Raw genomic sequence first — 140,838 nt, 5'->3', positions numbered from 1 at the left:
TCTGAGTTTAAGTCCTCTGCTTCATCTGCTCCTTTCACTGTGTTGGACCCATCATATCATGGATAAGTCTTGTTTCCTCTCATCATCATTACAGCTGAGACCCTCCTTTCATGGCTGTGGCACTGTGTATAGGATAAGGAAAGGGAGCCTATTTTGTCCACTGCACTTATTGGGGTGCTGGGGGATGACTGGGACGCTTTCTGGGCTCTTTCTGAACTTCTCAGTGTGGGGGCTCTAGGTATCATCAGGCAGCAAGAAAAGATTTCTGTCCTTTCCACTCAACTACTAAAACTCATGGCTCCTGCTGAGAATAAGTCCCGCTGACTTCTATCTGGTCAAGTGCACTCCAAAAACCAGAAGTCTCTCTGATTAGTGACAATGAGCATTATTGTCATGTCTATTGGCCATCTGTATGTCTTTTTTGGAGAAGTGTCTACTCAAGTCCTGGTCCATTTTTTAAAATTGAATTGTTTGTCTTCTTGGTGTTGAGTTGTGAAAGTTCTTTATATTTTTTGGAAATTAACCTCCTATCAGATGTATCATTGGCAAAAATGTTCTCTCATACAGTGGGTTTCCATTTCATTTTGTTGATGGTTTCTTTTGCTGTGAAGAAGCTTTTTAGTTTGATGTGGTCCCATTTGTTTATTTTCCTTGTCCTAGCAGACATATCAGCAAAAATACTGCTATGAGAGAGATGTTTGAGATTTTACTGCCTATGTTTTCTTCTAGGGATTTTATGGTTACATGACATATTTAAGCCTTTTATCCATTTTGAGTTTATTCTTGTGTATTGTGTAATTGGTAATCTAGTTTCATTTTTCTGCATGTATCTGTTCAATTTTACCAATATCATTTACTGACACAAACTAAAACCACAATGAGATATCACCTCACACCTTCCAGAACGGCTACCATCAATAAATTAACAAACAACAGGTGCTGACGAGGATGTGGAGAAAAGGCAATCGTACTGCACTGTTGATGGGACTGTAGACTGGTGCAGTCACTGTCAAAAACAGTATGGAGTTTCCTCAAAAAATTAAAAATGAAACTCCCTTTTGACCCAGTGATCCCACTTCTGAGGATTTATCCTAAGAATCCCGAAACACCAGCCAGAAAGAACATATGCACCCCTATTTCCATAGCGGCATTACTTATAATTGGCAAAATCTGGAAACAGCCCAATGCCCATCATTAGATGAGTGGATAAAAAAGCAGTGGTACATTTACACAAGCAAATACTGTGGTGTGAAAAAGGAGGAAATCTTATTTTTTACAAAAGCACGGATGGACCAGAATATTATGATGCTGAGTGAAATAAGCCAGTTAGAGATAGACAAATACCATATGATCTCACTTATACATGGAATCTAACGAACAAAATAAACTGAGGGACAAAATAGAAACAAAGGCATGGACACATGGAACAGACTGACAGCTGTCAGAGGGGAGGGACTGGATGAAAGAAGGTGAAGGGATTAACTGAAGAACATACATGCATGACACACAGACACAGTCAACAGTGTGATGATGGCCAGAGGGAAGCAGGAATGGGGGCTGGGTGAAGGGGGACATGCGGTGGGAAAAATGGGGACATCTGTAATTGTGTCAGTAATAAAAATAAAGAAATAAAAAATGAATAGAAGTCTGCATTTACAGAAAGGGTCGGTTTTGTATATCAGACAATTGCTCACTCTACAAACACCTCTTGCTCAGTCTCTGCCTGGGCCTCACATTGAATAGGTTTACTGATGCTCCCACTCCCTAATGTGTGACTTGTCCACGACTACTTTAGATTGTTTTTTCTCTTCAATCAGATCCCACTTTTAATGTATTTATTCTGAAATCATTATAGATCCACAGGAAGATGAAAAATAGTATAGATTTCTTCACTCAGGTTCTCCCAGTGGTTCCATTATTCATCCAGTACAGTATTAAAATATGTTGACATGTAAATGCAATGGGTGTGCACAGTCCTCTGTCATTTTATTACATTTTCATATTTGTGTGGTCACTGACAGACTGCATGCTGATCTAGTCCATCACCATGAAGATGTTCCTCAGGCTGTCCTTTTACAGTCACACCCACCGAGTTCCTAGCACCATTCTTCAACCCTGGCAAATTCTGGTTTCTTCTCTACCTCAAAAATATGGTCATTTCCAGAATGTTTCATTATGAATGTGGTTGCAACATCAAACCTGTGTGTCACGTGAAGGGAAGGAAGGGATGGGCTGGAGCAAAGATGCTGCCACCCACATCAAACTTCCCTTCTTGCTGCTGTTGTAAAACTGAAGACAGGTCCTTGGATCAAGCGGCAGGATCAGTATGGTCCCTGAATTCCTTTCCCTCCTGTTATTTGGTAAGTTTCTTATGATTGATATATTGGGATACAAGACAAGGGTGGGTTTATTGAGAGATCTGAAGAACACAGGCTTTTATTCGGTTGCTTCACACATGTCAGAACCCACGCTGCAGGATTTCTATCCACTCATGAATCAAGTGCTGTTCAACGTGTGAGTATGTACATTCCACAGTCATGGTGGTACACTATGCCTACACCACTTTCACATAGGTTATAATTTATTGACCCTGAGTCAATGTTTTCTTTAAATAAATGTATTTATTTGAAACAATACAACAAGACTTTAAATAATAACGCAGTGTCACATACCAAAAAAAAAGGGGGGGAGTTACTATGAAAAATAATACAATGGAAAGGCAGAAAACGTTAGGAATTCTAGCCTTTTGCTGTTCATCATTAAGTTACTGAGCCCATGGATGAACACTTTTCTTTTAAAAAATGTAATACCTTAAATTGAGCTTTTCTCTTTGATTTGATCCAAAGGGCTTAGTGTGATATGAAAGTGCATAACTGTCTCATGCCATGACCATTGTAGAGAACACTGTCACTGCCTCAGCAACTTCATCCCACCGAGCACCAGCGATCCGCACTCCACACTTTGGGAACCACCACTCAGGTCCTTTCAAACAATCCTGTCTGATGGGAACTGGCCCACAGTGATAAGCGAGGACCTGGAGGTTGAGAGCTGAGGGTCATGCTCCTCAGGGTCATGCAAAGAGTGAGCACATAACTGAAAATGCAAGCCCAGGCCTGTCTGCCTCTTAAGTCGTTCCTGGTTGTAACAGGAAATTAAGAGGGATACAGGTATGGTGCCTTCAGAATTACAATGTCCTTTGAGTGAACAGATGCTGGACTGGAGAAATCCTAAGGACATGACAGGGCATTAGGTCACCCTGCTAAGTGGAAAGACAATCATAAAAGACCACATAGTGTATGATTTCACTCCTATGAAAATCCACAGTAGGGAAATCTATAGAGAAAGAAAGTACATTAGTGGTTGTTTGGGGATGGGGTAGAGGAGGCAGAATAGGGGAGTGATAGCTCATGGGTATGGGATGTCACTGTGAGGCTTTGAACGTGTTTTAAAGTTAACTGTGATGGTCACACATATCTGTGAATACAGGAAATCCACTGAACTGTACACTTTAAATGGGTGCATTCTATGGAATGTGAGCAATATCTCGATAAAGTACTTTATTAATGTCCCTTGGTGTGGAGCTGGGGTGCATCTCAGGATGTCTATTTGCAGATGCCAAGAAACCCAGGTTTCCTCATAGAGGGACAGTGTATGATTCCTGGCTTGATTTTGGTAACCATGACTGGGATCTTGGTTCTTAACCACACTTCTCTGATTGCTAAACTCTAGGAGAGTTCATAAGGTTTTCTTTACCTAAGAATCTCATCTGGGGAAGTGAACGAGATTCCATTCTGAGGCCTTCTAATTGTTTCCAGAATGTGACTGAATCCAACACTTCTTTTGGAGCCTCCTGTCCAGCACATACTGGTTGACCTGCATTTAAAATACATGAAATGGTGCTAGGGCTGATTTCCTTATCTGTACAGAGCTTAATACAATCTGCAGGGCAGGCTTTATGATCAGAGACCATGCATGTATAGTCCATCTTGTTATTTCCATGGGCATGAATCCTGTCATCATCCCCTCTCCTCTCCTTGGCTCAGGTGCTCTTTCTTTTGGAAATTTCCCATAGGGAGCTCTCCATCTATCAGTGAAGACTGTTCCTGTCCCTGAAGTACCCACAACAGACTACTGAGACAACTCTTGTGTCTGTGTAGGTGACATACAAAGTTGAGATGAGCAGAGATGTTCTGTGGTTGGGTTAGTTTAGGAATAGGTGACTCAAAGTCTATCCCAACCAACATGTCCTTCCACTCATGCTGGGCAAAGCCTCAAGCCTCAGAGGGACACCCACACTCAGGAGGCAGTTACAGGATTCCTATTTCCCCATCAGTCGTGTCTTCAGCAGCAAGAAAGGGGCTTGTGTTGAATAGGCAGTATCTGAGCAACGTCTGAATATTTTAGAATCTTGCTTGATCCTCATTCATAGGATGTCATGTCAAGAGGATTGAGTTCTGTAGGAATTCACTTAAAATTGCTCCATGAGGCATTATGATGGCTCTCTCTTCTTCTGTAAGCTTAATGTATTGGTTAAGCTGGACTCTCACACCTCAGTCACTCCCTCTCCACCGGTCTTCCAACAGATATGGAGAACTTAAGGAGGCTTCACATTCTTCGACTTTCTAAGATATCAACTCACTCCTGTAGAGTTCTCACTGTCACCACTGAAGTTGCTCAGTTTGCTCTGCATTTACATAGGCTGGTGTTTCCCATTGATCTTCCATCACCTACCCATCTATGGTAATGTGAGGTGGTGCTATCCTGCTCATGCAGCATGGTCCATTGCCTGGACAAGAGTTCGTTATGTGGACTCCACCCAGTGTGCAGAGCTGGGCAGGGGACAAAGGTCCAGGCTCCCACAGCTTTGATGCCCAGGCATCAGGCGGGGTCATGCTGCGTCCCAGGTGCAGCTTCTGAAGGAGCTCAGGCATCCACAAGCATTTGCTCTTTCTATGCTTTTCCTTCATCCATTCTCTGTGGCCCCACTGACTGTGCAACATTTCCTTCCAGTACTTTGGCACAATGCACTACCTTCCCCTTTTCAGACCAAAGATTTAATTTTCTTGATGTATCCATGCATTAGCAGCAAAAAGCCTGTAAATTCTCCTTTTCCCCCTCAAAATACCAAACTGTGCCTCCATACAACAGAAACAGGAAATTTCTGTTCTTAGCAAAAAATGTATAAACTCCTTGTTAAATTAGTATCTTTATTACAATATTTCTGTACAGCCACTATATTAATTTTCAGGTGAATTCAGCAATCAGGCAGAAGTGACTCCCCCGACATAGCATTTAAGGAAGGATGGCTGTGAATGGTCAGAAATGTACACAATCACTTTCACTTGGAAGTCACTATTGATCAGTTGATTTTGAGTACCTTATACAAGTCTTGAGTAACATTTCACCTGGTTCAGGTAGAGCAGTGGCTCCCTATCTTGGCTACAAACTTGTATCATTTGAGGGATGGTAAAAGGTATTGATGCCTCAGCCCCATTCAAAGGCTGTAATGTTTTCTCCACTGGACTTCCAACTAGCTGCCAGGGGAGCCCAACAAGTAGGCAAAGGTAGGAACTTCCCTGACTGGTGTGGCTTAACGGATCGAGTCCCAGCCAGGGAATGCGGGTGGGGGGGGGTCGCCGGTTTGGTTCCTGGTGTGGGCACACACCTGGTTTGGAGGCCAGATCACTGTTGGAGCCAACGCAACTGATTTATACTTTTCTCACACATTGATGCGTCTTTCCCTCTTTCTCCCTCCCCTCCCCTCTCTCTAAAAGCAGTAAGTTTTAAAATCTTTAAAAAAAAAACAAACCATTGATTGGAACATCCTACAAATGCAGCTGTGCGGGAGACAGGGAAGAATGTTTTCTTCTTTCTAGAATATCCATTTGGACTTTTCAAGACTTGTTTTAGGATACCAAGCAGTGAACTTCATCCCATTTGGATATCATGGGATGAAAACACAATGGCAAAGACTGGATCAGAAACCTTTAAGGATGAAAGCCACGGCTGTCACAACTACCACTATCTCACAATAGGGCCTCCTCTTCCTCTCAGCCAATTCCAAATAAATGTGGGTCATTGTGGTGTGAGGTTGGGATGGGGTGAAGCTGGTGGAAGACAAGAAGGTATTGTAACGTTGCACCTTTTTACATCTGGGTAAGATCTTTCAATCCTGCTTAAACTGGGCCATCTCATTAATCAGTCAGTGCGCTTTCATGGAAGTCCTACTATGTGTGAGGACCTGTGCAAACACTGGGGATAATGAGGTGAACAGCACAGAGCTCCTGCCTCCCACCTCCTCCCAAGTAGTGACATCTTGTCCCCCATTGTATGAGACACACAGTCTTCTAAGAACTCTCTTAAAAATGGCAAGCTAATAGTTCTGACAATTTATGTGACCCAAGGCCCCTGGAAGCCTTTACTATGGGGGTTCTTCTAGCACAGATGAGACAGTCACAAGACTCAGGCCCACTCAGGGCATCAGGGAACATCAGGAGTGAAGAATGATTAACCCAGTCACCAAGCTTCCTCAATCTCCCTCATGATTACTGCCTCCTACACAAGGTAGAGAGATCTAGAAAACACAGCAGACCCTAATAGAAACTGTAAGATGAAGAGTGGTCCAGGACACAAGATGAGACCAGGAGGATTTGTGGAATTTGTGGAACAAAGAAATGCCCTGCAGCCTTGGGAGGGGAGGGCAGCACAAAGAACCTCTATGAGATAGGATGGAGGAGCTGGGAGCAGAGCTGAAGCCAGAGTCCAGCGTGAGAAAAATGAGAACCCCAGGGGTCTGTCCTCATCATGGGCCCCTCCGATGGCCTCTCGAGGATCAGGGCAGGGTGATGACAAGAGCTCCAGGCAGGCCCTTATGTTTAATGGACAATTCCTTTGCAGGGCTATGTGTTGGCCACGGAGACATAAGAAGAAATGGTGAGTGTTTCTAAACTTAAACCTTCCTGACCACTCATCCACAAAGGCCCTTCTACCCTTTCCCCCTTCTTGAAATGGGCTTCCTGCGTGCAGGTGAGTGAATCAGATCCAGCCCTGGGCTCTGCTTCCTTCCAGGGTCACTTCCCAGGCCCTCCCTCAGTGCCTGGCCCAGCTGGGTGGTTCCTGCTCATGGTAACGTGACACTGCGATGCTCAGCTCCTACCAGGGATGTCAAGTTTCTTCTCAGAAGAAGAGGAATTATTGTGGCGTCCTTGCCATCTAATGATTCCCCAGAGGCTGTGGCAGAATTTCACCTCACTGACCTACAATACAGTGATGTTGGAGAGTACACCTGTGGATATTACAGAATAGTGAGCCCCAACATCACATCACCGCACAGTGAGGTCCTTCTACTAGTAGTGACAGGTGAGGATGGGGTCCTCAGAATAATATATGCTCTTCCTACGACAGGGATGAGGGGGCACCCAGACAATAAAAGTGGGTAGGGAGTCTCCTTTCCAGTGTACATGGGGAGAGACATGGGGAAAGACAGGAACAGAGTTGAGGACCATGATTTCATCCAGGGCTGGTAGGAGGAAAACCTCCTTCCTGGAGTCAAAGCAGAAAAGAGGGTGAGATCAGGTGTCTGTCACCCCCACACACACACTCCCTGAGAACCCTGCAAGGACAACATGGCTGAGGAGATACCCAAGGCTTCTCCCATGATTTCTGAGGCTTCCTTCTCTTATAGGACATTCACCTAAACCTTCCCTCCAAGCCCACCATACGGGTAAGGTGACCGCAGGAGAAAATGTGATTCTGCAGTGCCAGATGCCCAGTCATGTGACAGAGTCTAACATGCTTGCTCTACTGAAGAAAGGAGCTTCAGCACCCATACAGCTCCAGAGTCCAGAAGGGAATGAGACAGACTTCTCCCTTCGAAGTGTGACAGTCGATGACACTGGAAACTATAGCTGTGTGTACTACCAAACATGGCCTCCTTTCTGGGCCTCAGAGCCCAGTGATCAAATTACAATCTGGGTGACAGGTAAGATTCCTGCAAGATTTTCACGACCTTTTAAAAATTTAAGATTGGTAGTTTAAAAAGTCATAGAAATGTAAAGTACAGCATAGAGAGTGTAGTCAATAATGTTGTATTAACTATGTATGGTGTCAGATGGGTATTGGATATACCAGGGGAAACACTTTGTAAATATATGATTGTCTAAGCGTTACGCTGTACACCTGAAACTAATACAAAGTAATATTAATTTAAACTATAATTAAAAAAGAAAATTTAAAAGATACATAAATAGCTCATTTGCCCTGACTGGTGCGGCTCATTTGGTTCAGCATTGTTCTGAAAACAAAAGGTCACTGGTTGATTCAGTCAGGGCACATACCTGGGTTGCAGGTTTGGTCCCCAGTTGGGGCACATACAAGAAGAAACCGATTGATGTTTCTCTCTCACATCAATGTTTCTCTCCCTCTTTCTCCATCCCCTTCCCTCTCTAAGTAAATGAAAGATCTTTTTTAAAAAACAGTTCATTTGATCTGTCATCTTCTGATTCTCACTTCCTAATCTCTACCCCTTTGCCTTTCTTTGTTCTGTATTCTTGGATAATTTCACTTGCTGTTCTTCAAAATTACCTATCCTGCCATCAGCACTGTGCCTTCCACCATTCTTTGAATCTCTTTCAAGTTTTGGCAACAGTATTCCTAAGAACTCTATTTTGTTCTCAGAATGTGGCGTTCCACAGCCTCTGCTTGATGGTGTTTTAGCTCATGGCACCTACTGGTAGAACTACCTTGTTTCCTGCCATGACACACTCTACATTTCAGCTCTCTGTGTTCTCTTTCTGGCTCCTGAGCCTTCCAATGTGGTCAGTGAGTGTTTTATAATTAAAGCAAGGTGTATATGGCCAGCCCTGGGAGGTGGAGAGAACTTCCTGATTTCTAGGAGGAAGGGTCATTACTCATTTGTCCCTGTGGATTCGGCCTTCAGGGATCATTGTTACTGATGGGTTTAGAGAGGAACTTTGCACGAGTTGGAATGAGTGAGATAGGGTGGTGCGAATGCAGGCTTTTCTTCAGGAACCAGGACCAATGACATGTTGAGTCGTTCATAACTGAAGCTGAATACATAGTGGTCAATTAGCTCAGCCACTAAGCCCAAATTTTCCTAAGCCCACTACTGGAGTAAACGTCTGTGCTATGAGGACACACGCTGCTGCAGCTGCTGCAGTTCAGTGCTCTGTGCAGCACTGCTGAGTCTTCGTGTCCTTTGGACACAAACTCTAACATATAAAAGGACAAGGGAAAAGTAAATGCAACAGCTGGAATGGAGAGCGCAAATAAATGAAGGAAGAGAGGTAAGACAGAATACAAAGACAACGAAGAAAGAACCGCTACAATTCATTAAATGCCACATTTTAGTTCTGGTGATTAAAAATTTAATGAGGGCACCGCTGCCACTGCCCTGGAAACATGTGTGGGCACATAAAGGTCACCTCTGGTACATTCTTTGAGAAGCAGGGATGTCACTGGTGATCATCTTTATCTCAAATTCCCTAGGCAAAACATCAAGAGATTTCACCGTGGGTAACCTCATCCGACTGGGTCTGTCTGCTGTAATTATGGTTCTTATGGGGGCTTTCCTAGTGGAAGCCTGCTGGAGCTGGAAGGGGTCTCCACATGGATCCAGGTAAACCACTAAGCACTTCTCTTTATCATGGGCTTTTGTAGTTTATACAGTGTTCTTTAAACACCAACCTGCACCATTAGGGTATTTGTTTTGCATTATGGACACACATGAAATTTTAGCAGGATTTTATTTCAGCAGGTGTGACTTTCACTTCATGGTAAGAACATTTAGTATCTCTTCTCCTTTCCTATGAAACAGCAGTTGAAGCCCTAATCATCATGGAAGAAGAAAAGCAGCAGGTACTATCCATAATACCTCCTGAAACATCATTTTTGGAGGAGGATGAAAAGAAGGGGCTGTGTTTGGAGGCTGTGAGAAGGAATATCTTCGTGCCCTGGCCAGTGTGGCTCAGTTGCTTGGAACGTCATCCTCCAACTGAAAGGTTATGGATTTGTTTCCTAGTCAGGGCACATACCTAGGTTGTGGGTTTAATCCCCAGTCCAGGTGCGTACGAGAGACAACCAATTGATGCTTCTCTCTCATATCAATGTTTCTTTCTCTCCCTTCCTCTCCCTCTAAATGTAATGAAAAAATGTCCTTGGTAAGAATTTTTTAAAACCTGCATTTCTTCAGGTCTGTCCTTCTCTACCCGCAGGTCCTGCAGCTGCCTGGGTTGGGAGCCATGATGAATGCTTGATCCAGCCAGACCTGCTGAATCCTAACAGCTCTGTGGAACCTGCAGGCTCAGCCAGTCCAGGACGAGACAATGATTTCCCTCTTCACCTGGGGATGAATGTGTGTGCTCTTCACACACATTTTGGGTGACTCGAAAAAATACTTAAGTCTTCAGTCTGGCTGCATAGCATGTACAGTCTCATGTGCAGAAACTGTTCTTTCTTTGAAAGTGGGGGAAAGATGACTTCTCTATTACTTCCCTCTGTTCTATTCTGGGCTCTCTAGCAGCAGTTGGTCAAATGTTGAAGTTTCTGTATTTATCGTGTCTTTTAAATTTTATTTCATATATTCCCACCATTTTACTTAATTTGAAAGAATTCCAGACTATATCCAAGTATCAATTTGCTCCTGAGTTGTCTCCAGTATTCCTGGTGCACGTGTAAAATGTCATCCATTATATTTTCATTTTCTTTGTCTGTTCTTTCTTGTTGATATGTTAATTCTTTTGCATAAACACTCATTCTTATTTTAGAACTATTATCTCCTCTCTTATAATTCCAGATATGCCTATGGTAATTACATTCTGATCATAATAAAAACAATTCTCTGAGATTTAGGTCCTCTGTTTCATCTGTTTCTTTCACTGTGTTGGACCCATCACATCATAAATGAGCCTTGTTTCCTCTCATCATCGTTACAGCTGAGACCCTCCTTTCATGGCTGTGGCATTGTGTATAGGATGAGGAAAGGAAGCCTGTTTTGTCCACTGCACTTACCGGGGTGCTGGGGGATGACTGAGGCTCTTTCTGGGCTGTTATCTGTTGAACTTCTCAGTGTGGGGGCTCTAGGTATCCTCAGGCAGCAAGAAAAGATTTCTGTCCCTTCCACTGAATTACTAAAACTCATGGCTCCTGCAGAGAATAAGCACCACTGGCTTCTATCTGGTCAAGTGCACTCCAAAAACCAGAAGTCTCTCTGATGATCAGTGACACTGAGCATTATTTTCATGTCTATTGGCCATCTGTATGTCTTCCTTGGAGAAGTGTCTACTCAAGTCCTTACCCACTTTTTAAATTGAATAGTTTGTCTTCTTGGTATTGAGTTGTGAAAGTTCTTTATATTTTTTGGAAATTAACCTCTTATTAGATGTATCATTGGCAAATATGTTCTCCCATACAGCGGGTTTCCATTTCATTTTGTTGATAGTTTCTTTTGCTGTGCAGAAGCTTTTTAGTTTGATGTGGTCCCATTTGTTTATTTTCCTTGTCCTAGCAGACATATCAGCAAAAATACTGCTATGAGAGAGATGTTTGAGATTTTACTGCCTATGTTTTCTTCTAGGGATTTTATGGTTACATGACATATTTAAGCCTTTTATCCATTTTGAGTTTATTCTTGTGTATTGTGTAATTGGTAATCTAGTTTCATTTTTCTGCATGTATCTGTTCAATTTTCACAATATCATTTATTGACACGAACTAAAACCACAATGAGATATCACCTCACACCTTCCAGAACGGCTACCATCAATAAATCAACAAACAGGTGCTGACGAGGATGTGGAGAAAAGGCAATCGTACTGCACTGTTGATGGGACTGTAGACTGGTGCAGTCACTGTCGAAAACAGTATGGAGTTTCCTCAAAAAATTAAAAATGAAACTCCCTTTTGACCCAGTGATCCCACTTCTGAGAATTTATCCTAAGAATCCCGAAACACCAGCCAGAAAGAACATATGCACCCCTATTTCCATAGCGGCATTACTTATAATTGGCAAAATCTGGAAACAGCCCAATGCCCATCATTAGATGAGTGGATAAAAAAGCAGTGGTACATTTACACAAGCAAATACTGTGGTATGAAAAAGGAGGAAATCTTATTTTTTACAAAAGCACGGATGGACCAGAATATTATGATGCTGAGTGAAATAAGCCAGTTAGAGATAGACAAATACCATATGATCTCACTTATACATGGAATCTAACGAACAAAATAAACTGAGGGACAAAATAGAAACAAAGGCATGGACACATGGAACAGACTGACAGCTGTCAGAGGGGAGGGACTGGATGAAAGAAGGTGAAGGGATTAACTGAAGAACATACATGCATGACACACAGACACAGTCAACAGTGTGATGATGGCCAGAGGGAAGCAGGAATGGGGGCTGGGTGAAGGGGGACATGCAGTGGGAAAAATGGGGACATCTGTAATTGTGTCAATAATAAAAATAAAGAAATAAAAAATGAATAGAAGTCTGCATTTACAGAAAGGGTCGGTTTTGTATATCAGACAATTGCTCACTCTACAAACACCTCTTGCTCAGTCTCTGCCTGGGTCTCATATGGAATAGGTTTACTGATGCTCCCACTCCCTAATGTGTGACTTGTCCACGACTATTTTAGATTGTTTTTTGTCTTTAATCAGATCCCACTTTTAATGTATTTATTCTGAAATCATTATAGATCCACAGGAAGATGAAAAATAGTATAGATTTCTTCACTCAGGATCTCCCAATGGTTCCATTATTCATCCAGTACAGTATTAAAATATGTTGACATGTAAATGCAATGGGTGTGCACAGTCCTCTGTCATTTTATTACATTTTCATATTTGTGTGGTCACTGACAGTCTATATGCTGATCTAGTCCATCACCATGAAGATGTTTCTCAGGCTGTCCCTTTACAGTCACACCTACCAGTTCTCCCAGCACCATTCTTCAACCCTGGAAAATTCTGGTTTCTTCTCTACCTCTAAAGTACGGTCATTTCCAGAATGTTTGATGTGATAATACCTGTTTTTAATTTATGAATGTGGTTGCGACATTGAACCTGTGTGTCATGTGAAGGGAAGGAAGGGATGGGCTGCAGCACAGATGCTGCCACCCACATCAAACTTCCCTTCCTGCTGTGGTTCTAAATCTGAAGACAGGTTCCTTAGATCAAGCGGCAGGGTCAGTATGATCCCTGAATTCCTTTCCCTCCTGTTATTTGGTAAGTTTCTTATGACTAATATATTGGGATTTGAGACAGGGATGGATTGACTGAGAAATATGAAGAACACAGGCTTTTATTTGGTTGCTTCATGCATGTAGGACTCATGCTGTAGGCTTTCTACTCACTCATAAATCAAGTACTGTCCAGGCTCCCAGGGCTTTGATGCCCAGGCATCAGGCTGGGGTCATGCTGCGTCCCAGGTGCAGCTTCTGAAGGAGCTCAGGCATCCACAAGCATTTGCTCTTTCTATGCTTTTCCTTCATCCATTCTCTGTGGCCCCACTGACTGTGCAACATTTCCTTCCAGTACTTTGGCACAATGCACTACCTTCCCCTTTTCAGACCATAGATTTAATTTTCTTGATGTATCCATGCATTAGCAGCAAAAAGCCTGTAAGTTCTCCTTTTCCCCCTTGAAACACCAAACTGTGCATTCATACAACAGAAACAGGAAATTTCTGTTCTTAACAAAAAATGTATAAACTCCTTGTTAAATTAGTATCTTTATTACAATATTTCTGTATGGCCATGATATTAATTTTCAGGTGAATTCAGCAATCAGGCAAAAGTGAACCCCCACCATGGCATCTAAGGAAGGATGACTATGAATGGTCAGAAATGTACACAATCACTTTCACTTGGAAGTTTCTATCAACCAGTTGATTTTGAGTACCTTTTACAAGTCTTGAGTAACATTTCACCTGGTTCAGGAAGAGCAGTGGCTCCCTATCTTGGCTACAAACTTGTATCATTTGAAGAATGGTAAAAGGCTTTGATGCCTCAGCCTCATTCAAAGACTGTGATGTCTTCTTCTGTGGTTCAGTCTGACCACTGGACTTCTGACCAGTTGTCAGGAGAGCGTAACGTGTAGGCAAAGTTAAGAACTTCCTTGGCTGGTGTGGCTCAGCGGATTGAGCCCCAGCCTGGGAACGAAGGGGTCACCGGTTCGGGTCCCAGTAGGGGCACACGCCTGGTTTGGAGTCCAGGTCAACATTGGAGCTGACATGACTGACTGATGTTTTTCTCACACATTGATTTTTTTTCTCTCTTTCTCCCTCCTTTCCCATCTCTCTAAAAGTAAATAAATCTTAAAATCTAAAAAAAAAAAAAAAAAAAAAATCATTGATTGGAACATCCTACAAATGCAGCTGTGCGGGAGACAGGGAAGAATGTTTTCTTCTTTCTAGAATATCCGTTTGGATTTTTCAAGACTTGTTTTAGGATACCAAGCAGTGAACTTCATCCCATTTGGATATCATGGGATGAAAATAAAATGGCAAAGACTGGATCAGAAACCTTTAAGGATGAAAGCCATGGCTGTCACAACTACCACTATCTCACAATAGGGCCTCCTCTTCCTCTCAGCCAACTCCAAATAAATGTGGGTCATTGTGGTGTGAGGTTGGGATGGGGTGAAGCTGGTGGAAGACAAGAAGGTATTGTAACGTTGCACCTTTTTACATCTGGGTAAGATCTTTCAATCCTGCTTAAACTGGGCCATCTCATTAGTCAGTGCGCTTTCATGGAAGTCCTACTATGTGCGAGGACCTGTGCAAACACTGGGGATAATGAGGTGAACAGCACGGAGCTCCTGCCTCCCACCTCCTCCCAAGTAGTGACATCTTGTCCCCCATTGTATGAGACACAGAGTCTTCTAAGAACTCTCTTAAAAATGGCAAGCTAATGGTTCTGACAATTTATGTGACCCAAGGCCCCTGGAAGCCTTTACTATGGGGGTTCTTCTAGCACAGATGAGACAGAAGACTCAGGCCCACTCAGGGCATCAGGGAACATCAGGAGTGAAGAATGAATTAACCCAGTCACCAAGCTTCCTCAATCTCCCTCATGATTACTGCCTCCTACACAAGGTAGAGAGATCTAGAAAACATAGCAGACCCTAATAGAAACTGTAAGGTGAAGAGTGGTCCAGGACACAAGATGAGACCAGGAGGATTTGTGGAATTTGTGGAACAAAGAAATGCCCTGCAGCCTTGGGAGGGGAGGGCAGCACAAAGAACCTCTATGAGATAGGATGCAGGAGCTGGGAGCAGAGCTGAAGCCAGAGTCCAGCGTGAGAAAAACGAGAACCCCAGGGGTCTGTCCTCATCATGGGCCCCTCCAATGGCCTCTCGAGGATCAGGGCAGGGTGAGGACAAGGGCCCCAGGCAGGCCCTTGTGTCTCATAAATGCTTCCTTTGCAGGGCTATGTGTTGGCCAAGGAGACATAAGAAGAGATGGTGAGTGTTTCTAAACTTAAACCTTCCTGATCCCTCATCCACAAAGGCCCCTCTACCCTTTCCCTTCTTGAAATGGGCTTCCTGCGTGCAGGTGAGTGAATCAGATCCAGCCCTGGGCTCTGCTTCCTTCCAGGGTCACTTCCCAGGCCCTCCCTCAGTGCCTGGCCCAGCTGGGTGGTTCCTGCTCACGGTAACGTGACACTGCGATGCTCAGCTCCTACCAGGGACGTCAACTTTGTTCTCAGAAGGGGAGGAAATACTGTGGCGTCCTCACCATCTCCTGATTCCCCAGAGGCCGTGGCAGAATTTCACCTCACTGATCTAAAACACAAAAATGCTGGAAAGTACACCTGTGAATATTACAGAAGGGTGAGCCCCAACATAGAGTCACCACCCAGTGAGGACCTTCTACTAGTGGTGACAGGTGAGGACAGGGTGCTCAGAATGATACATGTTCTTCCTATGACAGGAATGAGGGGACACCCAGAGACTAAGGGTGGGCAGGGAGTCTCCTCTCCAGTGTACATGGGGAGAGACATGGGAAAAGACAGGAACAGAGTTGAGGACCATGGCTTCATCCAGGGCTGGTAGGGGGGAAATCTCCTTCCTGGAGTCAGAGCAGAAAGAGGGTTTGATCAGGTGTCTGTCACCCCCCACACACACACTCTCTGAGAACCCTGCAAGGACAACATGGCTGAGGGGGGACCCAAGGCTTCTCCCATGATTTCTGAGGCTTCCTTCTCTTACAGGATATTCACCTAAACCTTCCCTCCAAGCCCACCATAGCGGTAAGGTGACCGCAGGAGAAAATGTGATTCTGCAGTGCCAGATGCCCAGTCATGTGACAGAATCTAACATGCTTGCTCTACTGAAGAAAGGAGCTTCAGCACCCATACAGCTCCAGAGTCCAGTAGGGAAGGAGACAGACTTCTCCCTTAGAAGAGTGACAGTTGATGACACTGGGGACTATAGCTGTGTGTACTACCAAACAAGGCCTCCTTTCTGGGCCTCGGAGCCCAGTGATCAAATTACAATCTGGGTGACAGGTAAGATTCCTGCAAGATTTTGACGACCTTTTAAAAATTTAAGATTGGTAGTTAAAAAAGTCATAGAAATGTAAAGTACAGCATAGAGAATGTAGTCAATAATGTTGTATTAACTATGTATGGTGTCAGATGGGTATTGGATATACCAGAGGAAACACTTTGTAAATATATGATTGTCTAAGCGTTATGCTGTACACTTGAAACTAATACAAAGTCGTCGGCAGCCGTCCGTCTGGAGAGACGATGGTGTAGCTTCTTAAGAGTCCATCTGCACTGCCGAGAATGGCTGTGCAGTCCGACTCGGGAGTGACATGGTATCTGTCTCCTCCCGTGTTGAATCGACATCTTGCGATGACGCTGAAGCTACAGAGCCTGGGCAGGGTAATATGGAGGGTCTGCTGTTGCCCATGCAGCAGACCCCCTCTCTCTTCGCAGCTGAAGGGTCCAAGGGAAAGACGGAGTCGATACAGCTTGGGTTCAGGTGCACCGCAGGAGTTGCCGGTGTTGACCACAACATCAAACCGCCTTAGGGACTCCGGCTCCGGATTTTCTGTCGGGGTTTACTCCCTTAGCCTTTCCCCTGAAGAGGTATGCCGCAAGGCAGCGGAGGTTTTTTGGAGTCAGAGTTTTCCTTCTCTGATGTACCCTGACTGGAAGATCGAACCAGCGACACTTAGCTCGCAGGCCGACGCTCAGTCCACTGAATACATGAATAGCTCATTTGCCCTGACTGGTGTGGCTCATTTGGTTGAGCATTGTTCTGAAAATGAAAGCTCACTGGTTGATTCAGTCAGGGCACATACCTGGGTTGCAGGTTTGGTCCCCAGTTGGGGCACATACAAGAAGAAACCGATTGATGTTTCTCTCTCACATCAATGTTTCTCTCCCTCTTTCTCCATCCCATTCCCTCTCTCTAAAAATAAATAAAACATCTTTTTTTAAAAACAGCTCATTTGATCTGTCATCTTCTGATTCTCACTTCCTAATCTCTACCCCTTTGCCTTTCTTTGTTCTGTATTCTTGTATAATTTCACTTGCTGTTCTTCAAAATTACCTATCCTGCCGTCAGCACTGTGCCTTCCACCATTCTTTGAATCTCTTTCAAGTTTTGGCAACAGTATTCCTAAGAACTCTATTTTGTTCTCAGAATGTGGCGTTCCACAGCCTCTGCTTGATGGTGTTTTAGCTCATGGCACCTACTGGTAGAACTACCTTGTTTCCTGCCATGACACACTCTACATTTCAGCTCTCTGTGTTCTCTTTTTGGCTGCTGAGCCTTCCAATGTGGTCAGTGAGTGTTTTATGATTAAAGCAAGGTGTATATGGCCAGCCCTGGGAGGTGGAGAGAACTTCCTGATTTCTAGGAGGAAGGGTCATTACCCATTTGTCCCTGTGGATTCGGCCTTCAGGGATCATTGTTACTGATGGGTTTAGAGAGGAACTTTGCACGAGTTGGAATGAGTGAGATAGGGTGGTGCGAATGCAGGCTTTTCTTCAGGAACCAGGACCAATGACAAGTTGAATCATTCATGTCTGAAGCTGAATACATAGTGGGCAAGATTATTAGCCACAAAGCCCAAATTTTCTTAAGCTCACTGCTATGAGGGCAGATGCTGATGCAGCTGCTGAATTTCAGTGCTCTGTAGAGCACTGCTTGCTTTTTGTGTTGTTCGGACACAAACACTAACATGTGATGGGACAAGGGAAAAGGAAATGCCAAGAAGCTGAAACTGAGAGGAGTAATAAATGAAGAAAGAGAGATAAGACAGAATATAAAGAAGACAATGAAAGAACCACAACTCTGTAAAACTCCATATTTTTTTCCCAGTGATTAAAACTTTAATGAGGGTACAGCTGCTACTTGCCAGGAAACACAAATGGGCACGTGAAGGTCACCTTTGGTACATTCTTTGAGAAGCAGGGATATCAGTGATGATCCTCTTCTCTTTCTCGTATTCCCCAGGTGCCACATTAATAGATGCTCCAGGCACCACATCGAGAGATTTCACCATGGGTAACCTCATCCGACTGGGTCTGTCTGCTGTAATTATAGTTCTAATGGGGGCTTTCCTGGTGGAAGCCTGGTGGAGCCGGAAGGGGTCTCCACGTGAATCCAGGTAAAACACTGAGCACTTCTTTTCTTCATGGGCAGCTGTAATTATACAGGGTTCTTTAAACACCAGCCTCTGCCATGGGGACTTATATTTTTCAATACGGCCAGGAATGGAATTTTAGGTGGGATTTTTCTTCACCAGGTGTGACTGCTCCGTAAACACATTGTAGGGACATTGAGTATCTCTTTTTCTTTCCTACTAAATAGCAGTGAAGTCCCAGTCATCATGGAAGAAGAAAAGAAGCAGGTACTATCCATAATACCTTTTCAAACATCCCTACATGGGATTGGTGGGGAGAAGGGGTAATTCTTTCTGGTTGAATATTTGGAGGTTGTAAGAAAGAATATTCTTCCTTTGCCACATCCCACTTTGATCTCAGGTCTGTCCTCTACCCACAGGTCCCATAGCTGCTGCAGAAAACAAGAGGTGCTTGATCCAGCCAAATGTGCTGAATCCTAACAGCTCTGTGAATCCTGCATTCTGTGCCAGTCCAGGACAAGATGATGACTTTCTTCTTCCTGTGCTCTTCACCTGGGGCAGATGACAGGGCTGAGCAGAAAGACTCACATAACACACACTGAATGACTTGAAAAAATACTTAAAACTTCAGTGTTAGGCTGGGTAGTATGTACAGTCTCATGTACAGGGGCTGTTCAACCTTTGAAAAATGGGGGAAAGATGGGCTTCTGCATAATATTATTTCCCCTTTACTTTGTTTTCACACTCTCAACGAGGAATTGATGAAATGCTAAAATTTCTGTATTTATCACATCTTTTAAATTTTATTTCATACATTCCCACCATTTTACCTAATTTGGAAGAATTCCAATCTATGTCATAGTATCGATTTTTTCTTGAGTTGTCCCCAGTATTTCTGGTGCAGGTGTAAAATGTCACTCATCATATTTTGTTTTCAAGATCTATTGTTTCTTGTTCAATAAATACTAATCCTTAATTTCTCTTGTTCAATAAATACTTGTTCTTAATTTAGAACTATTATCTCTTCTAATTCCAAAGATATACTTATAGAGAAAAAAAATTCTGATTGTAATAGATATGATTCTCTGGGATGTAAGTCCTCTGTTTCATCTGCTCCTTTCACACTGTTGAACCCATCAGATCACGGATGAGTCTTGTTTCCTCTCATTATTATTACAGCTGAGACCCTCTTTTCATGGCTGTGGCACTGTGTATAGGATGAGGAAACTGAGCCTTTCTCCACTGCACTTCTTATTGACACTGGTCTCATCAATGAATTTTTTTTTATGATGCCGAAAGCATAAACAAAAGCAAAAATCAACAAATGGGACTACATCCAACTCAAAGACTTCTTCAGGACAAAAGAAACAATTAACAAAATGAAAAAACAACCTACAGAATGGAAGATTTTTTGCAAGCCAAATATAAGATAAGGGATTAATATTCAAAATATGTACAGAACTCGTACAATTTAATAACAAAAATACTGCCACAAACAATCCAATTAAAAAGTAGGCAGAACTAAATAAACATTTGTTTCAAAGAGTACATCAAAATGGCCAATAGGCACATAGATAGTCAATATCACTAATCAAAAGAAATGCAAATCGAAATCACAATGAGATAGCTATTACCTCACACCCACTGAAATGGCTATTAAAACAGGAGATAGCAAGTCAACAACAGGAAATCCTTGTACTCTGATGGTGGGAATGTAAATTGGTGTGGCCACTTTGGAAAACTACATGAGGGTCCTCAAAAAATTAAAAATAGATTACCATATGATCCAGCAATCCAACTTCTGGGTGAAAGGAAATGGAAACAGGATTTCAATGCGATACGCATATACACTCTGTGTTTAACACAGCATTATTCACAATAGCGAAGATGCCCATAAATGGATGGATGGGGTCTCTCCCTCTCTCTCTCATGGATATTATTTACCCACAAGAAAGGAGGATATCCTGCCATTTGTGACAACTCGGATGGACCTTGAGGACATTATGCTACGCAAGATACAACAGAGAAAGACAAGTACTGTCTGATCTCGCATATATGGAATCTAAAAAAGTCAAACCTGTAAAAAGAGTAAAATGGTGGTTACCAGAGGATGGAGGTGAGAGATAACACTGATGTCTTTGAAGGGCACACACTCGTAAGGAATCATAAATAAACCATAGAGACCTAATGCACAGTATAATACAGACAATAATATTGTACAGCAGATCCTCACTTAACATCACAGATAGCTTCTGCGACTTTAAGCGACACCACATAAGGGAATCAAGTTCACCAAAGACTAATTGACAGAAACAAGAGTTAAGTTCTTGGGCACCTTACCAAGGATTATAGCCAAACTACACTGAAAAAAATGACATCATTCGAGAACCTGCTATGTATAATTATGTAATGTGATAAATATTCCTACAACCTAGCAAGCATGCTGCAATATATGAATTATGAAAATAACACCCTGTACACCTTAAACTTAGTGTTACATGTCAAATGTATTCAATTATAGAAAAAGATGAGAGGACATGAGTGAGCATGTTCCAGATGCCCTGTTTAAAGCCGTTAAAAAATATTAAATTGGTTACACTAACAGCCAGCTCCGGAAAGAAAAAGAACCCGTGGTGTATTTAGGGGGCCACAGCTGACGGAGAGCAACGGACCTGTAAGCACACCTCATGGGTCGGGTCTATGGGAGGAGCTAGGGCTCGTGGACGTTCTCGCACTGCGCGCTGTCACAATCGCGAGAACTCTGCAGGAAGAACTCTGTTAATGCTAAGTTTCTACGTTCCATGGTCCCCTTCCCTTCCCTTCCTTTCCTCCTACAAATACACCCTGGCCTTGGCACGCCGGCAGACTGTGCACTGGGGCGCAACCCTTTCTTCTTCCGTTATGAATCTTTTCAGTGACGAGACACCTGGTTGATTTTATTATTCGGTTGACGCCCCCAAAGCCCTTGAAATCAAAGAACCCCCAGACCTCCCGGCCAGGCAGAGGCGGCAAAAGAGCAGGTCCCGGGGGTGCTCCTGCGCTGCCCGCCCCACCAGCGTCCCTGGCTGCGCCCCACCCTGAGCCCACACCGCCCTGCGGGCCCGCGGGAGGCTACGGGCGCAGCAACGGCTCCGGCTCCAACAACCGTACTTCACGCGGCCAGGCGCTTCCTCACCCAAGGACACCCGCTCAGCGGGCGACGGCGGAGGTACTCACCGATTGGGGATGCTGGGTTTCCTCACCAGGACACGAGCGAGCCATGCGGGGTAAGGCTATGGCGTCCCCTGATCCATGGACCCCCAACCGTCCGCTCAGGCCTTCGGAAAACAGACACTGTGGCAGCGCACGCAGAGACGAGCGCATAGAAGACTCCAGAAGGCGCACGAGGCGCGCACGCTCCGGACCGACGTATTGCACATGCGCAAGGCGAACGGGTGCGTCCGAGGAGCCGAGCGTGCGGAACGTGCGTGGGAGCGGCGTGTGTTGGGATTGGCTTGCGAGAGGAGCACGCAGCGTGCGGGGGTCGGGGCGCGCCTGGCGGGGCGGGTGGTTTGGTGAGCTCTGCTGGTTCGCAGGATGTGGTGCGACGTCCGTTCGCTGCCCAGGCAGGACCGAAGCGCTCTGTCCAACCAGGTCAGTGTCTTCCTGCCCATTAAATTTCCCCGTGACCCTGACCCTCTCTGTCACACACTCCAGTGTCTTCTTGCTCAGCTCTGTGCAGAAAGAAAGAAAGTCCCATTCACTGCCAGCCACAGCCCGCCGCTGGGCCTTGGAGAACGCGTCTACAAGGTTACTTGGTTACTCCGTAGGGTTGAGAAACACTCCGCTTCGCAGCCTTTGAGAGCAATGCTTGCACGGCATCAAATCCGAGCCCCTATTACTACGTGCCTGTGGTGTGCAGAACGCCTTGCTAGGCTCGGCGGAGGGCAGATGAGCTCACCCCACCCTTGTCCTCACTTCAGCTTCAGCAGAAAGATGCCTTTGTGAGGTAGCGTGTAATGAACAGAAATTAGAACTATGAGTGCTCTTGGAGGTCACGAGAGGGCCAGGGTCTGAAAAACCCTGGAAGAAGCAGGGTTTGAATCAGAATTTGAAACGTGGAATGCTCTGTACTAAGGGGACATTTGCAAAAGTCAAAGGATGGAGGTGGCAGGGACTAAAAAGCAGAGTTTGATCTGGTGATAGGCGCAGGATGATGTTGGAGCGTGGTGAGCAGGGCTTCGGTGGGAAGTGGACATGAGGGTCTTTTGGCCTCACTTTCAGGAAGTAGGCGAGCCAAGTTGTCATCAGGTTGTGCCACCGCATTATTAATCTTTAACCTTTATTGACTTTTTTGTATTCTCTCCAACACATCCCCTGATGAAAGCAAGCTGAAATCACCGGGGAAAGACAGAAATTCCAAGGAGGCTAGCCTTCAGGAACCAGGTAAGAAACCCAGAGACTTCAACTGAGGAACGGGTTTGCACTGGAAAAATCCAAGATGGTACCTGACACCCCTTCCCAAGCGACCTTTACAGGAACTTTTCCTCAGCATACTAAAATTCACACCCAAGGGTGGAGATTTAACATTAAAATGAGACATGTGTGGCTAAGCATGTTCCAAGCATGTTTGGGAGCTGCACATGCTTTCTTGAAAATCCAGAACTCTTCACCGTTCCTTAAAAATCTCTGCCTTTGAACCTGCCTAACCAACCCCCCCCCAACTGTTTAAGACTTCCCTAATTTCTCAGAGTCAGAAGGGATCTTTAGAGCAGAAGCTTGTACTTTTCTATTTTTTGATCAAAGAATAAAATTTCTGATCTGTTTTACCCAATAATTTATTGATGTGAGTAGTATTGAGCAGAATGACCACAACTTACGATCCCTGACCTGCAGGAGTCAGTGACAAAGTTACTCATTTGAATGCAGATAGAGTTGGAGAGAAATAAGCTGATCTAAGTGATATGGAGAAAGTGTGTACATGTGCTTTGTAACACACTTCTATTACTAGTTAGGCCTAATCTATTGTGGTTTCAAATCTTAGTAAAACTCAAAACTCACTTTCCACTGGTGATTTGTTGGAAATATAACTCCTGAAAAAATACACTTAAATAAAAGTCAACTGCAGGACAGGGTTGAAGTTGAATCAGAGGGCAATGAGCCCCTCTGTGCCTCAAACAAGGTGTCCTTTATAGGCAAGGAGTGATCCAGAGTTGGAGCTTTTCTCCACTTAATCTGTCTTCTCTACAAATCCATCCATCCAATCATTTTAGTCCAATCTTGGGGGTCTTGATCCATTTTACCTCTCAGAAAACGTATTATATTGTACTCCTGGTTTCTTGCTCAGCTGCTAGTTGCCCCTGCTGGGGTATTGTGTATCTAAAGAGCTGGCATCTACTTCTGAGATGAAATGTAAGATTTTTCAACCCTTGTAACATTGTTTCCTCTCCACCCTTCACACCTCCAGGCACAAGACCTAATAATTACAGAAAATTGATGTATAGTTATTATAATAGCACCTGCACATTATTTCAGTGACCTCGTGGTTATAGATGACAAGCCATAGATTTTTATTAGTTCTTGGAAGGAGGCCTAACTCTTGCCAGAGGCAGTCTGATATGGGCAGATGAAGTCATATAATGAACACTATTGATTTTTGCAGGACCAACTACTACTATCGCATATATTCTGGTAAGACTGTTTTGATTCGGACTTTGGCCAGCTACCTCTCACCCACTCTCAGTGGTTAAATGGGACTGATCCAGCTTCCTAGTTTCTGGTGCACCTGTGCCTCAGAAAAGCCAGTCAGTGTAATCCATCACCCTGGCTACGTCTGTTGATTTAGGAATGGACATGTAAACCAAGATCAAGAACATGAGTCTGTCTCGGAATTTTTGGTGCAAGCACACCATTTCAGCCTAAAGATGCTAGCGGGTATTTCTCTAGCACAGTGGTTCTCAACCTTCCTAATGCCGTGATGCTTTAATACAGTTCCTCATGTTGTGCTGACCCCCAACCATAACTAAAACATAGTGATTAATCACAAAAGCAATATGTAATTATATATGTGTTTTCCGATGGTCTTAGGTGACCCTGTGAAAGGGTCATTCGACCCCCAAAGGGGTCGCGACCCACAGGTTGAGAACCGCTGCTCTAGCACATAAAAAGAACCAACCTGAGAACAAAGTCTGTTCAGGAGAAAGTAGCCCCTGGACCTGGAGGAGGACAGATTCTCAATGCCATAATCTGAGTGTCTGGCTCAACCTGTGCTTGAACCCATTTCAACCCTAGTGTTTTCAGTTGTGGGAGGCAATCATTAGTCAACAGATGTCTTAACTGACTTATGGAAACAATAATATAAACGGAGCCACTTTAAAGCAGAGGCAGAGCTGCCACCCCAGAGGAACTGCCTTGCATGTCTTACATTAAACGTTGGAATGTTAAAAACCTTTGGGTCTAAGCAACCATTTGTCCTAATGAGCTGTTTGCAAAGACAACAAGACAGAAGAAACCCTGGCCAGGTGACTCACTTGGTTAGAGCATCATCCTAATACACCAAGGATGCAGTTTCAATCCCCAGTCAGGACACATACAAGAATCAACCAATAAATGCATAAATCAGTGGAACAACAAATCAAGGTTTCTCTCTGCCCCCCTTCCTCCCTCTCTCTAAAAATAAGTAAAAAGAAAGAAAGAAAACATCTTGGGCATGACTTCAGAAGAGATGAGGCTTTGGGGTGGGTGGAGCCATAGCCACACACACCCGATTATGAGGAAGATGTTGTCATTGATGGCTTCTGGTTTCCTGAGTTGGTTGCAAGAAGGAAACTGTACACAAGCTGCTGTGGAGAACCAGAGTGTCAGAGCAAAACGTCTCCCGACACATCCTGGGGACAAAGTGGGCAGTTGGAGAGTTTCCATTGCCCCGGTCCCCCTTCTTTCTTTAACTGTAAAACTGAAGACGGGATCTTGGTCTGGGTGAAAGGGACGCTATGATCACAGGATTCCTGTCTCTGCTTTGCCTCGGTGAGTCTCCAGGATTGGGAGGGATGGGCTTGGATAGGTGAGAAAATTCACGGTGGAGTGGTGGATATCGTGGGAAACATGGCAAGTACAGAAATGATAACATCCGTGTATTGGATACATGCCTCTTGTCAGGGTTTTATGGGCTATGATATACTAACATCTTCATTCTGATGTTCACACAAAAAAAGATGAGGAACCCAAGGGTCAGAGACTGTGGTAACACCCTGGGTCTACTCAGCTGAGACATTCAGAGCTTAGATGGGATCTCCAAATCTATCCTCTAAACACCACAGTCTTGCCATGAATGTTCCATTGGCGTATAGGAGGGCAGTGTCTAGAGGGTGTGAAAAGCTATGGGGTTTGGGTGCAAGCCACGAATACCAAGAACAATGACTGGGGATGGTGGCTGAGAAGAAAATGTTCTGACCAGCCCTATCCTCAGCCTGATTTTAACCATCCTCAACTTGAATATAATGCAGTCAAACAGCCCTCAGCCTGGGGGGTTGGGGGGAAAATGACCTGAATTATAATCTTGGGTTGGGGTCATAGGAGCTCTCTTGACTTTGAACCAACAGCTCCACCTCCCTCAGCCTCCAGCTCCTCCTTTGTGAGTGGGGTGTGTGGAGGGGATATCAGGACTCATCTGCCCCAGTTCCTTCCTCCTTCTGGGTACAGCCCTTCCCTTGGGGGTAATGCTCCTCCCACACACACACTTGAACTGTAGAGGTGACTATTGTCACCATACCCCAGACCTCCAGCTGCCAGGCAGACTAAGCTGGGCAGTCACAGACTGATCTCATCCTCCCCATATTCATTTTCCTGTACCACAAACTCTCTCCATTTGATTGAGGGAGAAAACCCTCCTTGAGACTCTACAGTAAAATAGCCATTCATTGATCATTGAAGTGGTAAGGATAAACATAGCAATCCCAGAAAATATGAGAGAAAAACAGGGTAAATGTTCAACTTAGAGATGGCAAGAGAAGGACTGATTAATCAGAAAAGCTTAGTTATAGTTCCCAATGCAATAAATCAGAAAGGATTGCTGGAAGGCTCTCCATCAACATAATTTCTGAAGAACAAACAATGGGATGAAAGTAAAAGGTAAAAAATAAACTCAGGGAAATACCTGCAAGAAACACAGCAGCTCTTGAACAGATTGGTCATACATTCTCTGCCTCGTTGCTACTCTAAGACAAGCATATCACCTATCCTTCATGAGGGTTTCTCTTCCAGGGTTCTGTCTGGGCTTTGAAGATGAACACAAGAATGGTGAGTTATCTTCCACATAAGCTCTGTCTCTGTATACCAAGTTTCATGACTTAAAAAAAAAAACTTATTTTCACTTACAGCTGACATACAATATTATGTTAGTTTCAGGTGTACAACATAGTCATTAGACATTTATATACCTTACTTACAAAGTGATCCCCCCAATACATCTAGTACTCACCTGGCACCATACATACTTATTTCAATATTATTGACTATTCTCTGTGCTGTACGTTACATCCCCATGGTTGTTTTGTAACTGCCAACCTGTACTTCTTAATCTCTTCACCTTTTCCACACAGCCTCTCAACACCCCTCTCCTTAGACAGCTTTCAATATGTTCTCTGTCTCTCTGAGTTTGTTCCTGGTTTGTTTGTTCCTTTATTTTGTTTTTAAATATTTTAGTTATTTATTTTTAGAGGGAGAGGGGAAGGGAGGGAGAAATAGAGGGAGAAAAACATCAGTGTGTGGTTGTCACACACCCCCAACTGGGGAGCTGGCCCTTAACCCAGGCATGTACTCTGACTGGGAATCAAACTGACAAACCTTTGATTTGCAGACCAGTGCTCAATCCACTGAGCCACACCAACCAGGGCCATTTATTTTGTTTTTAGATTCCACATACAAGTGAAATTATATGGCATTTGTATTTTCTGTCTGACTCACTTCACTTAGCATAATACCCTCTAGGTCCACCCACATTGTTGCAAATGGCAGAATTTCATTCTTTTTCTATGATTGATTCACATGACCTTTTACCTTTAATTATTTGAATTCCAGGAGTGTTTGTGGTCATCAAGATAAAGAGTCAAGTAAAGGATATAATTGTCTAACCACATGCTATACACCTGGAACTAACAAAATATTGAAAGTAAACTGTTATTGAAAAATAAAACTTTAGCCCTAGCCCGGTGGCTCAGTTGGTTGGAGCATTATCCAGTACACCAAAAGGTTACAGGTTCGATTCCCAGTCAGGGCACATACCTAGGTTGTGGGTTTGGTCCCCACTCTGAGCATGTATGGGAGGCAACCAATTAATGTTTCTCCCTCACATTGATGTTTCTCTCTCTTCCTTTCTCTCTAAAATCAATAAACATATCCTTGGGTGAGGATTAAAACGGAAAAAAAAGGGAAAAAAAAAAAGATAAACAGTCCAACTAACTCTAAATTCTTTCCAGAGAAACTTTCCAAGCCCTCCCTCAATGCCTTGCCAGGACCGGTGGTTGAACACAGTGGTAATGTGACCCTGAAGTGCCACTGTCACTTCCAGAATGTGACAGTCATGCTGGGGAAGTTGCAGGACCCTGGGTATAAGCAGGAGCAGAGCTCAGCAGGATATGATGCTGAATTCCTCCTCATGGACCTGGATCCTAAAAATGCTGGCATGTACTTTTGTGCCTGCAAGACAGTGGGCTCCCACAAGTGGTCCGAGAAGAGTGAACACCTGCAGCTCATGGTCACAGGTGAGCAGGGAAGCCCCAGGTTTCCTCCTTGGTGCACATATTCCTTGTCCCATGATGGGACCTGGCAGGGGAAGAAGGAATCCAGGAAACAAAAAGGCAGATGTGACACTTTGGGTGTGGGCAAATGGGGAAATGAGAACAAGACTCTCATCAGGGCTTCTGAGTGGGTCTCGATGTGGATGGGGGCCAGTGTTTTAGAATAGAGGTATTAAGAGAAATTTTGAGTCCTGGCTGGTGTAGCTCAGTGGGTTGAGTGTCGGCCTGTGAAACAAAGGGTTGCTGGTCTGATTCCCAGTCAGGGCACACGCCTGGGTTGCAGGCCAGGGCCAGGTCCCCAGTTGGGGGCATGAGAGAGGCAACCACACATTGATGTTTCTCTTACTCTCTTTCTCCCTCCCTTCCTTTCTCTCTAAAAATAAATTTCTTTTTAAAAAGAAAATTTGAAGTGCAGCAAAGCCAAGGGGTCAAGAGACAATTGTCACTGAAGAGATAGTTTTGTATAGTTCCCAAGAGGTGGGGACACACTGTGCCATGCAGAGCCACATGGAGAAGCCCCAGGGTCAGAGGGCAGCAGGAGGGAACAAGCCTTGATTCTGGCTTCTGTGGGAATCAACAGGCTTAGGATTGGGGCATAGAGGCTGCCCAGGTTACCTGGAACCTGGCCCTCGGGGGGTGAGGGCAGGGGGATAGAGGCCCTCAGTGTGAGAGCTCAGTGAAGGAGGTGGTTGGGAGTGTGGGTTCTGGATCAGCTGGTTTGCATTTGAGAGGTGTGCTCCAGAGAGCTGTTGCCTACCTCTAGGAATTGCTAGCCTGCGAAGGGAATCCCCCAGAAGTGAGCAAGGTCCCAAAATGTCAAAGCATCAGGTGTAGAAAATAAAAGACATGGTTAATACAAAGAGATGGGTGAGCATGTCCCAGTGCAGTGAAAAATGGAAAGCCCTGGTCCTTCCCTTTACCCTGACTGCCTTGTCCTCCTCTGGATCACTCCCGAAACCTCTCCTCTCAGTCAACATAAACCCTGGGATGACTCCAGGTCACAGTATGACACTCTGATGTCTGATTCCATACAAGAGAACTAAGTGTATCATTATTGCTCTGAAGATAGGAATCCAGAGCCATTACAGATTAAGAAAGTAATAAAAAACCAAACTGAGCATCATAATGGCAGAAAACATCCCTTGTTTTTGTTCCTTCTTTCAACAACAAAATTTCAGCATCCATCTATAAACAAAAGTGTCTCCATGGAAGTCATGGGATCCAGCACCACATGCCCAGACACCTGGGAGGAGTCTCACCCACGTTCGCATTGGGTCATAGGCAGACAGACCTCTGCCAGCTGTGGAACCTCTTGGCTGTGGTCCAGAAGCACCTGAAGAACATGGACTTGGACAACACCTATGGATCAGAAAACCTTTGTGTGAGTCTATGAACAAAGACTGAACCATGAAGAAACAGAAAATCTGAACAGAACAACAATGCGTAAGACGAATTAATTGGTACAGAGCAAAACCTCCCAACCACAACAAAGTCCAAGACCAGATGGTTTCACTGGTGAATTATACCAAATTTTTAAAAAATAAACACCACCAGTTCTACTCAAAACAAGTTCTTTAAAAAAAAACTGAAAAGGAGGAAACACTACCACACTCATTCTACCCTGATACTAAAGCCAGATGAGGACACTGCAAGAAAAGTAAATGACAGACAAATATCCGTAATAACTACAGATGCAAAAATTTTCAACAAGATGTTAGCAAACTGAGTTCACCAGCACATTAAAAGGATCACACACCATGATCAGTTGGAATTCATCCCTGGGATGCAAGGATGGTTTGACATACAAAAATCAATAACTGTGATAACCACATTCACAAAAAGAATAAAAATCACATCATTTCAATAGATGCAAAGCATTGAACAAAATACATCTTTCTGAGATTAAAAACTCTCAACAAAGTGGGTATAGAGGGGACATGCCTCAACAGCAGAAAGACCCTATACAACAAGCTAACAGCTAACAACATACTCAAAAATGAAAAGTTGAAACATCTTCCTCTAAGATTAGGTGCCCACTCTCACCACTCCTATTCAACATGGTACTAGAAATGCTAACCAGAGCAATCAGGCAAGACAGAGAAATAAAAGGAATCGAAATTGGAAAGCAAGGAGTTAAATGGCATGCACAGAGAGGGTATTATTATAAATATTTTAAAGAGGGAAACTAATAGATGGCCATTGAATTAAGTGATTTCTCTTAAGACCACTATTATAATTCAGATTTATTGCCTTTTATAGTATATTTAAATCCTAGGATAATGCTTCTTTACCATTTTCTTTATTTTTTACATCTTGTAGGTTACCCTTGCATCTTAAAACTTTTCAGTACAATTTTCTTTAGATTTGGAAGTCAGTTCAATGATAAGAATATAATATGTGAAGCCAATTGCTGATTAAAAATTATAACAAAGGTAAATTTGTCTTTAAGGATGATATGTTCTTATATATAGAAAATCGTAAAGACTCAACAAAAAAAACTGTTACAACTAATCATCAAATTCAGTAAAGTTTCAAGATATAAAACCAACATACAGAAATCAGTTTCATTCCTATCACTAACTACAAAATATCTGAAAAATAATTTTAAAAAACCCTGACACTTACAATAGCATGAAAAACAATAAAATACTTAGAAATAAATTTAATCAAGGAGGCAAAATATCTCTACACTGAAAACTGCAAGACTGATGAAAGAAATTGAAAACACAAAGAAATGGAAAGATATCCTATGCTCATGAATCAGAAGAATTAATATTGTTAAGCCCTGGCTGGTGTGACTCAGTGGACTGAGTGCTGGTCTGTGAACCAAAGGGTTGCTGGTTTGATTCCCAATCAGCACACATGTCTGGGTTGTGGGCCAAGTCCCAGTTGGGGACACGCAAGAGGCAACCACATATTACCTAAGTTATCTATAGATTCAATGCAATCTCTACCAAAATGCCAATGATATTTTTCACAGAACTAAAACCATCCTAAAATGTGTATGAAACAGACAGATCCTGAATAACCAAAGCATCCTGACAAAGAACAAAGTTGGATGTGATCTTAAACTATACTACAAGGCTATAGTAATCAAAACAGCATGGTAGTGGCCTTAAAAACAGACTTATAGATCAATGGAACAGATATAGAGAGCCCAGAAATAAGCCCTTGCATATACAATCAGCTAATATTTGACAAGGATGCCATGAATACTCAGTGGGAAAAGGATAGTCTCTTCAGCAAATGGTGGTGGGAAAACTGGATAACCACATGCAGAAGAATGAATCAGGTCCCCTGTCCTATACCACTCACAAAAATTAAGTCTAAATGGATTGAAAGTTTACAAATCATAAAACTACTAGAAGAAAACAGAAAAATCCTCTTGACATCGGTGTTGGCAACAATTATTTGGATATCACATCAAAAGCACAAGAAACAAAAACAAAAATAAATAAATAGGACTATATCACACTACAAAGCATGCACACAGCAAAGGAAACCATCAACAGAATGGAAGAACAACCTACCAAATAGAAAAAAATAATTGCAAAATGGTAGCACTCCTGGGTGAAAGAGGTGAAGGGATTAAGAAGCCCAGATTGGTAGCTACAAAATAGTCACAGGGAAGTAAGTAAAGCATAGGAAATATAGTTAATAATATTGTGGTAACTATGTATGGTGTCAGTTGGGGTACTGGAAATATTGAGCGGAACACTATGTAAATTATATGATGTCTAAGCACTAAGCTATACAACCAAAACCAACAGATAATAAAAAGTTTTAGTACTGGCTGCGTGGCTCAGTTAGTTGAAGCATTGTTTCATACACCAAAAGGTTGTGGGTTCAATCCCCATTCCAGACACATACCTCAGTTGTGGGTTCGATCCCTGGTCAGGGTGTGTTTGGGAGGCAGCCAATCAATGTTTCTCTCTCACATTGATGTAGCCCTTTCTCTCCCTTTCTCCCTTCTTCTCTCTCTAAACTCAGTGAACATATTCTCAGGTGAGAATTTTAAAAAATAATATATTTTTTAAAATTAAAAACAAAACAAAATGGTAGTGCTCTATTCTGGGATGGAAAAGTTGGCAAGGAATAGGATTGGAAGGTGGGAAATTAGAGGTGTCATTCATAAATGTTTTTGTTCATAAAAATAATATCAGACTCCAGGAGTATTAAATGCATAATCTAATGTCCTGGCCCTCATGTGGAGACCTAGTGAGACATTGTCTTTTCTGCTTCCCAAAAAATCTATAAGTAGAACATGAACACTTATGCCCCCAAGGTTCCCATATAATCATTATGACTACTTTTCTTTAATAATTTTTTAAAGATTGTATTCATTTTTAGAGAGAGGGGAAGAGAGGGAAACATTGTTGTGAGAGAGAAACAATGATCGATCAGTTACCTCTCACAATGCACCCCACCCCAACCCACCCCCACAACTGGGGACCTGGCCCACAACCCAGGCATGTGCTCCAACTGGGAACTGAACCAGTGACCTTTCAGTTTGTGGTATGAAGCCCAACCCACCAAGCCACACCAGTTAGGATTGACTACTTTTCTTACATCCTGTTTTCTAGATGGCCGTAATGGATCTGGAGCTTCCTCAGTGAAAACAGGTAAGATAATTAGAGAAGAAGTGTTTTGACCATTTGTATCCACCTTGGCCCAGGGGTCCCTTTTGATGAAAAGGCAGAAGGAGAATTTTAATGCCTACTTTTTCAGTGCTTTGGGAGGGACCCCTGCCTGGTGAGTAAAACACTCTGAGGTGCATTGTCTGACATCTTTCATAACAAAAAATGATACTGGAGTTTTGTAAAGCGTGGTGGTAAGTTTGTGTGACTGACTTGGGGAATGGGACTGGGACTCGTGGAGTTCAAGTTACTTTGGGGATATGTTTGACCAAGTACTTGATAAAACTTTTAAGTTCTCAAAAATAGATAACTATTAAATTCTTTTTCTCTGATGTTGCTTTTCCATGAAGAGTTGACTAAGGTTCTGTCCTCAGAGGTTCCCGTAAAAATTAGGGCTTTTTGTAGCTTTAGACTGAAACAGGAACTCCTCCAAACTTTAATGACATCTTAACCATTCATTCTTTCTGCAACTCATAGCCTCTCTGCCACGTGCTCCAAAGAGCCAAGATTGTTAAAGGTCACTAGAGTCTAAGCTGGTATAATTCATTTTTTCAATGAGTTTTTTGATTGATATTTTTTTAAAGAAACATCAGCCCATTGCTCCACCTACTTACACATTCAATGGTTGATTCCTGCATGTGCTCTGACCACAGATCAAATCCACTACCCTGGCACATCAGGACAACGCTCTTACAAGCTGAGCTACCCGGCCAGGGCTAATTTGTTTTTTTCAAAGAAGATATCCTCTTGGGTGTCTTTGCACAATAAGTGTTAATCTTTGAAAATGTCCTTAGTCCTTATTAGCTGGCTCGGGACGTGCTTGCTACTCCGGCTCTAGGAACATAGTTCACGCCAGGAATGTTTCCTTGGACAGACCTGAAATCTGATCGAGTCAAGGAGTATGGAAATATCAGAAATGAGGTGGGAAGTCTAGCGATGTGAGAGGGGACAGGTGGTAAAGCTTTTATATTTTTGCTCATGTGTAACTTATTTTCTTTTATTCCTATTGCTATAGAATTCACATTCCATAGCTGCACCCTTTAATAGGATTTACTTTTTCTTATTATATATATTTTTATTTTTATTTATGTACTGTACTTTAGAGAGAGGGGGGAGTGAGAAAGAGAGGGAGAGAAACACCGATGTGCGAGAGATGCATCAGTCGGTTGTCTGTCTTGCACCCCCAACTGGAGACCTGGCCCACAACCCAGGCATGTGCCCTGACTGGGAATTGAATCAGCAACCTTTTGGTTCACAGACTGGCACTCAGTCCACTGAGCCACACCAGCCAGGGCATAACTGCACCCTTTTAATATGCAGAATTTGCAAGGTTATGCAACCATCACCACTAATATAACTCCCAAAATGAAATCTCGTACCCCCTACGCAGTCAGTCCTCATTCCCCTCTCCCACCAGGCCCTGCAAACCATTCATGTGTTTATTCTGGACGTTTCCTGTCAATGGAATCACATAGCCTGTGGTCTTTTGTGTCTGGCTTCTTTCACGCAGTGTCATGTTTTCAAGGTTTACCCATGTTGTAGCAGGTGTAAGAGCTTTGTCCTTTTCATGACTGAGTAATATTCCATTGTGCGGCTAGATCAGCTCTTGTTTCTCCATTCACTCGTTGATAGATATGTAGGTCATTGGTACCTTCTGGCTATGCTGAATGGTGCTGCTACTAACAGGGATGTACACGTGTCTGAATTTCTGCTTTCCAACTGGGTTCTACCTATGAGTAGTTTTGCTGGGACATATGGTGACTCTCTGTTTAACTTTTTTGAGGACCTGCCAGACAGTTTTCCAATGTGGCTGCACCATTGTACCTTCCCACCAGTCATACATGCGGGTTCCAATATCCCTACATCCTTGCCAACCCTTGTTAATTTCCTATCATTTTATAGCCATCTATGTTGGTGTGCATATCATTTCTTAAAATGTACTTTCTGGGTTCACATTTTACCGCCACAATTCTAAACAGAATAACAGGTCTTTAAGCCCTGTGTATGCAGGCCTCAAAGCTGCCTGAAATGGACCCTGTACTCCCACTCTGTGCAGACCAATGATGAATTTCATCACCTAACTTTGACACAGGACAGGCTTTCTTTCTGGTGACAGTGACTTTCTTTCTGGCGCCTGCATCAAGCTGTATCCCGTTGCTCCGGAGACTCCTCCAGGCCCATGTCATAGACGCTTTGTACGTTATGTCGGCTATTTGTAAACAGACCTGCGGCGTTGGGCCAGGGTATGTGGACATCTCGGGGTGAGCTCAGTTCGTCGTGTTGTGGGGCCACAGAAAGAGAATTCTGCAAGACTTTACTTCTCATTTCTAGCGAATTGCTATGTGAGAGAAGCTGTAGCTGGACAGGGGAGAAGTAAAATGTTAAGGCGGAGCTGCTGTTCCTCTGCTTCCATCGAGGGTCTGGGAACAACCGTTCCTGTGTCCATGCAGACAGATGCCTTGATAGAATTGTTGCTTTTGAGGGTCCCTTGGATTCGATGCCACCTGAAGCAGACTCTTAAATATTAGTGCAAAGGTGACATTGTCGGGGGTGGGGAAGGAGGACTTCGAGAAAAAGAAATTAAACCACAGTGGGATATTCCAGTCCCTCAGCTCACTCCCGCAGGAAAGCGCAGGACGCAGAAAAGGGCACAAATACGGGAGGCCGCAGAGCTAAGGCATTCACGTCCCCACAAATAACAGTTGCAGTAACGGGGTGACCCTGAGGCACATAAATTCCAAGGCATGTGGGCCTTTCCAGATGCAAATGTTCGCGTAGGAAAGGGGGAGAAGGCACGGTCCAGAGTGCACAGATGTGGCGAAGGCTCTGGGGGAACGTGGGCCCGGGAGCACTCAGAGCCCCGGGCTGGGTGTGGGTGGGACTCTGGGTGAGAAAAACATCCTTCTCACCACAGCCTCGTTATCCTACACAGCAAGGCAGATCCCGCCCCGGGGGCTCCAGCCAGAGCTTGCAGCGTTCCCTCTCTGCACGTTAAGTATTTTTATTTCCCTTCAGCTTCACGGAGGTACGACTGACAGGTAAGATGGGACGATAGTTAACGTGCTGATTTGATGTAAGTACACGCTGTGGAAGGCTTTCCCCCACTGGGTTAACGAACGCATCCCTCGCCTTGTATATATTTACCTGTTTCCTTTTTCCTTTCATGAGAGCGCTTAAGATCTACTGTCTTAGCAAATTCTTTTTTATTTTTTTAAATCCTCACCCAAGGATACATTTATTGATTTGAGAGAGAGAGAGAGAGAGAGAGAGAGAGAGAGAGAGAAACATCAGTTGATTGCCTCCTATATGCACCCCTACTGAGGACCAAACCTGCAACCTAGGTATGTGCCCTGACTGGGAATTGAACCCACGGCCTTTGGTGTGTGGGACAGTGCTTCAACCAACCGAACCACACCAGCCAGGGCCTGTCCTAGCAAATGTGAATTAGACAATCCAGTGCTATCAGCTGTGGTCACCATGCTGTACATTAGCTCTTAGTACTCATTAACATCTTATAACTGAAAGTGTGTGCCCTTTTGCCACCTCTCCTATGTCCCCCACCTCTGAGCTCCTGGCAACCACCATTCTGCTCTGTTTCTATAACTACTTTATTATTATTATTATTATTAGCATTAGCATTAGCATTATTATTAACATTATTATTTAGATTCCACATATAAGTAATACCATGCAGTATTCGTCTTCGTGCGCTTTTCTCACCTAGCATAACGCCTTCCGGGTCCTTCCATGTCATTGCAAATGGCAGGCTGTCCTCCTTCATGTTGTGCTTATACCACGTAGACAATGATCCCTGAGCTCGGTAAGAGTTTGGCCATTCATCCCCCTGTGATTGGACCTGCCACTCCCTCTCTAGCATTACAGCTGGTGGGGTACATGCTATCTCCCCAGATTACCAGTGCCCTGGCACAGGTTCAGACTTCATGTCTCTCCAACTTGGACAGCCACTGGCCATCCCAGAGCCCCCTGCCCTTGTGGCAGACTGGCCTGGCAGGTTAGACACACCAGATCCAAGCCCCTCCTTCCTGAAGGTGGATTCAGCTGACTACCTGCTACTTGGCTGACTTATGAATGAAATGGGGACAGGGAACCCATATTGCATGCTTGTCATCAGGGTGAGAAAGAGCGCACGTGAAGCGCCAGCAGCTCACAATAAATGGTCAACATGACTGCAGTCAGTGGGGCATGTCCTGTGTGGGAGGCATGCTCTGGACGTGCAGGCCCATTTAATTTTGTCGGGTCACGTAGCTCCTGCCGTTGCTCTCGCTTTGAATGCAGAAGATGAAACAAAATGCTTCAAGCAATGGGATGTCCCTGCTCTGAAGCAGCAGCTGCACTTTAAACGAAAAAAAACAACAACTTCACTTTCCAATCACAGTTGACAGAGTGTTGTCCCACACACCAAAGGCCGTGGGTTTAATTCCCAGTCAGGGCACATACCTAGGTTGCAGGTTCAGTCCCCAGTCAGGGCACATATAGGAAGCAACCAACCTATCTCTCCCTCTCTTTCTCCCTCTCTCTCTCCCTCTCTCTCTCCCCCTCTCTCTCCCCCGACCCCCTCCCTCTCTCTCCCTTCCTTTCTCTCTAAAATCAACAAATGTATCCTTGGGTGAAGATGTAAATTTTTTTTAAAAGATTTGCTAAGGCAGTAGATCTTAAGCACTCTCATGAAAGGAAAAGAAAACAGGTACAGAGATACGAGGTGAGGGATGTGTTCATTGACTCAGTGGGGGGAAAGCTTTTCACAATGTGTACTTCTGTCAAATCAGCACATTAACTATCTTCCCATTTTACTTGTCAGTCGGGTGTACAGCAGAGTAGACATTTATATTAATTACAAAGTAATCACCCTGATAAGTCTTGCACCCACCTGGCACCACACACAGTTATTACAATATTATTGACAATATTTCCTGGGCTGGACTTTACATCCCCATGACTGTTTTGTAACTGCCAGTTTGTACTTCTTAACCAGCCCCCCTAGTCCCCTCCCATCTGGTGACCACCAGTCTGTTCCCTGTATCTACGAGTGTTTCTGTTGTGTTTCTTCATTTATTTTGTAGATTCCACATATTATAAAATCATATGGTACTTATCTTTCTCTGCATGACCCAGCAATTCCACTTCTGGGTATTTCTCTGAAAAAAATCAACAACACTAAGTCGAAAATATATATGCATCCCTATGTTTATTGCAGCTTATTTACAATCGCCAAGACATGGAAGCAACATAAGTGCCCCTCAGTAGATGAGTGGATAAAAAAGCTGTGGTACATTTACACAATGGAATATTACTCAGCCAAGAAAAATAATGCAATATTGCCACTTGCAGCAGCATGGATGAACCTAGAGGGTTTTCTGCTGAGAGAAATAAGGCAGCTCCACATTCTGAAGCCAGGTTGTCTGGCTCCTCTTACCTGTTCTGTTAGTTCCAGAAACCAAACTGATTCTATGACCTGCTCCTCTCCCTCCAGACACCAGAAAAATCTTCATCACTACCTTCAGCTGCCTCACCATCTTCCTCCTCTTTCCCACTGTCTTCCTCATCTACAGATGCAGTCAGCATGGTGAGTTCATAGCAGCGCCCAATAAGACCACCAGGGAAGGGGAGTAGAGAGGAGTCTTTCATCAGATAAACTCCCCCCTGTGTTTTGTAAATAGGTTCATCACATGAAGAAGGCATCAAGAGGTAAACAGATATACTTGACCAGCCTCACACTCCATCCTTCAGCGACCCCACTTCTCTTGCCCAGCTGCACCCTGTTCCGCAATGACCCTCTTCTCTCAGTCTGAGCTGTGACCTTCCTCCACTCCTTTTCAAAGCCCTTATCATCCCTCCAGAATCTTCATGCCCCATACCCCGTACTTGAATGTGTGTTTCTCTCTCTCTCTCTCAGAACTAGCCACTCCAAATTTGCCAAGCGGGAGGCTTCAGGTAAGTGATAAGGGAAGAACGCAGGAGAGAACTAATGGCAGTTGGACTCCTGCCGACTGAAAATTGAGTTTTGTTTTTTGATTTCTCACTCACATGCAGATTTATCCAACCTGGAAACAGACTCTCTCTCGGTGAGTTCTCCCCATCAGAATTCCCCTGAGAGCTCTCTTAGCTACCAGACCAGTCCTGCCTCCTTCCCAGTTCAGCCTGTGCTCTGGTTACATGGATACCCAACTCACACAGTCAGGAGGCCAATTAACATCACGTCTAAAAACATGTGCTTTGACCAAACTCCTAAAAACAGAGAGTAGAATGGTGGTTCCTTGGGGGCTGGAAGGTAGAGGAGTTGGGGAGATGATGTTTAAGGGTACAAACTTGCAACTCATAGATAAGTGTCCTGAAGATCTAACACATGATAGCTCACAATGTGTATTATAAACTTCAAAGTTGCTAAGAGGATAGATCAAAATTGTTCTCACCACACACACACACACACACACACAACACGTAATTAAAGGTAATTATGTGCCACTTTGGTGGTAACTAAATTGCAAATATATCAAATCAATAGGTTGTACACCTTAAACTTATATGTATGTCAATTGTATCCAAAAAAACTAACAAAAACAAAAAAAGCCATGTCCTTTGGATCACAAAGTGGCTGAACCCCAGCTCCCGATGTCTCTGATTTATCACCAGCGTGGCCTGAGACAAAGCACACAGTCCCAGGGATTTGAGCCCTGCCTTCCCTCCCATCTCTAGTGGTAATCAAAATCTTCATTGAAAAGGCTCGTGTAGGTCTAGCAACGTCAGAAATATAAAGGGCCTCCTGGAGTTTCTGGCAAATTTTAAGTGTCAGGTGGATAGCGTGAAAGCATCAATGAGCAAATGTTAATCATTTTACTGTTTAAAATACTGCTGATTTGTGATTCCACGTTGATTAGCATTCCATCTAAGAGTGACATCAGATCACATTTATACAATTTTCCACAGGACACAGAGGTTCCTTAGCTCATTCTTCTTGTTTTGTTTTGTTTAATTATTTATTTATTTATTGTTTTTCCTTAGCTCAGTCTTTAAGCCAAAGCCAATAGAGGGTTATCAAAAGGCGCAAGGAGTTCACTGTCACGTTCAAAAAAATACTCATGCACAATACATTCATTTAGATATAAATCTATATAGAGATATATGCAGATAAATAGATATATGTATATTTAACATTATTTTAAAAGGCACATTAAGCACCAGTCAATAAATCTGGTCCATTTCAAATGCTGGGTTAATAGCATCAATTCACAAATCATCGATGATATTATAATAATATCATATTAAGATGTATTACCTTCATGCACTGAAGTACTATTCAGCCATAAAAAGGAAGACACTACTGATATATGTGATAAGTGTGTGCACATCAAAACAATTTTGCTATGTGAAATAAGCCAGATATGTAAGGCTATATATAGCATGCTCCATTTATATAAAATCTCCAGAAAAGGCAAATAAGTAGTTGCCTATGGCTGGAGTGGGGGTGGGAGTGGGAGGCAGGAACTGAGGTTTAACTGCAGACAGGCACAAGGGAATAGGGGGGGATGCATATTCTCAAAGTATATTGTGGTGATAGCTGCATCAGTCTACAAGTTTACGAAAAGTCATCTAAGCGTACACTTGTAATGGGGGGAGCTTGTGGGAATTTACTAGGGACATTATACACTATTTATTTACAAATTATACCTCAATAAATAAAACAGGAATATAATGTTACAGTGGCCCTGGCTGGTTTAGCTCAGTGGATTGAGCGTCGGCCTGCGAGCTAAGTGTCGCTGGTTCAATCTTCCAGTCAGGGCACATCAGAGAAGGAAAACTCTGACTCCAAAAAACCTCCGCTGCCTTGCGGCATACCTCTTCAGGGGAAAGGCTAAGGGAGTAAACCCCGACAGAAAATCCGGAGCCGGAGTCCCTAAGGCGGTTTGACGTTGTAGTCAACACCGGCAACTCCTGCGGCGCACCTGAAGCCAAGCTGTATTGACTCCGTCTTTCCCTTGGACCCTTCAGCTGCGAAGAGAGGGGGGGACTGCTGCATGGGCAACAGCAGACCCTCCATATTACCCTGCCCAGGCTCTGTAGCTTCAGCATCATCGCAAGATGTCGATTCAACACGGAAGGAGACAGATACCATGTCACTCCCGAGTCGGACTGCACAGCCATTCTCGGCGGTGCAGATAGACTCTTAAGAAGCTACACCATCGTCTCTCGAGACGGACGGCTGCCGACGACGACGACGAATGTTACAGTACCAGTAGGGGGTCTCATAGGATGGTAGTTCTTCTCAACGGCACACCTTGGCAAGGATTTTTTTTTAACTTTAAAAAATTCTATTTTTCAGTGACCATTTATGTTCAGTATTTTGTTTCAGTGTCCGGTGTACAGCATAGTGGTTAGAGAATCACATGCTTTATAAAATGACCCCCCAGTATTTCCAGCACCCGCCCAGCACCACACATAGCTATTATGATACTAGTGACTCTATTCCCTGTGCTGGGATTTTCATCCCTGTGACTATTCTGTAACCACCAGTTTGCACTTCTTAATTCCTTCACCTTTTCCTTTCTTTTTATTTATTTTGTTGTTCTATTACAGTTGTCCCAGTTTTCCCTGTGGCTCTCCACTGCCCTGCCCACACCCCCGGCCCCTTTTGCAATAATTTTTTTAAAAGATTTTATTTATTTATTTTCAGAGAGAGGGGAAGGGAGGGAGAAAGAGAGGGAGAGAAACATCAGTTGGTTGCCTCTCACAGACCCCCAACCAGGGTCCCTGCCCAAAACCCAGGCATGTGCCCTGACTGGGAATTGAACTGGTGAACTCGTAGTTCGCAGGCCGACGCTCAATCCACTGAGCCAGGATTGCAACGACTTTTATCAGCCCCAGTTAGCACTGGCTGTCAGAACCGTCTCATTAATACTAGCGTCCAAGCCTCACGGTCCCTGAAGCACAGCCAATGTGGAATGTTCTGTGTCTGCACAGTCCGATACCACAGCCCTCAGCTGCACGTGGCTGTCACACACTTGAAATGCGGCTCATCCGGCGTATTTTAAATTTTAACTTACTTTTAATTCACTTCAAGTTAAGTAGCCGTGTGTGGCTCAAGGCCACCCATAGGACAGGTGGGCTCTAAACGCCGGTGTGTACCCATCTCTTTTCCCCAAAGACTGAAGACCCCCAAGAAGACACCTGTGCTGACAGGAACAACAAGGCGCCATCGGAGGAGGAGTCCCCGGGATCTTGTGACTGAGCCGCTGGAGGAGGGACTTCTCCCCTGGGGACCGGGGGTTCGAATTTAGGTGGCCGAGGTGACTGGGCGTGTGGAAATCTGTGTCACGTTGTGTCCTCAGCGCATTGCCTATGCTAATAAAATGAAGGTTTTCCTTCTTGCTTCCACTCCTCTCAAAAATTACTGGATGGGTTTTCCTAAAATCTGGAGTGTGGCTTTCGGATGGTTTGACTTCAAACCTAGGCTAAGATGATGTCTGACATCCATGGGCGGGTGGTACTCAGAATAGTCACTTGGGGAGTTGTGGCCGGCACCACATGAATGAAAAACAGTCCCCCTGCGTGGCTGTGGTCAGGTGAGGCGTTCCCTAGGCACAGGGCTTTTGAAAAGGAGCACAAAACAGGAGCCACAGAGGTGGACACTCAGTGACGAGCTGACGACATCATCCTTGTGTAGCATGCAGCCCAGGGAGCAGCTAAATGTATTCGAATGACCATCCTCTCCCGCTCTGCCTGGCAGCCATGTCACCTCAAGTCAAGACTAGTTTCCTCTCTGATGTGACTAGCACCGTATTTCTGTTAGCATTATTTCCTCAATATTTAAAATTATTTTTTATTGATTATATTAGAGAGAGAGGAAAGGAGAGTAAGAGATGGAAAGAGAGTCCTTGCTGGTGTGGTTCAGTGGATTGAGTGCTGACCTGTGAACCAAGGAGTCACTGGTTCTATTCCCAGTCTGGGGAGGTGTCTGGGTGTGGATTGGGTCCCCAGTTGGGGGTGTGAGAGAGGCAGCCCCACTCAGTGATGTTTCTCTTCCACTCTCCTTCCCTTCCCCTCTCTCTAAAAATAAAATAAAATTTAAAAATCTTAAAAAAAAAAAAAAGAAAGAGAAACATGGATCTGTTGTTCCACTTATTTATGCATTAATAGGTTGATTCTCATATGTTTCCCAACCAGGGATCAAACCTGCAACCTTGGCTTATCGGGACGTTGCTGTAACTAACTGAGCTACCCAGTCAGGGCTATATATAAATATTCTTAATGCATAAGCATATGCTGAATAACTTTTCTCTTTAAAAAAAAATCACGGAATAACATAAATGGCAATATCCACACCGATCTTATTTTCTTGACACTAGCACTTTGCTATGTACTTCTGCCACTCCCAATCTCTTTTCTCACTCTCTTCTTCAGAAGTAAACATTTTCCAAAGTTGTGCATATTATTCCTATGTATTTTTCATACTTTCATAACCCAGACATCTATTAATAGTCCACATATGGCACTGTTTTGTGTTATTAACATATATACATATGAAACACTAATTTGAAAGAATACATGCACCCCTGCGTTCATTGCAGCATGATTTACTATAGCCAAAATATTGAAGCAACCCAAGTGTCCATGAACAGGCAAGTGGATATAAAAGATGAGGTACATCTATACGACAATATTACTCGGCCATAAAAAGAATGAAATCTTATCATTTGCAACAGCATGGACGGACCCAGAGGATACTATGCTCAGTGAGATAAGCCAGAGAAAGACAAATACCATATGATTTCAGTTGTCTGTGGAATCTAAAGGACAAAGTAAATGAACAAACAACAGAAACAGAGTCACAGACACAGAGAACAGACTGACGGTTACCAGACGGAAAAGGGGTCGGGGGGTGTGGTGACAAAGGGCAAGGAATTGAGAAGTACAGATTGTAGTTATGAAATACTCACGGGGATGGAAAGTGCAACACAGACAAGAGAGTCAATACTATCCTAGTGACTGTGTATGGTGTCAGATGGGTACTAGAATTATAGGGGGGATCACTTCATGCATTATATAAATATGTAATCACTATGTTGTACACCTGAAACTAATATAAAATAATATTAAAAGTTGACTCTAAAAACTTAAAATTAAAAACCTAAATCTATGGGGGAAATATATACATACATATGGATGGATTCATACCGCCTGTTACAATTATGTGACTTTTTTTATTGCCTTCCCTATTATGCTTTTGAAATTTATCCAGGTGGTTTTGTGGGTCTGGCTCATTGTTTAGTGTCTAGAATTCAGTTGTTAACCCTACCATGGAATATTGTACAACCATAAAAAATTTTTTAAAAAAGACTACCATGGCACTCTTATAAGCCACAATATACATGGACCTTGAAAACATTATTATTGTAAATGCAAGAAGTCAAACACAAAAAGCTGCATATTGTACCATCCTATTCATGAATAAATCCTTAGAGCATGCAGGGTAGTGGCTTGCAGGCCGCTGAGGAGCGGGGAATGGGGAGAGACTGCAAAGGGGTACACGGTGTACTCCAGGGGGATGAAAATGCGGAATTCGAGAGTGGTGATGGTTGCACAGCCTTGAGAATGTACAAGAAAACACAACTGTGCACGTTAGGAGTGTGGGTTTCATGGTATGTAAATTACATCTCAATAAAATGAATGCATGACAAGAACTCAAACCACAGTTTCTCTTCCTTCTTTCTTCGAATGCTAGATGCTTGGGGTGTTTCCAGTGTTTGCCATCAGCAAAATGCTGCTGTCTCGGCTTCTTCTTCACAAGTGCCATGACCTCTCTAAGGTGGACACTTAGAAGTAAAATCTGTCTTCTGTCCACGCCTTTCATCTTGCTAGGGGAGGGAGATGAATAAGTAAGGTGGTTTCCAATTCCCCCACATCCTCGCCAATTCAGAAATCTATTAAACTTCTTCATGTTTTGCTCTGGCTGGTGAGGCTCAGTGGATTGCGTGCTGGCCTACAAACCAAAGGATTGCCAGTTTGATTCCCAGTCAGGGCACGTGCCTACATTGCAGGCCAGGTCCCCAGTTGGGGGCACACGAGAGGCAGCCACACATTCATGTTTCCCTTCCTCTCTTTCTCCCTCCCTTCCTCTCACTCTAAAAAAAATAAATAAAATCTTTTTAAAAATGTCATTTGGTTCTTAAAAAAAAAAATCTTCTTCATTTTTGCTGATCCAAAAAGGGAAGTCATACCCTATTTTAAGCTGCCCATGTAAAGGCATCTCATTCGTGCTTTAGTTTGCGTTTTCCTGATATGAGTGGGGTTTATTGAGCATTCAGGGTTCCTCTTCTGTGAGTTGAAGGTTTCTATTGTTCTCTTTTCTGCTGAATTGTTGGTCTTTGCCTTACTGATTTGAAGGGTGTGTTTACACAGCAGGCACACTTCTCCTGTGTAAGCTCCATGTTGCAAATACCTTGTATTTTCTTTGTTTTTTGTACATTTTAATGTTAGCTACTCAGAGTAATTCATCTTTTAATTGATGTTTGAGGGACTTCTTTGTGTCCTGACTAGCTTTGCATGAGAAATATACTCTCCTGTACTGTCCTTCTAAATTTTAAATTTAAAAAAGTTTTCATATTTAATGTATCTGAAGTTAATTTTTTAAAAAATCCTCACCTGAGGATATGTTTATTGATTTGAGAGAGAGAGAGAGAGAGAGAGAGAGAGGGAAACATCACTGTGAGAAACATCCATCAGTTGCCTCCTGTATACGCCCCAACCAGGGATTGAACCTGCAACCTTTTCTTGTACAGAACAACAGTACAACTGACAACCAACTGAGCCACCCAGGCAGGGCTGAAATCAATTATTGTCTATGGTGTGAGGCAGCGATCTAATTTTTCCATTTAGATCATCAATTGTCCTAGTGCCCTCTATTCAAGGTTCTTTTTCATTTAAATTGTGTCTTCAATTTACTGAAATATGACCATTTCTGCTTCATCTCGCCCATCTTCCATTATTAGAGTTGTCCAGACATTTGACTAGAAATGACAAAGTTAGGAAAAACTTACCTTAAAAGGAATTAAACTGAACTAGATCAAATGGGCCAAGGTGGATACATATTAAAAGCATAATGTCTTTCATTCACATTGTAGAACAATATTACCATATGGTATTATGGATGTAGGTTTTTTCCTGAGGAAATTTTCTATTGCACAATAATATACATACATTAAAATGTACAAATCATAAAGAACAATTCAATGAATTTTCACAAAGTGACATGCCCTTGAAACCAGCACCCTGATTAAGACATCACACCTCACCAAGAATCCCAGAAGACCTCCTTGCTCTCTTGCAGGTAGATACTACATCCCTCCAGAGGTAACTATTATTGTAACCTCTAGCCCTATAGATTGGTTTTACCTAGTTCTGAAATATATGCACATGGGATAATACATACAAAAAGTGTGTGAAAGAAAGAAAGGCAGAAAGAGAGAAAGAAAGAAAGAACAAAAGAAAGAAAGGATTCATATATCATGTAACCAAACTAAGGAAAAGACCAAGCTAGAGATAGCCTCAGACAACTGCCTCCTATACTCAAATGCCATTTAAACTTTTCTTCTGTCTCTTATCTCTATTTATTTGTGTTATCATTATTATTCAAACCAGCTGTGCCTCTGAGCCTGAAGCTGATCATGACAATCCCAGGTTTACAGCCTTATGGACTTTTATTCAATGAGGTAAGGGAAACTTTATACTTACTGGATCCATTTAGAAAAAGATATTGTTGACTCCCTTTGGAAGATGCAAGAAAGTCAACTTTAAAAAGTTTTAAACACAGAACGAATACAAATCCAGTGTTTATCCTGCCTTTCATTATAACCATTCCTCCAGGACAACAGAATAGTTGAGGAGACTAAGTTTCTACTCATACAATTACTACAAGTAATACACAGAGAAAAAAACTCCAGGTCTTTTCTTTAGCTAAAGCACACCCACCTTATTAGGAGTAATAACAGAGGAAGTGTTTTAGTGTTTGTCCTTGCAGAAACTATTAATACATGTTAGATAAAACATCCAGAGAAAAATCAGAAGAGTAGCCCTGGCTGGGTAGCTCAGTTGGTTAGAGCATTGTCCCGATACATCAAGGTTGACAGTTCGATTTCCAGTTAGGGCACATACAAGAAGCAACTAATGATTGAGAAATAAGTGGAACAACAAATTGATCTCTCTCTTTTTTGTCTGTCTTTCTTCCTCTTCCTCTCTTTTTCTAAAATCAATCAATAAAATTTTTAAAAATAAAAAAAGAGCTGACTTCCGGTCAAGATGGAGGCGTAGGTAGATACACTTTGCCTCCTCAACAATCGTAAGAAGGATCACAACCTCAAAACAAAAACAGCCAGAACTGCCAGAAAATCGAATGGTATGGAAGTCCAAGAACCAAGGACTTAAAGAAGAAATATTCATCCAGACAGGTAGGAGGGGTGGAGAGGGGAGCTGAGGTGGAGATGATGCGGTGTGGTGGCAGCTAGGGTGTGGCAAGGCAGCAGGCAGCAACAGCAGCTGGGTGGAATGGGCAGTCCCACATTCACGTGTAGCAGATAAAAGCTGGGAGGGACACCTGGGGAGCGATCCCAGCCTCAGGCCAGACCTCACAGGCCAGGATTCCACCTCCAGGAAAATAAAGCTTCATTGCTTCTGGCTGTGAAAACTACTGGGGGCTGGGATGGAGAAGAAACTGCCTGTCTCACAGGAGAGCCTGTTTAGAATGTATGCAAACCCACCCACTTTGGGAACCAACACCAGGGCAACAGCTAGAGGGGCAACAGCCACATACGTGAAACAGGGTGAAGTGACTGAAAAAGAGGCAAATGCTGAGCAAGTGTCATTATTTTCTCTCTGACCCCTCCCCCACATACAGTGCCACAAAGCAGTGAAACAGGTCACCCCCCACTGATGAGTACCTAAGGCTCCACCCGTTAGAAGCAAACACAAGGAGGTTGTCAAATTGAGGAGACAAAGAATTATGGTCCAAATGAAAGAACAGATCAAAACTCCTGAAAAAGAACTAAGCAAAAATGAGATAGTCACAGAGTTCAAAACACTGGTGATAATGATGCTCAGAGAAATGATTGAGTACAGTTAATGCATAAGGGAAGAAATGAAGGCTACACTAAGTAAAATAAAGAAAAATTCACAGAGAACCAATAGTGAAGGGAAGGAAGCTGGGGTTCAAATCAACGAGTTGGAACATAAGGAAGAATAAACAGTCAACCAGTACAGAAATAATAATCAATAATTTTAAAAAACAAGGAGAGAGTAAGATGACACTGGGACATCTCCAAAAGTGCCAAGGTCTGAATCACAGGGGTGTCAGAAGGAGAAGAGGAAGAGCAAGAACCTGAAAACTTATTTGAAAAAATAATGAAAGAAAACTTCCCTAATTTGGCAAAGGAAATAGACATACAAGTCCAGGAAGCACAGAGGGTCCCAAAAAAGCTAGACCCAAAGAGGATCACACCAAGACACATCATAATTAAAATGCCAAATATAAAGACAGAATCTTAAAAGCAGCAAGAGAAAAAAGAAAGTTACCTACAAAGGAATTCCCATAAGACTGTCAGCTGATTTCTCTAAAGAAACTTTGCAGGTAAGAAGGGACTGGCAAGAAGAATTCAAAGTGATGAAAAGCAAGGATCTACAACCAAGATTATTCTATCCAGCAAAGCTATCATTTAGAATGGAAGGGCAGATAAAGTGCTTCCCAGACAAGGTAAAGCTAAAGGAGTTCGTCATCACCAAGCCATTATTATATGAAATATTAAAGGGACTTATTTAAGGAAAAGAAGATCAAAACTATGAACAGTAAAATGACAACAAACTCACACCTATCAACAACTGAATCTAAAAAACAAAAACAAACTAAGCAAACAACTAGAACAGGAACAGAACCATAGGTATGGAGACCATATGGAGGGTTATCAGCTGTGAGGGGGAAGGAGGAGAAATGGGGAAATGGTGCAGGGTTTAAGAAGCATAATGGGTTGGTACAAAATAGACAGGGGGATGTGAAGAATAGTAAAGAAAATGGAGAAGCCAAAGAACTTATATGCACGACCCATGGATATGAACTAAGGGGGGTGGGATTTCTAGAGGGAAGGCGGGTACCAGGTGGAGGGGAGCAAAGGGGGAAAAATTGGGACAATTGTAATAGCATAATCAATAAAACATACCTTAAAAATTAAAAATAAAATTGTACCGTGTGCCCATATTTTTTTTAATTTAAAAAGAAAAAATGGAAAAGCAGAAGGGAAATGACATGGTTAAAATTAAAACAAGTTATCTTTCTAGTCTTACCAGTAACAGTGGCAGAACTGATCTGAACCCCGGGCTCCTGCTGAGTCCTGGAACCAGAGCTCAGCAAACTTCTGAAAAGGAGCAGAGGGTAACGTTTTCCGCCTCTGTCGGCTGTACGATCTCTGTCGGAACCACTCAGCTCTGCTGTTGCAGAATGAAGGCACCTGTGGCTGATATGTGAACAAGTAGGTGCAGCTGTGTTCTAATAAAACTTTATTTACAAAGACAGGTGTTGGGCCGTATTGGCCAACCTTTGCCCTAGAACAGTGCTTTTTGAAATCTGAACCAATTGCCAGAATAAGAGTTGAATCAAATGAGGAAATGGGTGTGCTGGGGTGCAGGGGAAGACTTTCCCCTGATCTTTCCCAGTTTCTAGATCTGTAAAAGGGGGAACAAGCAGGACTGATGGTTTCTGGGGTCCTTTCTGTCTGTGACATTCGAAGCCGCTGGTGACATCTATCCGAGTGGGTGTGGTTTTGCTCAGGGAGGGGCCCCAACAACATTGCTTTGGACAGAGGCCTAGCTGGTCTTGCTACACAGATGGGGCCTGTCTTGTAGGAAGCTTCATACCTCATGGCTTTGCTTTTACATCGGAAGTTCAGTGAGGGACCCTGGGTTGAGAAACGGGTCAAGGGGACTAAGCTAGGGAGGCCTCCTCAGTCTGGGCTCCTGGCGGTTTCACCTCCTTTGTTGCTCCCCCAACCCCAAGCCAGCAGAGGCACAGAACAGAGGTGGGGGAGTGTGCGCTAGGGTCCCATCAGAATTCATTAACAGAACACAGATGCAAAGATGAATGGCCTCAGAGCATTAAAGCCAAACGCAGGGTCCCCTTCTAAGCAGGAGGTCCCGTTTGCGCTGGGCACGTGCCCACAGAGCTGGTGTATTGGCCTTCCATTTCACCCAGAAGCTCCCAGGAATGGTTCCCCTCACCCCCTTCTCCTCACCAGCCCCAGGTTGCCAAGGTCACATGGGGGAGTAGCAAGAGGGGGTGGACTATCTCTCTGTTCCTCTCCTCACAGAAATCACTCACTCTAACACTTGGGAGCTCTTGGTGACCATCTGTCTCACCATGTGGAGGAAGCCGGTCTTTCCTGAGAAACACAAAGATGACTCAGACAGCATCCAGCAAAGGAGACCAGTGACAATGTCTACAGTGGTTTTTTTTTTCCTTCTAATTGCTTCCAAAACTCAGCCTCCCTTCCTTCCTTGCAGCTTTCTTGTTTGATCATCCTTGGCACCCTCTGCACCCGAAACAGAAGAAAACAAAACCCAAAAAGTTCTTTGAATCTAAGCTAGTCTGAGAAGGGATTTTGTTTTGATCAAATGGGCCTGACAAATATTTGATGACTAAAATGGATAAGTCTAATAGAAATGATTTATGGACATCTATTTTAGAATGTATCCTCCTTAAATTAGGATAGTAAGTCTTTATTATTGTTATTTGTAATCCTCACTCAGGGACCTGTCTACTGATTCAGAGAGAGAGAAATCTTGCTGCATGGGATGATGCTCCAACCAACTGCTCCACCTGGCCAGGGGACAAGTCTTTCATTTTAATAAAACACTTACTGACTATTTTCTGAAGTCATGAATACAGTAACAAGTGGAGTCCAGGTGTATTTTTCTTACCACGTGGGACATGCTGAGAAGAGACCAAAAACCTCAGGAAGAAGAGAGTCCTCAGTTTTTAGACAGTATTCAATGTAAGTGCTGGATTCCTGTGAACTTGGGAAGATTTCTTAAACTCTCTGCAACTCCACATTCTCATCATAGACAGATAGCTAATAGGGTTTCTGTGAGCAGTATGGCCAACCATCCCAGTTTTCCCAGGACTCGAGGGTTCCCAGGATAGGGGGATGAGGAATTTCCCAGAACGTGGACATTTCAGGGCTGAAACTGAGAATGTTCCAGGCAAATTGGAATGAGCCAGTCACCCTAGTTGTAAGCATATCCATTGTAAAGATGTAGGTATGAGCATTAGTGATTCAGAAAGCAACTTTTTCCTCACCCCCCGCCCCACCCCCATCACACCCACTTCATAGGTGTCATTCCTTACCTCTGACCTTGGGAAAGACCTAAGGCAAGTCCTATGACCTTTACAGTCACCTTAGGTATAATTGTTACAGAACCCCTGGGCTGCTCCAATTGAAACAGAACGAACGGGCTCTTAGGGGCCCGATTGCTCGCCACCAGAATTATAACTCTCAATACCAGAGTTTAGTGAAAAGAAAGAGTTGTTTATTTAACAGTTATATAGATCTAATTATTTGCAGATTTCTGCTGTTAAGTCTTATGTTCATAAAACACCCATAAACACATATCCTTGCCTCCCCCTACCAAACCAGGCTAGTTTTAGAAGTCAGAGATACCGTTTCCCTACTTTCCAAACACAGTTCAGCTTTACCAGCAGCTGCCAGTTGTTCAATCCTGATTGGGGTGACCTCGTCTGTGTTATGGTGTACACCAGCTTTTAATCCAGAACCTCGTGGATTCTCAGCCTCCTTGTAAACTGCATAGTTAGTCCTTTGTAATCCACATGGAGATCCTTCCTTTTCAAAGCAGCAAGGTACGTCCCTTCCTTAAAACTTCATCGTCAGTCCCCGTTAAATCCGCATGGTCAGCCTGTCCCCAATTAAATTCACATGGTCAGCCTGGCTAAAATGTCTGCCGCTTGTTTTTAAATCCCTGACTGCGTCCTCTGATGCAGTGGGTATGGTAACCAGTTCTGACCAGTCACAGAACCTCACTCAGGCTCTGTGTGCTTTCTCCATACTGTCCCCTGGTTCAAGACCCCTCCCATCTACCTGAGGCTTTGGATGCATTAAAGCCATTTTGCATAAGAAAGACACCAGCGACAACTGTAATTGAAAAACCAAAATAAAAAAAATAAAAAAGAAAAACACCAGCCACCAGCCTCCGGCATGTGGAGGCATTCTGAAAGCTGCTTCCTTCTCCCCATCCCCCAGCCACAAACTCCGGGGTTTTTTAGACACCCCTGTTTCTGTAACATAATGACTTACAGTCACTGTTGCTTTTTTTCTGTACTCACATGGCGAGGGAAAAAAAAGAGCGCCAGCCCTGGCTGGTGTGGCTCAGTGGATTGAGCACTGGCTTGCGAACCAAAGGATCGCCGGTTCGATTCCCAGTCAGGGCACAGGCCTGGGTTGCAGGCCAGGTCCCCAGTTGGGGACACACAAGAGGCAACCACACATTGATGTTTCTCTCCCTCCCTTTCTCCTTCCCTTCCCCTCTCTCTAAAACTAAATAAATAAAATGTTTAAAATAATAAATAAATAAATAAATAAATAAATAAATAAATAAATAAATAAATAAATAAATAAATAAATAATTAATAAACGGGAAAAAATAGCGCCAGTTCAGTCACTCAACTGCTTTTGGCTGAGCTGGGCTTAGTCAGCTTTTTCTTTATCTTCCCACCTGGAGCCTCTAGCTTCCTCCCTCCACCCCCGCGCTCTCTCTCTCTCAAGGCTGCAGTCTTCTCACCTGCAGTTAGTTCTCCGCGCCTGTAAATGCGTCGCCTCGGGTTGGTCACCGACGACCACTGCGTGAGTCTTGGGGCGTCCGCCACGAGGTCCAGCTTCTCCCTGCAGGGTTCACCTGCCACCTCCAGGTGGCGCTCGTCGAAAGGGTGTAAAGCACTTGATTCGTTCACAGTCATTCTGTTTCCCTGTCCCTCCCTCTCTCTCTTTCTCTCCACCCCATTCCCTCTCCTCTCTCTCCAAACTGTCCCCAAGTGTCTTCAGAGCTGCTAGCCACAATCCCGACCCCTTGAGACATTTCGAACACGAGCCAGTCCCCTGGATTTCTGGGCCCTGCACCTGCTGAGCGGTCCGTTTGAGGCTTCCCCGCCCTTGAAGCCTGAAGTGAGACGCCCTCGTCCTCGCGGCGCTCCTACGGCGGTGAATCCGAGGGAAGAGTATGTGGGTCTTCGGGGCACAATTTTGACTCTCGTAACTTCTCCGTAAGTTTGAAATTATGTTCCGAAAAGTTTTAAAATGTATATAAAAAGGACAGAAGGGTGGTAGATTTCAAGAAGCATCAATTTTAGTACAATTTGGCAGCTACAAAATAATCATAGGGATGTAAAGTACAGCTCAGGGAATATAGGCAGTAATATTGTAATAACTATGTGTGGTGCCAGGTGGGGACTAGAATTATTGGGGTGATCACTTAGTAAAATATGTAATTGCCTGACTATGCTGTACACCTGAGCAAATATGAAATAATATTAAATGTCAACTATAGATTTAAAATTTTAAGATTTTATCTGTTTACTTTTTAGAGAGAGGAGATGGGAGGGAGAAAGAGAGGAAGAGAAACATCAATGTGTGGTTGCCTTTCGCGCACCCCAACCAGGCACCTGGCCCACAACCCAAGGATTTGCCCTGACTGGGACTCGAACCAGCGACCCTTTGGTTCACAGGCTGGCATTCAATCCACTGAACCACACCAGCCAGAGCTATAAGTGAAATATATTTTTAAATTATTTTAAAAAGAAGTTTTTATTTTGCTTCACTACAAGAAAAATAATGTGAAGAAATGCAAGTTAATGCTTTAGTAAATTATCTCATACTACGATGTGATTGCAGCTATTTGTGTCCCACTTCTGAGAGCCCAGGAAGACCCCGGGTAGGAAAGAGCCTGCAGAAGGAAGACCCAGAGAACAAAGAGCCATCATTTCCCCATGACCAGGTCCCTCCCCCACAGCAGACATCTCTTGGGGGGGTTCCCTGAGCTGGTTGGGCACAACATCAAATAGAAAAAAATTGTTGATGATCCCTGATCCTAGCACTTATCTCAGTTTATAATTACATATTCATTAGTGTGATTATGTGATTACTATGTTTCCAGCAGCAGAGTGTCAGCTCATCGGGGGTCCCTTTTTACTCTCTACTGTGTGCTGAGCCCAGAGTGCCACGCGGTAAATACTAACAGCCAGACCGATGGTGCAGTGACCTGGCGCCCGAGAGTCTTCTGCAGCCTTGTGGGGATTATTAGGGCACGTGCTCCTCACGAGGACTCTAGGAGGTGAAGCCAGGAAGAAATGGAGGCGCAGAGAGGACGAGCGAGTTGCTCAGGTGGGAGAGGCAGACCCAGGCTTCAGACCCCACGGTAGCCTTCACAGCCCACACGCTCAAGCCCTGCCCCGTGCGGCCTCGGCTCGGTCAGGGACGTGAACCACGTGCGCAGCTCTCTCCTGCCAGGGTCCTCCGCGAGACGCTGATCTCAGTGCAGAAGAAATGAGGACAAAGAGCGGAGCACAGCACTGCATGAGACATGCACAGTCGCGGCCAGTTGGAAAAGGCCTGCCCCACGTTTCCTGGACGACAGCGTTCTCCTCCGGAGGAAGCCGCTTTCAACCCTGGGACAGTGTATAATTATGTTATAAATGGGGATAATATCTATGTAATATAATATGTGATATCTGTGTCATATATGTGATAATATCTGTTGTATAATATGTGATATCTATGTAATATGTTGTATTTATGTAATATATGTTAGAATATATTATATATAAATTTGTTACATTTGTTCTATTATAAATATTATACCATTTATATAATACAATGTTCTATTGCATAATATGGCATTACATATATGCGATATTATGAATGATATATTACATAATATGACAGAATATTAATATAATACCTTAGATAAAGATTATGTTATGATTATATATAATTACATAATACATAACTGTATGTATATTTATAATTAAATATAGAAATGTTTGAGAGAATATACTAACATATCATAATATAATAAGCTCATTATCATGAGAATATGTTGAATGTAACATAATTATATATTATGTATAATACTGGTATAAGAATGTAATATATATTCTATATAATATCCTATCGAATTATATTTAACTTTATAATTATAGAGACATTTCAGAGAATCACACTCAGAATGTGAATACATTTGTATTCATAAGCCAGCACATAGACTGAATTTTAAATACTTTTTAATGTTTAAGAGATGTCGGCCTTTGAGAGGCCAATTCCCACCTAGTGGAGGAATCCAAGCAGTGATTTCTGAGCTGAAATCATTTATTGGTCTTCCTGAGGGAGGAGGCTGACCCTCTGGCCTGAGGGACGCGAACACCCGACATGGGGTCTTCGTTCACCGGTGACTGCGAGTGCTGTTGTTGTTCCTGCTTCTACCACGGTCCGTTCACTGCGGTCAGTGTGTCCCCTGAGACGACAGACGCTCTCTTCAGCTCTCCACGCTCCTTCCTGAGCCATCCCCAGAATTTCCTTTCACGTCCACGTTTCTACCAACAGCCTCAACACAGTCTGGGCTTTTCCTATCATGCGCCTCAAAACTCCTTCAGCCCCCACCTACTCCCCATTCCCAAAGCTGCGTCCACGTCCTTACACGCTTGTGACAGCGGCACCCCATTTCCAGGTACTGAAATCTGTATTTGGCTGCTCTGGTGGCCATAATAAAACAGGACAGACTGGGTGACGTAGACAAAAAGGTATTGCCTCTCAGTCTGGAGGCTGGAAGCTCCACCTCAGGGTGTCGCAGGGTTGGTCCTTCTGAGGTTGTGAGGGCCTGTGTCTCTTCACCTCATCGTCTCTCTGCGCACGTCTGTCCTAATCTCCTGTCTTGTAAGGACACCAGTCATACTGGGCCAGGGCCCGCCCACAGGACCTCATTTTAATTTGATTTCCTCAGTAAAGACTCCTATCTCCAAATAAGGTCACATTCCGAGGTCCAGGGAGTGAGGACCCCAACATATACGTTTGGAAAGGACACGTTCAACCCGTAATAACGTTTCTGTTCTAGATTTGAGAATTTTCCATCACCCTCTATGAGTTCATTGACACGGGGCTTTGGAGCTAGTAAGTAGCATGCAGTGTGTTTCTGGGGAGCAAAGGAGTAACTTTTCTCTCCCCTAGAATGCACAGCCTCGTTATGAACAGACTCCAAAGCAAAGCTGTTAAATTTCCAAACCTTTAATTCCCAAATCAGACCACAGCAAGGTCAGACCCAGACATTCTCCCCTCCCACTCCCGTATCTCTCCAAATTTCACATTAGTCAGAAGAAGGCTCTCCCACAATCTGGAAAATAGGTCCAATTCCCTCCCCACAGCCCCTGATTCCATCCCCCATCCCCCTTTACCCCATCAGGTCCCCAGCAACCTTCCTTGGGGACCCTCGTTTGCAAAAAGCCTCTCCCCACCCCACCCCTAAGCAACCCAAAGTCAGCCACTGAGGAAAACATATTTACAGAAGGAAAAGCTGAGAGCAGGAGAGACAGGTCTGTGCAAACAATGTGAGGCCCCCACGCAAGGAAAACAGTTTCTCCAGGACGTGGGGCAAAAGGTTTTGACGGGACAAGAGATAAAAAAAAAAAGAAGAAGAAGAAGGGTTTGGAAGGAGCTTAGAGAAAGCACAAGGGGGGCTCTAGGTGGCCCTGTGCCCCTGCTTGGGACAGAGTGAGCCCCAGGGCCAGGGCGGCAGGGTGAGCAGGAGAAAGCAGAGGCCCCCCAGCAGCAGGACCAGGCTGGCCCCCACACCGCAGCCCAGGGACCAGGAGTACTCGTAGGCCAGGGCCGGTGCTGCGGGAGGCTCTGGGCCCACTCTCTGAAGGAGCACTCGCACGGAATGCCGGAACACCTCCAGGCTGACCAGGAGCAGCAGGCCTGTGGGGAGAGGAGAGACGTGGTGCTCAGGCCCCTGGGGACCCCCAGCTTGGGTCTCAGCATTTCCTCCAAGACACCCCATCACATGCTTCTCAAACAAGAAAGCTGGGGGACTCCCCAGCACCCTCTCATTCATTCACTCATTCAACAACTATGACTTTGTAAACACCTATTACATGGCAGACACAATTTTGGAAGCTGGAGAGAAAGAAGAAACAATCGCTGTTGGAGACAGAGAGTAGAACAGTGGGTGCCAGGGCTGGGAGTGGGTGTTTAATGGGGACAGAGTTTCAGCTGGGGAAGGTTTAAAGGTTCTGCAGATGGGTGGTGGTGATGGCTGCCTAATGGCACAGAACTGCACACTTCAAAATGCTGAAAATGGTAAATTTTATGTTATGTGTATTTTGCCACTTTAAAAGAGAAAAAAAAAAGCAAACCCAGCAATCCAGAATCACAAAAGTCAAGTTAAGACTAATCAAGGCTGCCTTGGCTGGCGTGGCTCAGTGGATGAGTGCTGCTCTGTGAACCAAAGGGTTGCCAGTTCAATTCCCAGTGAGGGCACATACCTGGGTGGTAGGCCAGGTCCCCAGTTGGGGGTGCGCAAGAGGCAACCACACATTGATGTTTCTCTCCCTCTCTTTCTTCCCTCCCTTCTCCTCTCTCTAAAAATAAATAAGTAAAAACTTAAGAGAGAAAAAGGCTCATCAAGGCTTTTGTAGAGTGACCATGGAATCTAAACTAGTCACCTTGAAGAAGTGCAGAGTCAAATAATGGTTGCCAGGGGCTGCGGGTGGGGGGAACAGGGACATGCTGGTCAAAATATTCACTGTTTCAGCTGTACAGGATAAGTGCTGGAAATTTAACAGATGTCATAGAGACTATAGATAATGATCCTGTGTTGTCTGTTACAATTTGCCAAGAAAGTAACCATGTGAGGTGATGGATGTGTTCACTAGCTTGACTGTGGTGCTCATTTTATGATGTATATGTATATCAAAACATCACATCATGTACCTTACATATACACAATTTCTATTGTCAATCACTGCCCAGTAAAGCTGAAAACATAGGGATGGTGGATCACAAAATGAGAAGAAAGGCAATCAAGGCCCTGGCCAGGTAGATCAGTTGGTTAGAGCATCTCCCTGATATACCAAGGTTGTGGATTCGATCCCTGGTCAGGGCACATACAAGAAACAACCAATGAGTGCATGAATGAGTAGAACTACAAATCTATGTTTCTCACTCTTTCTCTCTCAAATCAACTGTTTTAAAAAGTTTAAAAAGAAGAGAAAACCAGTCAAGCCAAGTTGTAATGCAATTTGATTTTTTAAAGAAAGAGAAAAGAGAAAAAATAAGGAACAAGACAGACAAAGACCCTGCCCTCATGGAGCTTATACTGTACTTGGCGGAGACAGGTGGCAAACAATGCCTGCCAGAGACAATGAGAAAGAGTCAAGAATGAAGCAGGCAGGTATGATGGGAATAATGAGAGATGACCGAAACCCAGCTTCTGCCAATTGCAGCCCTTCCGCAATGGCGACTTTGTTTGCCAGACCTTCTGATTTTTTCAAGAAGAGCTAAAATTTCTAAATGATTATGACTTCTATGGGAATTCACCCAACCTTTTGATTCTGGCTCAGAGAAATCTTCACATACCGCCCGCCAAGCAAAGCCCATAAAGGTCCATCGCTGGCCTGCCAGCTGCCAGGTTGCAACCTCCAAAGTAAACACATGAGAAGACAAGATAATTTCAGAGAGTGATGCACGGTGGAAGGAGATAAAAACAGAGTGATGGGAAGGGGCGTGGCATTCAGGGGTGGAGCAAGGACTTTAAATAGTGACACCAGGAAAAGCCATTTCAGCTGAGACCCAAACAAAGAATAAAAAGAAGCCAGCCATGCACAAAATTAAGCAATGGCTATTCCAAGCAGAAGGAGCAGCTGGTGCAAAGGTCTGTGGTGGGCTGGAGTACAGTGTGTCTGGGTGAAAGAAAGAAGGTTGGTGTGACCAGAGCAGAGAGAGGGGGCAGGAGGACAGTGGTGGGCACTGGGAGTGCAGAGGTGGGCAGGGGTCAGATCACATAGGGCCATATGGTGGTCATCTGTGCTCAGGGATCCGAGCTGCCCCCCCGCCTCAGATGCTGGAGCCTCATCCTAACCTCCATCCCTGACCCTCCTTCCTCTTTGTCCTCCAGAGCCCCCATGGTTTTTAATCAGGAGCCTGGAGAGTGTAGCCTAGAGCCTGTGTACCATGGTTCAATGGCCTCTCTTGAGACCTTCATAGACCCTCGCAGCTCAGCATGAGGGCACTGGACATGGGAAAAACCTCTGGATGTGGAGGAGACACTGTCCAGTCTCCTTCCTTCTCTTGCTAATTCATGCATCTTTCATTCATTCAGCAGATCCTTTGTTTTGTTTTTGAGTGAAAGAAAGAGAGAGAGAGAGAGAAATCAATTTTGTTGTTCTACTTACATATTCATTAGTTGATTTTTGCATGTGCCCTGACTGGAGACTGAACCCACAACCTTGGTGTATCAGGTTCATGTGCTAATCAAATGAGCCACCCAGCCAGGGCCAATTTAGAGATCTTAATTAAGCTCTCATTATAACATATATACATGAAACTAACAAAGGCTCTGTCCTCCTGATGCTTCATCCCAGAAGGAGAGGTAGTCAATAATCAAGTAAACGCATTGTTGTGGGCTGACTTGCATCTTCCCCAAAGTTCATGTAATGGGGCCCAGTGCCTTGGAATGTGACTGTATAGGGTCTCCAAAGAAATAAATTAAAATGAAGTCATCTGGGCAGGCTCTGATCCAATATGGCTGCCACCCCTTTAAGAAGAGATACACAGAGGGATGACCATGTGAGGCCACAAAAAGAAAAGGGCCATCTACTTGCCAAGGAGAGAGGCCGCAGGAGGAACCAGCCCTGCTGACACCTTGAACTTGGACTTCCAGCCTCCAGGACTGTGAGAAAATACATTTCTATTGTGTAAGCCACCCAGTCTGTGGTGCTTTGTTATGACAGCCCTAACAAACAAGTGTTTGCATAATGAATGACCTTTCTATCCACATTAGAAAACATTTAACCCAGTAAGAACTATATTCCACAAGATGCATCATTTTTTTTGGACCCTCAACTCCAAGAATGCAACACTCCTTGCACACCCCAGGTCCAAATCTAAAAGTGTTTGGAGACCCTCCAATTCCCAGACAACAACAGAGCTTAGAACTCTCACATTTGAGCTTCCTACAGCCCTTGCGCCCCTCAGCATGCCACAGCGTTTGGAGACCTCTCAACCTCCCAGCATGCAACAGTGTTTAGAGCCATCTCAACCTCCCAGCATGCAACAGTGTTTAGAGCCATCTCAATCTCCCAGCATGCAACAGTGCTTGGAGAGGTCATAACCTCCCAGAATGCAACAGTGCTTGGAGACCCTACCTCCCATTCTGCAGCTGTGCTTGAAGGTCCCACATCCCAGCATGCAACAGTGCTTGGAGACCATACCTCCCAGCATGCAACAGTGCTTGGAGAGGTCGTAACCTCCCAGAATGCAACAGTGCTTGGAGACCCTACCTCCCATTCTGCAGCTGTGCTTGGAGGTCCCACATCCCAGCATGCAACAGTGCTTGGAGAGGTCTTAACCTCCCAGCATGCAACAGTGCTTGGGGCTCCCCCTCCCAGCGTACAGTTTCCTCAGGCTCCAGGCTCTCAACCCTCACCTGAAAGGCCGAAGCAGACAGCTCCAACTCGGAGCAGGAACTCGGCGCCTTTGCTGAGCACCATGATGACACAGAGGCATCCCAGGACCATGACCGCCAGGCTGAGCACCGCTATCACCGCAGCTGCCAGGTTCACCTCTGTGAGGAGGGAAGGTGAAGAAATGGAGAACATGAAGAAAATGGGGAGAACCTCCTGATAGGGACCCAGAACCAGAAAAGTGGGAGACTCAGGACTAGAGAAGAATTTCCAAGTAGAAAATCATCCAGTCCAGTAATTTACTTATACTCTTGAAGGAGCTACGGCTCAGACAGGACCGGTGACTTGCCTAAGGTCACAAAACAGAGAGGGGAGAGAGCCAGAACTAGGAGGAGAGGGGAACTACCAACGATTACTTATGATCTGGTCACCGTCTGTTTGCAGGTGAGGAAACGGGGCAGTGGGTGTGTGTGGGTGTGACAACGGAGGAGGCGTGTTGCAGAGGCACAATCCCAGTCCAAATCCCGCCTGGCCACGTCCCAGCCGGAGAGTCTGGTAAATTCACAGAACCTCTCTGAGCCTCAGTTCTCTCCTCCAGAAAGTCAGGGTCACCATCCCTATTGAATCAGGCTGTTGCGAGGACTAGAAACCACAGGCGTACGGTGCCCCGGGCAGCCCTGGCACCCAGCAGCCGTTCCATACGCGCGCACTATGCTTATTTACCATCTCAAAGGAGCACGGTGATTTGTCCAAACTCACTGAACAGCAAAACGAGAGAAAAGGGAGTGGAGCGGGTAAGGAGCCAGTGTTTGCTGAGGACCTACTGTGTGCCAGACACCACACTGTATGTCTTAGCAGCAGCAGCGGACTAAATCAGAAAAGGTTCATGACAGGATCACAGTTCTCTTACAGGTGGGGATGGTGAGGTTCCGGGGTAACAAAGAGGCTACAGTTAGAGTAGAAATAGGAAAGTCTTAAGAGCTGACTTGTCTAGCATGGTCACCGCTAGCCCCATGTGACCTTTTCATTTTAAATGGATTGAAATTAAATAAAATTTCCAATAGTTTCTCAGTTGCGCCTGCCACACTCCAAGTCCTCAGTAGCCACGTGGGGCCAGCAGCTACCACATTGGTCAGCACAGACACAGAACGTTTTCACTTTCAGAAAAGTTTCCACAGGAACACCTGTTTTCTCATTGGGAGGCCTAAGGGAAAGCCCCTGCCTGCGGGGTGTGGCCGGATGGAGATCTTATAAATGGGACATCCAGCGCCACACTTAGCATGTGGTAAACACACATTTGTGAGATGTTCAAGCACCATCCGCAGAGAGGGGCTGCCTGTGACTTGCCCGGAGTTGCACAACGTACGGCAAAGACAGAGCTGAGGTTGGAGTGTTGGGCACAGGGCTCTGGAGAACAGTGACTTTACTGCCACCACCCCCCCAAAGGTGGGACCTCCCAAGGACACACACAGGAGCTGAGCACATCCGGGGCCAAAGCAGAGAAGAGCACAAGGCTCCCAAGAACTCCTCTGACACCCTCAGTGACTTCCCATCGCCAGTGCGCTGCAGGGTGAAAAGTTCTCACCTTTCTTTGTGGTTCTCTGGAAGATGCGTGCCTCCTCCCCAGTGGTGAAGAACTTAAAATAGGTGCAGTTGGCTTCTGTGGGAGCAGGAGAGAGAGAGAAAGGGAGCCGAGGACATGGAGGTCCCTCGTGTAAGGTCACAGTACGAAACATAGCTCACAGTAGCCTAAACATATGACTTTAGCATCCCTGAGAGCAGAGAAAAATGTTGCTCTGTGAAGGCACCTGCTGTCACACAGGTTGCCCAGGAGCTGGGGTTCCGATGCTGATGCAGAACTTTGGGGTCCAGATCTGTGGCTTTGAGTGAGCTACTGACCTCTCAGGGACCTCTGACTCTTCCTCTATTAAAGGAGATAATAGTCTAATAGTCTCTGTCTTGGCTCCACCTTATGGGTTTGTTGAGAGTCAAGTGGGGTTAGAAATGGGTAATCACTGTATTCAACAAAGGACGCCGAGATCCAGGAAACAGAAAGCTCACCGAGGAAATTCTTATCTCAGAAAGGATTCCTGGCTAGAATACACAAAGGAGTCCTGCAGACTGGCAAGAAAAGAGAGGTGATCCGATTGGAAATGGGCAAAGGATGAGAAGAGCCAAATAGAAGAGGAAGCCTGGATGACTCCCAAGTACCTGAAGAGATGCTCCGCCTCACCAGGTATCACAGAAATGCAACTCAAGTCAGCAGGGAAATGCCACTTCAGAGCCACTAGATTGGCAAGTATTAAGAGGATAATAGCAGGTCTTGGAAGGCTAAGAGGAAACAGCTGGGAGCGTAAACCGCTACAGGCAAACTTTGTTTCATTACACTTTGAAGATACTGTGTGTTCATCAACATCAAGGTGAGACTCTCCACTGGCCAAAAAAATGATGACTCACTGAAGGCTCAGATGATGGTTAGCATTTTTTTAAGCAATAGAGTCTTTTAAAATTAAGGTGTGTATCTTTTTTAGACATAATGCTATTGCACACTTAATGAACTACAGTATAGTGTCAACATAACTTTTACGTGTGTTGTAAAGCGATCAATTTGTGTGACTGGCTTTATGGCAGTGGTCTGGAACTCAACCCATGATATCTTCGAGGCATGCCTGCGCCAGTCTTTTTAGAAATCACGCTGACAGACTGTATGAAGTAAAGTACATTTCGACCCTGTAACCAGCCATTTTACCTCTGGGGATACATACAGAAAAAAACCCAATGCAAGAACATATACGTTTACAATAACAGGGAGCCAGAAGAGTAACAGAAAGCAACCTAGAGATACTTGAGAAATACAGCACTGAGAAAAAGTTAGAAACAGGAAAAATCTATAGCGTGATGTAATTTATGGACATTAAAACAACAACAGGTATAAAATAACACTATATATTTTCCAAGTGGAAAGATGTATCCGTGGATGTGTAGCAAACCCATTAAAGAGATGAGTCACAGGAAGAAATGAAACAAAAAAGATAATAATGTTAAATATAGCAGAAGGATCTTGCAAAAGCTGGTAATGACTCTGACATAAACTGAAGAGTATGATTCATCCAACTTTGTGTACTTGAAGTCCAAGAAACCCTAAACTTAAAAAACACACACACACTTTCCAAGTTACATTTTAAAGCCAGAACTTCCTGCAGAATTCACCTGATTTGACTTGCTTATTCTACAGATGGGAAAACTGAGGCATGGAAAGGCAGGAGAGAGGTAGCGAACAAGAGGGGCGAAGGAAATAAGAGAGGGATGAGGCATGGAACTACTGTAACAACATAATAAAATATACTTTTAAAAATTAAATTAAAAAACAGAAAATAGAGAGAGAGGGGGGGGGGCCAGGTCGTCTGGGGGATGGGAAGGAACTTTCCAAGCGGAAGGAGGTGGAGGCGACATACATATATACATATGGGATGCTTACGGAGCACCTGGCTCTGTTCCAGGCGCTCGGCATGCATTAGCTCATGCACCCACATAGCAATCCTGTGAGCAATTATCATACTATCGCCCCCATTCTGCAGGAGAGAAAAACAAGAAGAGATAAATGGAATCAAGTGAGCAGGGACACCCCACCAGGTGGCCTGAAAGAAGGAGGAGGACATGATCATCCTTATGCTTCATGGAGCGGAGTGGGAAGGACCCTATTGTGGCAATCAATGGGGGAGCGTAGTCTACAGCCACGAGGGAACCAGGAAGGCCCCTCTACTGGGCGAGGACAGCGTGAGGTGTCTGGCGTCCCATTTTGGCTACTGATTGTGTAGGACATCTTGTCTCTGACCCCAAAGGCTATAGCTCATCCCGTCTGGAAAATAGTCATTTATGGGTCGCCCCCCTGCAGCCCCTCGCAATGCCCCATGATAGGCAGTGGGATGTGTGAGGTATTTCTTAGCTAGTGAAAGAGGTGAGATGTTCTCTGAATGGGATGATGCTAATGGTCTTGTAACAAAGTTGAAGTCCTTTCTGGCCAAACGGGGGACATCAAGAGATGTGAGGTCCCCCATGATATGCAGTGTGGTGGGGCGGGACACTCCCTCCTGTGCAGTGAGAGCCTTTGGGGCATCTTTTCAGACTAGTGAGATACAACGAAGTGTAGTTGCTAAAAACAGAGACGACCAGGGTTCAAACCCCATATGACAAGCCTGGGTGTATCCACAGAGCCACGTACATGCCAAGTACCTGGAACAGAGCCGGGCCCTATGTAAACATCTAATATTTATACTACTGGGGCATCCCATTTGGTGAAAGTCCGGGAACTTCCTACTTGAGGACCTGAAGGGCAAATAGTAGCCCACCTGCAGAAGTGAAGGGTTTAATCTGGGCGCTGAGTGTGTGGGTACCTCAGACAATAGGGGTGCTTGACCTCCCACTTTGCTACCAAGGCCTCAGCTCATCCTATTGGGGACCCCATGGATGGAGGATTCCACACCTGGCAAAATAAAGGAGGGAATTTCCATTGGAGCCCAGAGGGATAGATGTTTGAGGGGTACGGAGGTTATAGGACGGCCTTCGGATGGTAGAGTGAGGAGATCCGTATGGGTGATCAGTGTGTAAGGTCCTGAGGGAGGTCAGGCAGAGGGTGTCCCCCTGGTATAAGCCAAGGGCAAGGCATGCACCCTGTCAGGGGAGCGAGAAGCAGGGGAGGGCACTCTGGCCTAGTTAGGAGTGAAGAACCCTCTGCAGGGAAGTGAGGCTGTGGGGTGTCTAAGAGACAATGAGCAGAGTGGAGTGTACCGTCTGGGCATTTGGAGGTGACGGGACCGGACATGAGGGAGCGTATTTCCCTGGTAGCAGGAGGCTGCCCCGGGGTGTTGGGAGGTGTGTGGAGAGAACTCCCTTTGGTGGAATCAGTGGGTGGGAACAGGCCTGGATTCCACTTGGGGGTGTAGGTCAAGGCTGTCTGTCTCCCAGAGGCTGAGGGACGGGGGTGCGGGCTGTCTCGGGAAGAGCAAGCTGACCCCAAGAACCCAGACTCTCTCTCCAGGCGCACAGGCTGTCTCAGGTGCCATGGGAGTTTCTGGGGTACCCAGGCTGTCTGAGGGCACCAGCTGTGTCTGGAGTCACGGGCTGGGGTATGCGGAGGCACCAGTTTTCTTTAGGCTCTCTCAAAGCACCTAGGCTGGTCTGGGGACACAGAAATGTCTGGGATCATAGGCCACATTGGGGGTACAGGACCTTTGGAGGTTGTAGGATGGTCTGGGGCACGGGATGGTCTGGGAGAACAGGCTGGTCTGAGGGTATATGAGAGTCTGATGTTAAGACTAGTTTTGGGGGTACAGACTGGCCTGAGGGTACAGTCTGGTCTGAGGGAGCAAGCTAGTCTGGGGGTGCAGGCTGGTCTGGGGCAACAAGCTGGTCTAGGGGAAAAGGCTGGTTTAGGGGAAAAGGATGGTCTAGGGGTACAAGCTGGCATGGGGGAAAGGCTAATCCGGGGGTGCAGGCTAGTCTAGGGGAACAGGCTGGTCCAGGGGAAAAGGATGGTCTAGGGGTACAAGCTGGCATGGGGGAAAGGCTAATCCGGGGGTACAGGCTGGTCTTGGAGCACAAGCTAGTTTTGGGGTACAGACTGTCCCTCTCTCTCTCTCCAGAGTTTGTGCTGGGGCAGAGGCCACTGGGGAGCACAGGGTGATGTGGTTTCGGGCTGATTCCGAGGGTGCGCGCTCCCTCCCTGGGGCTCGGGCTGTCTCTGGGGTCCCGTTCTCTCCCATCGGGGCTCGCTGGCTGCCTGGGGTCTGAGCCTGGGGGCGGCCTCACCTCCGGGCAGCTCCGCGGGGCCGCACGTCTCCCTGCCCGCGGGCACGTCCGCCTGCCACAGCCGCTTGGTGCACATCTTCCACAGCCCCAGGTGGGCGGCGTCGCACACGGCGCTGCCGTTGGCCTTGAAGGTGTTGAGCTCCACCCAGAACTCGGTGCCCACCGCCAGCACGGCCAGCGTGGCGCCCACCGCGGTCAGCAGCAGCGCCAGCTTGATCTTCCCCTCCTGCTCCGGCGACAGCTCGGGCTGGCCCTGCCCGTGGCCCCGCCGCCCGGCCGCGGCCCGCCGCCGGTTCTCCTCTTGCATTAAGAAGTTGGACCACATCATCGTCCGCGGAGCAGGGGCCTGAACGGAGAGGGCTCGGAGCGGGGCGGGGGTGGGGCGGGCCTGGGGGCTCCAAGCGGGAGAGGGGCCGTTCCCACTGGACTATGAAAAAAGGAATTTCTGACTCTCCCTGGGACCTCGGACGGGAGAGCCAAGGGTTTCTCTGGATCTCAGAAGAGAAAAATAAAACAAGTCCCGGCCTCCGCCGGGTGCTGGGGAGCAACCCTCTGAGGCTCAGCAAAGGGCCTGGGGTGTCCACACAAACTCGGCAAAGAGAGGGGACCCGGGGGGAAATCAAGGTCCCCTGAGTCCAGAGCTAGGACTTGGGCAGGAGGAGTGAGTGCCACCCGAAGCTCTGAGGGGCTGCTCCTGGTCCTCGCTAGGCTCAGCGTTCGGGGTACCCAGGAGGAGAAGCTGAGGTCCTCGGTGTGTGTGAAAGGAGGCACCTCCTGGCTTCTTTGGGGCTCAGAGTCTGAGGAGGTAGGAGTGGGGTCCCCTCTGGAGTTTAGGAGGGAGAATCTGAACTTCTTCTGGGTCTCGGACAGGCAATGGAATCCCCCCACCTCAACATCCACAGAAGGAAATAGCCGAGTCCTGGCTGGGGCTCAGAAAAGGGGGGCTGGGGACCTGCTGGAATTCAAAGAGAGATCGGAGGTCTGCGCTGGGCCTGAGAGACGGGGCCGCTGGTTGAGGGACAGCAGAGTCCAGAGAAGGGGGCCGAGGGTTCCCCCAGGGCTCAGGACGGGGACCTGGGGTCCCCACTGGGGCTCAGAGACCCCCCGCGGTTCAAAGGACAGCCGGGACTCAAGGGACTCTGTCGGCGTCCCGTCGGGATCACTGGGCTCCCCCTCCCCCGGGCTCCCAGGGCCTGCCCGGCCGGGACGGCTTCAGGCTCAGCTCCAGGCCCGGCGCCTCCCGCAGGCCTCCCGCCCCCCGCTCCTGGGCAGGGACCCCGCTCGCCCTCCTGCCTGGGCGCCGCGCCGGCCCCAGCTCCGCGATCCTCCGAACGGTGGGCTCCGCACCGCCTGCTGCCGAGCCGCCCGACCTGCGCCGCGCTCGCCGCGGCCTCGCCCCCAGGCGCCCACCCCCACCCTCCCGGCTATTTCGGGCTCGACCCGTAAATAACACCAGCACCTGTCGCCCCGGCGCCTGTTGCCATAGGGATCCCGGGTATTTTAAGGGGACGAGGGGCGGGGGAGGGGCTGGGCTGGGTCCTGACCCGGCTGGAGCCTGAAGGGACATTCATTTCCTTAAGGGGCAAGCGTGGGAGCGGAGGGTCCATCCTCCCAGGTGGCGAGAGAGGGAGCAGGTCAGGGAGCTAGATTTTTGGTCCCGAACAGGCCCAGCTGGGAACCTGAACTGCTGGGCCTGAGGGGGGAGGGGCTGGGGGCCCGGACCCCTGGGCCTGAGGGGGGAGGGGCTGGGGGCCCGGACCCCTGGGTCTGAGGGGGGGAGGGGCTGGGGGCCCGGACCCCTGGGTCTGAGGGGGGAGGGGCTGGGGGCCCGGACCCCTGTGTTTGAGGGGGGGAGGGGCTGGGGGCCTGGACCCCTGGGTCTGAGGGGGGAGGGGCTGGGGGCCTGGACCCCTGGATCTGAGGGGGGAGGGGCTGGGGGCCTGGACCCCTGGGTCTGAGGGGGGAGGGGCTGGGGGCCTGGACCCCTGGGTCTGAGGGAGGAGGGGCTGGGGGCCCGGACCCCTGGGCCTGAGGGGGGAGGGGCTGGGGGCCCGGACCCCTGTGTCTGAGGGGCGAGGGGCTGGGGGCCCGGACCCCTGTGTCTGAGGGGGGGAGGGGCTGGGGGCCTGGACCCCTGGGTCTGAGGGGGGAGGGGCTGGGGGCCCGGACCCCTGTGTCTGAGGGGCGAGGGGCTGGGGCCCAGATCCCTGGGTCTTGAAGGCAAAAGGACAGACTCCTGTGCTGGGTGCTCAGCTCTGCAGGAGGTAGAAAGGCCAGGCCCAGGGAGAGGCTGGTTGTTGTGAGCACGGGAATCAGAGCCGCAGTCCTCTTCATTGAGTTTATTAGACGGGGCACCCCGGAGGACTTTCCATGCAGTTTTGCCCCACCAGGGGCAGGGACAGGACAGCCGTGTGGAATGGCAGCAGGGCCTGGTCTTCACCCCTTCATCCCTGCCCTCAGCCCCTGTGCTGATGGCCCAGGTGGGACCCATCTTCACCAATTCCTCGCCCACAGTTGGTTGCCCCAGCCCGCTGGTGCGCCCTGGCCTTCTCCGTGTGCCCTGCTCTGGACGTGGTGTTCAGGTGAGCACACGTCGCCCTGGGGTGACTGTGTGCCTCCGTGGCCTCTTCCCCCCGCCTGGGGTCCGGCTCAGGAGCAGGAGGAGCTCACCTCTTTGGCCTCAGCACCGCCCACCCCAGGACCACACGGGAGGCCTTAGGAAATAACTGTGCTTTAGGCAAGTGAATGAGTGAATGAATGAATGAGCAAATGTGTGAATGGATGAAGTGAGATGCGAACACCCACGTCCTCTCCCAGGCCAGGGAAAATGCCCCCTAGAGCCGGCCCCCTCTGCTATCTGACTGGCCGTCCTGCTTGTCTCCAGACTGCTCAGAAAATGTCTTGAATGACATGCTTAAATGTCTTCTCATGCTCCAGTGAGGAGTCTAGGTATGGAGTGGCCCCAGGTACAGTCCACCTGCCCCCCGAATCCATGTCCCTTCCAGGGCCCTGGACCCCTCTGTCTTTCTCAATCCACCTGCTGTAACAGCTCTCATTCCAGGGTGCATTTCTCTGTCCCCCAGCTCCCTGTCTGCCAGTCTCCCTGTCTCTCCTTTCACAGAAAGGGCATCAGCTTTCTTTGGTATGGAAGTCCTTGTTAATTTCACTCACACACACACACACACACACACACACACACACACACACAAATAAAACGGCCAGCTCTCCACCCTCCCTCCCTCCCTCTTTCTTTCTTCCACTCTAGCAAGGCCCATCCCCACCCTTGTATTGCAAAGACCTCTTACCAGGGTCCCATTATCAAACTATGCTGGTTGGTTGCTTTCGGGATTTTCCTTGTTCTCAGCAACATTTCGGGGTTTCCTCCTGGTCTCCACCTACCTCATGGTCACCCCTCTTCCTGACCTGCTGCATCCTCTTCTGCCCCATGCAGATGCAACCCTCCCCCTCCCCCCTCTGGCTGTGGCCACTTCTCTGTCCACACTCACCTCCTAGGTCACCTCATCCAGTCCTATGGCTTTAAATGTCTCCTATATGCTGACCTTTCCAAAATTTTTATTTTCAGCTATGACCTCTCCCCCAGCTCCAGTCTCACATTTCCAGCTGGTGACCTGACACCTGGACTTGGGTTTCTCACAGGCCTCTGCAAAGGAACGTGCTTGACTCCTCCCCCCGCACCCCCCCCCCAATCCTGACTCCTTCCCTCGGGGCCCCCTGTTTCGTGCCCAATGGAGAGAGAGCCCTCTCTCTCCCTGCCTTGGGTTTCTCACTCCCTTTCCTGTGACGTCCTGTTCATCACTATAGGTTTTGCCTCCAGAATCTCACTGCTGTCCCTCCTCCCTGACTCCACGGGGGGGCCAGGCCGCCAAGGACAGCAGCCCCCTTATTCCTTCCTGACACTTCCACTCCTGAATCGATTCTCAGCCCAGCCGTGTGGTTCTGGTATTTTGGTTTTTAGTGAAACTATAATCACACCAGGCCTGTGCTTATCCCACCTGAATCTAGAAGTTCAAGTTACAACCCAGGGCTGAATGGTCCTAGGTGATGGGCCCCCAGCCTGTTCTGCCTGCCTCCTTGGAGCGTTCTGGCCACCCTGGGACTGCTCTGGGTTTTTGTGCCGCTTTTGGTGGCCAGAGTGCTTGCTCTGTCCCTCACAACCACAGTTTCTGCTTAAAGCTTACTTCTACAGAGAGGTCTCCTTTAGGGCCTAGCACAGTCTAAGTTCTTTTTTGTTGCTTTTTAAGATTTTATTTATTTTTAGAGAAGGGAAGGGGAAGGGAGAGAGAAAGAGGGAGAGAAATAGTAATGTTTGGTTGTCTCTCGTGCGCCCCCATCCGGGGACCTGGCCTGCAACCCAGGCCTGTGCCCTGACTGGGAATCAAACCTGCAGCCCTCTGGTTCACAGACTGGCACTCAATCCACTGAGCCACACCAGCCAAGAGCTCTGCTAGGTTGTTAAAACAGTTCCCTGTAACCTCGATTCTCTTGTTTGCCTCTCCTGTGAGTTCCCGGAGAGCAGGACTTGGACCGTCCACTCAGCCAATACCTTGGGCCTTGCCAGAGTCCAGGACAGGCTGGTGCTCGGCGAATACTTCCTGAACACTGAAAACAAGAAGCCAAGCAACAGAAACAGCTTGTTCCTATACGACAAACTTGCTTCTGAGTCCCCAGGTTTCTTTCTAGGCAGCTCTTGGGATCTTTTCTCCGTGGTTCCGCCTCTCTGCATATTTTTTACGGCTCTGAGCTGTCTCACTTTAGACTTGTGTTCTCTCCCCTCTGGATCACCTGCCTTTTTCTCTGTGTCTCTGAGACTAACCTAGTTTGGGTCTCTATTGGCCTCATCCTTCTTCCCTTATTTCCCTTCCCCCATATCCCTCCCTGTGCTCGCCCTCCATCTTTCTCTGGCCTTTAGACCCTAGACTCCATTACCCCCAACCAGTTCTGTGTCCCCTCCCCCAGAGCCCCACCTCCCACCACACTTGTTTCTAACCCCACCTCTCCACCCCCCTCCTATTGGTCACCCTATACCAATTTCCCCCATCTTTGGTAATGCATATTCCTTCCCCCACATTTTGTGGCATCTCTGACACTGTCTCCATGACATTCCTCCCTGATCCCCACTCTCCAATCTCTCTCCCCCTTTCCAGTCCTTCCACAGGGGCTCCTGAGGGAAGGCCCCAAACCCAGTCCTGCTCCCATCCTCCTCTGCCCCACCCTTTTCCCCTGCATGGGGACAGAGGCTGGCGGAGGCCCTGGCCTCATGGGGCCCTCACTGCCCACTCCTCCCACCAGACTAGCAGCCTCCGAGGGCAGGGCAGGGCCTGATGATTTGGTGCACCCAGCACCTTAGAGCGCTGGGCCTGGCACCTGGAAGACCTCAGGAAATATCTGCCAAGTCAATGAAGGGAAACCACTAAGCACTGTTCCTTCTTCATCCTCAGTGACCTTCAGTCCATCCCGCCCACCCGACAGCCCTTGCCCAGCTTAGCTGCCATTCTTTCGCTATCCAAGAGCAGCTGCCACATCCCAGGGGCTTCTCCAAACACCCACGAGTGTTTCTGCCAGTGCCCTGCTCAAAGCTCTCCCATATGTCCCTCAGAACAGCACCCCAACCCCTCAGCCTAGAACTCCAGCACCGTAGACCCTGCCTTCTAGCTGCTTCTCTGGGCTGGCCTCCCACCCCCCACCGTGTCCTTCAGTGTTCCCAAACTGACCACTGTCCCCATACAGTGTACAGTTTCACTCCTCCAGGGCTTTGCCTGAAAGCTTTCCTCGCCTGGCAGACTCCTGCTCAACCATTTGAAACCTAGGCTGGGTGTGAAGTTCTCCAGGTTTTCCTATGTACTGCCTACTGTGGGCGGCTGGGCACTCCATTCCCTGTCAAGGTGCCCAGCATGGTCCATTACAGCACCGGTCACCCTGCCTGGACTGTGGTTTTTGTCTGTTCCTGCAAGGCCTGCCTCACTCGCTCACCCCCAGGGATCCTGATTCCATAGCACATTGCCTGGTGTACCTCAGCAGAGGCGCAGAAATGTCAACAAGCAGATGGCTGAATGAATGAATGAACACACGAATCTCTAAGTCAGTCCCAGTGCCTCTGCTGCACACAAGACGATGTCTATGCTTCCATATTTGTGTAATTATCTGCCTTCTCCCACAAGTGGGTTTCAAGAGCCAGTGTCTGTGTTTGATGCTGAGCCCCAGTGTGCGTCTGCCTCTCTCTCTCTCTCATCTCAGAGTTCCTGCCTCCCCTTTGTACACCATTCACGTTGCGCTCCTGCTGACAGCCATTCATTCCATGGCTCCCCACTGCCCTCAAAACAGAATCTAAACTCCCGGCCTAACCTACAAGTCCCTGGGAAGTCTGGCCCTGTCTATGTCTCCAACCTCAACTCGTTCCACCTGCACCTGGCTCACTCACTGCACGAAAGCCTTCCTCAGAAGCTCCTCCTGCCACAGGACCTTCGCATATGCTGTTCTTGGGCCGAAACACTCCACCCATCTTCACCTGGCTGCTTCTTGTTATCCTATTTGTGTAAGCTAAAATAGCCTTTCCTTTTAAACTGGGTTAAGCCCCCGTGACAGAGCATCCTGTAGCCTGCTGGATTTCTCCTTTGTCCTAATCGTAATTTACTGTTGGTGAACACAATTCCTTGACTGATGCACAAGATGTAAACTCTATGAGGATGGCGGGGATGCTGTCTGTTTTCCTCCCTTCTGTAGGCTCAGCAGTCAGAACAATGCCTAACACTTGAGTACACAAGTCAATTGCTGGTAATGACCGAACGGAGTCATTTTCTGTGCCTGTTTATAATCCTTTGCGTAGCGTCCTGCTACAGAGCAGGCGCTCAATAAACCCTTGTGGAATAACGAACAGAAAAATGAATGATGTGCATGTCCATGCCTTGTCCCCCGGCCTCTCCACATCCTTCCTCTTTACCTGTCTCTGTATAGAGCATATATATAGTTTGTAGGTGTAACTCTATATTTCTGTGTTATAGGCCCCTCTCCAGGAGTTGGGCTGGGCTGGGCTAGGCTGGGAGTCCCTCCCTCCCCCCGCCCCGCCACCACATGCACACAGCAAAACATTAAAAAGAAAACATCTCAAAACTCCAAAAAACACCACAGCCCTCCCCCACCCAATCCCACAAAAAAATAAAACACAACGCTCGCTCACGCGGCCCCCTCCTTTTTTTTTCCCCCTTCCCTTCCCCCTCCCTTGGGGTCCCTGATCCGAGGGTGGGGGTTCGTTCCTCCACACCGGGGGTGTGGGAGGGGGCGCGGGGGATAAGGCCAAGCAGTCTCCAGCGCGCTCACGGGAAGGAGAGGGCGACCCTGACCCCCGGCAGCCTCGTTGCACGCGCGCCTGCGCACGCGCCCGGCGCCCCCCGCGCGCCCCTACACCGGCGTGGTTTTCCTGTTGAGCGTGTTGGTGTTGGAGGCGGCGGCCTCCTTGGCCAGGGTCCCGGGGGCAGGCGCGGCGGGCGCGGGCGGGGCTGGCGCGGCCGCGGCGGGCGGCCCGGTGACCGTGACCGTGACGCCGCCTCCGGCCTCCTTGGGGAAGGCGTTGTGCAGCGTAAGGAAGCCGGGCGCCCCCCCGCGGTCCCGCTCCGCACCCGCCCCGCCGCCGCCGCCGCCGCCCGCGCCCGCAGCCGCGCCGCCGAAAGCCCCGCCGCTGCCTGTCCCCGCCAGCCCCGCCGCCACGCTGCCCTTGGACGGGTCGCGGCTGAGCGTGTACATGGAGATGTCCGTGGAGGCGAAGCCCGGGCCCCCGGCGCCGCCGGGAGACGCGTCCCGCGACGGCGACGGCTCGCTGGAACGGGAGCTAGAGCGGGAGCGGCGGCGGTAGCGGAAGCGGTAACTGGGCAGACGGAGGATGGCCGAGGGGCCGCTCCCGCCACTGCCGCCCGCGCCCCCGCCGGCCTTGAGCAGGTCCGAGCGAGACTGGCAGTGCGCCTCGCGGCTGCGCTCGATGTAGATGTTGACGGCCAGCACGCCGATCACCTCGGCCAGGATGAACGACAGCCCGCCGAAGTAAAAGGACCAGCCGTACGAGTAGTGGTTCTTCTTCTCCTCGTCCCGCTTCGGGCCCGGCTCGCCCGCGTTGGCCGAGATGTACACGATGACGCCGATGATGTTGCTCAGGCCTGGGCAGGGACGGTCAGATGGGAGCCTCTAGGCCACCCCGGCCCGCCCCGCCCTCGGCCCCGCCCCGCGGACCTAAGCTCCACCCCTGAAGGCATAGGCCCCGCCCCAATGGTCTGAGCCCCGTCCCAGGTGGCCTAAACTCCCCAGCATGTCAGTCTTCGCCCCCAGGTACACGCCCCAAATGGTGCAGACCTCAACCCCTCAGGTCTAATCCGACCCCCAGAAAGCCCAGGCCCTGCCCCCGCTGGTCTAAACTCTAACCCAAGATAGTCTAGGCCACGCCCTTAACGGTTCAGAGCCTACCCCGGATGGTTCAAGTCCCGCCCCAGGTTGTCTAAACTCCGCCCCGACTAGCCCAGGCCCCGCCCCCAGGTAGTCTTAGCCAGACCTCACGTGGTTCTGACCCCACCCTGGGTGGTCCAGGCCCTACTCTGATTAGTCTAATATCACCATTACCGTTATACACCTGGGTTTCCCTTAGGCTCCACTTTACGCTAGTTTAAACTCTTAATGAAATAATCCCGCTGACTCTAGGCCCTAACCCTAGATGATCCAAACTCTTGTTTTCATGATTATCATCCCAGTCTGGTTATCTCTTCCAGGCCCCCCCACTGGTGTTCTAAAATTCGTCCTGATTAGAGCAGGTCCCTTTTCTACTCAAATCTAGCCTCCCGACTGCCCGACACCGCCCACCCGCCCTCGTGGGTCTAGGTCGGGCTCCTTCTTGGTGGAGCAAGCCCCGTCCGTCCCCTGCAGATCTTGACCCATCCCCAAAGCACCCCCTGCTCTTAATGTTAAATCCTCCCCCTTCTCTGGGTTCCAACTCTTCAAAAAATCTCTGTCCCCCCTGGAACTTCGCAGCACTATTCATTTCCGGTAGAAAGGGGGTCTAACCCCTTAATGAGATGCCTCACCTGGAGTTGGACTGGGGTTTCCCAGGACCAGCCCCTTCCTGGATCCGACGACATCCACAAGGCCCCACCCCCTAAAGTAGGCTCCTCCCCATCTGCACCAAATCACTTTCTCTGCGGCCAGGTCTTCCACTGCCCCGCCCCGCCCCTCTGTTTTCAAGACCCCAGTGATGTCTCAAGACCCAAGCTCCTCCCCTTTCGTCACCAGAACCGCGGGCTTTGGAACCTAAACTCCCTGCATCGCAGATTACGCGCCAGACCCGGCGCTGTGCTGGGTTCACTTCTCTGTAAATGGAGCGAAGGCGGCACCTACCTTGCCCAGTGGCTGGCGATGGAGTTTGGGAAGAGCCTAGGCAGGTTCCGGGCCCCAGGGGCGCCCGGGGCAGGGTGGTTTAGCGCGCGCGCGCGCGCACACACACACACACACACACACACACACACGAGATGGCGTAGGTGGGCCGCCCCGACAGCCGCCCCCTCCCTCTGCCTCTCACCTGCTGCCACGAACAGGATTCCTGCGCCCAGAATGATGTTCCTCTTGGACTTGTAGACCCGAGAGGCCGCCACGCACACGCCCCCAAGCAGCAGCAGGATGGCGCTGAGGATGGGGAAGATGCTGGAGGCCCGGACGACTCCTACGAGGGAGAAAGGAGAGGAGGGGGTGGGCGCCCGGGCGGTAGAGGGGGTCGCCTGCGCCGCCCCACCCCGCACCGCGCACCCCGCCCAAGGCGCGCTGCGCTCCTGCCTGCTTCCGCCTCTACTTGCCTCCCTAATTCCCCAGTTTTCCCCTCTGTCTGTGTTCTGGTTACTTCACGCATTGCCTCATTCTCCTTTAAACTCTTCTCTATTTCTCAGTCATGTTTCCTGTCCTTTTTCTTTCTTCCTCCGTCCGTTTTTCTGTCTCCTGGCATATTTCCCTTTTTATTTCTCTAAATCACTCTCCCCCTCTTTCTCTGAATTTGTTTCTCCGTGGACAACCCCCCCCCCTTTCTCTTTTCCCTTCTCGCATGATCCTTCCCTTTCTGCGCGTTTCTTCCTTTTCTCCAGACCCTCTATCGGGCCTCTCGCTGTTTCTCTCCTCCTTTCCTTTCTGCGGGGCTTCATCTACCTCTCCAGGCTTCTCTTTTCTCCCTCCCTCCCTCCCTTCTCCTTCCTCCTCCTCCCCCTTTCACCCCTCTCCTCTCTCTGTCTCTCTCTCTCTCTCTGGGGGGGGGGGGGTTCTCCCTCCCTCCTCTCTGTCACCCCCGCCTTTGTCTGGTTTCATTTGTAGCTCTGGGTTTCTCTTCTTTCTCTTTCCCTCTCCCTCGCTCAAGTCTCTCTCCCTCTCTCTGCAGTTCTTTCCACCCCCAAACCCTAGGCAAACGGATTTCGCGATTTCTGAGCCCCACGGAGGCCACAGCCAATCACAACCGAGGATTTGCCGCGTTCTCGGGGTAGCGACCAATCGCATCCCAGGCTTCCCCAGCCGGCTCCCGAGAGCGGCCACTCGGCACGGCAGATTGCTTCACTTGCCCGAGGGCAAAGCGGCCAATCCCAGCCCAGGGAGCGACTACAAGGCTGCCAATCAGCTCCCGGGATCCCCACCCAGCCCGCCCCCGAGGTGAGGGGGGGGGGGCAGAAGAGGAACCACTGAGCCAATCCGGGACGAGAGGATCTCAGCGTCTGGATTTGGATTAGTTGGCACGCTCTTCTCTGCGTGTCGATCTAACTGCCCGTCCCGCCCCCGCCCCGGGTCCCCCTCCCCCAGTATGTCCTCGACCCCAACGTACGGAGCAGGTACTCCGCGCTGTCGTGGTCGTAGTCAGTGTCCTCCGGAAAGTGGTTGATCTTCACGCAGACGCCTCTTTTCAGCCCTGGAGGGGGACGGAGGAGGTGGTGTCGGGGGACTCCAGGGTTGGGGGGACCCCTGTGAGAGAAGCACCACCCCAACCCTCAATCAATCTCTCTCTCTCTTTCTCTCTCTTGATTGGGAGACAGAAAGTCCCAGCTCCTGAGCCTGTCCCGGCATTTGGGACAAACTTTCAACCTCTCTAGCCTGTCTCCTCGCCAGTTTAAAAAGAAAAAGAAATCCAAACTCACTAAAAGGCCACAAGGACATTTCCCCTGAACCCTGGGCTAGGACATCAGCCTCTCTGGCCCTGTGTTTCCCTCTCTATAAGAAGACGTTGGGGGGCGGGGGGTAAAGAAGAAGAAGACGTTGATTTTAGCAATCAAGGTCAAGGCGCCCTTCTGACTCTGAACTTGTTAAGTCTGAAAGTGCGGGAGGAAAACGGCGGAGGCTGCCTACGGCCGAGAAAGACTACATTTCCCATGAGGCCCTATGAAGTCTTGAGTCCAATAGTGGGGAGAGCAGCCCGGGTGGTTCATGAGTTGTAGTTTCTTCAGTCCTGCGCGGAAGGAGAGGGATTCCCCGTGTCTTACCTGGAATCCGCTGGAAGAGGATGGAGTGACTGGAGCAAACAGAGGCATGTGAGGGGGTATACCTCTAGGGGTCTTCCAGCCTCACCCTCTTCATCCACCCCAGAATCCTATCCTCAGGACCCAGATCTCACTCCCTTTGGGAACCTATCACCTCATTTTTGAGGGCAGTTCCCAGTCTACCACATAGCTTGAAATTGCTATAAAAATAAGCATAACTATAAACACATTTCGTTTTCTCAATTCTCCAGGCTTCTTGTAACTCCAGGTTGTGAAACAGTCCACTCACATTTTTCACTGATGAAAACTTACCCTGCAAGTGGGCAGCTCACAGCGTGCTTCCTTGAGGAAGCTTTTCCTGGGCTCTGGTGCAGGTACTCACCCCTCCCACTAAAGCTGGGTCCAATCCCCCCTCTGGGCTGCAACTGCTCCCTGTGCTACCCCCTTTCTGGCGTGCATCAGGTTGATTTATGAGTTTCTTCTTAGCAAGCTGAGTTTCTGCAAGGCAGAGAGTGTGTGTGTGTGTGTGTGTGTGTGTGTGTGTGTGTGTGTTGGATGGGGGGGCGCAGCACATAGGGTCTAATTCCTCTGTGTCTCTAGCATTGTCTGGCACAAGGGAGACCTAAAGAAATGGGAGTAGAGCCCTAGTTAGCTCAGTTGGTTAGAGTGTTCTCCCAGTACACCAAGATTGTGGGTTTCATCCTCGGTCAGGGCACATACAGTAAAAAAAAAACCAATGGATGCATAGATAAGAGGAAAAACAAAGCAATGCTTTTTTTCTTTCTCTCCTCTCTCTCTAAAATAAATAAATAATTTTAAAGAAATGGGTGTCAAATGAATGAATGAATGAATGAATGAATATAAGAAGAGCAGAAAGCAAGACTCGAGGTAGAAGATGACAGGGAAAGGAACGGGGTTAGAGACAAGGATTGGGAAGAACTATAAGACAGCAGGCGATTCCGCTAAGGGCTAACATTGTTAAGTGCTTCCTAGGTGGATGAACTCGCCTGGAGCTCCCCTGCGTCCCGTGAAATAGATAATGTTATTGGTGTCGGGCAGTGACCGGACATTGCGAATTGGAGTCCCACTGCTTCATAATGAAGCAGCACTCCATCACGCCTTTATTCTGTGACCTGTTTGCATTACTAAGTCAATGTACTTCAGGTCTTTCACCTATAAAAAAAGGGTACAATAAGCCCTACCTCACAAGGATGAGGACTGAATTCCGGTAGAGATGTAGCACTTTGCCTGGATCACAACTAAGTGCTCAGTCACGATCAGTAGACATACCCATTGTCCAGATATGGAAAACTAAGGCACAGAAAAGGGTATCAACTCATGGCTGTTGGGTGGTGGAAGCAGATTCAAACACACAGCAGTTTGCCTGACAGGAATGGGAGCATATGGACTGTTCACCACTGTATCCCCAGCACCTGGAACAATGCCTAGCACATGTAAGCGCTTGATAAATGTTTTTATGAAAGAATGAATGGACCAACAAGCACATGAAAATGTACTCAACATCACAAATCATTACAGAAATGCACATCAAAACCACAATGAGATACCACCTCATGCTCATTTGGATAGCTACTATAAAAAAAATAAAATAACAAGTACTGGCAAGGATGTGGAGAAATTGAGACCCTTGTGCACTGTTGGTGGGAATGCAAAATATTGGAGTTGCTGTGGAAAATAGTATGGAGGTTCCTCAAAAAAAATTAAAAACAGAATGACTATATGATCCAGCAAGTTCACTTTTGGGTATATACTCAAAATAATTGAAAGCAGGGTCTCTAAGAAATATTGATACACCCATTTTCATAACAGCGTTATTCACAATAGCCAAAAGCAACCCAAGTGTCCATCAATGTATGAATGAATAAAATGTGGCATATATCTCTTCAATGGAATATTCAGCTGCAAAAAGGAAGCAAATTCTGACATATGCTCCAACATGAATGAACCTTGAGGATATTATGCTAAGTAGAATATGCCAGACACAGAAATACAAATATTGTATGGTTCCACTTCTATTAGGTGCAGAGAGGAGACAAATTTAGAAAGACAGGAGCTGGGAGAGAGGAAATGGGAGTTGTTTAATGGGCACAGAGTTGAAATTTCACAAGATGTAATGAGTTCTGGAGATGGTGGTGGTGATGATCGCACAACAGCGTGAATGGACTGAACACCACTGAACTATACACTTAAAAATGGTGACAATGTTTGATTTTATGTTTGGTTTTGTGTTAGGTGTTTTATAATTTTTAAAAAACATATGATAGAATAAATAAATGAACATACACTCTCGAGAGCAAACTCTTCCCCATCAGCACACCCACTGTGGTGTGGTAGGTAAGGCTCGGGGTCCGAGTCGGACACTCCTTTCCCAAGTGGGATCACAGTCCTTCTCTCACAACATGAGTGACAATTAAGTGAGACCGAGCATGAAGCACACAGGGCACACAGACTCTTTGAGCAAAATGGCAGTGACAGCACTAGCTCTTCCTGAGGACAAACCACACACCGGGCACTGCTCCAAGCCCCTGGCAGGGAGTCATGCACCTAAGGCTTATGACGAGCCCTAGGGGTACAAGACAATAAGTCCCCTGCTCTACAGATGAGGAAACAGAGGCAGTTGAAGAGACTGCTGTGTCCCACGTGGATGGTAAGTCATGGGAGGAGGTGCAGGAGCTACTGGGCTTCAGAGGCCAACGTATTGAGGGCCGTGGAGCACGGTGGCTTTGTTGGCCGTGAGCCTCAGTTTCCACCTTTCAAAAAGGAGGATGATGGTACGACTTTATAGGGTTTAATAAGAATTCAGTGAGACACAGTCAAGCACAGGACACATGAGGGTCACGGGGTTACATGTGTGTCCTGCGACCCGATTGGGCTGGGAGCTTTTCATGGGCAGCGATGGTGATGTGTCCCCGCATCTCCCCCAGGACCTGCCTAGGTCGCGGTGAAGGCGAGCGGGCTCCAGCCGGCTCTGCCCATCGCACGTTGCAGAGCCGTGTGGCTGAGTCACTTCCCCTTCCTGGCCATCAGCTTCCTGCCCTGACAAACACAAGCCATAATAACGCCTTTCCCTGGTGCAGGTGGGAGGACCCAACGGGGATCAGGCAGGCAAAGTGCTGCGCACAGGGGCTGCGTCCAGGGGCCGGCATAAACGGTCTCTGAGTCCAGGTCATCGTGTCCTAACAGAGGGCCAGGGACTGCAGCTGAGATTCCGGGGAGGGGCTAGACCCAAACACATGCCACCAACGCCGGTAGCTCTAGGACTAATATGAAAAAAAAAAGCATAATATGTCATTAATTTTTTATATTGATTACATGTTAAAATGATATTTTGGCTCTGCTTGGTTAAATGAAATATGTAGCTACTAGAAAAGTTTAAATCATATATGTAGCTACTAGAAAAGTTTAAATCATATATGTAGCTCATGTGGTGTTTCTGTGGGCAGTGCTGGGGGAGAGGCTGGGACTTCTGAATTACCAAGAAGGGGGGATTCAGGGTCACCTGAATTCCAAATAACAACAAAATATAAACTCCGTAATCTAGCCCTTACTGCTAGCCTTTTTTTTTTTTTTTTTTTTTTTTTAGAGAGAGAAGGGGGAAGGGAGGGAGAAAGAGAGGAAGGGAAACATTGATGTGTAAGAGAAACATGGGGACTGGTTGCCCCTCATGCACACCCAAACCGGGACCTGGCCTGAAACCCAGGCGTGTGGCCTGACAGGGAATTGAACCAGTGACCTTTTGGTTGGCGGAGTGACGCCCAAACCATCAAACTAAAGAACAGGGCTGTGCCTGCCGCCCTTTCCAATGCTTCAGTCATGCTAACTCAACTGACATTCTCCATAACACTGCGGTTAGGAGCCTGTCTAATCCCATTTCACTGATGATGGAATGAAACACAGAGAGGTGAAATACATGGCCAAGGTCACATGCTGTGCCTGGCACACAGGAGGTAAACCCAATCACTACATTACATTGCATCTCAGAGGTGGAGGTGGACCCCAAGTATTCCCGGGGACACAGCACCTTCAGGTGGTCTCGTATCATATTGCTGACGGCCTAGATCAGGGGTCAAATCCAGCAAAAAATGGGTGTTATATTTTTGAAGTGACTGAAAAGATATAAGTGCCTCAAAGGGACCAGTTTCTTTTTCTTTGCTTTTTAAATCCTCACCCTAGGATACGTTTATTGATTTTAAAGAGAAAGAAAGGGAAAGAGAGAAAAGAGAAACATCAATGTGAGAGAAACATCGATCTGTTGCCTCCCATATGTTCCCCCACTGGGGATCAAACCCACAACCTAAATATGTGGTCTGACCAGGGATCAAACCCACAACCTTTCTGCATCGAGGACCACACTCCAATAAACTGAACCACCCGGCCAAGGCAAGGGGACCAGTTTCCATACTCCTGGAGCCCTGATGGGCTGAAGGCTGATGGATGCCTTGCTTTGTTCTCCTGAGGGCACAAAACAGACCTCAAGTCAAATCCAGACCCTACTGTGTATTAGCTGTGTGACCGTGGGCAAGTCGCTTCACCTCTCTGAGCCTCAGCTTCCATTTCCGGCAGATGGGGATATAGTAGTACATACCACTCAGGGTTCTCATGAGCATTCAATGACAAATGAATGGCAGTGATGGTAACAGCCAAGCCAGCCTGTAAGTACCCCTTTAAAAAACACTTCCTTCCTTTGGCTCCCAGGACATGCACTCACCTCATTTTGCCCAGACTTCTGTGACCCCTCCTTTCTCTGCTTCCATTGCTGGCTGCTTCTTGTCTCTCTGATTGCTATGTAATAGTGGGCTCACTCAGGCAGCAGCCCCTCAACTAATTTTGTGGTTTCTGTCTCTTCTCATTCTCTAGGTGACCTCATCCATTCATATGCCATGACCCTCAATTTGTGTCTCCAGCCCAGCCTCTCCCCTTGAACTCTGGCCTCATATCAGAATGCTGACAGTCTAGAGCAGGGGTCTGCTAACTGTGGCCCATTGACCAAAGCCAGCGAAGAATGAGTCTTCTATTTTTGAAGTGACTGGAAAAATATCAAAAGAGGTTATTCTGTGGCACGTGAAAATAATAGGAAATTCAGACGTCAGTGTCTGTAAATGAGGTCTGATGGGATGTCGCCACACCCGTTAACTCATGTGTTGTCTGGTTGTTTTCAGGGGTGGCTGTGACAGAGACCACAGTCTGCAAAGCCTAACATGTTGATTATGTGACACATTAGAGGGTGTTTACCGTGCTGACCCTTGTCCTAGATGATATCTCTAAGAGGCAGGTTAAATTTAACATGTCCAGCCCTGGCTGGGTAGCTCAGCTGGTTAGAGCATCGTCACAATAAGCCAAGGTTTCAGGTTTGATCCCTGGTCAGGGCACATACAGGAAGCAACCAGTGAGTGCATAAATGAGCAGAACAAAAAAGTCAATCTCTCTCTCTCTCTCTCTCTCTCTCTCTCTCTCATCCCTCTGTCGCTGAAATTAATAAAGAAATAAAGTTTAACATGTCCCAAACTAAGCTCGTGATAGCCCTCCTTATACCAAATTAGATGGCAGAAACAAAAATAAATACAACAAAATACCTGCTGTTATACCTTAAGAACACTTCCCCCTTCCCCCGCCCCCGTTCTCAGGCACCCAGGACACAGTCTTAGTGCAGTGATTCTCAGCGAGGGGTAATTATAGTCCTAGTCTAGAGAGAGTTAACAATTTGGGTGGTCACACGGGGAAGTGCTCCTGGCTTTTGGGAGGCAGAGGCCAGGAGGTAGTTAACCATGGTACCAGCCCAAGCCCCCCACAGCACAGAATTCTTTCTCCCACCATGTCAACAGCCTAGCAGTTAAGAACCGCTGCTTTAGAGACACCCTGACTCTTCTCTCTCATATCCCACAACTGCCCCACCAGGAGCTTCTGCTGCTGTAGCTTCAGACTCAGGTCTGAACTCAAACCACTCCCCAAACTCTCACGCTCCACCCCAGACATGCCACCTCGCGCTTTCTCTGCGTCCTGGTTTCCCAACACAGCGGCAAGAGCCATCCTGTTCAAATCGGAGTCAGCTCATGTCACCTCTCTGCCCGTGAACTTCTGATATGGGCCTGGCTGGTGTGGCTCAGTGCGCTGAGCGTCCTCCCGCAAACCAAAAGGTGGCTGGTTCTATTCCTGGTCAGGGCACATGCCTGGGTTGTGGGTCATCTGCCCAGCCTCTCCCCCGCCTCCACCCCCTGCCCCAGTCCTACTCCAAGGCCTTTGCTTTGGCTCTTTCTACAGCCTGAAGCTGCCAGATGGCCACAAAGTTCCTGTCTCACTTCTTTCCAGCCTCCCTTGCATGTCACCTGCAAGGGCTCCCAGACTATTTTACAAACGTGCCGCTCACACATCCATCTCCTCGGCACTGAGCTCTAACATCCTAAGTGTCCTATTGATTTACCTCTTCTATTGTCTGTCTCTCCTCCTAGGATACAAGGCAGATAAAAACAGGAATATTTTTTTGTTTGTCTTTTTTCTCGCTGGTGTAACCCCAGAATCAAGAATAGCTCCTGGCATGTAGTAAAAGCTCAATAAATATTGGTTGTTGAATGAATAAATAGATGGATGAATGAATGAATGAATGAATGGCATTCTTACTCTATACCCTATGCTGTCCTGGGCAAGCCTGCCCACTTGGCCCTGCACCTGCTGCTCAGTCAGACCAGTGAAAGAACCTGAAGTCAAATGCCTACCGGAGGAAAAAAGTTACCTAATGAGAGAAATGGACAGGATAGGAGGCAATAGGGAGTGGAGGTGACTGTGAAGAAATGGAAAACCCTCCACACCATGTGTTATCTGAAGAAGCAGCTGCTACTCAGATCCAGCCAATCATGGCCACAGCAGATCCCCATGTTTCAGTTTTGCATTTGCTCAAAAGAAGCCGGAAATCAGATTTTCAATGTGAAGTCTTCCTATTTTTAACTGTTGGCAACCGATTCAGATTTTGGTTTCAGCCTTAAACACTCCACACTCCAAACCGAGCGCATCTGCAAATCCCATCCATCAGACCTGCCTTCTCTTGGCGCTGCCCCACCCACAGCTGGGTGACCTTGGGCAAGTGACTCAACCTCTCTGAGCCTCAGTTTCTTCATTCCAGACAGGAAGGGGATGCCCAGATCATAGGATTAAACAAGATAACATTCTCTGCCCATCCTGAGTGCTCAGCCAAGCAAGGGAGGAAAGGATGGATAAAAGAAAGGGATGGAAAAGAGAAGGGGAGGAATCTCAGCATTTCTGGCTCCATAGGGGGAGCTTTGGGATAGGCTGGTCCCACTGCTTCTTGTTGCAGCTGAGGCCCAGAGGTGAAAAGATAGCAGTCACACGGTGGGATAGAAGGGAGGCAGAGAGAGAGAGAGAGAGAGAGAGAGAGAGAGAGAGAGAGAGAGAGAGGAGAGAGAGACCACTGAGGGAAGAAGCAGAGATGGAGGCAAGAGGTTCTTAGAGGAATAGGTGTGAGAGGAGGAAGAGGAGAAGGTAGGCGTGAGCGCAGGGAAGAGGACACAGAGCCATCCGGAGGACGAGGGATGACCAGGACCAGGGTGAGAGGCTGGAAGACACCCTGGTGGGAGAGGAGAAAGAGTGAGGGGCCATATGTACAGCCATGGGGACAGCCAGTCAGGTAGGATGTCTAAGGGCAGAGACAACCACAGTGACGCCGTGGGGTGTGGGAGATGAGGGGGCTGTGAATGGGGGCAAAGAGGGCGACACTCAGAGGACTGGGGCAGGCTGTGGGAGAGAGAACAGGATGGGGGTGCACCCTGGCGGGGAACCAGAGGAGGGCCAGCATGCAGTGGAGCGCTGAAAGGCCCCCGAGGGGTGGCAGGGTGTGCACCAGCAGCAGAAGCCAGACCACCCATGCAGACCACCCCGGGGAGACTCAGGAGAGCAGGGGAGGGCCTGCCTGGAGGGGCGCAGCGCACCACCTACCTTCCAGGCAGCAGATGCGCCAGAGGCCGGAGTGGGTGAGGCCCCCAGGGTCCTTCTTCTCGGAGGAGCCGCCCCCGCGGTGGGGGGGCCCGTCGTCGCCCGCGGTGAGGTTGGTGGTGTTGCAGATGAAGGCGCGCGTGTACAGCCAGTAGTCTGTGCTGATGGCGATGGTCATGAGGCCGAAGGCGGCGAAGGCGCCCACCGTGGTCAGCAGCACCTGCACCCCCTTCTCGCACCAGAGGCCCCTCTCTTCGTTCCAGCGCTTCAGCGACTCCAGTTTGACCACGGGCAGCCGGGGGGCCGTGGGCCACCACCGGGGCAGCGGGGGCGGGGCCGTGCCGGCGGCTGGGGGGGGTCACAGCGCAGGCAGAAGCGGGGGGCCTGGGCCCGGGGAAGCTGGGGAGGGGCAGCGAGGAGGCGGCTTGGCCAGCAGGGGTCAGGGGGCGGCCATGGTCACCGGCTGGTGGAGGGCGGGGAGCAAGATGAAGCGTTAGGAGGCGCCAGGACCTCTCCAGCCACCCTGGCCGCCCACCCCCCAAAAGAACCCCGCTATTTCTTCTCTTGAGCAAACTCCTTCTGCTACGCTTCCCACTGCCTCTCTTTCAGCGACAGAATCGGCCTCTTCTGAGGAAAGTCTTCCCACCAATCCCACACCAAGAAGTACCCCCACCATCCCTGACACTCTGGGACCCTCCTCCAGCCCCTCAGGCTCCCCTCCTCTGGTCACTGTCCTCACCAGAAAAAAACTCATCCTTCACTCCAGCCAGCCCTCAGGTCTTCCCCACGCCAAGGACCCCTGTTCCCTTCCTCGTTGCCTCCAAGACCCCCATCTCCATTCTCCTCATACACAGCTACTCCTCCTCTTCCCTACTAGTCCCACCTCTTCACCCACTGTGTCCTCTACTCAAGAAATAGAAACCTCTCAATGTCTTCGCAGCTTAAAAAAAAGTCTTCCCGGGGAACCCTCACCGTTTGCACAACTCAAAAGAACCCCGTAGTTATCACTAACACCCCCACCCAGCACCAAACGCTCCTTCCCCACGCAGAACCCCCTCTCTGGACCAAGGTTCCAACCCAGCTTGGAAAGGTCAGCAGAGGACCTTTGAAGAACCGATACCTGAGTCCCACCAGGAAAATTCTGATCTTATTGGTCTGCTCTGGTGCAGCCAGGGTATCTTGGCTTTTCAACGCTCCTCTGGGATTTTAATGGGCAACTAACACATCATCTCCACAGGTTTAGAGGAATGCCCCCCATCTTCATCCCATCCCTTCTAACAGCTCCTCCTGGGCCCCTCAGACCTGCCCCCACCCCCTTGTATGTCTCTGAGTCAAGAAACCACCCCCTCTTCGCTTTGCTTCAGGAAGTCTTCCGAATCTGTCCATCGCTGTAACTTAGACAAACTCATCACGACCATCACTTTCTTCTTCTCCATTAAGAAAAATTTCCTCCATGGAAAATGCTCATGGCATTTTCTACTCAAAGGAATCCCTTCCTCCGGACCCCCAATTCCTCTCCATCCAGGACCTCCCAAGATCTGACCTGTACGCCCACGGCTGCCCAGAGAAATCCGCCTCTCCCGGCCCCACCCCCCACGCCATTCCACCGCCCTTCCACCTCCTACTGCCTCCCCAGGGTAGCCCTTGTTATGTCACCACACAAGATGAGACCCCACTCTGGGTCTCCCCGACTCACCTGGACCTCCCACTGTCTCTTCAAGCTACGAGCACTTCCCCCGCCCCCATCCAACTTCTCTTACATCATGAAGAATCTCCTTCCCTCGGCCCTCTTCCTCCACCCCCTCTGGCTCCCTGCATCGCATCTACCCAGGAAATGCCCCTCCATGTCCCCCTGACTTCCCTTCTGGGGAACAGCCCAGAACTCTCCCTACTATTTTACCTGTGTGGGAACATACACCATACACGCATTTTTCTTCCAAATGAAAACGAGCCCCTCCGCAGACAGTGCCCCTGAGAACAAGCTGATGTACACAGACTACAACTCTTTCGGTCCAGAACGACGTCCCCCTCTCCCCACTCGTGTCCCTCCTCCAGAGCAGCCCACAGGCACAACCCTGCCTTCTCCACCTCACTCAGGTGTGCGCCCCTTACCTGCCTCCACCCTCACTCTTCCCTGGACTTCCTCCCCAAACCCCTAGTAGAGTTAAGAGCCTGGAGGCCACAGAGGAGGGGAAGAAACCATGCTGGGTCCCGGGACCACGATGACCTTGGCCTCCTCTGCCCCCATCAGTGGGGGAACCCCCACTGGGTCTGCTCCCAGGGGCTGCTGAAGAAGGTTGTCTAGGGGGTGTCTCCATGGCAACTGGGCCCAGGGCCTCACACGTGTGTTCCCTCCCCCACCTCGGCTCCTGCTGGCCCACACGCAGCCCCTACCTGGGCCGGCTCAGCAGGCACTGGACGTTGACACCCCCAGCCTCCCTCTCCTGGGTGCTGGCCCTTCCTCTCTCTGCTCTCCAGGCAGACACCCTGAGTCTCCTTTCCTCCGGTCCCTGGGCCCCTTCTCCCCCATCCGCGCCCCTCACCAGCAGCAGCAGCGCCTCCTCCACGGTCCTAGCACATTTCTGCTCCCACCTGGGTGAGTCTGTGACCCCAGGAGGTACCCCTTCCCCGGCTGGGCCCCCTACAACCCAGGATCAGGGGGGGCAAATGAGGGAAATTCTCCATCCAAAAAAGATGTGAAGATCTTTCATTGTATTGATGTGGGGGGACAATCTGTTTGGCTTTAGGGGCTGTTCCTTTACTCCATCTGTCAGCGGCAGCAAAGGAGGAGGGACAAGGGGACCCCCAATTCTAAAGCCTCTGAATATGACAGGGGTCACCGTCCCCTCTCCCTCTGGAGGGGACCAGCCTCTTACTCCAGAATTAGGGGGTCACAGAAGCTTCATTCTACATCCACCCACCTCCGATTAATAAAAAGATCTGTCTCACCTCTGTTAATGATAGGTCAATTCTCCGATGCACAGAGGAGGGGGTGCTCAGCCCCCCTTTCAGCAACCCCCCCAGAAACACCCTTGTGGTTCCCAGTTCTCGCTGCTCCCCCTCCCCCAGCAGCGAGGGACCCAGGCGTCCGACCGGGTTGAGGGGTGGAGATGAGGAGGCGTATGGGAGAGGGGGCTGTTGAGGTAGGAGGGGAGGCTGAGGGGCAGCTCCGAGCTCGGGCCCCAAGGGAGTGGGGGGGGTTAGGTGGGGGGAAAAGAAAGGTGAGGAGACTATTTGGTTCTCGTGTCGCTGGGTAAAGTGCGGAGCTGGAGAACGGGAGAGGGATGGAGGGAGGAGGGGGGGAGGGGAGCCGCTGAGGATGGGGGAGCCACGAAGAGGAGGTGGGGGAGGAAAATAATTGGGGGGCAGGGTCTGGGTGGCAGAAGGAAGCTGGGGAAGAAGAGAGAGACCCAGAGAGGGAGGGAGAGAGGCAAGGAGAAGCAGAAAGGTACCCGGAGTCTGGGAAGCAGAAATGGGGGAGGGAGAAATTTGGGGGAGGCAGCGGCTGGTAGCAGGAGGAAGTTGGAGAGAGAGAAATATCCAGAGAGAGAAGAGGACAGAGACAGAGACCCAAAGAGAGAAATTAAGAGACTAGGGGCAGGCGGGGGGTGGGGTGGGGGAGGGTTGGGGTAAAGGAGAGGATAGGGGGAGGGTCTAGGTGACAGAAGGAAAGAAGAGACAGAGAGAGTCATCCAGAGGGGGGGGGAGGGACAGATGGGGGGGAGACAGAGACAGAGAGAGGAGTATGGGGGTGAGAAATTGGGGATGGGGCAAGAGAGAGCGATGCTTTAGAAGGAGAAGAGGAGAGAGAGGGGGAGAGGGAGGGAGAGGGATGGAGAGAGAATGAATGAGAGGAATTTAGGGGAGGGGGGTCTGAGGGGCAGAAGGTGCCTGGAGGCAGGAAGGCAGGTGCAGAAGGAAAGAGAGACCCAAAGAGAGAAGCAGACGGAGAGGGACTGTGACTGGAAAAGAGAGAGACCCAAGGACCGAGAGACAGAGAAACAGAGACTGAGGAGGCTCCGAAACGGAGGAGGAGAACAACGGGAGAGGGGCCCGGCTCCGGGCAGTGAAGGAGGTCAGAGAGAAGGGACACCCCCGCCTCCCCCAACACCTGCACCCCCAGCCCCTGATCCCTACCCCCATCCCCAATTCAGAGCCACCACCCCCACCCCCACTAGCCTCCATCTCTCCACAGCATCGCTTGCCGCCGCCGCCGCCTCTTCCTGTCGTCATAGCAACAGGATCCAGGCGCCCAGCCAAGGCTGGCAGCCGCGGCCGGAAATGAGGGGAGGGCCTTTTAAAAAGGACCCCAGGAGCTCGCCCCTTTCCCCAAATCCAAGGAAAAGCTCAACCTCCCTGGGTCTTCCCGCCCCCGCCCCCGCCCCCACCGCACCCCCAAGCGACCAGGGCAAAGATGCCCTGAAAATAAAAGTACATTACATTTACAAGGCTGGCAAGCCCTTTGAGTTGCACCAACACATTTTTTTTCTTACCCCCTACCCACCTCTAACTCAAAGAGTTTGATTTCCCCAAGATGCAGATGGGAGTGAGGAGCAAAGTAGGAAGCCAGAAGCTTGGGTGAACATAAGTCTGAAAGAAATCTGTCCAGGGTTGGGTGGGGAGGGAGGGAGAGAACTTGAGGGGGGGGGGGGGACCAGACCAGACCAGAAAGTTTGGTCTTGGGTTCAGATCTCAGACGCCCCTGTGTGTGACCTTGGGCGAAACACCTCCTCTCTTCCAGTTCTCGGCGGGGCCAAACCGCGTCCGGTCAAAGGCAGCTTTGGGGAGAAAAGGTCTCTCGGCACGCTGCTCTAGGCACACAGTTATTGCAGAGCTGTGTCCTCGAGCTCATGCCATCAAACACGGAAAGCTGCCGGGACGGAGTCTTGGGCTAGGCAGTAGGCATGGCTTGTACTTCATGAAACTCCCACGGGATCCTCGCCCGTGGACACCCATGTTCCCATGTTATAGATGAGCAGCCTGAGGCTGGGACGTGGGTAGTGATTTGCCCACATTCGCCTGGACCTGGGGATGCAGCAGCCTCTCTGTGGGGCTTGCCGGGGGTGGTCGGCCGTAGGGAGGGACTTCAGAGCCACTTAACCGGCCTTGCCTGGGCCAGCTCCTCCGTTTTGGGGGGCTGGCGGAACGCAGAGGTAACCTGTGTGCCCCGCACATCCGACCACCTCCCCCAGAGGAGCTCAGATTTCCACTGGCATTTCTGTAGGTCAGTTTACTTACTCAGGAGAGGAGTTCACAGAAGCGTTCAGACACCCCTGGCTTAGCAGCGACCAAACACCGGCCTCCGGAGAAGGGGCCTGGAAGGCACTCGAGTGAGAAGCGCTCGTTCCGCCTCTGCTCTTCCGCCAGGAGAGCTGCACAGCTGCGGACAATAACGGGAGTTGATATAAATTAAGTGCTGATATCACAGCTCCTCAGCGATCTGCATGGGAGCGGTGGGGATAGGAGTCAAGGCTGCCTGCTTCTCCGTGCTGCTGTGGGTGGGGGTGGGGTGTTTATGTCCTAAATGAGGGAACTAAAAATAAACAACAACAAAAACAGAGACACTCAAAGAGTGAGAACGACTATAAGTCATAAAATCAGCCAGGATTTCTAAACCTTGGAACTATTTTTTTTTTTTTTAGATTTTATTATTTTTATTATTACTCTTTTTTTAATCCTCACCAGAGGACATGTCTACTGAAAGAAGAGAGAGAGAGAGAGAGAGAGAGAGAGAGAGAGAGAGAGAGAGAGAGAGAGAGAGAGAGAGAGAGAGAGAGGAAGAGGGAAAGAAAGACATGGATTGGTTACCTCCCGATTCACCCAGACAGACCCGCAACCTAGGCATGTGCCCTGACCAAGAATTGAACCCACAACTTTTAGGTTTATAGGACAACGCTCCAACCATCTGAGCCATACCAGCCAGGATGCAACTTTTTGCCCCAATTTTTAGAGAGACAGAGGAAGGGGAGGTGGAAGCAGAGGTGGGAGGGGAGAGAGAGATTTGTTGTTCCACTTATTCATGCACTCATTGGTTGATTCTTGTGTGTCCCCTGACTGGGGATGGGACCCATGACCTTGGGGTGTCAAGACATTGTTCTAACCAACTGAGCTACCTGGCCAGGGTTAACCGTTGGAACTATTGTTATTTGGGCTGGATAGGATAATTATCCGTGGTGGGGGCTGACCTGTGCACGGTAGGACCTGGGGCGGCATCTCTGGTTTCCACCCATTAGATGCTGGGAACAACGGCTTGTGATCAGGAGAATTCAGTGTGTCCCCCTCCGATCCTGTTCCTTACCAGAAGAGCCTTTTAATGTTTGTAGTTGCTTCTTCTCTTACTTGCCTTTCCAGCCCTAACTATGAAGTGTCCAGAACAGGCAAATCTATACAGACGGAAAGTGGATGATTCGTGGCTGCCTGGGGCTGGGCTCTGTGTGGGGTGCTTGGCTGGCTCAGGGCTGCGTGGTTTCTCCTTGGGCTCGTGAAAATGTTCTAAAACGGATTTAAAGTTGATGGTGGCAGTATCCTATGATGACAGTTAAATGCCATTGAATCGTACAATTTAAGTGGGTGAATCGTGTGGTATGTGGATTCTATATGGGTAAAACTGTTACAAAAAAAAAAAAAAGAGCTACGCACTCAGAAACAAAAAATCACGATATACGCCTGTTGCTTAATTAACCAATTGCAGCACTAAAAATATTTCCATGGGGAGGAAAAGAGGGAAAAGTGAAGTCCAGATGAGTTAAAGCCTTATCTGTCGGAGGAAAAAAGATCCCTAATGGTGGAACCTTCAGGAGGAAGTAGAGGCTTTCTCCTATGACTGAGTGATGGAAGGGGATTCCGTCTGAGCCACATTCAGAACCCTCAAAAACATGAAGGCACTGGGCTTAGGGGAGGGGGTGTCTCCAGTTTGCAGGAGGCAACAGCAGGGAGGGTGGCATGAGATGTGACTAGTGATCTTGGCAAAGGACGTAAGGGAGAGAAATTCACAAGCAAATTTGGGAATGAGATCTGAAAGGGCCCATCACCTGCATCATCTGACACCCCTTCTGAAGGGTCCTTCCCTGAGCCGATGGGGTGATCAGGGGGGTCTAATACTTCTATCTTACAAAATGAAGTCCAGAGAGGCTACCTCAGTTCTCAGCCTGTGATACAGCAAGTCCCCTCCCAGGTATGTACCCAACAGATGGAAAAATGTATGTCTGGGCAAAAACTTGTACATATTTGTTCAGCCAAAATGTGGAAATAACCCAAGTATCCAGTGGAAAAAAAGACAGGGCTTATTCATACAATGGGATATTATTAATAAAAGGAAATAAAGTTCTGACACCTGCTACAGTATGGGTGGATCTTGAAAGCATTATGCTGAGAGAAGCCAGTCACTAACAAGCATTCTGTTTACATGCTTCTTCCTCCAGGAAGCCCTCCCTGACCTTCCAAGGCTGCATCATGGGTTACAGCTGTGTTTCCACCACATGGCCCTCTACTACCCCCAGTAGAGCACAGTCACTGTGCATTGTGATTGGTGCCTCACTCGGTCTCCCCCAGCACAGCAGAAGCTTTTCAAGGACAGGCACAGGTCTGGATCACTTCGCTGTCCCCCAGAGCCCAACCCTGATAGACAGGAAGCCTTGGTCCACAGGTGCTGAATGGATGGATGTATAGATGGATGAAGGAATGAATGAAGGGCTCAGGGAACAAACGGGTGCATACAGATTCCGGGGTTCCTACCCTCTCGCAGCCAATCACAACCCCTTGTCCCAGTCCAACCCCCCCACCTCGCATCCTGAATGTGCTGTTTCCCAGGTGCTGGAGTGTTTGTCATCAACAGCAGCTGGGCCCTTTGTGTTTTCTCAAGAGGAACAGAGTGGTGGCGGCGTGTTTTCCCACTGTACCAGGAAGAGAAGATCAGCGTTTCTAAAACGTCCTCATTTAGGGTGAAGTGGAAATATTCCAATGCTAGCGAGTCAGGTGGCCCGAGTTACAATCCTTGCTTTTCCTTCTCTCCCTAAAGGACCCAGAACCAGACCCTGTTCTCTCGGCACCTTCGTCCTGTTGTCTGTAAAAGGGAATTGCAGTTGGTGGTCTCCCTCTGGGTGGCATATTCTGGGACTGGGACTCAAAGTCACACAACCCAAGAACTCAAACAGGGCTCCCTGGGGGTCTGTGAAGCCCTGGAATTACACAGCAAGTTTTGTGAGTATGGGTGTCCTTTCCTGGGGGCCCACAGCTTTGATCTGTTTCATGAAGGGATCCCTCATCCCCCATGAGTTAAGAGTCACTGCTTATAAATTTATTTAGCAAAATCTCTTTTGTGTTAATAAAAATAAAGACAGAAAAGAAGAACAGGGCACATGTATAAATGCCTAACATTTAGAGCAGGATTTTCTCAGCCTGTGGTCTAGTCATATCTTGGATGGGAATTCTTTGTGACGGGGGCCACCCTGTGCATTGTGGGGTATTTAGCAGCATCCCTGACCCACTGGATGCTAAGAGCAGCCCCAATAAGTTGTGACATCCAAAATGTCCCCAGATATTACCCTGTGTCCCTGAGGGACAGAAACCCTCCAAGTGGGTAACTACTGCTCTAGAAAAAACCGGGAACTCTCGTTTCCTCTGGGAAATGAGAAGGAGAAGGAAAAACCTTCTCTGCTGCATAAGTTTGAAAATCATAAATTCACAATAAAAATGAGTTTACTATTAAAGTAAGTTACAGTGACTGTCCTCTTCATCCGCGGTTTGCTTTCCACTGTTATGGGTACCTGTGGTCAACCTCGGTTTGAAAATATTACATGGAAAATTCCAGGAATAAGACATTTATAGATTTTAAATCGTGTGCTGCTCTGAGTAGCATGATGAAACCCCTCACCATCCAGCCCCACCCCACCCCACCCCGGACGTGAATCATCCCTTTGTCCAGTGTCTCCATGCAATGACACTATCCACCTGTTAGTAGCCATCTCCATGATCAGATTGACTGTCTTGGTATCACAGGGCTTATGTTCAAGTAGTTCTTACTTTACTTACTAATGGCCCCAAAGAAAGCCCTGGCCAGGTAGCTCAGTTGGTTACAGCATCATCCCCACACGGCAAGGTTGCAGGTTTGATCCCTGGTGAGGGTATATATAAGAATCAACCAATGAATGCATAAATAAGTAGAACAATGGATCTCCCTCTCTCTCTCTCATATTCCCTCCCTCCCTCACTCTCTCTCTAAAATCAATACAGCCCTGGCTGGTGTGTCTCAGTGGATTGAGCACTAGTCTGAGAACCAAAGGGTCACAGGTTCAACTCCCAGTCAGAGCACATGCCTTGGTTGCTGGCCACGTCCTCGGTTGGGGGTGTGCAAGAGGCAACCACGCACTGCTGTTTCTCTCCCTCTCTTTCTCCTTCCCTTTCCCTTTCTCTAAAAATAACTAAAAGCCCTGGCTGCGTGGCTCAGTGGATTGAGCATCGGCCTGCGAGCCAAGTGTCGCTGGTTCGATTCCCAGTCAGGGCACATTACTAGGTTGCACATCAGGTCCCCAGGTAGGGGCACGAGTGAGAGGCAACCACACAGTAAAAAATAAATAAATAAAATAAATAAAATAAAATAAAAATTAAAATAAATAAAATCTTAATACAATAAAATATAAATTATATATAAAAATAAATAAAATTAATACATAAATAATAATTTTTTAATGTTCCTCCAGTGCGTTAAAAACCTTTTTATTAAAGCTCCCAAAGAGCAAGCATAATGATTCTGGTGATTCCGATATGCCGAAGAGAAGCCGCAGTGCTTAGGTGAAAAGGTTGAGTGTGTCCTGGAAGAAAACAGAGTATATATAGGATTCAGTACCATCTGAGGCTTCAGGCATCATCTGGAGGCCTTGGAGCATGCCCCCTGTGGATAAGGGAGGACTTCTGTACTTCTGTTCATGGGCCACTAAAAGTCACTGAAAAAAGTAGAGGTCTTTACTTCTAACATATTGCTCTCTAACATACAACCCCAATGCTTAAACCCTCTGGTCATAGGACTCTCTGCATGTACTGAAAAAATTTAGGAGACCCCAAAGAGCTTTGGTTTATGTGAGCTATGTCTATCAATAGTCCACATGTTCAAAATTCAAATGGAGATTTCCAAATATGTATTCACTTAAGTAAAACAATAATAAAGTCATTGCATGTTTAAATAAATGACTTATTTTAATGGAAAATAAGTATATTTTTCCCAAACAAAAAGAAATCTATGTAGTGGCATTCGCTTATATTTTTGAAAATTTACTCAGCATTTGGCCTTATGGAAGCCAGTTGGGTTCTCCTGTCTGCTTCTGTATTTAATCTGCTGTGCTATCACGTGTCCTGAAGCCACGCAAAGACTCTGCATTGACACTCATGAGAAACTAAGAGTGAAAAGGCAAACAGTACCCCAATATTACTGTATAAGTGGTTTGGACCGCATGGACTCTTGAAACACATCTCAGGGATGCCCAGGGTCCCTTGGGCCACACTTTGAGAACCACGGATGTGTGGTATTGTTCTGTAAATGAACTGGGTGCAAAACGCTGTGCAATGATAAACAGATGAAGCAATATATGTGACTTCATATACACGGAGGTACACAGCTTAGTGGGTACGCATAGCAGGCTCAAGAAACTCCCAGGGTTCAAATCTTAACTTGAGCACTTACGAGCTGCGTGACCAGGAGAAAGTTAATCAACCTCTCTTCGCCTCAGGATATCATTTATAAACTGAAGGTGACCATAAAAGCACCAACCTCCTTGGGTTATTGAACAGAAAGTGCTTAGGACTTGAATGCAAAGAGGCAGGCACAAAGGAAGCACTGGATAAATTATTTGACTAATTTATGCAAAGTATTGTTATTAAGCAGCTTGAGAAAACAGTAAGGCAGAGTTATATAACTGAGGCGAAGTGAGCTCATAATATGATACATAGCCACCTGAGACGGAAAGGTACAGAGCTATGTGTATTTTATGATAAATGCAGAGTCTAATAAACATGTACATATAGACTACATATCTACTGATGTGTGGGTGTAAACACAAGGATGCATATTCCAATGTGCATATAGTATTCTTAAAGTTGTAAATGTACCTCAGGGCAAGGGGATTTCTGGATGTCAAGAGGTCAGAAGTAGGACTGACTTTTCACAGTATTCCTTGAAAACAAGCAAACAAGCCCTGGCTGGGTACCTCAGTTGGTTAGAGCATCTTCCCGATATGGCAAGGCCAGGGGTTCGATGCCTGGTCAGGACATACAAGAAACAACCAATGAATGTGTCAATATGTGGAACAACAAATTGATGTTTCTCTCTCTTTCCCTCCCTCTCTCTCTAAACAACCAATAAATAAATGTTTAAGAAAACACAAATCTTTAATTGTGTAATCACCTTCCCGTTTCGAAATGTAAAAAGCAAAACAACAACAACAACAAAAAAAACTAGCTTGATTAAAAAAAGAAAAGAACATAAACTTTAGGACTTTGGATAAAACCAGCAAATACCCAGCACTGGAACCACAACCACCCATCCTGCTAGCAGGACAGACGAAACCAACTGATCAGGATGGCAGACAGCACCAATAGATGGGGACATCCCTCCCCACTGAGCAGAAGTTCAAAATCCTTATCAACACTGTGCTCCCTAGGCAGCCACAGGAAATCGATTAATCTTGACAAAGAAGCTGAAACATATTTGCCATCCCAAATCTCAAGCATGACCAGCAGAAATTCCTGAAACCTCTGAAAATGACTCAGAATATTTCCCCCAGGGAGTCTGATCCTGCTGAATCTTAATTCTTTCCTGCTAAACTACCCCCTCCCAACTCTCCCTGTTCCAGAACGATCTGGATTCCTTCTCACCCATCCCTCTTCTTTGTTACAGAAAAAGAAACCAAAGCCCCAGAGATTAAAAGACTTGTTCAAGGTCACAGCATGAGTTTGCAGCAAATCCCTAGTAGTAAAATATAGCAGACAAGAGAGTAGACTCTGGGTTAAAAAGGCCTGGGTGTAAGTCCTCCTTAGCATTTTTTAAAAAAATGATTTGAGAGGTGGGGAGAGAGAGAGAGAGAGAACATCAGTTCTACCTGTTCATGCATTCATTGGTTGATTCTTGTATGTGTCCTGACTGGGGATCGAACCTGCAATCTTGGTGTATGGGGATGGCACTTTAACCAACTGAACTACCCAGCCAGGTTCCTTTGCATCTTACCAGCTGGGTGACCTCACCTCCCTGAGTCTCAGTTTCTCCATCTACAAAGTGGGGCTCTGTGGAAGCCTCGTTCCCACATGACAGCTGAGAGAACCCAATTAGGTAATAAATGAAGAGCACTCAGCACAGTGTCTGACACCAACGACAGGGCGTGGCTGAAGTTCTGAGTGTCCAGAAGAAGCTAAACCAAGACAAGGCAGACTGATGGGCTAGGCTGTGTTGTTTCCTTTTCAATGCATCTCAAGAACAGGTTTATCCAACATTCAGGCTGTTTTTAGTCCCTAGAGCTGGTGAGATCAGAGATTGCAGAGCCCATTGCGTGCGTGTGTGTGTGTGTGTGTGTGTGTGTGAGAGAGAGAGAGAGAGAGACAGACAGACAGACAGACAGACAGACAGACAGACAGACAGAAGCCTACACCAGCGCTGCTGGAAACATCTCATGGGATCCTGTATGACAGGAATGTGTGCGGCTCATAGTAGGTGTGCAATAAATGGTAACACTTACGTCTCAACAGAATGACTTCTCACATCGGGAGAACCCACTGCTCCCTCCAGGCTCATGGTTGTGCCAAGTTCTACCTGTGTGACTCTGATGGGGTGTCATGTCACCTCTGGGGCCCTTGCTGGAAAGTGAGTCCAACAAACTCAACGTGAAGTCTTGGGGAGAAAACTAAATGTCACAGAGAATGCAGGAAAAAATGACGAGGAATAGTAACAGGACTCTAAGTGGTCAGAGTAATACCAAGAGTTAATTTTTATTGATCCTGACCCCTGTCGTTTGCTGTCCTTCATGCTTTACACGGACTGAATTATAAAGTGCTGGTGTCAATAATGATGAGGATTAAGCAGTTTGACAAATACCAGTCTAACCTTATTCCCTGACCCTAGGGGCAGAGACCAGGACCCAGCCCTCTCTAGCCAATGCCCTCCCCCTGGGCAGGCAGAGACGTGTTTGAAATAAAGTTTATTGAAGTTTCTGTTGGTATTTACATATGATACACGGTAAATAACAGAGCCAGGCCCCCCACCCACCCTTCCCCCACTCCCAAAGCCCCCCTCCCCCCAGCCTCGTTAAAAATCGCTGCGTAAAGACAGGTTAACTGCTGCGGTCCCCCTCCCCCTCCCCCCTAAGATGCAAACTAAAAGCCCCCGTCCCTCCCCTGCTTCCCTCCCCCCCGCCCTGGGGGCCTTCCTGCTTCCGTGTACAACACTGTGCTACCTCGCCCCTCCTCCCCTAATAAGGGGGAGTGGGCGAATTTCTGGGACGCCCCCGAATCTCTCCAAGGGGGAGGACGGACCCTTGAAAGAGGCCAGAGTTGGGGGTCTGAAATGGGAAGGGGAACTTCAATGGAGAGGAGTGCCAGAAAGTGGAAGACTTTGAGATTTGGGGGGTGTCGACCCCCGCTACTGTCTCTCCCTCCCCCGAAAGAGCCTCGAGGGGGAAGAGGCGGGCACAGGTGTGGAAATGGCATGGAATTCCCTCATCCTGGGGTCTCCATCCTTATCCTGTGGTGTGCAGGTGAAGAGGAGGAAGAGGGAGGAGAGGAGGGAGAAAGAGAAGCCAGGGCAGCGGAGAAAGCAAGAACATTGGTTAGACAGCGCCCCCTGAAAGGCAGGTAACCCTCAGGAGGCCGAGAAGAGCCCAGCGGGTGAGAAAGAAGGGGGTCTCCCAGGAGAGCAAAGAATTGTGTGGGAGGGAGACCAGATTAACCAGACTCGCGGCCTACAGACCCCAACCCACCCCGGAGCTGTGGGCGGAGCAGAGAGGCCCCCCACTGCACTCAAGGGCCCCCAAGGTCCGCAGGTGAGACGGGGCCAGGGAAGAGAACTGGGGGCAGAAGGGAGAAGAGGATGGTAGGCATTCCTGGCGGCTGCCGCACCCGACTCTCCAGCCCAGCGCCCCTGTGGGGAGGAGGCAGGTTGGGGACGCAGGGGAGCTGGGCACCTGCACGCGGGAACCCAGGAGAGAATTAGCTGGGAGGGCGGGGCCTCACCGAAGGGGGGCGGGCAATCGAGGGGGTGGAGCCATCTGGAAGTGAACAGGCCCAATTAAGTGGGAGGTTCAGGAAAGGGGTGGGGCGACGGGCGTGGCCACTGGGATAGGGCGGGGCTCACGTGTGAGCAGCACCCTCCAGGCGAAAGCGGAGTCCGGAGACCGGACGCAGGGGAGCTGCGTCGCAGGGAGACCCCCCACGGAGGAAGAGGAGGAAGGGAGCTCCGAGGGGCATGGCCTCAGCAGGGCGAGGTGGAGATGTGCAGGTGGTCCGGGTACTTGATGGCGGGAGGGTAGTTCTGCGTCATCTGGATGGACACGTCGCTGGAGATGTCGGAGGGGCTGCGCCCGCGGCGCCATGCCTCGGGCTGCAGGAACTGGCCCGAGTAGTCGGAGCAGTCGCTGAGACGCGGGCGGTAGAAGGCCGGGTGCGGGCGGTACATCTCCTCCTCCGCGTAGCGCTTGGTGAACAAGTACACGGACATCACACCAGCCCCCTGTGGCGAGGCAGGGTCAGAGTCCCGGAGGCGGGCCCCGGGCTTACTCTGCCTTGAGACTCAAGACCCCGGGGACCCAAGATGCCAGGCCTCCAGCGTCCTCTTTCTCCAGAACTCCAGAAGCCCAGGTCCCCAGCCCCCTTCTCTCCCAAGACCCCAGGACCCCAGGTCCCCAGCCCCCTCCTCCCCTCGGACCCAGGGGTTGGATCCTTAGCCACCACTCTTCTGGAGTCTACCCACCCCCCACTCCTGCCCAGGTCTCCTCTTCCCTCTGGACCTCAGGCTCGCCCCCCGCCCCGCCCCCCCGTTCAAAGCTCTCGTGTGGGCCCCAAGACATCACCTCTTTGAGTAGGAAGGAGGAAGCGGCGAAGGCAAAGGACCACCCGTAGCGATAGTGGAAATACTGCTCAGAGCTGCTGGGCCTGTTCATGACCTCATCATTGATGCTGGAAATGTAAAGAACCAAGCCCACCACCAAGGAGAGGCCTGGGGGAGCAGGGGGGTGCCCTTGGTCCGTTAGCAGTGGGCCCCTTTTCCCTGCCTGGACCCTCCCACCACTGTCCTCCCCCTCTCCTCCCTGCTGGGGTCTGAACTAACTTCCACGATTTTTGTTGTTGTTGTACTTATTGATGCGTTCACTGTTTGATTCCCGTATGTGCCCTGACCAGGCATCGAACTGACGACCTTGGCGTGTGGGGACGATGCTCTAACAACTAAGCTACGCGGCCAGAGCCTAACTTCCATCTTTTGAAGCCCCCTGTGTGCTGGGCCTTGGCTGGGTAGAGATCCCAGAGATCAATCACCCTCCTCCCCCACCCCCTGCCCCAAATATGTGTCCAGGAGCTCACAACGTCATTGGGGAAGGCAAATATGGACGTCAGTCGACAAGCGGAGTCAGAGTCAGGGGAAGCCAAGAAAAGCGTTCTGGAAGAAGGGCTTTTGTCCAAGTCCTACAGGAGCGTTCCTGAGAAGACTAAGCATGCCCATGATAGCGCTCTGGGCAGAGAGAACGGCAAGGGCAACGGCTTGGAGGCTGGGCAGGAGCTGACCCACCCGTGCGGCTACAACACGGGCCACAGCCACATGAAATGAGGTCAGAGAAGGGGGCAGGGACACAGCCATGGGGAGCCTCGCATGCCTGGCTGAGGAGCTCAGCCTCGATGCCCAGGGCATTAGGGAGCCACGGAAGGTCTGGAGCAGAGGAAAGAGAGGGCCAGACTGGCATGTTAGAAGATCCTTTGGGGGCTGGTGGGTTCTGGGAAGAGATCGAAGAGGAGACACTGGAGTTGTGTCTTTCAGGGCAGAGAAGAGGTCTGAGCTGAGGTCTGGATAATAATAGCAAGGTCAGTAACAACAACAACTGCTTATACAGGTCTTGTTCTGTGCCAGGCACAGTTTTCAGTATCAAATATGCTTTAACGCATTCAAACTTCACAACACTCCCAAGTAGGTACACTTTTAAGCTCCATTTACAGATGAGGAAATAGAGGCACGTAAGGAAGGTGGAGAGGAGAGGTCTGGGGTGAGAATTTTAATTTAAGAGACAAATAACACTTCCTCAAGATGATCTTTCTTTTTCACAGTAGCCATGCCAAGAGTCCCTAAGTTAATCGATGTAATCCTATCAGCATCTTCCCCTAGAATTCTACTAATAAACACTTGGGTGCCCATCACCCCCAGCATAAGTAGAGATTCCCTCCATTGCCTACAACAGGGGTCTTTTTTGTATGGCCTACTAGCTAAGAATAGTTTTTTGTAACTAAGTTGTTTTTTAAAAATCAAAAGAAGTCCTGGTTGGTGTGGTTCAGTGGATTGAGCACTGGCCTGCAAACCTAAGGGTTGCCGGTTCAATTCCCAGACAGAGCATATGCCTGGGTTGTGGGCCAGGTCCCCAGTTGTGTGGTGCATGAGAGGCAACCACACATGGATGTTTCTCTCCCTTTCTCCCTTCCCCTTTCTAAAAATTCATTAATTAATTTTTTAAAAAACAGTGATATTGTGTGATGCATAAGAGGCATGTGAATTGCATTGGGCAGTGTCTCAAAGTGTTAAAGGTATGCCCTGGCTGGGTAGCTCAGCTGGTTGGAGCATTGTTCTGATACACCAAGGTTGTGGGTTCGATCTCCAGTCAGGACAAATACAAGAATCAGTAAATGAATTCATAAATCGGTAGAACTGATGTCTTTTCTCTCTCTCTCTCTCCCCCTTCCTCACTCTCTCTAAAAATCAATAAATAGAATTTTAAATAAATAGCATAAAATTACCACATGACCCAGCAATTTCACTCCTCCGTGTCTACACAAGGGAATTAGAAACATGTCCACACTAAAACGTGCGCCTGAATGTTTGTAGCAGCATTCTTTATAATAGCCAAAAAGTAGAAACTACCCAAATGTCTACCAACCAGCATAGCCATATAAAGGAATATTATAAATAAATGAATGAATGAATGAATGAATGAGTGAATAAATAAATAAATATTACTCAGCCAGGAAAAGGAAGTACTGATGTACGCTACCACGTGCGTGAACCTAGAAAATATGCTATGTAAAAGAAGCCAGATGCAAAAGACCACACATTGCATGGCTGCATTTATATGAAATGTCCACAACAAGCAAATCCGTAAAGACAGAAAGCAGCTTAGTGGTTGCCAGGGAATGGGGTGAAGGGGATTACGCCTGGCTGTTCAAAGGTGTGAAGTTTCTTTCGGGGGTGCTGAAAATGTTGTGGAATTAGGAAATGGGGACGCACAACCTTGTGAATGTACTAAAGACCACAGAATCATATGAATTTGGGGTTATACAAATTATAATATCTTAATTTGAAAAGTCTAGGAATTGCACGTTTCGAGGTCCTTCAGTAGCATTTTATTGGAACACAGCCAGTCTAGTGGCACGTTGCCTGTGGCTGCGACGGAGCCTGTGAGGCCAGTAAAGCTAAAAATATTTATTATCTGGCTTTTCCACAGAAAAACTTGACCAACCCCTGAACTACGATGCCCACATGATGCCTGCCAGGCTCATCCCTGGTCTATCCTTGCTCCCTCTTCTTAGACCACATGAATTTCTCCTTCTTCCTTGAACACATCAAGCTCCTTCTGCCTCAAGGCCTTTGCACTTGCTGTTCTCGCTCACTGGAATGCTCTTCCCCCCGATTTCTCTGTCTCTCTCTCTGTCACTTCATTCAGCTCTCTTCTTCCTTATCACTTCTTTAGAAAGGGCATCTATGATCTCCCAGTTTATTAAAAGACAAAAACAAAACAAAACATGTTCCCTCATTCAAAGTAAGAGAAATGTAGAAGAAAACTATGGGGGGGCTACCATGTCTCATGCATCAGGTCATCAAAAGTTAAAAGCTTCACAATATCCCTGGCCGGCTAGCTCCATGGTTAGAGCATCATCCCAGTGCTCTAAGTTTGCTAGTTCAATCCCTGGTCAGGGCACATACAAGAATCAACCAATGAGCCATCAATAAGTGGAACAACTAATAAACTTTTCTCTCCTCTCTTTCTCTCTCTCTCCTTTCTCCTCTAAGTCAATAAGTATAACTTTTTTTTTTTTTAAGTTTCACAACATATTTTTTCTGGCGAGACCAGGTAAACAAAAGTTTTCCTATGTTGCCGGTGGGGCTGTAAAATAATGCAGCTCCTATGGAGGGGAGTTTGGCCATAAGTAACAAAACCATACAGGTATTTATCCTATAACCCAGCAATCTCACTACTAGGAATCTGTTCTGAAGATATCTGTCCAAATGAAGACATCTCTTCCATGAAAGCTCACAGTCACAAGTTAATTCATGGCTGCAGTGTTAATAATGGCAAAATATCAGAAACAACCCAGATGCCCTTGATTCATGAAATAATCTATAAAACATCACATAGCAGAGTACTGAGTCACTGTTCAATGAGAATGAGGTCAAGCTCTGTGGATGGAGTTAGTGAGTGTATCACTAAATTAAAAAAAATGCACAAAAGGGTGTACAGGATGCTACTTTTAAGCAAAAAACGGAGGGTACATAAGAACACATATATGCATCTGTTTCTGTTTGCAATAGGAGACAAAAGAACGAAAACAGACAGATGCAGTTGATTACCTGCAGGGGCAGGTGAGAACAGGGAGGAAGCAAGCAATAGGAAGAGAGTGACACCCCTCTGAGCTTTGACCTTTGAAACTATGCTCATATTTTATGTATTCAAAAGATAAATTCAGCAAGGATGGCTAAAAACTAAAGTTGAATGTGAACAAACATAAGTAAAACTGACTTCACATCACATGAAGAGTACAACCACAGGAGGGGGAAATTAGTAATCCTAGTAACTTATGAATAGACTACTTTGATTATATATCTCAGTCCAAAGACAAGATCATCAAAGGAATCTTGAGCCTTACTTAATAAGGTTTTTGTGATTGGTGTTGATGCTCTTGTTGGGAATGGTCTCGGGGTAATAGTTCTGAAATTATTCTGTGTACATTGTAGGGCTGAGCAAGTGTGTAAATATATTGATGTTTTGAGGAGCTAGAGGTCTCTTCTCTTTCTTAAAGAAGGAAGATACAAGTCAGAATGGAGTAAGGCAAGGAAGAGCCTTCTGGTGTTTAGGTGCATATAAGTTCCTATTTTACAAATATATATAATTCACCAGCTTTGTGTCCTGAAAGATTACAGAAGCAGTGACACCTCAGCAGCCATGAGCACACCTAGCACCCAGATTTTGGTCCCTAATATCAGCCCCCACTACATAAGGAGCTAGGGCTCCCAGGAGAAATAGCTAATCTGAAGCCCGAGAAAGACACGTAAAAGTGTATTCATGCCACAAAGTAAGGAAATGCTCAAAAAATGGGGAGAACATGTCAAACAAGAATGCAGGAACTACCTTGAAGGGGATTCCTGATAGTCCAACCAGCAGCAAATTGAACATCAACATGAATACTAAAAGTAATGGCATATAACACGCTAAGTTTTTAAAAATGTGAATACACACTGATATATTGTAAACTAAATAACTAATAAAAGAAGAGAGAAAATTCTTCTTTACATAGTTAGAAAACACCATTTTACAACCTTAGTGGTCACATCGGGATTTGGGCAAGAATCATCAGTGGGCATCAAATCACTGGGTGATTGAATTTCCCCATGGAATACCTACTAATTACAAAGAGATTATAAAGTCAGAGAAAACAAATACCATGAGAGCACTTATATGTGGAACCAAAATAACAAAATAAACAAACAGAATTGAAACAGACTCATAGATACAGAGACCGGACGGATGGTTCCAAAGGAGGGGGGGTTGAGGGGGGGTGAAAGAGGTGAAGGGACTAAGAAACACAAATGAATGGTTACAGAATAGTCACAGGGATGTAAAGTCCAGTTCAGGAATGTAGGTAATAATATTGTAATAACTGTATGTTGTCAGGTGGATAGCAGACTTATGACGGGGGGGGCAGAACACTTCATAAGTTATATAATATCTAATCACTATGCTGTACATCTGAAACTAATATAATATTGAATGTCAACTGTAATTCAAAAATAAAAATAAAAAAGAGAGACTATACAAAAAAACGTTCCCTTCTTGTAAAAGAACCTGACAGACACCAACCTAACCAAGGGCAGGACACGACATCACCCATAGCGGGCAGACTGACACCATGACCTTCCGATGGCAGCCTGCCTCTACTTCACTTAATGCAGTGCTCCTGCTGAAAATGCGTAACCTGAACCCACTCCTGAGGAAACGGGGGCACTGCACAGCACAACTGGCAGCATTCTTCAAAAAAAAAGAGTCGACATGAAAGATAATTTTTTTAAAGGCACAGGGAATATATAAAAGATTAAAGGAGACAAGAGAGACATGACAGGGAAATACAAGGCATGATCTTAGATAGGATCCCAAATCAGAGAGAAAAGACTGTAAAAGACAGCACTGGGATGATTGGTGAAATTGGAATGTGGGCTGTCTATCAGCCATAGTGTCATAGAAACTTCCTGAATTCAAGTACTGTACTGTGGGTAGAAAAGAAAATACACTTATTCAGAGGGGATACTTGCTGGAGGGTTTAAGGGTGACATGTTTGCAACTTATGTTCAAGTGGTTTTACAGATAGGTAGATATGTGGATGACATAAATACATGATAGATACTAATAGATAAAACAGGTGAGAGAAAATGATGATAAAGCTGAATAGCTAGATATGGATAAATAATAACTAGATATAGGTAGATGGGTGACGTACATGATAGAAAGGTGATAGATGAGAAGTGATATAGATGATAAATGCATAGGTGATAGATTATTGATGATATAGATAGATGGATAGATAATAGATAAAGGCAAATGTGCCAAAATGTTAAAAATTGGTCTAGGTGAAGGATCTATAAGAGTTCATTGCATTATTTTTGAAACTTTTCTATAGGTTTAAATTACTTCCAAAACTTAAGATTTTTAAATAAAATAGGCATCCCCAAGATTTAGAAGTATGACTTAATAGTTACAAATAGTCATGGGGATGTAAAGTCCAGCATAAGGAGTAGTTGATAATATTGTAATAACTATATATGATGCCAGATGAGCACTAGAATTATCAGGGGGATCACTTTGAAAGTTATATAAATGTCTAACCACAAGGTTGAACACCTGGAACTAATATAACATTACACTTGATCTTAGCCAGAAGGCCGAGAAGTGATAAAACTAATATAATATTGTACATCAACTATAATAAAAAAATAGGTATCACCAAACAGAATTTTTCCCCAAGGTGCCAAATTGTTACCTGCAGATTACTTATTCATTGTAAGGAGAAAATTGCCCCTTCTCAAAAGGGGGCTCTGAGGACCACCTCCTTCACCAAGCATTCAAACTTTGTACTACAACCCTAGTCAGGTAGTTAGTTCAGTTGGTTAGGATGTCACCCCGATACGCCAAGGTTGCGGTTTCAATGCCTAGTCAGGGCACATACAAGAATCAACCAGTGAATGCTTAAATAAGTGGAACAACAAATAGATGTCTCTCTCTCTCTCCCTCAAATCAACCAACCAACCAATCAATCAATCAATCAACAAGCAGAGATTCAAACTTTGGACTGTTCGTGGAGGAATGACCTGACCTGATTTACTACCTGAAATAAAAATATAAAGAACACAGCTCCTCTGAATCTTCTTGCCAAACACGTTTAACCTGAATCTCATCAATGTAAGGTAGTCTAGACATAACTTCCATGTTGTCTAGACATAACTACAGAAAATACAAATGAAAAAGGAATAAATTAAATGATGCCACAAGGAACCGGCCAAACAAATCCAGGATGTTGGCTGTCCTACAAAAGGACAATGACAAGGGTCAAGATGATAACACAGGAAGGAGTGATCAGTCTTAACATCTCAAAAAGAGATAACCAGATACTACATCTCTGATGTAATACAGTCAGATGGAAACAGCACCACCTACCTATAGCGTGTTTTTGCAAAAAAAAAAAAAAAAGAAGAAGAAGAAGAAGAAGAAAGGATTAAACCCAGAACTGATCAACAACAGTGCTACAAGAAGATACAGGAATGGATGGACATGTTAGACCATGAAACAGGAATGCGGCTGGAAAAATCTAGAGTATGGGAATTCTATAAGACAAATGATCAGATTCCCTCAACAAATAAATTGCTGGGAAAAAAAACATGAAAGGGACTATTATAGTCTAAAAGAGGCTTTGGAGATCTATCAGCTGAATGCACAAGTGGAATGTGCATCCCAATTTGCCACAAAGTAACTGTATAAAAGGCTTTTAAGAGACAAGTAGGGACGTTGAACACTTGCTAGATATTAAATGATATTAAGCAGCTATTTTTTATTGGGCATGATTATGGCGCTGTGGCTATGTTAAGTAACAAAATGCTTATCCCTCAGCGAGATACAGAAATGTTTGTGGATAAAATGATTTAATGCATGAGTCTGGCTTTAAAATAAAGTTGTGAAGTGTGGAAGGAAGGTATGGTAGCGTGGCTAAAAAAAACACTCACCATATGTTGATAATTGTTGAAACTCAGTGAAGGATACGTGGCATTTCATTATACTATTTTTTCTATGTTTTTAAAATGGAGTACATTTTAAAAGTCACTGTTGTAAATAAAATAGTGGGAGAACACGTCTAGACTAAAAGAGACATTACCTAAATACTATGTGTGAACCTCGATTAAATCTGGTTCTGGGGCAAAGCTATAAAAGGGTTTTCGTTTTTGTTTTTTAATTTAGTGATTGTTTTTTAGAGAGAGGAAAGAAGAGAGAGTGCAGGGGAGAGAAACATCAATTTGTTGCTCCACTTACGGATGCATCTTTGGTTAATTCTTGTATGTGCCCTGACTGGGGGATCGAACACACAACCTTGGTGTATCAGGGCAACACTCTAAAGAACTGAGATACTCAGCCAGGGCTAAAAGGCACTTTTGAAACTACTGTGACAGTTTGAAAACAGAATGACCTATATTATGGAATTATTGTAAAATTTCTGGGCATGATAATGGTATTGTAGTTACATAGGCGCACGTTCTTACTGTTAGAGAGGCATACTGTTCTAAAATGTTTAGAGATAAACTGTCATGATTCCTGCAACTTAGTTTCAAGTGGTAAGGCCAGAAAAGTGCGTGTGTGGCAGGAAGTGGGGGAGGGGGAGAGGAATATGGCAAAACATTAGCAAAATGCAGGACCTATCTGGATCTAAGTGGAAGATGGTATACCAGTGTTCACTGAACTATTCTATAGATTTCAAAGTCATCACTAAAAAAATCAGAGTGACTGAGGTGACATAAAGTAATGAGCCCCCATCACTCTCCTGCCCCTTAACCTGCTTCATTTTTCTTCACAGCACTGGTCACCACCTGACGCCATATTGTTCACACCTCCCTGACCCCCAAAAGGACGCTTGAAACTAGCCTACCTTGTTCCAACTACATTCCTAACGTCTAGCAAAAGAGCCAGCACATAATCAAAACTAGCTGAATGGATTAATGTACTTGCTTTCCAATGGGAACTTCCAGAAAAGCTCATAGATGCTTCCCCTTTTTAATCCCCTCGGACTCCCACTATTTCTCAACCTCCTCTAAGAATTAACCTTTTCTTGCTCTGAACTTCACTTTTAACTTCTACTGTCCCATAATTTTGGTGTTCAAAAAGAGGGGGCCCATGATGTGTTGTTCCACAAGGGAAAGGTATCTGAGGTCAGGCTTGACAGACGAACAGGCTTCTAGGAAAGGAATACCAAAGGGAGCCCAGAAACACACCCTCTCGGGTACCCTGGTCAGGCGCAGGGAGTCATCGTGATTCTCTCTCTCTGATCTCTTAAGGATGCTCAGTCATCAAGTCATGTCCATTTCACTCCCTGAGTCTCAGAAATCTACAGCACTTTTGCAAACAGAAGTCCTCTGACCCAGTTAAAGTTACTTCTATGCCTGTACCATGGCCCCCCAATCCTCATCCCCTTGTTTTAGAAACTGGTTCCTTCTAAAACCCATACTGGATTCTTTTCTTTTCTTATTGAAACTCTTCCCCTGGCTCCCTACTATACACAGGAAAAGGTATTAATTTTCCAGCCTGATAGTCTAGGCTATTTATGCGCCAGTCCCTGCTAACCACACCTGCCTCATCTTAAATCCCATGTTTCACATAACGGTTCTAAATAACGAACATTCTCCTGCAGGAGAGTCAGGAGCACGGGTTAATGAGGAAAAAAACCCAAACATTTACAAATACAAAGGTTTGGGTTGTGGTTTTGCTTTTAGTAATTGAACATTAAATCAAAACCATGTCAGAAGGCAAATTATTGTCTTTCTTTCTCCTTCCTGGCCATTTCACACTGGCTCTTGTTCTCCAAAAATCACTTTTTTCTCCCTTCCTTTCTCCATAACCCAACCCTCTTCCTATGCTCTTCACTGCATCTGTTCCCGAATTCTTAGAGCTCAGTACGCAAGAATCACCTACATTCCAAGCGGAATAGACACACCCCGGCTTTAGAACAACAGTTTCAGGACCATGGAGAGCGGCGCACGCATCTACCTCGGTCTTAACTACTTTGGGGGTTCTTCCCCGCACGCTGTAAATTCCGTCTCCATACAAAACACTTCTCTTTCCTCACCTGAAAAAGTCCCCCTCGCTCTTCCAGTACCATCCACTTGGATGTCACCTCCTACTGGAATCTTGGTCCCTCCCAACCTCCCCACCATACATCCCCTTTCCCAGCATGCCCTGAGCTGTCCTTATCATTCATCCAGTCTACAAATATTTCAATGTGTGTTTTGTACCAGCAACTCATCTCGGTTTGGCAGGTATTTGTAAAGTTCCCTTACGTTCGGAGTTTACAATTTCAGTGGGAGGGACAGAAAACAAGATGACTGATGATGGCAATAGTGCTAAGAAACAAGAATGAAACGAATAGAATGGTAGAGGGGGCAAGGCAATGTTACATACTATCGTCAGAGAAAGAAACTCTGAAGAGGGAACATTCATGCTCTGTGAGAATCAGGGGGAAGAGACTTCTGAGTAGAGAGGGCAACTGAATGTAAAAGTCCTCCGGTGTCGCTGAGATTTGCATTTTCACAGAGTAGCAGGAGGCCAGTGTGTCTGAAGTTAAAGGCAAAGCAGAGGGTGTCAGTGGGTTAGGAAATGAGGTCACAGATCTGAGCAGTAGCCAAGTCATGAAGGGCCAGCAGGAGGAGTTGGGACACGCTCTAAGGGCAATGGGAACTCATCAAAGCGCTGAAGAATCTAAGCGGTGTGCGACAAGCCTTGATGAACATACAGTTGCGCGTGGTTTTGTGAGTAACTGCATATGGACTCTCATTTAGGATTCAGCTGTGTCTCGAGTGTCCAGCACAGAGCCTGGTATGTAGGATGTCTCTGTAAATGTTTGATGAGTGAATAAATGAGCACATGCATAGAACATGTTTCTGAGGACCAGGGGTTTATATGGGCCATGCCCAGAAAGCATGCCTCTTATGATCTGGGAAAGGAAAATCAATGCCAGCCTCCCCACCCCATCTCTCACCAATCCAGTCAGCCATCTGATTCTATTGATTTTTCTGTACATATTCTTCTCTTTCAAAGCCAGGAGGTCTCCTTTATCCTCCCAGCCCTGGCTCAGCTCAGACCGTATCTGCTATTGCTCAGACCACTGCATAAGCTTCCTTTCTGACTTGCCCATCTTCCTCCAGCCCATCCCCACACAGCTGCCTGAGGGATGTCCAGTGTGACCCTGTCCCTCTCCTGCCCCAACACTTCCACTGCTATTCCCAGGACTGAATGCCAACTCCACCACTGCCCAGACCTCGGGCAACTTCTCCCCTTCTCTCTCTCTCCCTCTGTCTTGACTTTCTCAGCAGGAATGTGAGGTGGTTGGGCCAGATCATTTTGTTCCAAGATCTAAGATATTGCTACTATTTCCATCCTTTCCTCTTCTTTTTAAATCACCTTTGCTTTTATGATTTTTATGGGACAGTAGAGTGCCATGGCGAAAGCCTGGCTTGGAATCCAGCTTCCGTGAATGAGCAATTTAACCTCTGACTGCTTCTGTTTCCTCAACTGGAAAATGAGGGTAACAATATGTCTGCCTTACCAGGGGAAGAAGAAGCACATAGAATTTCCCCAAACCATGGCATTCAATAAAACATTTATTATTATGGTTGTTACTACTACTGTTTGTGTATCTAAAACTACCATGTGTTGAGCAGTTATTTTTATAGGTCAGCAAACCACAATTTGTCCCACCACGTGTTCTTGTATGGTTTGGGAGCTAAGCATGGTTTCTACATTCGTTAATGGTGTGGAAAAACAAGAACAAAAAAATATTTCATAACCCATGAAAACGACATTGAATTTGAATTTCAGGGTCCGTAAATAGTATTATTGGAACACAGCCCTGCCCAAAGCTCTACCTCTGGTTGCTTCAGAAATGCAATCTTACAGCTCACGAGGCCTGAAATGTTTGCTCTCTAAAGTTGGCCAACCCCCTAACCGAGATTTGTTCAGTCAAGAACTTCACAAAGGAAAGCTGTAGCGCACACAGTAAGTGTCGGGATTTGAACCCCAGTCTTTCCAGGTTCACAGCAGCATATGCCTTCAGGCACCACACCCACAACCTTGACAGTACTGATGTGGCTCAGTGGGTTGGGTGTCATCCTGCAAACTGAAAAGTCACCTGTTCAATTCCCAGTCAGGGCACATGCCTGGGTTGTGGGCCAGGTCCCTGGTTGGGAGTGTGTGAATGTTTCTCTCCCTCTCTCTCTCCCTCCCTTACCCATTCTCTAAAAATAAATAAAACATTTTTTTAAAGTACATGATGGATACCTTGGGGTGGCTGCATAGGTAGTAGTCAATGATACGAACTTGAGGAAGGGGTTCAATCCCCTTCAGATTGTTACATCAGAGGCCTTACTTCCAGCCCTGACAGCACGATTGACCTTCAAGGTCCTGGTGCACTGGTATAAGCATGGTTCTTGGGATGAGAAAACCCTCCATTTTAATGACAGCCCTGCCATTGACTAGCCAGGTCGCCTTTCTGTTTCCACTGCTGTGCACCACAGTCAATGGGAATTTCTTTCAAATGTTTTGGGTGGATTAAATAAAGTCTCCGTGCTCCAGTTTCTCCCTCTCTCTAGGCCACTTTATCTTTTTTCCACCTGAGAAACAATGATGAGACCTTTGACTCTAACACTCGGGGATGGTGAGATCCCACATGTCTTATTTTAGCTCCGTGTCTGGCTCCACATGCCGTGATTCAAGTTTGCACAGATTTTGCACCCTGGTTTCCCTGGAAAAAAATCTTGTCAGTTTAGGTTAAAGGCACAAGGGAGGTTTAGCATAGAGAAAGCTGGATGAGGAGCAGGGAAGGATCTGGGGGAGGGGATATTCAGAAATTCATCATTAATTATTTGCAGAGCCACTTTAAAAGGGAGCGCTAAGTGGGGGCCCCGGGAGACAGAATATTAAATGGGTAAGAACAGATCTCTACTTTTGATCTTAGCCAAAAGGCCGAGAAGTGATATCCAGAGGACAGAATGGAAATGAGATGTACAACAGGGCTTGTTCATAAAATATCAGCTGGATTAAAAGGACCGGAATGGAGTTTAATTAAAGTATGTTGAGTTAATTTGAATTGAATTGAAGAATTGAGTCAGAATAGATTGGGGTTAGTTGGAACAGATGGATGGAGTTAAACATGTTAGAGCTGATTTTATCTGGGCTGACCTTACCTCACTGAGTGGGAATGAACTAGACCAAACTGAGCTGCAATTCAGAGAGGGGAAGTCCCCGGGCGCCAGCTTATGCTGGCATCTTAGGCAAATCTCTGCACAATTCTCTGGGCCTCAGTACCCCCATTGTATTAAATGGGTGATAATAACTCCCGAGCAGAGATGTTATGAGGAGGATGTGAGATCACTCATAGCTCAAAAGAAAAAGAACTATGGCTCAGACCAGGTGACTCAGTTGGTTGGAGCGTTGTCCTGATACGTCAAGGCTGTGGGTTTGATCCCCAGTCAGGGTATGTACAAGAATTAACCAATGAGTGTATAAGTAAGTGGAACAACAAGTCTATGTTTCTCTCTCTCAAGTCAATAAATAAAAATTTTTAAGAACTATAAACACATATGGAACTCTAGCTAATGACAAGCATAGTGAAATATTTAGGGTAAAGTGTAACGATGCCTCAACTCACTTTGAAATGCATAAAAAAATAAGATAAACAAATAATAACAAGATAGCTAGAAATATAGCTACATGAACAGATACAGGACAAAGCAAGTCTGGTTACATGGTAATGGTTACTCTAAGTGGTAGGTCCGTGGGTGTTCACTCCAAAATTTTTGCCTTTTCTGTTTGAAAATTTCTCAGATAACATGTTGCACAGGAAATAAAGAGCTTTGTTATCTGTTACCACCTCACAAGGTGGTGAGGATCAGCACGAGAGCCTGGCACCTAACTAGCACCTAATAAGCGCCCGCTGTGATTCGGGCCTCTGTGGAATGGCGCTGCCCTCTCCTGCTCACGCAGGAGAACAGTGGGGCTCAGAGAGACTCTGCAACTCCTCCAGGCTTACACAGCGAGGAAGAGAGACCTCAGCCCCTCGGAATCTAAAAGAGCCCCCCACAGCCCAGAAGTCCTTTCCTTGGGCTCACCCGACAGGATGAAGAAGATGCCAGAAACGAAAGCCAGAATGGTCCTCTGTGGGCGGATGTGGCCGATGTTGCTGATGACGAAAGCGGTGAACACGAGGAAGAGACTGACCATGGGGAAGGGGGTGGCTGTGCGCACTGTCTCTGGGGGAGGGGTAAGGGGAGAGATGGGGGTGAGGGGAACAATCCGCAGAGACACCTCCCCATTCTCCTGACCTCTCCACTCTACCACCCCCTGCCCCTTTACTTTAGGTGACTTCTCCCCTTTCTACTGACTCTCCCCCTGTCTGATGATTCCACTGCGGACTCCACCCCTTTACCCAGACCACACCTCCTTTGGCTCGCCCCCATCCCTTTCCTGTTGGCTCCACCCACTGTCTAGGCCCCGCCCCCTCAACCCGGCTCCTCCTCCTTACCCAACCATTCTGCCATCTTTCCAGCCTCCACTCCTTCCCTTCCACACCACCCCTTCCCTGGTCTTGCCCTTTCTCCCAGGACCTGCCCTGTGATCCTGCCCCCTTGTTGCCTAGGCCCCCTGCTTCCCCTCACTCAGAATATTCTCCGTGTTTTCCGTCACCAAGTTGATCTCCGGTTCAAGAAAATATTCCGAGGCCACGCAGCGACCCTTCTCCCGACCTGGAGGGGATGATAAGAAGGCAGCGCTGGATGAGAGGACCCTAAGCTATGGAGAGGCAGTCAGGGGCATGATGCATGGTAGGGAGACCCCAGGATTGGGGATGGCTTAATCCAAGGCTTACAGAAGGGGATGGGAGCTCCTGTTGCCAGCTGCCCTAGAGACCAGACCTATGGATGGAGGGCAGGGCTGGGACCCTGGGTCCCAAGTCAGAAGGAGCTGTGGGCCAGGACTCCTGGATCCCTAAAGAGAATAAAGTCGTGAGCAGCAGGGGGGGTCTCTGTGATCGCTGGGAGACATGGATTTTATATCCTTCCCATTCAGCGATGGAACAGTCCAGGGGACAATATCTGAACCTAGATTACCACTTCTAAGTGGCGGGGTGCTCTGCGCTTCCCAGGCAGGCAGAGACCAGGAGCACCGAGACTCCTAGGTCCAGGGACTAGAGCGCTAGAAATTGGGTCTCCATGTAGGAATCTGACTCTCCAGGACAGAAACAGGATCCGTTTCTGAATTTCTGAGATCCAAGAGATGGAACTAAGGTTAAGGACTCTGGGATACCACCCAGGCAAGGCAGGGACCCTTGAGTGAGGTCTGTACCTGCGAAGAAGCAGACGCGCCAGAGGCCAGCGTGCAGCGCCATCTTGACCTCTGTGGTCTGGTTTTGTGGCAGCACCGTCCCCTCCTCCATGTAGAGCCAGTAGTCAGTGCTGACCGCGATGCCCACGAGCAGGAGGCCGCACGCACCAAACACGCTGCTCAGCAGGGTCAGGGCGCGGCTGCTGCAGTGACTCATTCTCAGCGGCGGGGGGCGCCCTGCGGGGCCTGAGGGACCGGAAGCTGCCCTGGAGAAGCCTGATGGGACCAACTACAGTCCTCACCCCTCTTCAGCCACCTGGGACACTGGACCAGGCCAGAGACACCAAGCCCCAAACCTCTCAAATCTGACTTCTGTGTCCTGACCCATGACTCCCTCCCTGGGCTTGAACCAGTGACACCAATTGTTGACCTTCAACCCGAGATCTGGCCTTCCCAAACCTGACCCTTGTGCTCTGGCTCTGGATCCTGATCAGAGACCCCACACCAGACCCCCAGACCCAGGATAAGATTTCTAAGCATAACCTTTGGCCCATATCCAGGAACTGAACCTCGACTTCAACTATGTGTCTGGACCTGGGTGCCAAATATCATGACTTCCACTAGAAATTCAGTGTCTAGAGTCTCAACCCCAGAACCAAGCCCTCCATTCTGAACCGCATGCCCTGACCCGAGTCCTTGACCACAGACGCTAGACCTCACCAGAATCCCTAACCCTGAGCCTGTGCCTGTGAGTCGGAAACTAGTATGGTGATCAGGCACTTCAACACCAGGACCAGACGCACACCCCAGCTTTGACTCTGTGCCCCAATGCAAGCCACCAGCTTTGAATAGAAAATTCCATCAAGGACCTGTGACCTCAACTCCGAGCCATGACCTAGGTCTCTGGACCCTGAGTGTTGAAACTTCATCACTGGTTGCAGAGCAATGGGACCTGTGTAGAAACCCTAATCCAGGCCATGCAGTCCTGACTCCATCCGCTGATTCCCTCCCTTTGGACTCTCTCTGAATAGAAACTGGAAATCCCCCAAGTGGGTCACCAACAAAGGACCCTAACTGCAAACCATGGTCTGTCCCCTGACCTCGGGCTTACCTAAGATGTTGAGCAGAGGCCCCCACCTAAGTTTAATCTCTCAGACTCATCTCTTGATCCTTAACACCTTATTCTAACACCAAGAACTTGACCCATGACCTTCTAACTCTGATTCTGTGACTTGACCTCAATTGGGTACACTAACCTGAGATTCCAGAATTTTAATTCCCCCCAATCCCAAATCCATGCAGGCCCCTGAACCTGAGATGCTGGAACTCCATCCCAGGCTGCTGGATCCCAAAGCTTTGGGACCAGAAACCTGGAGCCAGAATTTTGAATGGAGACTAGAATGTCAAAACCATGATCTGTGAGCCTCCCAGCCCCCAATTCATCACCCTAATGAGGGCAGTCCAGTCAAACAAGGGACCCTCCTTCACACTAGGGATCAGTGTGCTGGACTCTAAAACCCTGATCAGGAAGGCCAGGATCCCATCTCTCTGGTCCTCCATCACAAGACCCAGACATTCCCTACCAGGGATTCTGGACTCCCCGTCCCCTGCTAGGACTCTGATCCCTGTAACACTGGATACTCCAAACAAGTGGTCTGTTCATAGCTGCTGCCACGCCTCAACTCCAATCAGGAATCTGGAGATTCCAACTAGGGTGCTCCTTACCCCTTTACCGACCACCCTCACCCCCACCGTGAACTTTCCCTTAAACTAAGCAATCCCATGCTTTGGGGGACTCAATATGGGATCCCCATCCAATCTCAACCAGAGACCTCTGCATCCCTGGATACCAGAATCCCCATCATCTTTTTAACTAGGGAGGGTAAGGCCCCTAAACACTTCCCAACAATGCAGCCGGGATCTGAGATGCCACTTTTTAAATCAGAATGCAGCTAGCCTTGAAACTCGGCCCCCACCCCACTGAGAAGCCAGAGACAACTTTCACCACCATCCTCATTTCAGCATTCAGTGTCCCCCCCCACCCCCAGCCTCCTGGAGGACTCAGGGATCCCAGTGTGGCAGAGCTCCAGCCAGCTTTTCCTCCCATCCCCCTTCGGGTGGCTCCAGGGTTGACAGCCAGCTGCCGGCTCTTCTTCTAGTCCGCTCAGCTGGGAAACGAGCCTCAGAAACCCAGTTACCCTGATTGCCTTACCCCAGGTAGCTGACCTCAGCTCCCGCCATTGGCTCCTTCGACTCTGGCGGGGACCCGACTCATTGTCACCCAGCTCACTGCCCCGTTGGAAACCCCCTCCTTCATGGCTCCGACAGCTCCTCACGCTGAACGGCCCGCCCAGACCTCTACATTCTCCACCAGCCTCCAGTCCCTTATCCTTTGGGACCCCACCCCCACCCCCCGCGAGGCCTGGAGCCTCCTTCTTACTCTTTTCCCCAGCCTCTCCTGGATTGGAGCATTCGGATCCCCGGGGTCCCCTTCTCCAAGCCCAAGTCCCAACTCCATCTCCCTTCAACCTCAGGGGGCCATACCCCCGCTTTCTGGGAACCCCTCAGACTCACCCTCTGCTCTTAGCGGGCCAGGCCCTCCCCCCCGGCCAGGACCGCCTCCCTCGAGGGCCTGGTCTGTTCCCTCCCGAGGGCCCACGGTCTCTACGACTCGGACGTGAAGAGTACAGTTGCCCCACTCCGGACCCTCGGACCCCATTCTCCCTAGGCCCAAATGTCCCTCCATCCCCCATAGCCTCCTGAAGTCAGGCGTCCTGTCCGCAGGAATGTCATTCCTCCCAGGAGCCACACTGACCCCTTTTCGCCCCAACCCGTCCCCCAGCCACCTCAAGGGGAACCCCCCACACCTCCTTTCAGGACCCTCCCCTCGCGCTCACCTCGCTCAGGGCTGGGCGGACGCTCCGGGCCGCGGGCCCCGCAGCCGCATGACCGGCCCCGCGGCTTCCCCCGGCCGCCGCCGCCGCCGCCGCCACCGGGGTCGCCGATGCCCGCGCCCCCCGCCCCCGCCCCGGAGCCCGGCGTCCCGGCCCCCTCCCGGTCTCCCACCCCCCACCCCCCGCGCCCGCGGCCTCACTCGGCGGACGACGCCGGGAGCTGGGACCCGCGGCCGCTCATTGGCTGCCGCGGAGGAGGGGAGGGGCGGGGAGGGAGGGGAGGGATGCGGGAGGGAGGGCGATGGGCCTGGAGAATGGGGGGTGGCAGGGAGGGAGAGGGTAGGTAGAAAGCGAGCCGAGCGCCGACAGGGGCGGGGGTGCCCAGAGGGGTGAGAGACAGCAGAGGGCTAGGCGCACCCAGACCTCGAGGCTGAGCAATGCTGAGCCTCGCAGGGCTGGAGACGAGGAAACACAGAGGTGGCCTAAAAGAGAGGGGAGAGAGAGAGAGAGAGAGAGAGAGAGGAGAGAGAGGAGGTGGGGCAGAGAGCGGGTCCCAGACCCCTGCGTCCCCAGGCTCAGAGACTCTGGGGCGCTGGAAGTGGAGAGGTCAGGCAGCAGAGACAGGGAGAGACCCGGGGCGCTCAGAGGCCTTGGGCTGAGAGATGCTGAGACCCAGACACCTTGAGCCAGGCGGAGAGACAGAGAGACAGAGCAGAGAGACAGAGAGACGGAGACCCTGAGAGGAGAGACAGCAGGGGCAATCCTTGGGGTCCCCTGATGAGTGCTGGGGGTCTGGCCGGGCCTGGGGCGGAGCCTGGGGTCTGGGCGGCTGGAGGAAGCGAAAGGGGGCGTCCCAGGCCGGGGTCCCCAGAGCAGCAGGCGGGCGCAGAGCGGAGCCGGGTCCTGCAGCCGCCGCGGAGCCGGGAGCAGGGCCAGCACCCCCCCCCCCGCCGTGATGTCAGCGGGGCCACTCTTAAAGGGGCAGGCCGCCCGCCGAGGGTCGGAGCTGGGGGATGGGGGTGGGGGGCTGGGATCCGCGGGCTCTGGGTGGGGGAACGCAGCGGTGCTGGATGAGACAGAGGGAGCCCCAGCATCCAACTGGACAGAGTCCCGGAAACCCAAGAAAAACGAAGAGACTTCGGGGCTCCCCGAGGGAGCCTGAGAAGGTTTGGGGCTCAGTCCTTCCAAACACACAAGACATAGGCACAGCATTCGACCAGCCTGCCCCGTCCAGGGACTACATTTCCCATCAGCACTGGCGGCGAGGGGGCCGCACTTGGCGGGGAGGGTCCGCCGCCGCGGTGTCTGCTGGGGTATGTAGTCCATCTGCGCTACCCTCTTCACTCCCCCCACTCGCAAGTGGGGCAAGGGAAGGAGGCCCGGGGGGCGCGTCTGTCCGCCTGCTGCCTCGGTCGGCGGTCCTTAAGCTCACAAGTTCTGGTCGTTTAGGCTTCTGTGTCGTGGAGTCAGGCCCTCTGATCCAATCTCCAGGTGTCTCAGCGGGAGGCTTGCCGTTGGTCTCCCCCGCACAGGACACCCCAGGGTCCGGGTGCAGTGTGTCTGTGATGCTCTGGGTGAGTGCGTGCGTGCTGCTGTCTCTGTGCCAGGGTCTCCCCCTGATGTGTTCAGGGGATTGCCACCTCCTGGGGCATGCATGCCCGTCGGTCCTCTCTGTGGTCTGTCTGTCTCTCCCTGGGTCTCCCGCTGGGACTATCTTCTTCCCTCCCTCCGTGGCTCCCAGCACATCCCCTCACTTTCTGCCCTTCCCCTCCCTTCCTCTCTCTCTGTTTGTTTCTATGTGCTGTCGTCGGCCCTCCTCCGCACACCCTTCCTTCTCCAAGCTTAGAAGAAAACATCCAAACACCACAGCGTCAGCATCCCAAATTTATTCTCCAGCAGCTGTGGCCGGATGGGAGAGGCGAAGAGAAGAGGAGCTGGGCGGGGGGGGAGTCCCCGGGAGTGGAGAGTGGCAGGCATGGGGTGGGGGTGGGGGTTCCGAGCAGGACTGAAGCCATGCACCTGGCAGGCGGGCTGGGCTGGGTTGAGGACGGTGAAATCTAGAATGAAAGCTGGTTGAGAACAGTCGGAGAAAGGATCCTCCGCACACCCCAGGCATCCCCGGAGCGTGGAAGAGGGCACTGGAGCACTGGGGCACAGCCTCCCACTTACTCCAGAATGAAGTGAGGGTGGGTGGGGCTTTGGAGGTGGGGGCTTGTCCGAACCCGAGTCTGGAACAGCGCACCCCTTGAGTATTTCCCAGAATGGAAAAGAAGGAGGAGCAAGAGGAGGAGGAGGAGGAGTTGGAGAAGAAGAAGGAGGAGAAGGGGAAGGAGGAGGAGGAGGAGGAAGAGATTCTACCAAGATAGAGTCTAGAACCCCATGGAGTGGGGATGGGGGGTGGCTCTGGAACCTGGGGGAGCAGAGTCCAGAACACCCAGGTGGGTGAGAAACTAGGGCTCAGCGCGGCAGAATCTAGAGCCCTGGAATGCTCTAGAGACTGTATGGAGTTGAGAATGCCAGGAACGCTTGACAGGGGCACCTAGCACCCAGGGGGCAGAGGCCAGAATGCTGGGGAGCAGGATCTAGAATTCCAAAGGAGATGGTGAAGTGCAGCCCAGGCTGGCGCGGCAGAGGGGGCCGTGGGGACATCTAGTGGTGGCAGGTGGGATTACATGACGGGCACAGGCGCTGGGCTGATGGGGCTGCGAGCATCCGGGTGCACGAAATCCGGGTTCACGTAGGTGAAGCCTTGGAAATCGGCCTGGTCGATGCTGGCCAGGACGAGGCGGTCTGGGGGGGTCAGCGCTGGCGCCGCCCGCGTGAAGAACTTGTCGAAGTTCTCGCCGCTGCGGCCACACTGTGACAAACACGGGGAGGGAAACGTGTTCTCACCCGCCCCTTGGGTGCCGGTCTCTGTCCCCCAGACACATCTCCAGTCTCCTTTGGAACCCCTGCACATCCTCATGGCCTCTGTGTCCCCCTTCAGTGGTGTACGCAGAGGGAACCCCGCCCACCCCCTCATTTGGGTATGGGAGCTCCTGAGGGCCCCACCCCCAAGGAACAGGGTTTTGTTCCGGAAGGTGACCCACCGGGCGAGGTCTAAAGGGAGGTGGGATCTCCAGCTGTTCCAGCCGCTCCCAGTCGATCCAGCGGAAAAAGCCATGAGCGCGGATGGTGGGCTCCCCATCAGGCCCCGAGCCCAGACGCTTCGCGGGGTGCTTGGTTAGGAACTGCGGGGAACACAGAGAGACAGACAGACAGACAGACAGACAAGTCCCGGACAGGGAGGCCCAGAGAACAAGACAGACAGACAGACAGACAGACAAGGATGGAGGAGCAGAGACACAAGCACAGAGATCCGGGGACAGAGAATAACAGGGGTGGGGCAGGAAGGGCAGGGAGAGCGAAAGAGAGAGAAAGAGAATGAGTGAGAACGGGGGGGGCGGGTGAAACCCAAACCCACAGACCCAGGAAAAGACGGAGAAGAAAATATCAGGGCCCGAGGGCCAGAGAAACCCAGAAAGAGAGGAGGGGGATGAGGACAGGATCGGAGAAGGGGATGGGGGTGGGTAGAGGGAAAGAGAGATTGGAGACCCAGAGAAAACAGGGGGGATGGGCACCCAGGAGACAAACCCCCAGAGAGAAGAACAGAGACCAGATATGAAGGCAGAAACTCCAAGAAAGAGGCAGACAGAGACCCGGAAAGAGAGGAAGGGGATAAGGGAAGACTCTCAGAGTGGGGAAGGTGAGGAGGAGAGAGGGACAGCATGGGGGGGGTAGAAGAAGAAGATAGATAGAAGATCCCCCAAAAGGGGGAGAACAGATATTGAGAGAGCAGCATAGCCAGAGGGGGGAGGATAGAGACCCAGAGAACATGAACAATGGAGGCAACAGGACAGAGACCCAAGAGACAGACTCTCAGAGAGAGGGGTGTGGACCGGATATGAAGGCAGAGACTCGGAAAGGTTGGAGGAAAGAAATCCAGAGAGAGAAGCACAGAGATCCGGAGTGTGTGTGCAGGGTCGGGAGAAGAAGGCAACAGAGAGAGGGGGACAGAGATGCAAGAGGCATATAGATTCCGAAGAACACAGAAAAGGGGGAGACGTAGAAAGCCCCATCGTAGGCAGAGGGAGGCACAGGGTGAGACAGAAACCCAGAGGGAGAGACAGTCAGGGAGATGTGGAGGCAGGAGCCCGGAGCAGAGTGCTCGCACACCCTGGGAAGGCTCTGCTCCTCCTCCTGGATTAACTCCGTAACCCCAGAAGAGGAAACCGAGGCTCCCACAGTTTAGCTGACTTGCCCAAGATCCCACGGGAGGACAAGTGGTGGAAATATGTTCATCCGAGCCTCCTGGTTCTGGAGAGGCAGGCCCTGCCTCTAGCCTTCCTGCTCTGAGCTGGGGGGAAGGGGCAGCAGAAGAGAATGGGACAGAGGCCATTCCTGCACTGGAGGTGGTGGGGGGCAGTATATTATTGTTCTAACAACATTGCTGTTATATAACCTCTTCCAGCAGATGGAAGTGAAGTGACATGAGGAGTGGGAGCCACTTTCTAATAGGCATGGAGACACTGAGTGGGCAGCCCTGGATGGCAGTGGGGGGACTCAGGGACTGTGAGTCTGGGCAATCTGGGGGTCAGTGTTCTCACCCCCTTGCAGATGGCCACGGCTTCCCGGGAGAGTGACTTCGGGTAGGTGACAGTTTGTTCCATAATGGCCTGAAACAGCTCCTCCTCGTCTTCCCCATCAAAGGGGGGCTAGGGAAACAGAGGTGATAAAAAATCAGAGACTTGATGGACTACCTCTCCCCACCTTCCACACCCTCATTCCCCATCACAAACACAAGCCCCTCTCCCCACACACACTTCCTAGGAAAAAAATGTGAGCAAACCACACCAAAGCTTGACCTTCCCCCCACCCCCCAACCAGATGCTTTGATTTCCTATCTCAGATGCTTCTTCAGCTCTTGGCACCTCTTTGCTGCTCTGGCTCTCTTTATCTGCTATGTAAATCAGCAGGGCATTAATTGGGCAATATGTCACTTAACAAGAAGACACAGAAAAGGGCAGGAAAAGCTACACAAGCATTCTAGTTGGATGACTGGTCTGTACTCTTCTGGGGTTAGAAAGAGCAACATCAAGGCAAGGATTCTTAATGTGGGGTCCAGAGGGTGTTTATACAATTGAGAGTGCTCATGAACTTGGATGAGGAAAATGCATCTTCATTTTTTTTAGATGTCTACCTGGTACTTAGCATTCCCTTTGATTGTGAGTGTAAGCAACAAACCACAACCGCAATAGTTGTGGTTTCATCACCAACAGAAATCAGATTTTTTAAAAATCACTTTAGAGTTGCAGATACTTCAAAACATCAGTCGTTTCTACTTCAAACTACTGGTAGACCTTCCTATTTACTTCCTGTTCCTGCAAGTTATTACTATTTAGTATATTAGTAGGACATCACATATACATCCACATCCCAGAGTTTAATATTTAGGCAACTATATACACTGAAATTAAATTTATTTAGTTGGTTAAATTAGATTCGATTAAATGTTTAAAGTGTTGGTGATTGTATTCTAATATGATTTATTTCTTTTGTAACTCTACCCTTTTATTTTATGCATTTTTAAAAAAGATTTTATTTATTTTTTAGAGAGAGGGGAAGGCAGAGAGAAAGAGAGGGAGAGAAAAATCAAGGTGTAGTTGTCTCTCGCCTGCCCCCAGCTGAGGACCTGGCACGCAACTCTGGTATGTGCCCTGACTGGGAATCGAACCGGTGACCCTTGCGTTCACAGGCCAGTGTTCAATCCGCTGAGCCACACCAGTTAGAGATTATTTTATGCATTTTAAAACATTGTTCTGCAAAGAAGCCTGTGGCGTCATGGGAAGACAATACTTCAAGACCACGGACAGTGCTATCTGGGTTTGATCTTCCCCTCCGTTTAGCACTTCCTTAGACTATAGACTTCCAGGCTTTTCCTGAGACAAAAGCCTTGTAACAGGTGCCACCTCACTCCGTGTTGCCTTTAGCCAGGTCAGCCTCTCCCAGCTTCCCTTACCTGTCCCGCCAACATCTCATACAGTAGAACCCCAAAGGACCACCAGTCGACAGACTTCCCATAGGGCTGGTAGGCAATGATCTATTTGGGGGAGGAATGGAGGGAGAATGGGAAGCAAGAACTCATGTTTGTGCTTTAAGAAGCATAGGACCCTTCTGGCTTCAACCCCTGGGCACCCTACCCACTTTAAGTGTATTTAGCACAAACTCTCCCCACCGAGAATACCTTGGCCAGAGCTCCGTTCTTTGGGAAATCCGGGGAACAAACTTTACCTACTTAGGTTATTCCTCTGGTCCCAAAGAGAAAGACAACCTCAGGGCCAAGCCACACATCCCACCCATCTAGAATATTTAGGTAACTGGACGCTCTCCTTTTAGTATTGGATGCACAGGGCTCAATTTCAGAGATCAGAGATTCTTACATCTGGATGCATTTCAGATTCACCTAGGGGACTGTTTAAAAATAGATGTTTCCAGCCCTGAAGAATTCCAGCCTCAAAAGGCCTCAACAGTTAGAGGCAGGAATGTGTGTTTGTCAAAACCTCCGCAGGTGACGGGGGGGGAGCAAAGAGGAAAAAATGAAACTATTGTGATAATGTAATCAATAAAATATACCTTAAAAACAAAACAAAACAAAAACCTCCCATGTGACTCCTCATTACCAGCCAGGTTTTGAAACCACTGAGCTTGGTTACTCGGGCACTAGAATTGAATCACCTGGAAAGATCATGGAGCGCACTACCAGCGCCACCTCCTTCTCCAACGCTATATATGCAGTCCGGTCATTAGCCCCGTCCCTTTCCAAAGCCAGAGCATACCCTGCCCACTTGAAATATTCAGGAGACAGCCTCCCCAGGCTTAGTGTTCTGAGGGGACGGGCCCCACCCACTCAGACCAACTGGACACCGTCTCCACCTTCTCAGAGCAGTCCAGTGACAGGCCCTGTTCTCTTGGAATTCCTACGAGTTGGTCCCACTCTTTCAGAAGGCTCACCCACAGGTCCCGCCCATTTTGCCTGTTTAAAGACCCAGCTCCACCCACTTGGAAGGCTTAGCACACGGACCCCTCTGCGCCAGTCTCCGGTAGAACGTCCACCATTCATGTAAGGACCCCAGGGTCTGGTCCCCCTCCCTATGAATACTAGACAACCAGCCACTCCCACTCAACAGACTTGGAGAACAAGCGCCCAGGGCAGTGGAGTTGGGGTTACCTCGGGGGCTATGTAGTCTGGGGTCCCGCAGAAGGTGCGAGTCGTGGTCCCGGGGAAGATGTTCTCCTTACACATGCCAAAGTCAGTGATTTTGATGTGTCCTTCGGCATCCAGCATCACGTTGTCCAGTTTCAGGTCCCTGGGGGTGCGCAGTGGGTTGAGTAGAAATATAGAGTCCAATGGGCTAGAGCCGTGAGTTCAAATCCCTTCCCCTCTATGGGCCTGATCTCCCCCCCCCCCCCCCGCCATGGAAAGGTATGGGGCTGCTCACCTGTAGATGATACCCTGATTGTGAAGGAAGAAGAGGCCGATGGCAATTTCCGCTGCGTAGAACCTAGAGGAGGGGGCGGGGAGTCAGAAGTCAATGGCTGGATCCCGCCCCTTTCCAGCTTTCCTCCACCCTCGCCTCGGCCGACACTCACGCTGCATGGGGCTCCTTAAACTTGCCCAGCTGCTGAATGTGGTACATCAAGTCGCCGCCGGTGACATACTCCATCACAAAATACAGGCGATCCTGCGGAGGAGTGGGCGGGTCTTAGGGGCGAGGACACGCCCACCAGGCGGTCCCTGTCACCCTGTGCGCCCAGCATTGGAAGAGAGCCGAGCAGAGTAGCGTCTCTAAACGGTCAGTTCCTACTCCCTGGAGAAAAACGTGAAATTCTGGGGGTCCTCCCAATCAGAAACCCACAGCAACTGGCCACGCCCACCAGGAGGCCGGAAGATTCTAACAAGACAATCTCAGAAGCTCCACCTGCCCCGCCCTCTGTTACTCTGAATTTTAGGTGTTCTGGTCCCGTCCTCTCAGAATTGAGGCCTGAAGTCCGCCCTTCTCCGGAAATCCCCGGCATCCGACACCTCTTTTACACCCACTCACACCCACGTGCAGTTCTGGCCACCTGTTAGGAACCGAAGTTGTTCAGGCCTCACCTGCAACTGATGATGATAATAATCATTTAAAAAATCCAGGACGCTAGCCACACCCATTCGGAGTTCTTGGAAGTGGCGTCACGCCCTCTCAAACCCCTGGCGCTGCGGACTCCTTGTCCCTCTCCACATCTTGAGAAAACTTTCTTTCTGATGAGTCCTTTTCTCAGAATCCAAGAGCGACGACCTCGTCACTTGGAGCCCAATCCTGGCCACACCCACTCAGAAGACATTCTCCTCCACGTAATCCTTTTCTTAACAATCCTTTACTCAAAAGCACCCACTCAACACTCAAGACCAAGCTTGCTGGGGACACGTCCGCAGAGGATCCCATCTGCCTGACCACGCCCACTAAGGACCCCATCCGTCTGGCCACTCCCATGGGGAGTACGTGAAGCTCTGGTGTTGCCATAGCTCAGAATCCTGGCGCAGACACCTGACCCATCTGGGGGAGGGGGGATGAGGCAGGGCTCTGGAGCCAGCCTCCGCCCCCTCCGTCCTTACCGGGGTCTGGAAGGTGGAGTGGAGCTGGGTGAGGAAGTGGGGCCGGCCTCCTGGGCCTCGGCCCCCCAGAGCCAGCACGCGTTTCTCCACCAGGGTGCAGTCCACGTCATCGTCCTGGACGATCACGTCTTTCTTCAGGATCTTGATGGCGTAGAGTTCATCGGAGCCCCTACGCTCAGCCAGCATCACCTAGACACAGAGGCCCGAAAGGCCCAGTCTGTCTTGGGAACCCCCAGGGTGCACAGAGAAACAGAATCTCAGGTCCTGCCGCTCCCTCTCAGGGAATCTGGTGCCCTGACTTTGCCGACACTCCTTCAGGGAAAGCAATCCACATGTTTACGTCTCTCCTCTCCAGGAACCCCAGAGGCCCCAGCCGACCCTCTCTGGGGACTCAGCAGCCTAGTGTCCTTCCCGTCCTATTCCCCTCTAAGGACCAGACATGTGACCGCCCTCCAGACATCCGCCCCTTCCCCCAGAGCCCCAGGAATCTGACCTTCCCAAAACTGCCTTTTCCTAGAACCATGAGGAAGCTGAAGTCCGAGATGTGCAGACGTCCAGGGCTCGCCCCGAAGAAACAGCGCTTGGAGTCGGTGGGACTAGGGGATGGGGAGGGGATGGGAGAGGAAGAAGGACCCATCCGCACCCTCTGTGAGAAAGGGGAGAGATCCCGAGGTAGTCAGATCCCTGACTGGGATAAGAGGGGTGCCCCTAAGAGAGACAGCATCCAAGAATGAAAAGGGTGGGGAGAGATGGAGAGAAAATCAAAGTTGTTTCTACCCCCTCCTTGGCCTAAGAACTTTCTATGACTTTCCAGACCAGAGGGTTTATTTATTATTTAACTAACTTTTAGAGAGTTTACTATATGCCATTAATCCTCTGGAAAACCCTGTTATCACCCTATCCCACCCCCATTTTACAGAAGAGGAACTGGCACAGAGAGGTTAAGTAACTTGTCCCAAGTCACACAGAGGATGATAGACAAAGTCAGAAATCAAGATCCACTAAAGCCAGATTGTTTCTCCACCATCACCCAGCACGTGGCTTGGAACCCAGGAGGCCTCAGTGAGAGGCTGTTGGGTGGGTGACCTTCTCAGGAGATGAGTGCGGAATGCAACTTGTGTTGCTCAACCTTCGGAGCAGACCCAGAGTCTAATATCGTTGCCACCACTGTGCCCTGGGCCAGCTCTCCTGTCTGTGGTCACAATAGCCTTCTCCCTCCTCCCACTTTTGTCTTTTACCATCTGGGCTCTACACAGAGGTCGTCATCTTGTTCAGATTGAAATCAACTCGGGCCACATGTGATGCCCTCACTGGGTTTAAAAGCCAAAAGCCTTCCAATGGGTGACAAGTCTCCCCCCACCCTGCAACCTTCCCTCTCTGACTTCATCTGCTGCTGCACCCCACCCCAGCCTGTCCTTCTTGCTGTGCAGCAGACACCGCTGGCCTGTCCCCACCTCAGGGCCTTTGCACATGCTGTTCCCTCTGTCTGGAAGGCTCTTCTCCACTGTCCTCATGGTTCTCTCTCGCTCACCTCCCTGACATCTTTGCCATGTGGTGCTTTCTCAGTGAACCCTTCCCCGCTTACTGCAGTTAAAATCACAAAAACATCTCCAAGGGCACTGCCTACTCTCCTTAATGTTTATTTTTCTCCACATTGCTCATTGCTTTCTAACATGTTATCATTTATTTTGTTTAATATCTTTCTCAACGTTAAGCCTCATGGGGCAGGATTTTTTTCTCTCTCTTGTTTGCTGCTCTTTCACCGGTGACTAGGGCCGTGTCTTATTCACAGAGGGATTCAACAAAATGTTTGATGGAAGAACAAAAGAGGGAGAAAGCTTGCCTTTCTTTGCCTGGTAATCTGGTGTCTCTCTTCTTTGCCTGGGAAATCCTGCCCATCCTATGGGACTCATGTCTCTGGGAAGCTTTCTCTGATTCTCCCAGGCAATGCCAGGGACTTCTTGGACCTCCCTAGAGCCTGAGGCCCTGTATTATCAAATATATTCCTCCTGGTGATCAAATTTTCTATTGGTAACTTTCTTTTCCACTGAAAGAGGAGGTCCCAGGCAATGGCCTGATTGTACTATTGGCTTATGAAATCCCTTCAGAAATAGGTGTACAGTGAGTGAGTAAGTAAATGAATGGAGGAGAGAGAGACTACAGTGGTAAATAGGTAGAAACAATCAAGGATCAATTCTGGTGACACCTCCTCAAGGGAGTCCTCCCTGACCCCCCCGCCTCCCCCCCGACTGCGTTAGTGCCTCCTCTATGCTTCTTTAGTGTCCTGGGCTCTGGATTAGCACATCATCCTGGGCTTTCAGTATCATATCTGTGACTGTGTCCCTACCTTGGGAAGTTGCCTGAGAGTCAGATTCACCTAGCATTTCGGCAAACACAACCCTTGCCACCAAGTACGTTCTCAGTCCACGTGTGTGGAAATGAAGACAGATATTAGGGAAGAGAGATGCAGACCCAGGAATGAAACTCTATTCCGGGCCTCAGCTCCACTCACCTCATACAGTTCCAGAGGGTAGTTACAGGCCTGGGGAGGGTGGGAAGAAAGCCAGAGTCAGACCCCCAGAGAGGGAGCACATTGCCCTGGAGCAGGGGGTGGTGGCCCCCAAGCTCCCAAGCCACAGGGATGAATAGGAACTCTAATTCCCATTAGACTCTAAGGTAGGGATTCCCTAGAAAACCAGTTGGGAAGGAGCCTCAGGGTCTTCTGGGAATTGTAGTCCCAGGACCAGGGGTATCCAGCAGTGGCATTTCGGAAAGGCCAGCTCTGAACTGGGGGGGTGCTGGGCTGAGCTTTCCGTGGGAAAGCCAGGGTCCAGGTACCTCAAACTTCTGGAGGAGATTGCAGTTGTCAGCATCGGCCACCGGCACGTTGTAATATTCGCCCTCCTCCTGGTTCAGTAACTTGTACCTGACAGACAGAGACCAGAGTGGGGCAGGAAAAGGGCAATGGTTGGGCCAGGCGGGGGAGGAGGTCCCATGGGAGAGGTAGAGACCCAGGGATGGAGAGAAAGAGTGAGATAAGGAGAGACGGGGGCAAGGGGGATGACATTGGCCTGGAGGAGGGAGACCACACACACACAGAGGCAAAGAGGCTGCCGCCCGCCCCTTCCTGGCCCTCACCAGCCATCCACCGGCACCTTGAGCAGCTCTGACACCCCAAAGGACATGGCACCCATGAAGTCGTTGCGGGAGGTCCGGTCCCAGTCCCACACCTCCACACTGAGCCTGCGCTCCACATCCCCAGGCTTCAGGTTGCTGCGGGAGGGGTGGGGCAGAGTGAGGGGCCCAGCTGCCGGCTTCCTCACTCCCCATCCTTGCCGCCAGAGGAGAAGGTGACCCCTAACCTGGGAAGCTGGGGTCTGTGAAGTGCCTTCCCCACTGTGGTCCTCACGTAGGGGTTCCCTCTCCCGACACCAGGGCCCTAAGCACACCTAGAGAGCTCCCTCTCCATCTCTCCACTCCCTCCCTCCCTCACTCTCGGCCCCTTCCCATCCCAGGTCTCTGTCCTGCCTTGAGTCTCAGTCCCTCTGTCTTTCTGTCAGTTGGCTTCTCTTTCTTTCCTTGCCACCCACCCAACCACCTCTTTGCTCCCAAGTCCTCCATTGTGTCTGGGTCCCGCTCTGGGTCTCCCTCTCTCTCTCTTCCTCTCCTCCCTCTCCATTGTCTCCGTCCCGCTCTAAAGTGGTTCACATCAATGGAGATTAAATACACAGATGCCTGTCTGTCAGCTTCTGCATCTCCATCCCTCTCCCCCAGTCACGCCATTCCCTCCTCCCATCATCCTTTTCTGCTCTTTTTTGGTGGGGGGTTTCCTCTGTCCTAACCCCTCCCACCAGCTGCTCTCTGGGCGTCTTCTGAGCCACCAGGACGCTCAGACCAGCCTCTATCAGTCAGCACAGCTTCCCCTGTATCCGAGGCTCACAACACAAAGGTCTCGTTCCACACGGGGTTCAGCGTGGCTTTCACTGTCCGGGTCTTCTGTTTTGTCAAGTTCCGCGGGTCGGGGATGAGCTTCAGTTTCACATAGGGGTCGGACAGACCGTTGGGGTCCATTGGGATGAGGTTACGGGCCTCACCGACTGAGCGGGGAGGTGAAGGAGGGTCGATCGGGTTAGAGATCCCGGAGGAGGCCCCCTACCCCGCCCGCAGGCAGCACCAAGGTTTCCCAGGCCTCAGCCGCCTTTCCCTGGACCCAGATGTCTTTGGAATCCCACTTCCCCAGCGCCCAGAAGGCAGGGCATGCAGAGCTTTGAGGCCAGGCTGGAGACAGGGCTGCCAGGGAGAAGGGGCGTGGCCAGGTGGGGCTAGCCACCTGTGGGCGTGGCCTTGAAGAGGGGCGTGGCTTCCCGGGTGCAGGGCCCGGCCCGAGGCGCGAAGGGGCGGGGCCTCACCCGTGATGTGGATCTCGTCTGCAGTCGGAGCCCGGATCTCCAGCTGCAGGCGCCCGCGGCGCTCCGTGTGGTCCACCCCGCACAGAGAGGGCACGCTGCGCACACAGCGCCGGTGCACGTTCATCTCGCAGCCTGGGTGGAGGGGTGGGGGGACAAAACGAGGGGCAGCGCTTCAGGCCTCGCCCGGGACCCCCGTCTCCACACCCACTGCGCTTTCGAAGGGGCCCCAGAAGCGCCAAGTTCTGGCTCGAGCAGCGCGTGCGGACTCACAGGAGCATTTCATGCCCTGGTGCACCAGCCCGTACAGGAGGGAGCCGCAGTGGTCGCAGAAGGTGGGGCTGCTGTAGCTGTGCAGACGGAACTTGTGCTTGTTCCGGGGGTCCTGGGGGCACAGGGGAGCGGTCAGAGCGGGGCGGTAAGGGTGTCTGGAACCCGCGGAGAGCAGCCCTTTGAACTCTTCCTCCTTCCGTCTGGCTCTCTGGGGCTTGCTGGTGATCTGCCTCACTCATTCACTCCACAGCATTTATTGAGCCCCTGCTGTGTGCCAGGCACTGTTCTTTCTGGGTGTCAGGACTCAGCCGTGAACAAACAAATAACTCCTGTCCACAGGCGTTTGCTTTCTAGCGGAGGGGCACAGAAAATAAACATGATGAATAAATTATATTCTATAATGGATGGTAATATGTCTCTGGAGAAAAAGGAAACAGAGAGCCCTGGCTGGTGTGGGTGAGTAGACTGAGCACCAGCCTGCGAACCAAAGAAGGATCGTCAGTTCGATTCCCAGTCAGGGCACATGCCTGGCTTTTAGGCCAGGTCCCCAGTTGGGGGTGCATGAGAGGCAACCACATATTGATGTTTCTCTCCCTCTTTCTCCCTCACTTCCCCTCTCTCTAAAAATAAATAAAATCTTTTTTAAAAAATGAAGCAGGAAAGGAACTGCCAGGAGTAGTGAGGCAGGGGCTGAATTTTGAAATAATCTTCAATCATAAGTTGTCACTAACAAGATGGTGTTTGGGACAGACCCAGAGGAGGTGGGGCTTCCAAAGTCCCATAAGCCCTCATCCCTACTTCACATAAGCTTTTATTTGAGAACCTGTAGGCCACTATGAACCCCTGATCATTTGCTGTCAGCCTCTATCACTGTCTGCCCACTGACACCTGTCTTCTCTGAGCCCCCGGTGAAATGGAGATCTGACCTGTCAGTTACCGGACCCCAGGCATCCTAAATGAAAAATGAAGCGTAAGCCACACAGCAGGGCCTAACATGCTAGATGTGCTCAGTCCTGTCACTCTTACTGCTGGGGTTATTATTAATGATTTTATTGCAGTCCCCACATAGCCCTGGGTTCAAATAAGAGCTTGGCCATTTCCCAGCGGTGTGATTTGGGACAAGTTCATGTCCAGTTTTGAGCCTTAGCAGCCTTCTCTGCCCAGTGGAAGTAAACAGTCTGGATCTTGAAGCAATGCTAACAGTCTAGAGTCCAATTAAGCAAGAATCTGGAGCACTCATAAAGCACTCCCCCTCCATGCGCAGCAAGATCTGAGTGTCAGGTTATTTGATATTTGCCTTTTGTGAAGTATGCATTGCAAGAGTTATCTGAGGCTGGAAATTCAGGACACTCATGGACTTTTATTTATTTGGCAGTTTAGTGGGGATCCTATTTCTAATGATACTTGGGTGGCGTGGCAGGAGGGTTGGCGGCTGCCATGATCTGTTTCAATGCTCTGGGCTTCTAAAGATGCTCAGCTGACCCTCAGTCAAAGGATTCCTGCCCGAACTGTTGAGATGCTGTGTGTGAAAGCCCTCAGTGGGGTGACTGGCACACAAGGGCCCCAGGGATAGAAGCTGTTATTAATCTCAAGGTGAAAGTCATTAATCCAAAAGGTGACAGTGCTGGGGCTCCAATTAGATGGATCAGGGTCCACAATTTTACTCTGCCCACTAGCCAGCTAGCTGTGTGGGCTCCTGCAATCTCTTCCGGAGAACCAGGCTCCCCTCCTATAAAATCGGGGGTGGGAGGATAACCCTTCCCTGCAAGGGGTCCTGTGAAGACTGAATGAAGTCATACTTGTGAACCCCTTAACACCTCTTAAGCCCTAGATCCCGATTGCTTATGAAATCAAAAGCATTAAGAAGAAGAAAAAAAGCCATGCTATGAAGCCCTGGCTGGTAGGGCTCAGTGGATTGAGTGCTGGCCTGTGAACCAAAGGGTCATCAGTTCGACTCCTAGTCAGGGCACATGCCTGAGCTGCAGGCCGGGTCCCCAGTTGGGGGCATGCAAGAGGCAACCATACAATGATGTTTCTCTCCCTCTCTAAAAATAAATAAATAATGTCTTTTTTTTTTTAAGCCCACTATGTAGAGGAAAGACTACCTCTTCACTATTTACCTCCATTTCATCACCAGTAACAGTAATAACTTTAGCAATAATTAATATTTTGTCTCTTGCCATGTGCCAGGTACAGTCCCAAGTGTTTGAGTCATCTACTCCTCAAAACAGTCCTTTAAGGTGGGCATGATGAGCCCCCTCATTTTACAGGTGACAAACTCGAACTCAAGAGGTGTAGCCTGGTAAGCCACCTTTCGGAAGTTCATAGAACCAACAAGTGATGGAGCTGGGATTTGAGCCCAGGTGTTCTGGATTGGGGCCCCTGCTCAGAAGATGACAGTGCCTGACCTGATAAGCTATTGGGCGGGTTCAATTCTATGTTGTGTTCACAATACCTGATGAGTGTGCGCAATGAACACTGGGTAAATCAGAAGTAGCATTGACAGTGGAGGTGGGCAGGTGAGGCATCTGATTAATGACATTTACAGGTGCTGGTAGTCAGTGGTGCTCAATATATGTTCTGGGGAGTCGCATCCTTTATGGAAACTTCAATTTTCACCTGACAGGCTGGCAAAATCACTCATAGACTTCTGTGTGCGTGGTGCTCTCTCTCTCTTTCTCCCCCTCTTTATCTACTAATCATAAAACCATCTCTAACCCTGTGTCAAACCCTGGGCTAGCCTCTTAACCCATGTGATTTCATTAAACTGTCAAAACTGGAATGTCTACACTTATGTTGTCCTACGTCATAGTCACTAACCACGTGTGGCTATTTAGGTTTAAATCAATTCAAATCAAATGGAATTTAGATTTCCCTTCCTTGGTGACAAAAGCCCCTTTCAAGTGCTCACCAGCAGTGTGGCAGCAGCTTCAGTACTGGACATGCAGACACAGAACATTTCCATCACTGCAGAAAGCTCTGTTGGTCAACACTAGATGGTCAACCCCACTTTATAAGGGAGGTGAGGGAGCCAGGGACTGAGGATCAGAAAAAAGAGCCCCACACGCAGACAGAAAGTGAAGGCATGATCAAGGATGGGTTGTTTTTGTAAGTCCCTGATGGGGGGAGGAGAGATTGTAAGCATCTGTGTGTATGCATGTAAAAAACTGCATATGTACACATGTGTACACATGGGGAATCTATACATGCATTATATGTGCATGTGGAGGATTGATATATGCACATGTGTGCACATGGCGGGTTTGTATATGCACGTGTGTGTGCAAATGGGGATCTGCTTATGCACATGTCTGTGCCCATGGAGATCTGTATATGCACGCATGTGTGCACGTGGGAGATCTGTATATGCAGGTGTGTGTGCAAATGGGGATCGGCTTATGCACGTGTCTGTGCACATGGGGGATCTGTATATGCTGGTGGGTGTGCACAAAGGGATCTGTACATGCATGTGTGTGTGCATATGGGGATCTGCGCACTCACACGTGAGTGCGTATGTGTATTGCTGGATCTTGCTGGACCTCCCTCCCTCAGAACCTCGGCTGTTTTCCATATTCACCATTTTCTCTTCTAGTCTCTCTCTGGGCATCTGCCCCTCTGTCTCTCTGAGTATCTCTGTCTCTGTTTCCCCCAGTCTCTTCAGGTCCCCCTTTTCTGCTTCCTGTGTGTTTCTGCCTCTGTTCCATTTCTCTCTCCCTCGGCCCCTTGGTCTCTGCCTCTGGGTCTCCGCCTTTTTCTGCATCTTTAAGAGCTCCTCTCTTCTTATCTCAGAACCTCGGGGTCTGCATCAGTATTTCTCACCCTCTGTCCCTCAGCTTTCTGCTGTTAAATGTCTTGAGCACTGGTTCACAGCCCACCTCCCCCAGTGCCCATCTTTGGTCCCCTCACCTCTGCCTTCTCTCTGTCCCCCACCTGTGTCTCCGGCCTGTCTCAGTCCTCTCTGATTCCCCCTTTCCAGGCCAAGGGCAGAGAATCTGGGCCAGACTAGCTCCCTTTATCACTCCAGCCCCCCTCCCCTCCCAGCCTTAAAAATAGCAGGAGAAATTGGGACGGTCGCCGAGGGGTTGAGGGAGGGGGCGGGGCCTGAGGAAGAATAACCAGGTGTCCGGGCACTCACGTCCGTCTGGGGGCCCTTCCCAGCGCCTGGACACTCGAAGGTCACAAACTCGTGGCAGCGCCGGTGAACCACAAAGCTGCAGACTGAAGGTGAGAATCATAGCGACACAGAGACAGAGAGAGGCCCTAAGGGACAGAAAATCAGAGACAGAGGGACCCCGACAGGAAGAAAACCAGAGAGAGAGAGAGACCCTGATATAGATAGAGTTCAACTGAGAGTAAATCAAAGGGGAAGCTTCACATGCAGAGAAAGAGAGACAGAAACTGGGAGATGGGAATTCAAGAAATGGACCCAAAGACAGAAACAGATGCAGAGAATCACAGAGAGAAACACAGCCCAGAGTGTACACGCAGAGAGAGACAGACAGACAGAGGCAGAAAGACGCAAAAAAGACAGAGACAGAGGGAGCAAATCCGATCCCACCGACAGAGATGGGAGAGGGAGGAGAGAGGCGAAGGAAAGAGAGGAAGCAGAGAACAGAGAGCAGCAACTTGGGCAGAAGTGAGTCTGGGGGCCCCTCTGCGGCCGCCCCGCACCCTGACTCACTCTCTCTGCTGTCAGAGTAGCAGCTGGTGCTTTAGGACTCGCCCCCTTCTCCGCCCCCCATAACTGCCGGCCCCACCCGGCCCCCACCCGCCCATTGGTGACCCCACCCGGCTTGCCCCTGCCTAGGACGGTTGATGTTGTCATGGTGACGGCAGCCTGGGGGTGGGGCTCTGACTTTGCATCTTTAGCCCCCCCCTTCAGCTCCCCTTCTCCAAATCTCCCCGTTCCCATGGCAACAGATTCTCCAAATATATGTCCCCACCTGGAGCTGGCCAAGGGAGGGGCCCCCAGCACCACCTCCGCGGTGGCCCCACCATCAGAGTTCCCTCCCCACCACAGGCTGTGTCTCTGCCACACCCCCCGCCCCGGGCTCCCCCGCGCCTCTCTGGGGACCAGAGAACACGTGTGTCAAGGAGCCTCAGCTGTGGGGCCCCAGCCTCCATTCCCCGAGGGTCCCAGGAGTCCAGGTCCCCAGCTCTTACCTTGACATTGCAGGCCCTGCTTTCCGATTCCCCTGCAAGAGTCAAGGAGCTGAGGTCAGTGCAGAAAAGGGGAACCAGGATCCCCCTACATCTGGGAGCCACAGGCGGCCTCTGACCCTCCTCCCTCGGCAGCCAGGAATCTAAGCCCCAGCTGCCTCCTCCTTCTAGAACCCAAGAATTCTGGTCCCCAGCCCCTCCTCCCTCAGATCCAGGAGCGCAGGACCCTCAGCACCTCCTTCCTCAGACCCAGGGGTCCAGGCTCCCAACGAGACCCCTCCTACCCTCGGACCAGGAGCCAGGACTGTACAGCCCCCTCTCCCCTCGTTACTTAGGAATCTTGTGAAAGGGTCTCTCCCCCTGGTCCCCTCGTCCCTCAGGTCCCCGGCGCCCTTCCCTCACCAGATGAAGTCGGTGCAGTGGCTGCAAAAGGTTGGCTGCTTGAAGAAGCGAGCGGTGAACTTGTGGCTCTTGACTTCGTGGACCACCTTCTGCCTCAGAGCCCCCTTTCTGCAAAACAGGGGCCGGGGCCCCCCCTCTGAATCGCCTCCACCGGGGCCCAGGCCTGCCATGGCCCCAGGAACGTCGCAAGGACCAGGATCCTGCCTTTCTGGGGGAACAGGTGGCAGGGCGAGGAGCCGGAGACTCGGGAAAGCCGAGGAGCCACGGGGAGATCCCGAGGAGGGGAGGAAAGAGGTGAGACGGCTCCAGGAGCGAGCGTGCCGGACAGGCAGCGGCGCCCGCTCGCGCGCAAAGGGAGCGGGCAAGTAGGGCGCAGAGCCCAGGGCAGGGGCGCGAGCAGCCGGAGGCACGGGCGGCGGTGGTGGGAGCTCCGGCTCCGGCACCTGCTGAAATGTGGGAGCCCGGGGTGGGGGGAGGCGTTGCCATGACGACCGATGGGCGGGGTTTCTGCTTAAAGGCGTTCCCCTCCCTGAACACAGGACAAATGTCCAAATATCCTCTTCCTAACGCCCTCCCAACACATACGTGCGCACCGCCCCCACCCCGCCCCAGGGGCTGGCTGGAGGGAGGGGGCATCCTGGGAGCCATGCCCTCCCCCACCCCAATCTGTCTCGTGGCCAGCCTTCCTTTCCCACTCGGATGCCTCTGTGGCTCCTGGCAGCGCACTGCGACCCTTCTGGGATCTCTGCGTCTCTGCCTGTGCCACTCTGGGTCAATCCACAAACTTTTCATCGGGTGCTGGGATCCACTGGTGAACAGCGAGGCTCGGTATCGCGCTCTCTCCCACGCCACCCGAGTCCTGGCTTCTCTCTCAGGGCCTCTGTGCATTTCTATGTGTACGTCTCCCGCTGGGAGGGTCTCCCGGTGGCTGGTCCTCTCCTCGGATTCCTGGCACGGACGTCCTCTGTCTCCGTCTCTGAGTGGGTCGGTCCTTCTTTTCCTGTCTCTGAGAATTTCTGTTTCTCTGCTTTCTCCCATCTGTGTGTGTCATTCATCCTGCGACCCTCTCTGGGTCTTGGTGTCCCCCCTCTTTCTGGGGGGTCTCTCCCTAAATCCTTGCTGTCTCTCTCTCTCTCTCTCTCTCTCTCTCTCTCTCTCCCCCTCTCTCTGGGTTTCTCTAAATCTCGGCGGTCTTTCCCTGTCTTCGTATAAATGCTTTTCTCCGTCTGCCTGTTCCTGCTGGCCTCTTCTTCCTATCTCTGTGCCTGTGCCTCGCTCTACCCCGTCCCCTCCCTCTGTTCCGGGGGTCGTGTGTGTGTGTGTGGGGGGGGGTCTCTCGCCCTCTCCTTATCCCCCCCATCTTTGTCCCTTTCTCACCCCCCCTCTACTTGTCTCTCTGATTCTACGAATCTCTCTTTGTCTCGAGGCGGGGGGCGTCTCTGTGATTCAGTCCCTGACCCTCTCCGCCTCTGGAGTTCTCTGCGCATCTAGTCCGGGGCTGGGAGGGTCTCTCTGAACGTCAGCCCTGTGGGTCAACGCCTGCCACCCTCCGCCGCGCACTCCCCCAGCTCCAGCCCCCGCCACTCCACCAGCTTCTCTGTTCCTCTCCGGTCGCGCTCCGTCCCTCCCCCAGCTCCGGGGCGCTTCCCAGAGCTGGCTCCAGGAGCCCTGATGTTGCCAAGGGCAACCATGGCCCACCCCGGGCTGCGGGGCGCAATGCATCCTGGGAGTTGTAGTCTGACCTGCGGACCGCCTGTTGTCGCGACGCGGCCGAGAACTTCTTCTCCCGGCATGCCCCGCGAGGCGAGGCGAAGCGGGTGTAGCGGCGGCGCCTGGGGACTCGGAACGCCCGCCTCACTTGGTCTGGGACTTTTGGGGGTCGGGGAGCCCTTTCCAACGTGAAGGAGAGGGTGAGAGAATCCGAGTTCTCTCGCCTTTCAGCCACCTCTGGGCGTCCGCCGTGCCCCAGAGCAGATGGGGGCGGGAGTGGCCCTGAAAACTGACCTCGGAGTCTCACCGCGCTCGGTTCCCGCGCTTCCGGGGTGCTTCCCCGTCACCTACCTTTCACCCCCCAGCTTCTAGGGCCGTCCTCTCTGGCGCCTTCCAGAAGAGGTTCAAGCGTGGGCTGGAGCGTGGGGAGAGACCCCCACCATGAGGGGGAGGAGACGCCCTTAGAGGAGGCAGGGATAGGTGCGGGTCAGAATTCTGGCGTGGACCCCGCAGCGATCAGAAGAGGCTGTTCCGCCCCCAAACGGGTGCCCCCGGTCCAGTTAGTCCTCCGCCTCTTTTTCGGCGAGACCCTCCCCACCCTTACAATTTCTCAACTGTTTTTGCAGGTGTAGGTGCAGAAAATGGGTGGCACGATCCTGGAATTTCCTGAGATTTATATATTTGTGATTCTTCTCAGCCTGGAGAAAGGGACAGGATGACCTGCTGTGGGACAGAGACTCATCTGACCTTTATCAAGGCTGTCTATTGGCCAGGAGTGACGGGGGCCTAGAAACAAGAGTGGGGGGCGAGGGAAGAGAGAAAAAAGAACCAGGAGTAGGAATGTAGGCAGGGTCAGATCCTGAAGGCCTTGAGTGCCGGACGAGGTCGAGTGGGCTATGGAAGGGTGTGAGCAGAAGGCAGGATTCGACCTGGCTGTTGGGAGCACCCTCAGGGCCAGGGTGGGCTGGAGGTAGGATGGTCAAGGAGGCAGCAGCTCAGGTGCAATGAAACCCGAGCTGGGTCAGGAACCTGGAGAAGGGGACGGATATATATGAAGAGCATTTAGGAGGAAAAATAGCGTTTGATTAGCAACTGTGGCTGAGAAAGGGGCCAGTAAGAACAAGTGCCTGGGGTCTCAGCCCTGAGAGGCCAATGCTGAGATTGGGACATTGTGTTTCTGAGGTGGTCATGGGACTCCA

At 48.7% G+C, this 140,838-nt stretch overlaps 7 protein-coding genes across 8 annotated transcripts; 3 read left to right on the top strand and 4 right to left on the bottom strand.

Annotated features, from left to right (window-relative positions):
• The first annotated feature begins 7,007 nt into the window (after window positions 1-7,007).
• LOC149995375 (T-cell-interacting, activating receptor on myeloid cells protein 1-like) lies at window positions 7,008-9,986 on the top strand. The gene is made up of 5 exons (XM_090259194.1): window positions 7,008-7,026; window positions 7,069-7,359; window positions 7,685-7,981; window positions 9,508-9,637; window positions 9,836-9,986. Exons 1-5 carry the CDS (start codon window positions 7,008-7,010, stop codon window positions 9,840-9,842), a joined length of 744 nt encoding a protein of 247 aa, XP_090115320.1. The 3' UTR covers window positions 9,843-9,986.
• Window positions 9,987-13,186: 3,200 nt separating this feature from the next.
• On the top strand, window positions 13,187-19,311 carry LOC149995374 (T-cell-interacting, activating receptor on myeloid cells protein 1-like). Its single transcript, XM_090260261.1, has 7 exons — window positions 13,187-13,245; window positions 15,449-15,484; window positions 15,618-15,908; window positions 16,234-16,530; window positions 18,509-18,647; window positions 18,851-18,890; window positions 19,043-19,311. The coding sequence occupies exons 1-7, from the start codon at window positions 13,212-13,214 to the stop codon at window positions 19,049-19,051; spliced, it is 846 nt and encodes a 281-aa protein (XP_090116387.1). The 5' UTR covers window positions 13,187-13,211; the 3' UTR covers window positions 19,052-19,311.
• Window positions 19,312-25,407: 6,096 nt separating this feature from the next.
• LOC149995373 (V-set and transmembrane domain-containing protein 1-like) lies at window positions 25,408-42,737 on the top strand. Its single transcript, XM_090260056.1, has 9 exons — window positions 25,408-25,628; window positions 26,865-26,900; window positions 28,079-28,363; window positions 32,983-33,021; window positions 38,528-38,620; window positions 38,715-38,742; window positions 38,951-38,988; window positions 39,088-39,119; window positions 42,197-42,737. Exons 1-9 carry the CDS (start codon window positions 25,595-25,597, stop codon window positions 42,278-42,280), a joined length of 669 nt encoding a protein of 222 aa, XP_090116182.1. The 5' UTR covers window positions 25,408-25,594; the 3' UTR covers window positions 42,281-42,737.
• A 14,029-nt stretch (window positions 42,738-56,766) lies between these two features.
• Window positions 56,767-67,965, bottom strand: CACNG6 (calcium voltage-gated channel auxiliary subunit gamma 6). 2 transcript variants are annotated; one of them, XM_090260579.1, is made up of 5 exons: window positions 66,575-67,965; window positions 62,352-62,426; window positions 60,790-60,927; window positions 58,722-58,781; window positions 56,767-57,062 (listed from the first exon to the last, which is right to left on the bottom strand). In XM_090260579.1, exons 1-5 carry the CDS (start codon window positions 66,900-66,902, stop codon window positions 56,824-56,826), a joined length of 840 nt encoding a protein of 279 aa, XP_090116705.1. In that variant the 5' UTR covers window positions 66,903-67,965; the 3' UTR covers window positions 56,767-56,823. The 2 variants fall into 2 exon arrangements, with proteins under 2 accessions (XP_090116705.1, XP_090116706.1); XM_090260580.1 differs by lacking the exon at window positions 58,722-58,781.
• Window positions 67,966-73,383: 5,418 nt separating this feature from the next.
• Window positions 73,384-86,380, bottom strand: CACNG8 (calcium voltage-gated channel auxiliary subunit gamma 8). The gene is made up of 4 exons (XM_090260237.1): window positions 86,035-86,380; window positions 77,421-77,504; window positions 76,146-76,286; window positions 73,384-74,739 (listed from the first exon to the last, which is right to left on the bottom strand). The coding sequence occupies exons 1-4, from the start codon at window positions 86,207-86,209 to the stop codon at window positions 73,991-73,993; spliced, it is 1,149 nt and encodes a 382-aa protein (XP_090116363.1). The 5' UTR covers window positions 86,210-86,380; the 3' UTR covers window positions 73,384-73,990.
• Window positions 86,381-100,414: 14,034 nt separating this feature from the next.
• Window positions 100,415-119,064, bottom strand: CACNG7 (calcium voltage-gated channel auxiliary subunit gamma 7). The gene is made up of 6 exons (XM_090259556.1): window positions 118,997-119,064; window positions 116,121-116,345; window positions 115,436-115,522; window positions 114,890-115,030; window positions 101,076-101,221; window positions 100,415-100,735 (listed from the first exon to the last, which is right to left on the bottom strand). Exons 2-6 carry the CDS (start codon window positions 116,314-116,316, stop codon window positions 100,478-100,480), a joined length of 828 nt encoding a protein of 275 aa, XP_090115682.1. The 5' UTR covers window positions 116,317-116,345; window positions 118,997-119,064; the 3' UTR covers window positions 100,415-100,477.
• A 1,799-nt stretch (window positions 119,065-120,863) lies between these two features.
• PRKCG (protein kinase C gamma) lies at window positions 120,864-138,285 on the bottom strand. The gene is made up of 18 exons (XM_090259492.1): window positions 137,930-138,285; window positions 137,531-137,562; window positions 136,503-136,585; window positions 132,368-132,479; window positions 132,098-132,229; window positions 131,629-131,785; window positions 130,827-130,961; window positions 130,527-130,614; window positions 130,201-130,230; window positions 128,182-128,334; window positions 127,689-127,877; window positions 126,683-126,774; window positions 126,532-126,594; window positions 126,261-126,399; window positions 125,052-125,132; window positions 123,640-123,747; window positions 122,083-122,223; window positions 120,864-121,850 (listed from the first exon to the last, which is right to left on the bottom strand). The coding sequence occupies exons 1-18, from the start codon at window positions 138,097-138,099 to the stop codon at window positions 121,662-121,664; spliced, it is 2,094 nt and encodes a 697-aa protein (XP_090115618.1). The 5' UTR covers window positions 138,100-138,285; the 3' UTR covers window positions 120,864-121,661.
• Window positions 138,286-140,838: the final 2,553 nt, after the last annotated feature.

Source organism: Furipterus horrens, unplaced genomic scaffold, assembly GCF_987537825.1.
Source record: "Furipterus horrens unplaced genomic scaffold, mFurHor1.1.pri manual_scaffold_13, whole genome shotgun sequence".
Lineage (NCBI taxonomy): Eukaryota > Metazoa > Chordata > Mammalia > Chiroptera > Furipteridae > Furipterus > Furipterus horrens.
Note: the sequence above shows the minus strand (reverse complement) of the source record. Positions and strands in the feature narration are given on the sequence as shown.

Coding starts and splice junctions, on each gene's coding strand:
- LOC149995375 (XM_090259194.1), top strand. Junction 7,360..7,684: donor CCTTCTACTAGTAGTGACAG/GTGAGGATGGGG, acceptor CTTCTCTTATAG/GACATTCACCTAAACCTTCC. Junction 7,982..9,507: donor AATTACAATCTGGGTGACAG/GTAAGATTCCTG, acceptor CAAATTCCCTAG/GCAAAACATCAAGAGATTTC.
- LOC149995374 (XM_090260261.1), top strand. CDS start 13,212: ATGATCCCTGAATTCCTTTCCCTCCTGTTATTTG. Junction 13,246..15,448: donor CCTTTCCCTCCTGTTATTTG/GTAAGTTTCTTA, acceptor CTTCCTTTGCAG/GGCTATGTGTTGGCCAAGGA. Junction 18,648..18,850: donor GGGTCTCCACGTGAATCCAG/GTAAAACACTGA, acceptor CCTACTAAATAG/CAGTGAAGTCCCAGTCATCA.
- LOC149995373 (XM_090260056.1), top strand. CDS start 25,595: ATGATCACAGGATTCCTGTCTCTGCTTTGCCTCG. Junction 38,989..39,087: donor TGCCAAGCGGGAGGCTTCAG/GTAAGTGATAAG, acceptor ACTCACATGCAG/ATTTATCCAACCTGGAAACA. Junction 39,120..42,196: donor TGGAAACAGACTCTCTCTCG/GTGAGTTCTCCC, acceptor TTTTCCCCAAAG/ACTGAAGACCCCCAAGAAGA.
- CACNG6 (XM_090260579.1), bottom strand. CDS start 66,902: ATGATGTGGTCCAACTTCTTAATGCAAGAGGAGAACCGGCGGCGGGCC. Junction 62,427..66,574: donor CCCCGCGGAGCTGCCCGGAG/GTGAGGCCGCCC, acceptor CTGCTCCCACAG/AAGCCAACTGCACCTATTTT. Junction 57,063..58,721: donor TGGGCTTTGCTTGGCGGGCG/GTATGTGAAGAT, acceptor CTCTCCCCACAG/GCCTGCTGCTCCTGGTCAGC.
- CACNG8 (XM_090260237.1), bottom strand. CDS start 86,209: ATGACCATCGCCATCAGCACAGACTACTGGCTGTACACGCGCGCCTTC. Junction 76,287..77,420: donor CAGCGCGGAGTACCTGCTCC/GTACGTTGGGGT, acceptor TCTCCCTCGTAG/GAGTCGTCCGGGCCTCCAGC. Junction 74,740..76,145: donor AATCCTGTTCGTGGCAGCAG/GTGAGAGGCAGA, acceptor GTCCCTGCCCAG/GCCTGAGCAACATCATCGGC.
- CACNG7 (XM_090259556.1), bottom strand. CDS start 116,316: ATGAGTCACTGCAGCAGCCGCGCCCTGACCCTGCTGAGCAGCGTGTTT. Junction 115,523..116,120: donor GCGCGTCTGCTTCTTCGCAG/GTACAGACCTCA, acceptor CATCCCCTCCAG/GTCGGGAGAAGGGTCGCTGC. Junction 115,031..115,435: donor AAACACGGAGAATATTCTGA/GTGAGGGGAAGC, acceptor CCCCTCCCCCAG/AGACAGTGCGCACAGCCACC.
- PRKCG (XM_090259492.1), bottom strand. CDS start 138,099: ATGGCAGGCCTGGGCCCCGGTGGAGGCGATTCAGAGGGGGGGCCCCGG. Junction 136,586..137,530: donor GCAGGGCCTGCAATGTCAAG/GTAAGAGCTGGG, acceptor TCTCACCTTCAG/TCTGCAGCTTTGTGGTTCAC. Junction 130,962..131,628: donor TGGAACGAGACCTTTGTGTT/GTGAGCCTCGGA, acceptor CCCCTCCCGCAG/CAACCTGAAGCCTGGGGATG.